Source organism: Triturus cristatus, chromosome 5_1, assembly GCF_964204655.1.
Source record: "Triturus cristatus chromosome 5_1, aTriCri1.1, whole genome shotgun sequence".
NCBI classification, from domain to species: domain Eukaryota; kingdom Metazoa; phylum Chordata; class Amphibia; order Caudata; family Salamandridae; genus Triturus; species Triturus cristatus.
In genome coordinates this window covers 24,774,816-24,918,994 of record NC_140587.1, presented here as the reverse complement: position 1 = coordinate 24,918,994, position 144,179 = coordinate 24,774,816, and positions in this window count along the sequence as shown.

Genomic DNA, 144,179 nt, shown 5'->3' with positions numbered 1-144,179 from the left:
ATGTGGCACAGTGAGTCTGGGTCCCAAGTCTGGGCATACCCAGCACATTTAGGGCAAGAAAGCAAAAGACACACATATGATGGACGGAATGCAGAGATAATCTAAGATTCACCACCAGTCAAGAGATCTGGGTTTAATCCATTGTTCTTTTGCTCACCACGCAACCCCAGTTTAAGACCTAGCCATATGCAAATCAGTCTTCACCCTGTGCCTCATGGGAACTGTCTATCCGGAACTGGCAAGTCAGGTCCTTCCTGGACCGGAGACAAGCATCCTGGTAAAGGTTCTGAGGCATCACCCATTATCAGACAGGCTAGCTTGAATACAGTGGCATAGTGAGTCTGAGACCCACCTCTGGGCATACCAGGTGCACCTATGGCAAGAAAGCAAAAGACACGCAGATGATAGACGAAATGCAGAGCAAATCAAACATTCACCTCCAGTCAAGAGATCTTTGTTAAATCCATTGTTCTTTTGCTCACCATGCCTCAACAGTTTTAAACCCAGAAAAATACAAATCAGTCTTGACCCTGTGCCACATGGGAACAGTCAGCTCGAACTGCCAAGCCAGGTCCTCCTCGGACCAGAGACAAGCATCCTGGTAACGGTTTGGAGGCATCAACCCTCATCAGCAAGGTTAGCTTGAATCCAGTGGCACAGTGAGCACGGGACACACATCTGGGCATACATAGAGCACTTAGGGCAAGGAAGAAAAAGACACACAGATGATAGACAGAATGAAGAGCAAATCAAACATTCACCACCAGTCAAAAGAGATAGGTTAAATCCATTGATCTTTTGCTCACCATGCCACCCCAGTTTAGACATGGCCATATGTAAATCAGTCTTGACCTTGTGCCTCATGGGAACAGCCAGCTCAAAATGCTAAGCCAGGTCCTCCTTGGGCTGGAGACAAGCATCGTAGAACCGGTTTGAGGCATCACCCCCATCAGCCCAGCTAGCTTAAATCCAGGGGCACAGTGAGCCCGGGACCCAGGTCTGGGCATACCAGGCACACTTAGGGCGAGAAAGCAAAAGACACACAGATGATAGTTGGAATGCAGAGCAAATCAAACAATCACCCCCAGTCAAGAGATCTAGGTTAAATCCATAATTCTTTTGCTCACCATGCCACCCAAGTTTAGACCCAGCCAAATGCAAATCAGTCTTGACCCTGTGTCTCATGGGAACAGTCAAGCCTGAACTGCTAAGCCAGGTCCTCCGTGGACTGGAGTCAAGCATTGTGAGACCGGTTTCGGGACATCACCCTTCATCAACCAGGCTAGCTTGTATCCAATTGCACTCTGAGCCAGGCACCCATGACTGGGCTTACCCAGGGCACTTAGGGCAAGAGAGAAAAAGACACACAGATGATAGACGGAATGCAAAGCAAATGAAACATTCAACACCAGTCAAGAGATCTGGGTTAAATCCATCATTCTTTTGCTCACCATGCCTCTCCAGTTTAGATCCAGCCATATTCAAATCAGTCTTGACCTTGTGTCTCATGTGAACAGTCAGCTCGAACTGCCAAGCCAGGTCCTTCTTGGTCCGGACACAAGCATCAAAGTACAGCTTTACAAATGCAAGTCAATGCTGAGCACCTCATTTCTGAGCAGTAACAACTCTATTCTTGCTCACATAACGAATGCAGCTCGGCATGTGTAACACCTGCTACAGTTGTACGGAAAAAGTACCACAATATTGAGCTTAAGCAGTAACTGGAGTATCTGTCGAGGTACATTTGCTGAAGTGCTCTGCAAATGTACCTCAGTGTGAAACATTTCCTGCTGTTTCTCAACTTATATTCACTGGCAGATCTGCCATGCACATCACCATGGGCTGTCAGCTGCCCTTGCTCTAGTACTGCCAGTTTTACACAGCTCTACTAAGGCACCTCAGTACTGACCTCCAGGACACAAAAAGAAAAGTGAAAAATAGCAAGAAGACATGCACTTGCATGCCTTCTAGTAAGAGCACTGGCTGGGACGATATCCACCACCTCTGCACATGTAGGGATGAGCCATAAATCTGCATTTTCACCACGGATACAATTTTCTTTAAAGTTTTCATCCATCCATTGTCAACTCATGTGGAAACATTAAGTTTGCATGGATTACATTGAGCGATAAACCAGGGCTCCAAAAGAGGAACTACAAAGTAAGCCCACCATAAATAAGATATATAAATATATATAAATAATTGAAAAAACATGATCTTAAAAACTCAATTTAACAAACAAAAATTGCTAAAGATATAGCCAAAACTGCCTGTAATCAGGAAACATAGAAGAAGAAAGAAAGAAAAATTGAAAAATAGCAAGCCAGGAAACAGGGACCTACAAACATCTGAGTAACTACAAGTAGAGAACTCACATAGACAACCCAAACTGGTGCTGAGCTAACCAGGATGATGATGCAACAGAGATAAAAGCAGAACTGCAGAGATACAGCTGCAACAAACCTGTGAACAGCCGTGGCCTGCCTGTATGAGCTGACAAGCCACGCCCCCTCACCCTATTCTCTGCAAGAAGAGTGTCTGTCAGGCTGAACAAAGGTCACTCATAGAAATATTAATATTGAAGAGTTGTGACAATGGATACCTAACGCGGAGTGTTTACTAGGCGACTATCTGTATGGAAATGCGTGATAACATCCACATAAATATTGTTCATACACGAGCAGAGTTGGATAGTCATGATGAGAGAGCTGCACATAAGAGCGTGTTGGTTAGAAAGTGCATTGGTAAACAGATTTTCAAAAATGGGTGCACATTCCATTCACTGCAGAAGGTGTAGCGGCACATAGGCATATCTGGTGGGGCCTGGGAATTGCCTGGCCTATGACAAATCTTCCTTCAGATATTCTTTGCTCGAAGGTATTGACTCTATAGAGGGCTGTACCTTTGCCAGGTTTTTCCAACAATGCCAGTGGTCGCTGGCTCAAGACTCTAGACTGGAGCAGAAACCTAGAAGAGCAGCAGACATGTTCAAACCAAGACCACAAGTATATATTCCTGGGCTAGGTGGCTGACGTTACCAGTTCCTGGAAAGATGGAAAGAGAAATAACAAAAGATGTATGGATCTTAGAGGCAGTACTGGGTCATCAAATAGAGTTCATAAAGCCTTTGATTCAGGATCTTGGAGGCTGTACTGGGTCGCCACATAGTCCATGAAGCCTTTGATTCAGGATCTTGGAGGCAGTACTGGATTGTCAATTAGTGTTCATAGAGCCTTTGACTGAGGATCTTGGAAGCAGCAATAGGTCACCACATAGAGTTCAGAGAGCCTTTGATTCAGGATCTTGGAGGCAGTACTGGGTCACCACATAGAGGTCATAGAGCCTTTGATTCAGGATCTTTGAGGGAGCGCTGGGTCGCCACATAGAGTCGATGAAGCCTTTGATTCAGGATCTTGGAGGCAGTACTGGGTCGCCACATAGTCCATGATCCTTTGATTCAGGATCTTGGAGGCAGTACTGGGTCGCCACGTTAAGTTCATAGAGCCTTTGATTCAGGATCTTGGAGGCAGTACTGGGTCACCACATAGAGGTCATAGAGCCTTTGATTCAGGATCTTTGAGGGAGAGCTGGGTCGCCACATAGAGTCGATCAAGCCTTTGATTCAGGATCTTGGAGGCAGTACTGGATTGTCAAGTAGTGTTCATAGAGTCTTTGACTAAGTATCTTGGAAGCAGCAATAGGTCACCACATAGAGTTCAGAGAGACTTTGATTCAGGATCTTGGGGGCAGTGCTGGGTCGCCATGTTGAGTTCATAGAGCCTTTGAATCAGGATCTTTGAGGCAGTACTGGGTCACCACATAGAGGTCATAGAGCCTTTGATTCAGGAAAGGAAAGCTAAGGTATTGAGGTGAATTAGGAAGCACAGGTTTCATTTCAAAGGGAGTAATGGAATTAGTGACAGATGGTTCAGATCGGTGTATCAGCAATATGTTCAAGGGAGAGAAAAAAGAGAAGGGCAAGAGGTCAGTGATACATTTGAGGGATTTAAATGACTGAGTGCCATATCACCATTTCAAGTTGGAAGGGATCTGTCTTTTAAGGGACATGTTAAGGAAATGCGACTGGACAACTCTTTTAGGCTTGATGACCATCACCGCGTGTCAGAAAGATGGACACTATCTGAGATTCCACCAGCAGAAAAGGATTTGGAGGTTGACATGTCTCCTGTTTTGAATGATCTCTACACTGTTGATGCATGTGGAAAGGGTTTTTATGATCACATGTTCATGTTGCACAGAACTCAGGATTCATTGAATGATGAGCATGGCCGCACAAATCCTTTAGACTGTGAACATGAAAGGCTTAGAGCTTAGAAAACTGATATTTTGAATAGTGTTAATAGAGTACAGAGTGCACAAGATAGTTGTATCATCTTATAAACAGTTTGACAATAGTCGTGCTGACAAAAATAACAAAAAATGCAGCACAGATAAAGTCTTCCATTCTGATGTTGAGCTTTCTAGGTCGCCCAGCACAGCACGGAGCTCATGTGGAAGGAAGCACGGTTTGATTGAATTGCTTGCCTTTTGAATGCCTCTAACTGAGGTATTGGCCACACAGAGTGCAAATTCGAGGACCTGAGAGGGATTCCATCTCCCCTCTCAACAGAGAATAATTAGGGAGAAATGTATAAAAGCATGCAACAATGTGGGAGGGGGCAGATCCAAAGACTGGACGCTTGGGTCGAGTGCAGGGAGCCGATATCCAACGGCAGAATTGAATGCTTCTTAAAGGTTTGTGGGAACAGTACCCAGCTTGCCATAAAGAAGTGATGAAAAGTGCTAACTATTCATCCAGTTATATAATTCTGATGTTTATAATAACACAGTTATCAAATTTATGTATAGCTTGGACACATTATTAAAGATAAAAGGGATTTATAATATTCATCTTGCTTTATATTACGGCTGCTAAGGTAACACTAATTGATGTAATCATTCTGATACGCACAGTTTGTAGCTGATAATACATAGTAAATAACTAATACTTATAAATGCTGACTGTCGTGTATGTCTATGGTTCCAGATACCAGGGTGAGAGTAAGCACAGCTACCAATAAACGCTGTGGATAAACACATCCCTGCACGGTTTTCTGATTCATAACACTGGATCTAGATGAACCCAACTCATGATAAAAAAGAGGGAGAGATACCTGCCTGTTTTTGTTTTCTCTGAAGGGAGGGGCAGTTAAAAAACACTGCTTAGGCTGGCTATAGAAATCATTCCGGGTATGCCTCTTGTTTTGGGGGTTCAAAACCCTGGAATATCACAAGGGTGATGAGACCAGGTGTAACTTGGTTGATCAGGCAATTGTGTATTTGGACGATGTGTTGATTTTGGCCCAAACCACAGATCTGTTGGAGGAACAGATGTATTAGACGTGGCATTCCTATTGTGGTCTTCCTTCAAGTCTTACTTTCTCCTCTTCTGTTTTCCTGAATCTTATTGTTGGACTTAGGACTCTGAGCACTTTACGACCGATGACCAGTGCTCAAGTGCATGTACATCTCCCCTACATATGGTAACATTGGTGTACACACAATTGGCATATTTAGTTTACTTGTAAGTCTCTTGTAAATTGGTTTACCATATACTCAAGGTCTGTACATTAAATGCTGCTAATGGGCCTGCAGCATTAATTGTGCCACACACACAATTAGCCTTTCAAACCAGCCTCAGGACTGCCATCTCAGTGCCTGTGTGCACGGTTTGCTGCCACTATGATTTACCATTAAAACCCTTTGCCAAGCCTTGAACCCCCCCTTTTATTACACATAAGAAACCCCTAAGGTAGGCTCTAGGTAGACCATGGGGCAGGGTGCTGTGTAAGTGAAAGGTAGGACATGTACTTTTACGTTTTGCATGTACCAGTGGTGAATAACCCCTAAACTTGTTTTTCAATACTGTGAGGCCTACTCTTCTCGTAGGTTAAAATTGGGAATCCCTTAAAACACTTTTAGGGTATTGTTCCTGATTAGAAAGGAGTAGCTGTTTCATGTTTTATATCATCATACTAATGATGACAAATCCTCTTTGATGGTAAAGTCAGATGTGATATTATTAATTTAGAAATGCCACTTTCAGAAAGTGAAGATTTTTCTTCTCTTACGGCTGTGTCTGCCTGCAGCCTTGTCTCTAATACACATCTCGGCTGGGTGACTTTGTACATTCCCTCTAGACAGCCACAAACACAGGAAGGTTAGGGTGTTTCTGAAAACTCATCTTCATTCTGATGGCCCTTCCAGAGCAGGAATGGAGGTAGGGGCTACACTTGCACAAGAATAGGTAGTGCCATGTCCCCACAAAATAACTTTATTTCTCCTCGTTGTTTCCTGTTTCCATGTGTGTTGCATTCTGCAGCACACAGAGAAAAGGGAAAAAGCCTCCCAGGATTGTTCCTATGCAGGAAGGTGCCCCTTTCTTCACAAAAACAATCCTGCGGACAACACATGACCATTGTGCAAGGGTGCCTACATTGGAATTAGGCTGCTGAAACTGTACTATTGCAGGGAGAATGGACAGGAATGCACAACATTTCTGCAATGAGATAAGCCAAAAAGTTAGGGAAAGCAAGATCAAGAGATGTATTGTATTGCAGAGTAGTTTTGGCATTTTTGCTAGACCGCAATATTGTGTGTCAAGCACACTATGTGCCAGGTGTGTGGAACACAGGGGCAAATTCGAACTTTCGGGGCCATATGGTTTTATTTTGTAGCTGCGTCATAACTTCCTTCATAAAAATGGCCCTCAGTATTCTCTAAGAAAAGAGAATTTACCCCGGAAACTGGTATTTTCATACCTGATTTACCTGGTAATTCCTATTTTTACTGTACTATAAACACATGGATCTTGGTTGTTTTCAACAGCTGAAAGGATGAAAGTAAAGAGAACTCAGGGGTTCCCTTTGAGCTCATAATTCAGCCAATACCTATATTGACTATCGGAATTAAGAGGCCACTGGTCATCTGGGTCAAAGAGGCAAAGACTGGTTTCTAATTCAGAAGTTCAACAAATATTTTGAAATGTGTGCATGCTTTAGAAAGGCAGCTAGTAAATGGTATTTTCTGCCTTTCTATGTTATTTACACCTTTCACTGCCCATCGTCATGTTGCCTGTCCTAAAACTACCAGGTGATAATGGGCCCTTGCTCCTCAGACAGACAGATGTAAACAGCTCAGCGAGGACACAGCTGCAGTATTTTAGATTGTTTTTCCCCTGACCTCATAACATTAATTTAGCTTTGAGCTCACACCAAAGGCTGCTGAAACAAAAATACCAAACCAAGAGGCCTCCCTACTGCCCATTGCTTTGGTAAAAGGTGTTTGCATCAAACACTGCCTTAGAGATTACTAAGGACGTGTGTTTGTGCGAATTACAAATGTTTTGTTCTCCGACCCATAAGGCTAAAAAAATCTGAATGTCTCCATCTGCTGTCCCTCATGGAGTTCCATTCCAGGCTCAGTCTGCCGAAAGGGACCACTGCATACAACCAGGACAGTCAAAGAAAACAGGTTAAAGGTTCAATGACACATGTGTTGGTAGGTTCCCTTAAGCTTGCCTATTTCTGTCACATTCTAGAGGGAAAAACACCCCTAGGTGGCAGAAGAGTGCTGTGAGGCTTATGGGATAAACATGTTGGCAGTGTTTCTTCTCTGAATATTTATGTACATTTCTGTAGAACAATATTTTTGTTATTGCTTCGGGAACAGTGGTACTACAGCCGAGCCCCACATGCCTTAAGGCTACATTTAGCACACTGCCCCCTTCTCTCACCTCCACTGAACTTGTCTATAAGAGCAGCTCATGGATTTACATTCAGTGAATTGACCCTAGGACCACCCTTAAAGGTCACGCAGGAGTGGATCTCAGGAAGAGGAAGAGAAGTCTTGGACCAGAAAAAAGAGTTATGAAGGAGCCCACATCTTCAATGTTTGAGAAAAAGTACACACAGTGTTGGAGGAAATGAAATCTTCAGTGTTTGAGAACACAGCACACAATACTGGATGAAACTTAATCTTTAATGTTTGAGTACACAGCACACAATACTGGAAGAAACTTAATCTTCAATGTTTGACAACAGAACACAGAAGATGGAAAGAGCCATTTCTCGGCAGTGATTTCTCAAGGTAAGCTGATAATTGGAGCTATCTAAATGTTTTGTCTTCATGGCTGCTTCTGTTAGTGACAGGCTTGAAAGTGTTCTGATCTTACTACCTTCATTTTTAAACTCAACAATCTGTTCAGGGCTTGTAGTTGGTGGCCAGAGCCTGACAGGATGACCCTTCATAGATTTAGTGCCCCTGGCCCAGTTGTAGTTAGGCCAGCTAAAAAGCGAATTTGTTTCTAGGACTGAAGAACTGACAGGCTGTGGAAGGGGGGTGTGAAGGCAGGATGTGAGGGGAGGGGCTGGGAGCAGGCTGTGAGGGCAGGCTATTCAAGAGGCTGTGAGGGCAGGCTGTGAGGTCAGGTTATTCAAGGAGGCTGTGAGGGCAGACTGTGAGGGCAGGCTGTGGAAGGAGGCTGTTAGAACAGGCTGTGGAAGGAGGCTGTGGGGGCAGGCTGTGAAAGGAGGCTGTGAGGGCAGGCTGTGAAAGGAGGCTGTGAGGGCAGGCGGTGGAAGGAGGTTGTGAAGGCAGGCTGTGAAAGGAGGCTGTAAGGGCAGGCGGTGGAAGGAGGCTCTAAGGTCAGGTGGTGAAAGGAGGCTGTGAGGGCAGGGTATTAAAAGAGGCTGTGAGGGGAGGCTGTGAAAGGAGGCTGTGAGGTATGGCTGTCGGAAGAGGCTGAAGAAAGAGGCTGCTCAGGGCAGGCAATGGAAGGAGGCTGTGAGGGCAGGCTGTGGAAGGAAGATGTGAGGTGTACTTGGAAGGAGGCTGTGAGGGCATGCAGTGGAAGGAGGCTGTGAGGGCAGGCTTTCGAAGAAGGCTGTGAGGGCAGGTTGTGGAAGGAGGCAGTAAGGGCAGGCTGTGGAAGCAGGGTATGAGGACAGCCATTGGAAGGAGGCTGCAAGAAGAGACAGTGGCAGGAGAGTGTGAGGGTACATGGTGGAAGGAGGCTATGAGGGCAAGCTGTGAGAGGAGGCTGTGAGGGGTGGTGATGGAAGGAGACTGTGAGGGCAGGCTTTGGGAGCAAGCTGTGAGAGTAGGCTGTGGAAAGAGGCAGTGAAGGAATAGTGTGGAAGGAGGCTATGAGGGCAGGAGGTAGAAGGAGGGAGTGAGGGCAGGCTATGGGAGCAGGCTGTGAGGGGATGCTATGCAAGGAGACTGTGAGAGTAAGCTGTGGAAGAAGGCTGTGATGGCAGGCTGTGAGGGCAAGCTGTGAGAGTAGGCTATGAGGGGAGATGTGGAAGGAGGCTGTGAGGGCATGCTGAGGAAGGAGGGTGTGAGGTCAGGCTGTAGAAGGAGACAGAGAAGGCAGGCTGTGGAAGGAGGCTGTGAGGGCAGGCTGTGAAAGGAGGCTGTGAGGAAAGGCTGTGGGAGGAAGCTGTGAAAGAAGGCTGCTCAGGGCAGGCAGTGGAAGGAGGCTATGAGGACAGGTTGTGGAATGAGGCTGTGAGGGCAGGTTGCAGAAGGAGGCTATGAGGGCAGGCTGTGGAAGGAGGCTGTGAGGTCAGGCTGTAGAGAGTCTGTGAGGGCTGGCTGTGAAAGGAGGCTGTGAGACCAGACTCTGGAAGGAGGCTGAGTGGGCATGCTTTGGAAGGAGACTGTAAGGGCAGGCTGTGAAAGGAGGCTGTGAGGGCAGGCTGTTGGAGGGGCTGTGAGGGAACACTATCAAAGTAGGCTGTGAGGACATGCTCCGGCGGTAGGCTGTGATGGCAGGCTGTGAGGGCAAGCTGTGAGAGGAGGCTGTGCCGGAGACATGGAAGGAGGCTGCAAGGGCAGGCTGTAGAAGAAGACTGTGAGGACAGGCTGTGGAAGGAGGCTTAGAGGGCAGCCTTTGGAAGGAGGCTGTGAGGCCAGGCTGTAGAGGAGTCTTTGGTTGCAGGCTGGGAAAGGAGCCTGTGGGGGAGAGCTATGGAAGGAGGCTGAGAGGGCAGGCTGAGGAAGGAGACTGTAAGGGCAGGCTGAGGAAGGATGGTGTGAGGCCAGGCTGTGGATGGAGGCTGAGAGGCCAGGTTGTGAAAGAAGGCTAAGAGGGCAGGCTGTGAAAAAAGGCTGTGAGGGAAGGTTGTGGAAGGAGCCTGTGAGGGCAGGCTGTAGCGGAGTCTGTGAGGGCAGGCTGTTAAAGGAGACTATGGGGAGAGGCTGTGGAAGGAGTTTGAGAGGGCAGGCTTTGGAAGAAGACTAAAAGGAAAGGCTGTGAAAGGAGGCTGTGAGGGCAGGCTGCGGAAGCAGGGTGTGAGGGTAGGCTGTGGAACTAGGCTGTGAGGGCAGGCTGTAGAGGATTCTGTGAGGGCAGACTGTGAAAGAAGGCTGTGAGTGCAGGCTTTGGAAATAGTCTGAGAGGGCAGGGTGTGGAAAAGACTGTAAGGACAGACTGTGAAAGGTGGCTGTGAGGGCAGGCTGTTGGAGGAGGCTATGGAAGGAGACTGTAAGGGAAGGCTGTGAAATGAGGCAGTGAGGGAAGGCTGTGGAAGGAGGCTATAAGGGCATGCCGTTGGAGGAGGCTGTGGAAGGAGACTGTAAGGGCAGGCTGTGAAAGGTGGCAGTGAGGGCAGGCTGTGGAAAGAGGCTGCAAGGGCAGGCTGTAGAAGTAGGCTGTGAGGTCTGGTTGAGGGCAGGCTGTAGAGTAGTCTGTGAGGGCAGGCTATGAAAGGAGGCTGTGAGGACAGGCTTTTGCAGGATGCTGTGAGGGCACACGGTGCAAGGAGGCTGTGAGGGCAGGCTGTGGAAGGAGACTGTAAGGGCAGACTGTGAAAGGAGGCTGTGAGGGCAGTCTGTTGGAGGGGGCTGTGAGTGCACACTATCGAAGGAGGCTGTGAGGGCATGCTGTGCAAGGAGTCTTTGAGGGCAGGCTGTGGAAGGAGGCTGTGAGGGCAAGCTGTAGAGGAGTCTGTGAGAGCAGGCTGTAAAAGGAGCCCACAAGGGCAGGCTGTGGAAGGAGTCTGAGAGGGCAGGCTGTGGAAGAAGACTATAAGGGCAGGCTTTGACAGGATGCTGTGAGGGCAGGCTGTTGGGGAGGCTGTGAGTACAGACTGTGGAAGCAGGGTGTGAGGGTAGGCTGTGGAAGGAGGCTGAGAGTGCAGTTTGTAGAGGAGTCTGTGAGGGCAGGCTGTGAAAGGAGGCTGTGAGGTCAGGCTATGGAAGAAGTCTGAAATGGCAGGCTGTGAAAGAAGACTGTAAAGGCAGGCTATAAAAGGAGGCTTTGAGGGCAGGCTGTGAGGAGAGGCTGTGGAAGGAGTCTGTGATGGTAGGCAGCGAAGGAGGCTGAGAAGGCAAGCTGTGGAAGGAGGCTGTGAGGGAAGGTTGTGAAGGAGGCTGTGAGGGCAGGCTGTTGAAAGAGGCTGTTAGGGCAAGCTGTTGAAGGAGGCTGTGAGGACAGGCTGTGGAAGGACGTTGTCAGGGCAGGCTGTGGAAGGAGGCTGGGAGGGCAGGCTGTGGCAGGAGACTGTGAGGGCAGGCTGTGGAAGGAGGCTGTGAGGGGAGGCTATTGCACTGGGTTGTGAGGGCAGGTTTGGAGGTGACATGCCTTTATTCCAAGGTCTGGCTTCTGCAGAGGGTGATTTAAAGTGGTCCCTTCCCTGACCATCTTTACTGAGTCATTGCCAGTGTGAGGAGTGCCAGGCCACCAGAATGTTAGGGTGCCAGAGTAACAGTCGAGCAAAGTATCATGCCAGCAAACTGCCAGCATGCCTAAGTATCAGGCAACCAGAGTACCTGACCACCATACTGTCAAGGTTGCAGAGTACCAGTCCACCACAGTGCCCAGGGAGCATGAGTAGCAGACCATCAGTGTACCTGGCCACCATAGTGCCAAGGATGTATGAGTACCAAACCATCAGTCTACCTGGCCACCATAGTACCGAGGGTGTGTGAGTACCAGACCATCAGTGTACCTGGCCACCATAGTGTTAGGGTTCCTGAGTACCAGGCCACCAGAGTACCAAGGTGCCAGATTGTCAGGGTGCCAGAGTAACATGCCACCAGAGTATCAGTTCACCACTATGGCAGGGTGCTTGAGTACCAGGCCATCACAGTGCCAGGGTGCCTGGAACATAGGAAGAGGCAATGGAAGGAGGCTGTGAGGGCAGGCTGTGGAAGGAAGATGTGAGGTGTACTTGGAAGGAGGCTGTGAGGGCATGCAGTGGAAGGAGGCTGTGAGGGCAGGCTTTGGAATAAGGCTGTGAGGGCAGGTTGTGGAAGGAGGCAGTAAGGGCAGGCTGTGGAAGCAGGGTATGAGGACAGCCATTGGAAGGAGGCTGCAAGAAGAGACAGTGGCAGGAGAGTGTGAGGGTACATGGTGGAAGGAGGCTATGAGGGCAAGCTGTGAGAGGAGGCTGTGAGGGGTGGTGATGGAAGGAGACTGTGAGGGAAGGCTTTGGGAGGAAGCTGTGAGAGTAGGCTGTGGAAAGAGGCACTGAAGGAATAGTGTGGAAGGAGGCTGTGAGGGCAGGAGGTAGAAGGAGGGAGTGAGGGCAGGCTATGGGAGCAGGCTGTGAGGGGATGCTATGCAAGGAGACTGTGAGAGTAGGCTGTGGAAGAAGGCTGTGATGGCAGGCTGTGAGGGCAAGCTGTGAGAGTAGGCTATGAGGGGAGATGTGGAAGGAGGCTGTGAGGGCATGCTGAGGAAGGAGGGTGTGAGATCAGGCTGTAGAAGGAGGCAGAGAGGGCAGGCTGTGGAAGGAGGCTGTGAGGGCAGGCTGTGAAAGGAGGCTGTGAGGGAAGGCTGTGGGAGGAAGCTGTGGAAGAAGGCTGCTCAGGGCAGGCAGTGGAAGGAGGCTATGAGGGCAGGTTGTGGAATGAGGCTGTGAGGGTAGGTTGCAGAAGAAGGCTATGAGGGCAGGCTGTGGAAGGAGGCTGTGAGGTCAGGCTGTAGAGGAGTCTGTGAGGGCTGGATGTGAAAGGAGGCTGTGAGACCAGACTCTGGAAGGAGGCTGAGTGGGCATGCTTTGGAAGGAGACTGTAAGGGCAGGCTGTGAAAGGAGGCTGTGAGGGCAGGCTGTTGGAGGGGCTGTGAGGGAACACTATCAAATTAGGCTGTAAGGACATGCTCCGGCAGTAGGCTGTGATGGCAGGCTGTGAGGGCAAGCTGTGAGAGGAGGCTGTGCCGGAGACATGGAAGGAGGCTGCAAGGGCAGGCTGTAGAAGAAGACTGTGAGGACAGGCTGTGGAAGGAGGCTTAGAGGGCAGGCTTTGGAAGGAGGCTGTGAGGCCAGGCTGTAGAGGAGTCTTTGGTTGCAGGCTGGGAAAGGAGCCTGTGGGGGAGAGCTATGGAAGGAGGCTGAGAGGGCAGGCTGAGGAAGGAGACTGTAAGGGCAGGCTGAGGAAGGATGGTGTGAGGCCAGGCTGTGGATGGAGGCTGAGAGGGCAGGTTGTGAAAGAAGGCTAAGATGGCAGGCTGTGAAAAAAGGCTGTGAGGGAAGGCTATGGGATAAGGTTGTGGAAGGAGCCTGTGAGGGCAGGCTGTAGAGGAGTTTGTGAGGGCAGGCTGTTAAAGGAGACTATGGGAAAGAGGCTGTGGAAGGAGTTTGAGAGGGCAGGCTTTGGAAGAAGACTAAAAGGAAAGGCTGTGAAAGGGGGCTGTGAGGGCAGGCTGTGGAAGCAGGGTGTGAGGGTAGGCTGTGGCACTAGGCTGTGAGGGCAGGCTGTAGAGGATTCTGTGAGGGCAGACTGTGAAAGAAGGCTATGAGCGCAGGCTTTGGAAATAGTCTGAGAGAGCAGGGTGTGGAAAAGACTGTAAGGACAGACTGTGAAAGGTGGCTGTGAGGGCAGGCTGTTGGAGGAGGCTATGGAAGGAGACTGTAAGGGCAGGCTGTGAAATGAGGCAGTGAGGGAAGGCTGTGGAAGGAGGCTATAAGGGCATGCTGTTGGAGGAGGCTGTGGAAGGAGACTGTAAGGGCAGGCTGTGAAAGGTGGCAGTGAGGGCAGGCTGTGGAAAGAGGCTGCAAGGGCAGGCTGTGGAAGTAGGCTGTGAGGTCTGGTAGAGGGCAGGCTGTAGAGTAGTCTGTGAGGGCAGGCTATGAAAGGAGGCTGTGAGGACAGGCTTTTGCAGGATGCTGTGAGGGCACACGGTGCAAGGAGGCTGTGAGGGCAGGCTGTGGAAGGAGACTGTAAGGGCAGACTGTGAAAGGAGGCTGTGAGGGCAGTCTGTTGGAGGGGGCTGTGAGTGCACACTATCGAAGGAGGCTGTGAGGGCATGCTGTGCAAGGAGGCTGTGAGGGTTGTCTGTGGAAGAAGGCTGTGTAGCAGGCTATGGAAGGAGGCGGTGAGGGCAGGCTGTAGAGGAGTCTTTGAGGGCAGGCTGTGGAAGGAGGCTGTGAGGGCAAGCTGTAGAGGAGTCTGTGAGGGCAGGCTGCAAAAGGAGCCCACAAGGGCAGGCTGTGGAAGGAGTCTGAGAGGGCAGGCTGTGGAAGAAGATTATAAGGGCAGGCTTTGAAAGGATGCTGTGAGGGCAGGCTGTTGGGGGAGGCTGTGAGAACAGACTGTGGAAGCAGGGTGTGAGGGTAGGCTGTGTAAGGAGGCTGAGAGTGCAGTTTGTAGAGGAGTCTGTGAGGGCAGGCTGTGAAAGGAGGCTGTGAGGTCAGGCTATGGAAGAAGTCTGAAATGGCAGTCTGTGAAAGAAGACTGTAAGGGCAGGCTATAAAAGGAGGCTTTGAGGGCAGTCTGTGAGGAGAGGCTGTGGAAGGAGTCTGTGATGGTAGGCAGCGAAGGAGCCTGAGAAGGCAAACTGTGGAAGGAGGCTGTGAGGGAAGGTTGTGAAGGAGGCTGTGAGGGCAGGCTGTTGAAGGAGGCTGTTAGGGCAAGCTGTTGAAGGAGGCTGTGAGGACAGGCTGTGGAAGGACGTTGTCAGGGCAGGCTGTGGAAGGAGGCTGGGAGGGCAGGCTGTGGCAGGAGACTGTGAGGGCAGGCTGTGGAAGGAGGCTGTGAGGGGAGGCTATTGCTCTGGGTTGTGAGGGCAGGTTTGTAGGTGACATGCCTTTATTCCAAGGTCTGGCTTCTGCAGAGAGTGATCTAAAGGGATGTATGACGTTACAACGCATACTTTTACAACGCATGCACTTACAACGCAATTTTTACATCGCAACATCCACTACAACGCATTCCATTACATCGCATGACACTACAACGCATTTTAAAAAACTACCTTTACAACGCATTCCATTACATTGCATACTACCTTTACAACGCATACCATTACAACGCATACTGTTACATTGCATTTAAGGTAAGTATTGGATAGTATAGGGGTAAAAATTACTATTCTAACTCCAGGGGGTGCAACAGTAGGGTAAGTGTTGGATAGTGTAGGGGTTAAAAATTACTATTCTAACTCCAATGGTGTGCATTGTAATGGTATGCGTTGTAATGCCTGCGTTGTAGTTACATGCGATGTAGTGTCAGGCGTTGTAATGGTATGCGTTGTAATGGTATGCGTTGTAGTGTCATGCGTTGTAAAGGATGTTCCGTTGTAATGCCTGCGTTGTAAGTGTAGTGCGATGTAATAGTTGCGTTGTAAAGGTTGTTTCCCAATCTAAAGTGGTCCCTTCCCTGACCATCTTTACTGAGTCATTGCCAGTGTGAGGAGTACCAGGCCACCAGAATGTTAGGGTGCCAGAGTAACAGTTGAGCAAAGTATCATGCCAGCAAACTGCCAGCATGCCTAAGTATCAGACAACCAGAGTACCTGACCACCATACTGTCAAGGTTGCAGAGTACCAGTCCACCACAGTGCCCAGGGAGCCTGAGTAGCAGACCATCAGTGTACCTGGCCACCATAGTGCCAAGGATGTATGAGTACCAAACAATCAGTCTACCTGGCCACCATAGTACCGAGGGTGTGTGAGTACCAGACCATCAGTGTGCCTGGCCACCATAGTGTTAGGGTTCCTGAGTACCAGGCCACCAGAGTACCAAGGTGCCAGATTGTCAGGGTGCCAGAGTAACATGCCACCAGAGTATCAGTTCACCACAATGGCAGGGTGCCTGAGTACCAGGCCATCACAGAGCCAGGGTGCCTGGAACATAGGAAGAGCACAGATACAATATAGAGAATAGAGAGGAGCAACAAACAGAGAAAAGCTAAAGAACAAAGTGAGAAGAGAGGGGAGGAGGAGCACACCGAGAGTGAAGAGCAAGAATAGAGAAAAAACAGAAAGAGAACGCAAGATAAACAGAGAAGAAATGAGGATCATGAAAGAACACAGAGAGAACTGATAAAAATGGAACAGAGTGGGAGTGACAAGAACAGAGTGAGAACAGTGATAAAACACAGAGAGAACAGATAACTCCTAACACATGGTCATTACTGAAATAGCTTCTAAATCTCCAAGATCTCTTACTTTCAGAGCCCGAGTACATTCACTGAGATCTTAAACCTTTAATGCCCAGGTAAAGGCTCCAAGATCTGTTACATTTTGGGCCCGGCTAGTGTCGCTGAGATCTCTTACCTTCAAAGCCCAGGTCAACACTGCAAGATCTCTTACCTTGGGGCTGATGTACAGTCTCCAGGGTCTCATACCTTTGAGGCCCAGGTACAGACCTGAGATCTCTTACATTCAGGGCCCAGGTACAGTCACTGAGATCTCTTACCTTCGGGGACCAAGTACAGTCGCTGAGATATCTTACCTTCAGAGCCCAGGTAAAGACTCCAAGATCTCTTACCTTCAGGAACAGGCAGAGTCACTGAAATTCCTTGCCGTCGGGCACAGGTACTGTCACTGAGATATCTTACTTTGCAGCCAAGGTAAATACTGCAAGATCTCTTACATTCAGGTCCCAGGTACAGACTCCAAGATTTCTTACATTTTGAACCCTGGTAAAGACTGCAATATCTCTTACCTTTGGGGCCCAGGTAGAGACTCTGAGATCACTTACCTTTGGGGCCCAGGTAGAGACACTGAGATCACTTACCTTTGGGGCCCAGGTTTAGATTATGAGCTCTCTTAACTTCAGGGCCCATGGACAGGCTCCAAGATCTCTTACCTTCAGGGCCCAGGTGCAGTCTCTGCGATCTCTTACCTTCGGGCCCAAGTACAGACTCCAAGATGGCTTTCCTTTGGGACCCAGGTACAGACACCGAGATCTCTTACCTTCTGAGCCCAGGTACAGACTCTGAGATAGCTTACCTCTGAACCCCAGGTACAGACTCCAAGATTGCTCCCCTTCATAAACCAGATACAGCCACTGAGATCTCTTACTTTCATGAATCAGGTAAAGACTCTGAATTCTCTTACCTTCTGGGCCCAGGTACAGTCTCTGAGATCTCTTACCTTTGGGGCCCAACTGAGATCTCTTACCTTCTGGGCTCAGGTACAGACTCCGAGATCTCTTAAAACAGGGCCCAGGTACAGTTGCTAAGGTCTCTTATATTCAGAGCAGTGGTATACACTCTTAGATTTGTTACCTTTGGGGCCCAGGCACAGTTTATGAGATCTCCTAGCTTTGGGACCCAGGTACACATTCTAAGATCTGTTATTTGTGGGGTACAGGTACTTGGGTTTCTTTGGTCAGGCATCGTACAGACTCTGAGATCTCTTACCTTCGGTGTCAGGTAAAAACTCTGGGATCTCTTAACTTCAGAGCCCGGAACAGTCACTAGAAACTCTTACCTTAGTTGCCCAAGTACAGTCGCTGATATATCTTACCTGCAGAGCCCAGCTGAAGATTCCAAGATCTCTTATCTTCAGAGTCCAGAACAGTCACTGAGAACTCTTACATTTGAGGCCCAGGCTTAGAATCTAAATCTGATATTTGTGGGATACAGGTACTTGGGTTTTTTTGGTCAGGCATCTTAAAGACTCTGAGATCTATTACCTTCAGAGCCCAGATACAGTCTTTGAGATCTCTTACCACCGGGGTCAGGTAAAGACTCTGAGATCTCCTACCTTCAGAGCCCGGGTATATTAACTGAGAACTCTTACCTTTGGGGTCCAGGTCCAGACTCTCTGATCTGATATTTGTGGGGTACAGGTACATGGATGTCTTCAGTTGGACATCTTACAGACTCTGGAATCTCTTACCTTTGTAACACAGGTACAGACTCCAAGATCTCTTACCATCAGGGCCAGGTAAAGACTCTGAGATCTCCTACCTTCAGAGCCCAGATACAGTCTTTGAGATCTCTTACCACCAGGGCCAGGAAAAGACTCTGAGATCTCTTACCTTCAGAGCCCGGAACAGTCGCTGAGAACTCTTACATTTGAGGCCCAGGTTTAGACTCTAAATCTGATATCTGTGGGGTACAGGTAGTTGGATTTCTTTGGTCAGGCATCTTAAAGACTCTGAGATCTCTTACCTTCAGAGCCTGGAACAGTTGCTGAGATCTCAGGTTTAGACTCTAAATCTGATATTTGTGTGGTACAGATACTAGGATTTCTTTGGCCAGGCATCATAAAGACTCTGAGATCTCTTTCCTTCAGAGCCTGGGTACATTAACTGAGAACTCTTAACTTTGGGGTCCAGGTCCAGACTGTAAGATCTGATATTTGTGGGGTGAAGGTACATGGCTTTCTTCAGTCGGGCATCTTACAGACTCTGCAATCTCTTACTTTCGTGACACAGGTACAGACTCCAAGGTCTCTTACCTTTGGGGCCCGGGTACAGTTGCTGAGATCTCTTACCTTTGTGACCCAAGTACAGACTTTAAGATTTGTTATTTGTAGGGGAAATGGTACATGGGTATCCTTGGTTGGGCTTCTTACTGACTTTGAGACATCTCACCTACAGATCACAGGTACAGACTCTAAGATTTGTTAATTGTTGGGTACAGATACATGAGGTTTATTCATGAGGTGCGTGGGAACAAGTTATCTCTTTGAGTAACAGCCTGGGATCAGTGACTCAGAGCTGAACTTTTTTGCCTCATAATTACATATTTCCCACCACAAATCTTAGGACTTCTCACTTAAGGTGGCTTCTGCAGGAAATCCTATGTACTCCTTTGCTACTCCTTGACAACAGCCTGAAGACGACAAGCTGCAATGTTTGCCAATGAGCTGCACTCAACACCCAGTGACACTTGTTCACATTTCCAGCTTTCGGACAGACCGGAGGATAGAAGTGAGGATATAAAATGTGGGCTCCCAATTAAATGTTTCAATTGGACCTTCTGTGACGGATCTTCAAGTCCTGCCCCAAATACCACCTCTTTCAGGTACATCATGCTGCTTTTTATTTTATTCTGGATGGTGCTTCAATGTGCTACCGGAGACGTTACTGACCATACACCCAGGTGTATCCTCCGAACCAGGACACAGCCGAGCATGTACAAGGCTGGAGATCTCATGATTGGGGCGGTCATACAGCGTCATATGCATAACCTCCAGTACTGGAAAGGTTTCAGCGAGTTAAAAGATCCATGGAAATGCCACTGGTGAGTAGTGAGACGCCTTTCTTGTTGTATATGGAGAGTCCTCAACAAGCACCATCTCCACAGTCATAAAATTACTAGTAGTCAAATTAAATTAGTAGTTTGTGAATACCAAAAAGTAGTTAACTTATACAAAAGTGTAGTTTGTGAATCAGGCCCAGAGATTGTTTCAAGCTGTCTCCGAGAATTCTGGCAGTGTTGAATGCTCATGTATTGCTTGCATGCAGCATGTTGCAAATGGTCATGCTTGCACACTGCATTGCTTGCAGGCTGCATGCTGCACACTTGCATGTATGCACACTGTATTGCGTGCATGCTGCATGCTGCATGCGTGCATGCTTGCACACTGCATTGCTTGTATGTAGCATGTTGCAAACGTTCATGCTTGCACACCGCATTGCTTGCATGCTGCATGCTGCACACGTGCATGTATGCACACTGTATTGCTTGCATGCTGCATGCTGCATGCTGCACGCTTGCTTGCTTGCACACTGCATTACTTGCATGCAGTATGTTGTGAACTTTCATGCTTGCACACTGCATTGCTTGCACGCAGCCTGATGCACAATTGTATGCTTGCACACTGTATTGCTTGCACGCAGCCCGATGTGCACTAGCATGCTTGCACTCTGTATTGCTTGAATGCTGCATGTTGCACACTTGCATACTTGCAAACTTTATTGCTTGCATGCAGCATGTTGTGCACTTGCATGCTTGCTCACTGCATTGCTTACACGCAGCATGTTGTACACTTGCATGCTTGCACACTCTATTGCTTGCACGCAGCATGTTGCGCACCTGCATGCTTGCACACTCTATTGCTTGCACGCAGCATGTTGTGCACTTGCATGCTTGCTCACTGCATTGCTTACATGCAGCATGTTGCGCACTTGCATGCTTGCATACTCTATTGCTTGCATGCAACAAAACATTTGCCTCCAAAATGCAAATTAAGCTTTCTGTTCAAAGCTGCAAAACTTCAGTAAATCAACAAGAGTAAAAGCTCATTTTTTAATTACATTTTTCAAGAAAATATATGAGAACCATGGCAACTGTGCGTAAAATAATGTATCATTTTAGTTATGATAGCAACACCTCTAACTATTGTCATAACCCTAGCATGCCACAGAAGATAGTACCCTCTTATTTGCAGAATGCACTGCAGGCTTTTAATTTGTCTAATAATGATTGCAGTAATTGATAGGTAAACTCCTGCTTTCTGCTGCATCCCTGCACACCCTTTTCATGCTAGCCTTGAGTTTTCAAGAAAGGTTGTTAGAAAAAGAGCACAAGAACAATCTTGCAACCGACCTTGTTGAACTTTGCCCGCCCTACGGCCATCTTGACCAATCAGCAAGAGTATTGTTGTCTCCATTCCAACAAGCAGGATAGGGAAGCAGGTCTTTCATCCACTTGTTGCCGAAGCCTCAGTGCAGAGTTTTATGGAGCAGAAAGCCAGGGAGTTACTCGCAGATAAAGGCCCAGTAGCTTTGGAGCTCACTGTATCCTCTGTGAAGGAAGCAAGGGAGCAGGAAATATCTGAAACTTGAGGAAGGGAAAGGGTCCAGTGGGTGATCTATTGAAGGAGCAATGAAGTGACTGGGGCATTGAAATCTAACCCACAACCCCCCCCCCCCCGAACTTCACAGCGAAAGATTCCTCCAAGGGGAGAAGTGGTCACTTTTGAGGCATTGAAAGTCAACCCGTCCGTCCAAGGTGAGAGATGTCCACTTTTTAGGGCATTGAAAGTTAACCCTCCAGGTGAGAGATGTCCCTTTTTAGGCATTGAAAGTTACCCCCCCCCCCCCCCCAGGTGAGAGATAGTCACTTTTAAGGCAGTGGAAGTTACCCTCCCAGGTGAGAGATAGCAACTTTTAAGGCATTGAAAGTTACCCCCCCAGGTGAGAGATGGCCACCTTTGTTCTTGTTCGTATCCCGTCTGTGTTCTGTCCTTTCAACAAATGTCATTCAGATTCTCGCCTTTTCTGTTCTGCTTCTTACAGCCAACTTCTCACTTGTGCTCAACATACTGTCCTGATGTGCATCCACGTCGACCCTCAAGGTCTTTTTTACATTCTGTACATCTGCCCCCTTTGTGCGCTACATTTTCTTTACACCGTCAATTCTTTCTATACTCCCTGCTGCCCTCCACACTTCAGCTCTTCAATCTACACAGACATCATCCACATTCACTTCCGGCCTTCACCTGCACTCTCTCCTCTGGACGCACACCCTACATCTTGTACATTTGCTCTTCAAACACAAAGTTCACTCTCCACCCAAATTTACCTCTGACATCTTTTCCTACTCTGTGTATCTGCAACATTGCACCATAGCCCAACAGCCATATTTATCTGCCCTAGTACGTGGGAACCTAGCCCTCCCCCTATGGGCCATAATAGCCACCCCCTATGTGCCTGTCCCTTGCGTAGTGTTGGTCACTAATTGAAACCCAGCTAACTCTGCAACTTCACGCCAATTTTCCTCTACGTGTGTCTCTTGCCGCCAGAGAATATCTGCCTTCAAGAATTGTATGTCCACATTGACCCTTCACTTTTTCAGGGGATTTTTTAATCCGCAAATATTTAATGACGCTATCCTTAGCTTACTCATCTATAATTGAAGTAATCCACCAGCCCAAATCAACTATCCTATCTGTAACCTTTCTGAAAAAAAAAGAATGTATCAGATTGGACATCACTAACCCCAGAAAGTCCGAATCATCAGTAAGAGAAAAAGATTTATCCGCCCTGTCCGGAGTGCCCCCTGCTTCCGGCTTCTTTCCCCTGGAACTGAAAACAGTACTGCTTTCAGCGCCCAGCAGTTGAATGTCTGAGTCAGCCAGGCCGTCAGTTGGTAAAACTTGATTTTGCAGGGAGGCACAATCCACAGGCCCAGCTCCTACCCCTATCTCATCTGGAGGCAGGTTTAAACAATGCGTATCCACCACTATGTTTCCCAGAGATACCAAGCAGGTTAGAGCAGGTGAAGCGGCACTCATGCCATTTGACCCCAAAGATGCATTTGCTACTGTTCCTCTTGCCTGGAGGGTCATGGCCAGAGCCTCCATGGAGCCACATTTCTTGGTGCCAGCCCCACCACATCCCATGGAGATCTCTGCGATTATTGCCTGTTTCACTCTCGGCGGGTCTGCACTAGACCGATTCCCCTATGGCTTCGGTAAGGTGGAGTGACTATGGCCCCACGGTCGGGGTCCCTCGATGTCCTCTTTGAGCCTGTAAAAGGCCAGTTGCCACTGGGATATCGGTCTATGTACACAGCTTGTCCAGTGGTCTCCTTTAAGGAATGCTGGTGTCCCTCTTTTGTGACCAATCAATCAGTTTTCATAAAGCAGCTAATCACCTTTTAGGGTATCCAGGCACTTGCAGGTCCCGGTGGCTTATACAAACAGCCAGGTCTTGAGGGCCATTTGGAATTCTGGAAGTGAGGTAATGGTCTGGAGGTGCCTGGACACAGATGACACTTCTGGGACCACACGACCCAGTTTCAATGTTTGGCCATCGAGGATCGGTCCCTTGGGTTGCCCAACAGCGGTCAGCAATATTTTGAAGAAGGTGCCTATTGCCATGTCAGAATGGGCTAATTAAACTTTATCAGCAATGTTGCTCATTCCAGGGGATCAGTTGACAGACCCTTGGAGTTATTTCTTTGGTCTGGGGCTCAGGAGTGACTTTTCCATGAACAAGGAGCCCCAAGCACAGTCCTCATTTGCTAGCCTAAGGTGTGGCATGCTCAGTCCAGCAGTCGTTGCAGCAGTCATTTGCCAATGGGCTGCCACCCTATGATGGCTTTTGGCTATGCATGGCATCTAGTAATCACAGATGTCACTATTCTGCCCATTCTCAAGGTGTTTGAAACCTTCCTTGTATGATACAAGCTTGGTAGCCTACTTTAAACATGTGACTACTTAAGGACTACATGCCCATGGGTAAACCACTTTGGGCACTAATTTGCCCTCTATGTTCCTGCTGCCAGTCTGTCTACCTGAGTAAAGGGACACAAACAAACTGGGTGGCACAATCAATGCTGCAGCCCTGGGTGGACATTCTGTCTCACATGCCCTTGGTACCCTTGGTACCATATACTAGGGTGTAATAAGTAGCCAGTTTATCCCAATTAATACACTTTGTAATGGGTTATAATGTTGCCACTGAGAGCTGGTTAGCTGGCCTCAATGCAATCTTAGAGGGAAAAAAACAGCAGCATCAGTCCATAACCTTAGGGGTGATTATGCAAAAAGAGACATTTCCTTACAGCTAAACCTTCCGACTATTCTCCACCCTGTTCATCTGGTCTCCACAGTCACACCCACTCTCCACATCTGTCTGAACATCACCTCACCACATCTGCACAGACTCTACATCCACTCTCCGTATCTGTCTGGACATCACTTCACCACATCTGCACAGGTTCTACATCCACTCTTCATTGTGCACATTTGCTCACCAGAATGTACGTTCCCTCTGCACACTTTCCATATGGTCTACATACCGTCTTAACTATCTGATGCCAACTCCACCTTCTGTCTGCTTTTACAACCAAGTGCATCTGCTTTCCATGCTTCATGTGGTTTTCACCCTCAATGTCTAACCTCCACATGCCTTTCCATCATTTACTTCAGTTCCCAACCTGTACATTTACCATACTCTCTGTACATCCCCTCTCCACATCTGATCCGCACCATGTATATCAGGTCTTCACTTGTACTCTCCGCCACATACAGCCATTCTCCACATCTGCTCCCCAGCATGAACATCTGCCATACACTCTGTACAAGTGCTGTTCACCATGTACACCCACTCTCAACGATGTACATCCACTCTCCACAGCCGCCCTCCACACTTTCCACATCCATCTAGCCGCCATTTGTTCTCTCCTCTCTTTACATTTGCTTTGCCAGCCTCTACATCTGTTCAGCTCCAGATGCTCTCCTTCCTGTGCATCCACTCTATACCTTCCACAGCAAGTCTTTCTCTATACTCCACATGCTGTCTGGTCGTATAGGTGCTCTCCTCAAGCATCCTGTACATCCACTCCCCCATATACACCCCACAGTGTACATTTGCTCTCTACCCTCTACATTCACTTTCCACACTTCAAATGTCCTACCCATTCACTATAGTCACGTACTGCGCCCACTCTCTGTTTTGTACATTAACTCTCCACATCTGCTTCACAACATGTACATCCAGTCTCAACATTCATTCTCTACCACATACATACACTCTCCTTACCTACCCTCCAGCATGTGCATCCAGTTGTTACAACCACTCTCTGTAACATACAGCCACTCTCCACATCTGCTCCCCAGCATGCACATCTGGTCTCCACATCCACTCTCCACCACATTCAGCCACTCTCCACATCTGTTTCGCAGCATGCACATCTGGTCTCCACGTCCACTATCCGCCACACACAATCACTCTCCAAATCTGCTCCCAGCATGTACATCTGATCTCTAAATCTACTCTCGCCCACATACATAAACTCTCCGCAATAGCTCCCCAGCATGCACATCTGGTCTACACATACAGCCACTCTGAAAATCTCCTCCCCAGCATGTACATTTGGTCTCCACATCCACACTACAACACATACAGCCACTCACCACACCTGCTTCCCAGCATGTATATCCAGTCTCCACATCCACTCTCTGACACATACATCTACTCTCCACATCTGCTCCCAAGCATGCACATTCGGTCTCCACATCCACTCTCCACCACATAAAGACACTCTCCACATCTTCTCCCTAGCATGTACATCCGGTCTCCACATCCACTCTTAACCACATAAAGCCACTCTCCACATATACAGTTCAGCCTGTGCATGCAACATCCAACCTCCAATTGTCATCTCCATCTTGAACATTGTTTTTTCTCATTCCACATCCACTCTTCATATGCTTTCCACCCTGCACATCTTCACTGCACTCTCCGCATCTGCTCTCCATACCTACCTTACATCTGCTGTTGCTCTTCACATGACCTCTCCACAATCAGCATCATTACCCTACACCCTAAACATATAATGTCTGCATCCATTCTGCAGTGTTTATAACCACTCTCCCTGGTTTGCATGTGCTCTCATGCCCTCTGCATATGCTTGGCACTCTATGCATGCATGCACCCTCTACATCTGCCGCCACAATTTCCATTTGCATATCTGCCCTCCACATGCTCTTTCTACGTTTTCATCTACTATCAGCATCTATTTGCCAATCTGAAAATCTGTCATCCACTTGGCACTTTGACCTTATCTACCTTCTATATGTATTCTTCACTCTTGACATCAGCTCCCTTCCTCCCACATGTGATCTTCATTTCATACATCCACACTCCACACTCTAACCTGTACATGTGCACTTCAGCTGCCACTTTATGTCCCATCCCATTTTATCTTGTTGCTGTTCTGCAGATGTGGTCATATCCAGGTGTTACTTCCGTTCCACTTAAGCTCTCATTCCTCTAGATGTAACCCCTACCATCCACATGCTCTTCACACTGTACATACGCTCTCTATGTTCCATCCCAACTCTCCATATTTGTTCTCCACCTCACCACATCTGCATTACATGCTCTCCATCTACCTCTTCACCGTGTACATTTGCTGTTCATTGTCCACATCCAAACCGCTTTAATAAATTATACTTCTGCTCTCCATTCTGATTGTCTGCTCCTTACTGTCCATGATCCAATTCTCACCCCCACATGTAGTCTACACCCAATACAAGTTCTCAATGCCCTTCACATGGTTCTCTGGTGCCCTATTTTGGCTTTGGCTTTCCATTGTCCTCCCCGTCCTCCTGTGGTATTGAACATGTTGTCTATCTGAGAAAAGTAGACCTGTAATAAAATATGCCAAAACATTCAAAGATGGCCGACTGTACATACATAAGGACCACTTCCGTAGCATGTAGATAAGGGTGGGATTTGGAGAGAGACATGCCCCTACTATGAGTAGAGGTCCAGCATAACTGGCAGGTCCCCTTTCCATGGTTGTAGTTATCACAGTAGTAGCTGTTGTTGCCAGTCTTCTTTCAAGTGTGGTGATGTTGCATCTCCTTTTCTTGCACATTGCAGAGATGATTCATGTTTTTGTGGGGCAGGGTGGTGTGCTGGTTGCCCAGGACCAGATACTTCCCAGAATGTTTGATACTGAGAGCAGAATGTTGAGGTGATTTTCTTCTGCATACATCAGGTAGAGGTCCCCACATTGAGCTCTTCAGAACCTAGGATGAAGCAGAAAAAGCAAGGGAAGCTGCAGCGATGCTCTTTTAATGATCATCATCTTACAACATAATAAACATAATACACAATTTGGTTGTCTACATTGTTGTTTCTCTGCTCTTGTGTAAAGCTGTAACAACGCTGCACTTCTCTCCTGTGTTTCCTGCTCTTTAGGGGTTCATTTCAGCAAATTCTGCAGGGTCTGGCCTTCATCTACGCCGTGGAGGAGATTAACAGAAACCCTGCACTTTTACCAAACCTCACGCTGGGGTACTATTTATTTGACTCCTGTGCTAGTGAGATGAAAGCTCTTCAGAGCACCCTGAGCATCATGTCCCAGCAAAGTGAGCCAGTTCCAAACTACAGGTGCCAGAGCAAGGGTACCCTGGTGGGTTTCATCGGCGACCTGTCCTCATCAACGACCTACTTCATGGCCCAACTCCTGGCACTGTACAAGTATCCGCAGGTAGGAGGATGCTCTTCTTCAGCTCTATTATAACCTGGTGGGTTTCATTGGTGACCTGTCCTTCTCAACGACCTACTCCATGGCCCAACTCCTGGTACTGTACAAGTATCCGCAGGTATACTGTGAAAAACAAGGAAACCAACACACACAGGTCCTGGTATTATGAGAGTCCAACTCATATTGAGTAAAGAGGTTGCTGGCAATAAATCAATCCCATCCACTAAATGTTGCTATCTTCTTTTACTTCACACAATTAAAGTCAACGGTAAAGAGATCCAAAACACAGCAGCCGACACGTGTTTTGTCCCCCTGAACTTTTTCAAGGCTTCAAAAGCATATTACATTGGCATTACACATGTTGTACAACAGTGGGAGGATACCCAAGTGGGTATCCACAAATAAGTCTCACCATGTGAAAAAGCCAGCAGCATGCGTGAAGGGCAAAGAAGGTAATTCAAAGATTTGTTGCAGTGCATGCTTAGTGGGTAAAACGCCTACGCAGACCAAAGAGAAGGTTGAGCGCAGAAGAAATCCATTGCACACATGACAATGATGGCGCCATATTTAGTGTTTATGAAAGGAAGAAGTCATCCGAATTCACACACATATCACTATCCTTTACCAGAGCAGATAAAAAAGAATAGAAGAATAAAAGCCACTAGTGAAGAATTTACCATCATACTTACAGGACACTCGTGACCTGTTAAGCCAACCAGCGGATGTCCAAGGGGTAACAGGACACCTACTTGTGGCACTTGATGTGTGCTCCTTCTCCACTTGCGTTCTGAGTACGTTGGGCATGAAGGCAGTACAACGCTTCCTAGACTCCCGTCCTACGGGATTGTTTGAACACACCAACATGGTATTAGAAATGATCTTATTAGTTCTTGAGAACAACTGCTTCTTGGCTATAGGGGCAAAATTGTTGCCCTCAACTACCATTCTCTACGGTGGTTGGTTTGAACTTAAACATAACGAGAGAATGCTGCAGAATGGTTTGAAAACATCCTATTTTGGGGCGATACATTGACAATGTCATTTTGCTGTGGTCTGGTACCACAGAAGCTTTGGAAACCTTTTTCAAGTACCTCAATAATAACATTTACAACATTACTTTTACCAAGGAACAGAGTACATCCAAAATCAGTTACCTTGATTTGAGCATAGAGGTGCATAACAGCAAGCTTGTGACATTGCCCTATAGGAAATAACCCTGGGCAGTGAACTCCGCTCCGCTCGGGGAGTTTGCGGAGCTTTGTGCACTCCGCCCCTCATAGCAGAGTGGAGTTCTTTACCTCACTTGCATTTGTCAACGTTAAGTTGGCAACCGCGAGCGAAGAAAATCAACCTCCCGGCAAAGTTTTTCCTCATTTGCAATCACCAACATCAAGTTGGCGAGCGTGAGTGTGAAAAATCAACCTACCGGCGAGATTTCTCAAAAAGGGGGGTCAGGTTTCTCATTGCGAGTGGTTGTGTATGCTATCGACCGCTCGCATTGAGAAATAGTCCGTTCGCGTTGAGAAAGCTGCCGCTCAACTAAAAATCTACTCGAGCGGCAGAAAAGGAAAGCAGGGAGAGCTTGCGCTGTGCATGGTGCCATTCGTGATGATTGCACAGTGTGGACAAGCATCTGGCACTGTGCAATCACCACGAACGGCATTTTTCTATCGTACACCGCCGCTTGCGGAGCTCTGCGTAGTGCGGCTGTTTTTTTTTTGCTTTGTGGAGTTCCACATAGTGCAACTATGTGAACTCCGCCCAGGTTTAATAGGAAACCTACAGCCTGTAATTTACTTCTGCACGCTAGTAGTGCTCATCCATCATCACAGATTCAGGCAATCCCGAATGGGGAGATGCTCAGAATAAAAAAAACTCTAGCAATGAAAGGGTCTTGGATCAGGAACTAGATAAGGTTGAGAACAGATTCTAGGATAGAAGATAGAACAGGGAGCTACTGATGCAAGCACGACACAGGGTTAACAAAGTGAAACGGGTGTCCCTACTAAAGAGTAAGAAGAAGACCAAGAACAGGAGAAAGATTGCACTGTTCACTCCCTATTCTGCTTTAAGTACAGAAGTATATAAGATTCTCAGTTGACATTGGCATCTACTTACTCAGGATGACACACAAAAGAGGCTATTGGGAGCAAGCCACTCTTGATACAAGGCAGATTGCCTTTTTAGTACCAAGAAAGTCTTGGTGTAACATTCTGCCCTGGTCCTAAGCGCCCTGTGGTCATTTCAGGCGGACCATTACCCGCCATGTGGTCATTTCAGGCAGACCATTACCCGCCATGTGGTCATTTCAGGCAGACCATTACAATGGCTTCAACGAACCCCCAAACACCAGTAATGCTGAACAACAAAGACGGTTCTTATCGCTCCATCCACTGCAACCCAGGTGGGAACCACGTTAGGCTAGTTATATATAAAAGATCACTGATTTAGTAATGCAATGGGTGGTCAAAGAACATGCATCCGCAGTAATCGATTGCAGCTTGCACATTGCACAAACACTGAGCCATATATATGAGAAGAAGCTTGGTGCCCGACGTTAGCAATGCTTGAGGCTGACTAATCTCAGATGTTCTCATGTACACAGTATGATCAATATACCAAGTGCAGACAAAGTCCAAAAAAGGAGGCAGGGTTCCCCGTCATGGTCAGCAATGTTCATCATTACGACCAGAGCATAGCTAGGCTGATGAAAGACGCATGATAAACAAAGAGCGTGACGCCATCTATATAGCAGGTGTGATAATGTTTGTAATCCCAGAGAGAGTTAAGTCACGAAAGATGAAAATTGTGGATCACATTATGCATCATCTGCATTTTTATACATGAAACATTCTCAGATTTAAAACCACAGAATGGTTTAAACTCATCAATGACATATATTGCAATCTTTTAATCCATGTCCTAAAGAAATACATGTAGTCCTTTATCCACATTAAGCCCCTATTCCACTGGACATGGCTAAATAATCCAATGGGGTTCACGTTCCCTTAATCTAAGTGTTCTGTCCCCACCTCTGGGGCAGGGTTTTACTTTTTCTAAGTCATGGAAGCTGATGTTTAACATTGTGTTGCCCTGATGCCCCTCATGAAAGTGCAAAGCAATGGGATGATTAGGAGTATTGTTACATATTGCTCTGACCTGTTCCAGAATTTTTTCTTTCCAGGGCCTGACTGTACTTCCCACATACATCAAATCGCAGATGCATTTAATGCAATTGATGACAAACTTAGAATTGCAATTGATGAAAGAACAGATCCTAAATTCCTGACATGTTTTATACTTGAAACTGATAATTCTGTCAATTGCAAAACAACAAACACAACATGATCCACATTTGTAGAAACCCACTGGAAGTGCGGGTAACCTTGGGGGATGTTAATAACCTGGGACACAGATGCTGTCTTATTGTTGAGTTTATCAGAGGGGAGTGCTGAGCATTTGTTGAACACACAGAGCCAGTAAGTGAGACATACACTCAAAAAGAAATTCAAGACCAATTTAGAAACCTAACAGTATTTTATACTTTTTATAGTGCCAAGATCTTTGGGGTCAGGTAAGTACTTTAGAAGTTATTGTTTTTTTAAAGGTAAAATAGTAGAAAATCACAGTTGTCAGATTTGAGGCATGAGCCTCGAACGCTGTAACATTTTTCTATGAGAAAAAGACATGTACTGCATAGGTATACCTGCAAAGGGTTGCAAGAGGTATCATTTAAGGGGCTTAGGGCCCAAGATCCAAGAAACCATAGGCAGTTCGGGTCACAGTGCCCTGGGGTGTCCGCAAGGCCGAACTTGCCGTAATGGGAAAAGGGCGTTTTCCAAGGAGGCTGGAAGGGTGGGGGCCTGATTTGCGGCGGTGGGGGATGGTTTTGTTACTGGGGGCCAGTTTTACAGTGATGCTGCAATATTGTCCTCTAGTAACAAAAGCAGAAAGCAAGTATTTTGAGATTCCCAGGGCCAGGCAGTGATTCCCCATGGGATGGTGTGAAAAAATTGCCAGGGTAAATTTGGGTTCACAGTCCGGCGCTGGGTGCCCAAATGCAGAGGTGCTGGTTGCGTTGGTAGCCTTGAGCGCTAGCTGATGGAGTTTAGAGGGACCTGTCAAACGCAACAGTATATGCAAGAGAGGACCAGTCCATCAGAACCCAGCCTTATTCACCTCCTCCTGTTGCGCTGCTCCATCGGTGGGCCCAATGGCTAACAACATGAGGTACCGGGTAGATGCTATTGGTGCCTCCATATGCAGGGAAATGGCTCCTCCACCCCAAGGGAGATGCTGTTTGGTTGTTGAAGGTGCTGAATGCTTCCTCTACAGGTTTGGGAGGATGCACAGCTTTTGGATGAGTTGGGCTGGTGCAATTGTTGAGGTTCCGGCAGCAAGACCGTGTATGGCACCAAGTGATGGTAAAATCTTTAGTTCTCAAAAGACTGCTCTTCTTTGTCCTTCCTTCAATTTCCAGTGGACAAACCTGAAGTTCTAAAGACCCCAAAATACTGAATGTAAAGGTGTTAGGGGGAGTATAGGGTAGCAGCCACAGGACTACTGATGCCTAGGATGACTACCCCCTATATATTATCACTTACTGAGAGAGTGGGCGTAAAACTGACCCAAAGTTCTTTGTTTCAACAATAAAAAAATCAGGAAACCCTTTCTCCACTGTTCACTTCAGGTGGCGCACCTTAGGGGTGCACGTGACCTGTAAGTGTGACACACCTTCTGACTATCTAATTTTTCCACCTGCTCTGGTTCTAAATGGGCCTCGAGGCAAGGTGTGGTATCTCCCAGGCCTGGGGGAAGCTGGGGTTGCATATAAAAGCGTCTGGCCTTGATATGCTAAATGCTAGCCATCCTGCTGGAGGAGGTGTAAACATCTCCTGCCAGAGCAGGCATTGTTTCTAACCTCTGAGAGTGCCGAGTCTCCTTAGGAAGGGGTCAGCAACCTGTCTGTGGTGAAAGGCTGGAAGATACCAGCCAGCCAGCACACTGGATAGTGTTAGGTTTTCAAGGGGCACCTCTAAGGTGACCTATGGAGGGCTGTCTGAATAAATCCAATACTGGAATCAACATGGATTTATAAAGACAAGGTAATTGATACCAAACACCAGTAGTTTCAGTGAAGCCATCCTGTAGCTGTGTAACTCATAAGGACCAGTGTCCAGTACATATGGTTAAGAAGGCTTCCCTGTTCACTTGCCATGTCCAGGGATTGAACTAAATATCACAGGGGACAAACAGCGCATGCAGATATGTCATCACATGTAATATAAAGCACCCTGCCTTAGGGCTATAAGTCCTGCTGTAGGGGTGACTTACATATATTGCATGCATTGTCTGTAGGTATGGCACACAGACTGTGTGCCATGTCAAATTTTCAAAATGGTGTGCACCATTTTACTCAGCCTGCTGAAGGAAGTGGCCCAATTCGGGTCATTCGGGTCACTCACGTCCACCTCTCTGCCTTCTACGAAATGAAGAGTCGGTCAGACAGTAGAGAATACAAACCAATACCAGTTTATTCAAAGTTCACTCAGAGCGGAGCCCTGTCTACCCAGTAGCTAAGAGTGCTGCAGAGAGAGTCTGACGTCAGCAAGCATAAGTATACATTATGTACATTTTAGAATCAATGAAGACATGCTAACCGTGGAATTTTCCAGAAAAACGCAGCTGGACAGTAAATTATAAAGAAGTAAGTTTTGGTTCTGAAGCCGGGCACACATTACCTATCAGTCAAGGCCATCCTGCCTGTGCCCAACACTAGACAAATGGGAGAGGGCTTACATCTACAGGAAAGGTATGCGCTAATAAGAACAGGGCATTCATCAGTGTGGCAGAACTCAGCTCCGAAGAAACATAACCTAGAGAAGGCCGTTTCTCGGAAATGGCAGATAAGAAGTTTTGATAACGATACAAAATGGCTCCGGTACACTAAGTGGCGCCGATAATGCTCACTTACCTCAAAACAATAAGCATAATTTTCATTCTAACACTGCAATGGCAGTCTACATGTGTTTGTGAGTGGGTAACTTAGGGTAGCACAACACATGCGCACAGTCCTTAGGGACCCTCCCTTGTACCCATGCACTGGGTACCAGGGGTACCACTTACTGGGGACCTACAGGGGTGCTAAGGTCCTTGCCAACTGGTTTACAATTAGACATGTACTTCTATTAAGGGAAGGAGCACTGGCACTGGGAGTGACTATGTCAAAAGAGGCACTTTCCGTCAGATGGTTGCTGTCCCCCTTCTTGCTAAAATGAAATAGTTTACATGATGCATTAGTGACAGGGTGACAGAGAAGTAGTCAATTGTAGAACTGACAAAACTTGAGTGACTTGAGGCAGCCGGTGAGTTGTCCTTAAAGAATCGACCATTCAGCACACAAAAGATTACGTGCTCTAGGTCACCTAAGAGCTGTCTTCCAATTTTGTTTAGCTTGCTGGTTCCGCTAAGCTTAGGCTTTGGAATGGGATATCCCAGTTTAAGACTGCACTGCTATAAGTTTGTCTTCAGTGGAAGACCCAATAACGTGTGGATTAAAGTTGCCTGACACCACAAGATCTCTGATTTCTTTCTTTTGCCAGAACCTTAAATTTTCCTCAATGAGTGTTCTTTAAACTATTTAGTCTGTCTTTAGGATTTATTTATAGATTAACAATGGTGACCAGAGCTTTAAAGTTCTGACGACGAATTGTGACTAGGACACCATTCAGTGCCAGGGTATTTTGAGTGCAATTTCCTAGATGAGCCTTTGCTAGTCCAATACATGTATATTGCCAGGCTGTCATTTGGATTGCCGTATTTTGCCTCTTTGTAGGCCTGTACAGAATATTTTGTGAACCCCTGTATGGGGAGTGGGTCTTCGAGCCATGTCTCTCATAAGAGAATGATATTAAAAAGTTTGCAAGTAGATTTGAAAATCAGAGTCAGCTATTTCATTTGCAAGGCCACTGAAGTTCCATGAACACAGTCATAAAAGTCCAAGGTCATTCTTACTATTTACACAGATTTCCTGATGCTGTCACTGGTTATTTTCACGGGTTGCTTTCATGTGTTGTGTGGTATGCAGTTTATTGTTCTTGAGATCAGGCTACAGTCTGTTTCTGATGACAAAGGTGTATTATTATATATACCTGAAAAAGCGAGAGGGTATGGAACCTGGATAAAGTGGTCAATTCTGTAAGGTTAGCCTATTCAGAAAGCCTCTCCAAATGTGTTCTCTAAAAGCTCCTCTTTGTCCTTGTGTTTTGGGATTCTTGCCTTACAAAAACAATTCCACAGTGCCTCTCTCTACCTAAATCCCAGATGGTGAAGCCCTTCTCCTCTTCTGTAGAACTTGTGTGCCCACTTCAGGATTGTGGACAGGGAAATAAGCAACCCCTCCACTATGGTCACTTAAAACAAGTTCTGGGGGCTGCTAACTATAGAAATTGGTGGTTTCCTAACTGGGGGAAAAACGAAGAGGGGCTGTCCAAGTATCATCTTACATCTTCCAATGACAGGGGAGGCCCATTTTTCGTCAATCAGGTTCCTGGGCACTGCTCAAATGGCCATTCCGCCAGAGAAAAAGAAATACCTCCCCCACCTACATCTTTTACTCTGCTCTGAGAGAATATTTCACTCCTTATTCAGAACTTGAACACTAATAGGGCTGCAGGTCTAGGCAAATGAAAATTAGCCTCTAGAGAGGCTTTAGTCAGTAAAAAGGTAACTTTATGAAAGTATTTTTGCCTTGATAATTAGTGAAAGTCTGACTTTTCGGGCGGGTTGGGCTTTTAATAAACATTACAAAGAGTTCAAGAAGCATATTTATGGAGATTCTTTAGCAATTCCAAAACTGCTCCACTCTGCTACAGTGGTAGACCTGAAGCAATGTGTGTCCTAACATTGTAGTGGATGGCACAATAGGTGATATATTCCGCTAGTGGAATTTATCGCACCGACCTAGGTACTCCATGTTTCATACACCAAGGACTTATCAGAAAGCTAAATATGTCATATACGGTATGTTAAAACAGCGTGCACAGGTGCTTTAGCATTGCCAATCAAGGAGAAAGTACACCGAGTTGCACAGCCAGAAAAAAAAGACAGAACAAATAGCTGGGTGCACACCACTTAAAAGATAGTAATTTCATGCAAGGTTATTGAATATATTTCATAAATATTTCTCTGTCATCCTCCATTTGCTTCTATCCCTGAGAATACACTGAATTCAGCTGCCCCTAGGAAAGCTCAGCTGGGCACTTACGCACTGGGAGAGATCAATTTAGGACATGGGACAATTTTAGCTGAACTTCCACTAAATTGTATATGAAGTGCCCCAAACAGAAATAATTTGAGTATTTTTCATATACTGCTATTGCAGGGATTCTGCACATATACAGAACTATGCGCAGGAAACCAGGACCTTGGTGTATAGTGGTATATCAACCTGTCACCTTAGTGCCCAAAATCCCCCAAACTGACTAGCTATAGTGTCTAATTCATTCTCCGACCAATAGCGAAGCTACCAATGATTGGCCAATCCAGAACACAACAATCCCGACTCCCTCAGGAATCGCAGGAGCGAGACAAATCTTTTGGTCACTCACTCATACTTGTCCACTATAAGAGTATTCAGAGTCACGGTATAGTTTAAAATGTTTATTTTAACAAACGCGCTATATGGTACAGTACACGTGCCATTACTAGCAGGAAAATGCATCAACACAATATTGTCAGCATTGTCACAATTCCACATCATACAAACGGGGATATCATTTTATAAAGACAGTGAAAAAGGGGCCATAGTACCTAAACACCCCTCCCATTATAAGAAGTAGTTTATTATAAAAAAGAAGACCTCTGGGTTTTGTCAGCAGACACCAAGTCTCAAGGCCTAAATGAAAGGTTTACATCTCAGGACAAGCACAGCTCTTTTCTCTGGAAAGGTCTCTATCCGTGTGTGTTAACAACGTGCTTCGCTGCAATATTGAAGATTACGTCTTTCAGTAGTTCAGCTGTGTGCCAAGTTATGTCTAGGTGCGAGGGACTGACCAGAACAGAATAACAAGGGGTATTGTTTATCAACATTGTACATCATGTGCACACTAAACCTCAGAGCACAGCAGAGAACGCGAAAGGCAGAAAGTTCTCATGTGAAAAGGCACAAACAAAGTCTTGCAAAATAAAGGCCTGTAGTGTCATGAGCAAATGCAGCCTCATGGCTGCGAAGCTCATGCTAACTTAGCAATGTCGACAATGAACCCAGCATCCAGCCTTCACCCTCCCCTTTGTAAGTCCAAAGTGAAGAACCGGAACCTTTTGGGCCTGCCGGCGCAGGGTACGCCTTAATCTCCTGGGTTCTTCTGCTTTAGCTAACAGAGACATGCGGACACTCTGTTGGCGTAAAAGATCAGATTTTATTAGCTGCAGCTAGTACAGTTGTCCTAGAAGTATACACGGTATGTTCTCAGGAGACTGCCACTTCACTCCGTGGCGCACAATCTTATATAGTACATAGATAACATATACATTAACAAAGAACACACCTAAAACATACATAGAGGACCAATAAGAATAGTTCAAGAATAAGTTAGAGCCAATAGAAAGATTTGGAAACCAAGGTATCGAGTAACTCGAAGAAGCCTCTCCTCTAACGGTGTTTGCCATCCCTCCCACAGGTTAAGGTATTAACATGTCTGTAACTGGTTTGCAGGTGGCAAGATACGTTCGTGTGTTTTGGAGGACAGTTGTGAAACAAGAGAATACGAGCGGAGGACAGCAAAGGCCAGAAGACAAGATAAGATCAGGAGAGAATAGTGTGAACCAACAGATAGTTAAAACAGGGATTAGGAAAACCAGACAGGGATTAGTGTACTCAGCCAGTCTCTAACACCAGCTTCGTAAACAGAGGCACAAGGATATTTTGACACAATATTGCAGGAAAAGCAGAAAAGACTTTGTTCGTCGTGCTGCCTGAGTGAGGGCAACACAAAATGGCGGCAGATCACAAAATGGCGGCTCAATGCGATCGTGATCGAAAATAGAATTTCCTCAGATCCTCCTTTTGCCAGAACTCAGGCAAGATACATAGACTCACGTCAATCTGAGTCGATGTCGATGGCCATGAGGTCATCAAGCTGTTGCTGTAACATCATTCTAATATTCTCTGTTCTTTGTGTCTTGGGTTTTGGGATGCACATAGTAGCACAAAGATCGCAGATGGCGGGACCACAGTGCATACAAAGGCAACAAGAGAATACGATGGCTAAAACCATACTGAGGAATGTTAGTACCTTCCAACCCCATTTGGACAGTAGTCCCCAAAACCATCCCAATAATGACCAATCTCCTTCCTCCTGATGAATTGACTCAGAGATTATATGTAATTTAGAGATGGCCTGGTATACTGTCGGAGCGTCATCAGGTATATAAATACAGCAACTTGATTTGATCAATTTACAGACTCCACCACGATCTGCAAGAATAACATCTAGGGCAACTCGATTCTGTAAAATCATAAGACGATCCACTTGTAGTTATACTGTAATATTACTTAATGCTACTACAGTGATGTCTATGGTAGTCTCTACGACACGAACCAGTTGCCTCATATTCCTGCTGTTTGCCATAGGACCCCAAAAAGGAAGAGATCCCTTTAGGAAGTCTCCTCCCTCTTGACCTGCTGTGTCTTTGGAATCAATAATTCCTCTGCCATATCTGTTTTTATGGAAATTTGAAGAAGCGGTGTATGTAGGGGGAAGAAGAAAAGCTATATAGCAAGTTCCAGAAAAACCAGTCGGCAACCACGTATAAGCTCTATCGTGACAGATGAAATATGTGCCCTGAGATGGCACTAATGGCGGCGAATTCTGAGAAGACTGGATATAAGTATGGGAACAAAAGCTTTTTCTTTGTTCGGGGTCAGTAGTTTGACCATTGATTTGCAAACAGAAATTGCCTTGATGAGGTATAGTCCAAATCAGTAGAGATTTTCCTTGTTTAACCTTATCACTAAGACTTGTGATGTAATGAGTAACATTCCAATTAGCGTATGCTTTTCTTTCATTGACAGCAATTTTTTCTATTTTCCATGATTTTAGCCATAGCTACCATTCCCTTTATCAATGAACTATGACTGAAATCTGGTCCACCAATATAAGAACTGACAGGTTGTTTAAATCGGCTTTGATAGGCGTTAGAGAAAATTACAAAATAAGCCCAAGCAGAACCTTCATAAGAGAATGGAAGGACTAAACATGGCATCCCTTTTTCTGTGGTATGAGGCATTAATCCACACATCCAACAATCAGTTGTATTAATTACTAATTGGTGTTGGTGTAATAATTGAATTAAAAAATTATTGTAGTATTCGATTCTTCTTACGAGTTCATGTTGAGGAAGTGTATGAAAGAGATGCGGAGAGATAGTGGAATAAGAAGGCACAGTAACAGAAGAAGGGACAACTTTTTGCTGCATAGCATAAACAATCCAACCTATACACGCCAATAGAATACATAATAGTATGAAAACACATAAAGTTATACCACAACGACTGTATATTATGTTACAATGATTGTTTTTCATTTTGTTCTTTCTCTCTCTTTTGCCTAATGTAGTTTCCATCTTCTAAATGGATGCTCACGGCAATCTTCCTTAATCACTTGATCACGATTGTCTGCCGTCCTATGACACTGCAAGTCCTGCAGGCCTATTGCCACTACTCAGGTCACAACCAAGACTCCTACCGTGACCCTGCAACCGGGATAGAAACTACATAAAAGAGAGATTTTAAAATTTTTCTTCTTCAGTCTGGGTCTCATATCGTAATGGTTTTTATCAGGTACAGTCTGATCCTGAAACAATGTTCGTGGATTTGTGGTGTTCAGATGAAAATGTGATGGTACAGCGTCTTGGAAAATGTTGTCGCTTTCTTTTTCCGAAAGTGTTCCATTCAAGCGTGCATCACTAAAGGGTACAAATCGTGGAACCTTCTCGCTTTCAGAGTCACTTATACCCTTGCGGACCCACTGATCAAAGGGCAAAGGCAAGGGAACCTTCTTGCAGTGCACGCCGTGAATCCAGTTTTTCTTTCCTTCAACCTTCACTGCTGTACGAGTTGTTAGGAGGACCTGACGGGGTTCCCTCCAGCGAGGCTCCAAATTCTTCGTCCTTTGAAAATTCTTCACGCAAACATAGTCACCTGGTCGGATGGAATGACCTGAGTCTGTGGAGGCCTCTGGCAGAGCGCTCTGAACCTGTTGATGAAGAACACGCAATTTAGTTGTAAGGTCGTGCAAGTAATCAATCAACCTTGGGTATGGCAAGTCTGAATACTTTTTAGGGCGAGGGACTCTCCGTATATTGGCTGGGCGTCCAAAAACTACCTCATAAGGGCTAAGTCCCAAATGAGAATGCACAGCTGTTCTGGTAGATAGAAGAGCCAAAGGTAGGGCATCAGGCCAACTAAGGCCTGTACTAGCCTGTACTTTAGCAAGCTTGAGTTTTAGGGTGCCATTATAGCACTCCACTAGACCCGCTGATTGTGGATGGTTTGCCGCATGGAATTTTTGTCTTATACCAAGACCTGCACAAACCTTTTGCATGACTTGGCCCACAAATTCGCTCCCATTGTCACTCCAAACAATGCGCGGCAAAGCAAATCTAGGGAAAAACTCTTTTAGAAGTACTTAGGCTGTAGATAAAGCAGTATTATCTTTCAAGGGGTAAGCCTCAATCCATCGGGAAAAGGCACATACCACCACTAGAACATATTTGAGATTGTTGCATCGTTCCATGTGAATGTAATCGATTTGCAACACCTCAAATGGATAGGTCGGAGGAGCAAAGTGACCTGCTGGAGTTGGGGTTCCCTTTCCCGGATTATACATTAAGCAAATAATGCACTGTTTCACTATATTGTCTGCACACTTCGGGATTCCTTCGTTTTGCCATACTGGAGCCAGAAGCTTGCATATTCCTTTCGCACTTAGGTGGGCTGGACCATGCGCCATTGTAACTACAGGTAGTACATAGGCATCTGGTAACAACCAACGTTGGTGCTCGGACAATTCTACCCAACACCCCATCTCATCTAACATTCCTGTAATTTCTTTCCACCTACTCAATTCTTTCTCTGTAGCCTCTTCTTGAATTGATTTCACACTTTTTACTGTATCCTCATACATTCCTCTTTCTCTGACCCAATTTGCAGGGCCTGCAACATACATGCTACTTGTAGCATCTCTGGCTGTCTTTTTCGCTACTTCATCTGCAAATGCATTCCCGAGACCAACATCTTCAACAATCTTCCTATGTGCGCTACACTTCACAATTGCTATCTGGGTAGGCAAAGCAAGTGACTCAAGAAGATCAGTCACCAATTGACCATGTTGTATCTTAGTGCTGTGGGAAGTAAGGAATCCCCTTTCTTTCCACAAACATCCAAAATTGAACGCCACACCAAAAGCATACTGACTGTCGGTGTACACGTTCACTCTTTTTCCTTTGGATAACACACACGCTCTGGTTAGGGCTATCAGTTCAGCTGCCTGGGCTGAATTATGTCTGATGCGTGCTGTTTCCACGACTGTATGCAAGGTAGTTACAGCATAGGCTGAAGTTGTCTCTCCATCAGGAAGCTTAAAACAAGAACCCTCTACCCGTAGCGTTCCATCCGGATTCACTAATGGCGTATCTGTTAAGTCAATTCTACCTTTTGTTTCTTCCTCAGTACGAAAGAAACAATCATGTTGTTCTTGAATACCTTTCCCTTCTGGAACAGGAAACAGAGTAGCTGGATTTAAAGTATTACATCATTTGATGTGCACGTGACTAGCCAAAAGCGTCAGCTCATATCGAGTCAATCGAGCACTCGTAAGATGCTGTGTTTTTGTTCTGTTTAGCAAAGTATCCACTGCATGTGGCACCATAACAATGAGAGTATTATCTAGCACTACTCCAGCAGACTGTCGAATAGAAATTGCTGCTGCTGCTGTTGCTTTGAGACAACTAGGCAATGCTTTAGCTGCTGGATCTAACGTAGCCGAAAAATAGGCACATGGCCGCGGTTTATCTCCAAATCGCTGCGTTAAAACTGACAACGCACAACCTTCTCTTTCGTGAACGTAGAGCGTAAAAGGCTTACTGTAATCAGGAGTACCTAGTACAGGAGCAGAACACAGAGCAGCACGTAAGTCAGTAAAGCTCCTCTGACAGTCGTCAGTCCATGGAAGGGGCTGAGGCGTATCTTTCAAAGTGAGTGCCAACAAAGGTTTGGCCAACAGAGAGAAGTTAGGGATCCACTTCCTACAATAGGAAGTAATGCCCAAAAAGGCACGTACCTCTCTTTGTGTGGATGGCACAAACATTTGCGCAATAGCTTGGATACGTTCTGGGGTTAATCGTCTTCCCTCCTTTGATAAGAGATGACCCAAGTAGGTAAGCTCTCGGCGACCATATTGTAGCTTAGAAGGTGAAACCTTATGATTAAGATCGGATAAGTGTCGCAACAATGCAACCGTCACATTCTTACATATATCCTCTGAATCAGCGGCGATTTACAAATCGTCCATGTACTGAATGAGAGCAGCACCAGACGGCAAAGAAAAAGCATCAAGATGACATTTCAGAGCTTGGCTATAAATAGAGGGACTTTCACAATAACCTTGAGGTGCGCGTTTGAACCGGAAGCTTCGGCCTCCAAGAGAGAAGCCAAAAATATCCCTACTCTCTTCGGCAATGGGAATACTAAAGAAAGCATTTTTCAGATGGATAACAGAAAACCAAACCGCTGTAGAAGGTATCATCGTCAACAGCGCAGTGATATCTGGGACAGCAGGAAACTGTGGTACAACAATTTTGTTTACCTCCCGAAGATCAATTACAAAATGATAAACAGGAGGTTGAGAAGGATCAGTGCGTTTAAGAACAGGAAGAATAGGGCTATTACATATGTTACCTCTCGTTTCCTCAACCACATCCTTCTGAATCAAATCATGAATGATTTCCAAAAGCGCTCTTTCACCTTCAGTGGAAATTCTATATTGAGGAACGCGTGGCAATTCAGCATTGGGCTTGAGAGTGACAACATAAGGTGGAATTTCAAGACCCGTAGCCCAAAGCGTTGTAGGAAGAGAGAGCAATTCAGGTGGGAATTGATCTTTAGACAAATACATTGGAGAAGTCAGTTTCTGTCCTAAAGTAAGATATACACCAGAAGGAGAACAAGATATTGTGGCATTTATTCTTTTCAATATATCCAAGCCCAATAGATTCTCGCCGCAACCATTCGTTAAGAGAAGCGGAACTTCTAAATCATAAGGGCCAATTGAAATGGGCAAAGGGCAAGAAACCGGATTACGAACTGGAGCGCCAGAAAAACCTACAGATACATTTGTTAAGCCAGACAAAGGTGCCCCAGGGAGTTTTGAATGAATGATAGAACTTCTCATCACACCAGTATCTAAGAGAAATGGCTCTGAAACACCCATTGTAGTGACATCAACATAAGGTCCATTCTGATCTACTGGAATCGACACAACTCCCTTACTTTGTCCATGGCTGTCCTAGTTAACATGAAGACTTTCATTCTCACCTTCAATATAACAATCCCCATTGTAATACTGTGTAGACCGAGCGTTTTGCTGATCAAAGTAATTCACAGAACTAGAGGGAGGAAGGGAACGCTGTTGTTGGGTCAATATACCTCGACCTCTACCTCTGTTTGCTGACTGGAGGCCAGCACGACCTCGCGGAGCAGATAGTGTCCCATTACGCTGCAATAAAACCGGACAACTATTCTTGAAATGACCTTCCTCTCTACAATAGGCACATTGATTAGGACCTAACAAAGGTCGCGGAATATATGGCTCAGGCTTTTGATACACCCTCTGAAACTGCGGAGGCTGTTGAAACTGAGGCTGAGCATAACGAGGTGGATAAGCCTGTTGCAAGAGAACCTTAGTTTTCAATTCTTTAGTCTTTTTCTCTTGCTTATCTTTTTCTTCTTTATCTCTATTTTCATAATATTGAGCAGTAGCCAATATCTGAGCTGGAGAAGAAACAGCCCACGAACTCTCGGAGTCTTTCAACTTATGCGACAGCTCACGAAGCAAATTAAATACGAACTTATCTACAAATAATCGCTGTCCACCATCCGTAGTCATGTCCTGACCACTGTGATCAATGAATGTCTCCTCAAAACGAGTAAAGAAATCAGAGACACTCTCATCTTTCTTCTGTTTACACGTGGCTAGTTTATCCCAGTTAACTCTCAAGGCAGGCATCATCGTTTTCATTAATGTAATAACCCTACCAGGGAGTTCTGAAATCAAAGCCTCAGATTTCGCACCACCCACTTGGTTTCTATCTGCGGCAATTATAGCATCCCAATCAGCACCTAACTCTTGGGCATGATTCTCTTTACGAATCCTAGCCCATAATGCTTGTGGAAGTACATTCCCCATCAACATATCAATATCTGCTAAATTCATGATGCAGGCTTCAACAGTTTGTGACTGTTCTTTATAATAACCTGCAGCGTTTTCACGAGGATCCGGTAAAGACTGTTTAAGGGCTAAGACTTCAGACCTTTTCCAGGGCACATGTACCCATATTCGCTGGAAATGAGCAGGAATAGCTAGATTACCACCTGCTGCCGGAACCTCTTCTCTCCATACCGGAGGAACCTCTCTCAATGGATAATTTTTCAGTGTCAACCTGACTGAGGGATCGGAATCTAGAAAAGTCTGTGAAATAAATAAGGTTCTAAAGGAAACAAGTGTCTTTACAGCGTCCTCAACCTTAAAACCCACAATGAGTCCCTTATCAAAATTAGCCTGAATATCTAACAGACCCTGAGGAACCGAACCCAAATCCATATCCTCCCAACCTTTAATAAGAGTATCACACATAGTATTGAAGACATATCTCTGCGTAGGCGCATTCCACTGTGAGAAGGTAGGCATAATGTCGGGTACGCTATACCGAGGACCCTTCTCAATCCATTTGCGAGCGAGAGAGTCCAACCTTTCTCGTTCTTTGGAAGCTGGGAACTGACTACGAGACTGTCTTCGAGAAAAAGCTGGAGACACATTTAATGCCTCAAAGAAAGGTGATAAAAGACCAGAGACCGTTTCTGTAAGTCGTTTCGCATAGACGGAGAATTGGACATAAGAATAGGGGAAAAGGTATTAGGCGAACGAATGGAAGGGAAATCAGTAATTACCGGAGGAGCGGAAGGCGAAGAAGTTGAAGGTAAAGGAGTCGAGGGCAAAGCTTGCAAAGGCGGCAATACTTGAGGGGGCAAATGTGGAAGAGCCGGAACAAGCGGAGGCGCAACTGGCGGCTGAACAGGCTGTAACAACGGGGGTGCATTAGCACCTTGTACATAGGGCGGAGGCAATTGACATACCCTATGCTTTCTTATCTCTTTTTTCTTGCCTAATTTTTCACTGTTTGGCTTCCTTACGCCAAAGGCGGAAAGAGTCAAACATTGCCGGCCGGTCTTTTCTTTTAAATAAAATAGTTTCCAAATTATCTAGTATGTCGGGCTCAAAGCTACAATTTTCTGGCCATTTTAAAACACCATCATTCTTCGTGTATCGGATCCATGCCTCATTAAAGGCAATGGGGCCAACACCATGTTTAGAATAGAGCTCATAAGTGGGAGTTCCAACCGAAGGAATCGGACAAGAGTCCTCCAGCCGGGAATTCCTATTGCAACCAAAACAACAAAGTTTCTCAAACTTAGGCAGACCAGGCATCGTTATTTCACTGGACTGTTCACAAACATCAAGGGGGTTAAATACTTAACACAGCACAAGTGTACTTACCCCTCGGCTTCGGTTATTGCAATACCCGAATCAAAGACCCAAAGAACCTAAGAACCAAAGAACCAAAGAACCAAAGAACCAAAACCAAAGAACCTAAGGACCAAAGAACCAAAGAACCAAATGTGGGAGCGACCCACCAATACTTAACTAAGATGTCTTCTTACACCAACAGAGGCCCCGTCTATCGTCTCGCTTTACCATACATCATCGAAAAGAGGGCCAAGGCAGGGCGGCAGTCAGGGCAGCAGTCGTCAGTAGCCGTCAGGAAGGAGAAACCACGCTGCAAAAGACCTTCGGACAGCTTTCGACATACAGGGGTCGCTTGACGTGGCTCGCGATTCCACCAGAATTTTCTTGCGGGGTTCCTCACGACCTTCAGGCAAAACCACTACCTCTGAAGCCGCCCCGCGGTGGGCGCCAGTTGAAGAACCGGAACCTTTTGTGCCTGGCGGTGCAGGGTACGCCTTCATCTCCTGGGTTCTCCTGCTTCAGCTAACAGAGACACGGGGACACTCTGTCGGTGTAAAAGATCAGATTTTATTAGCTGCAGCTAGTACAGTTGTCCTAGAAGTACACACAGTATGTTCTCAGGAGACTGCCACTTCACTCCGTGGCGCACAATCTTATATAGTACATAGATAACATATACATTAACAAAGAACACACCTAAAACATACATAGAGGACCAATAAGAATAGTTCAAGAATAAGTCAGAGCCAATAGAAAGATTTGGAAAACAAGGTATCGAGTAACTCAAAGAAGCCTCTCCTCTAACGGTGTTTGCCATCCCTCCCACAGGTTAAGGTATTAACATGTCTGTAACTGGTTTGCAGGTGGCAAGATACGTTCGTGTGTTTTGGAGGACAGTCATGAAACAAGAGAATATGAGCGGAGGACAGCGAAGGCCAGAAGACAAGATAAGATCATGAGAGAATAGTGTGAACCTGAGTGAGGGCAACACAAAATGGCGGCAGAGCACAAAATGGCGGCTCAATGCGATTGTGATCGAAAATCGAATTTCCTCAAAAGTATGTAGACATAGGACGAAAACAGAGTTCAAAAGTGCAAGCAGAGTTCAAAAGCGCTTTCATTGGTTAAACATGAAGGAAGAGAGAAAAGGAAAAAAAAATATTTAGGGAAAACAATTCAAAGAAATACATCTGAAATGTAAGAACCTGCGAGATGCCGGTGGTGCATTAGCAAAATTTAATCCATCAGAGTTTATGAGCAAAATAAACCAACACCCTCCAAAAGGACATCATTGTGGTTGGTAGAAAAAAGGGATGCCATCCAATTCAGCAATCTGAATGAACAAGTGTGCTCCTCACAGTTGGGTGCCTCCATGAGCCTCACCGGATAAGTTGTGTGATATTCGATGTAACTTTGAAGCAGGAGATTGTGCGCAGCCTCACAGATATCCCATTGAGCCAAGAATCCAGGTGCAGCTGCACGCTCCAATAGGCCAATCCCAGACCAGTCCTGCTCATGGGCCACTAAGGGACCCAACAACTGGTCGAAATCTGGGTCTGAACATGATGTATTGGGGAGGCATAAATCCAATGCCCATGTAAACGGATATCGTAAACATGAAAAGACTGGTTACACACAAGTGAAGTACGCAAAGCGGAAGGACAACACATGAGTTGCTAGTTGTAGTGTACCGAAGCATCCATGCATACAGTCACAGAGCAATTGCAGCCGGTCCGGTCTGTGCAGCACTACAAGAGGAGCAGCCATTGTGCAGCAGGAACAGTAGAAGCAGGATTCCAGTAGCTAATGCCAGTAATAAAGGGAATCCTCCAAAGAGGCTGAAAAAGATAGAATGAATGAATGCAGGTATTACACCAAATATTGTCTGAAAAGAAGTCACAGCCGACAGCTTTAAAAAGATGTGCGAGGCCATGAGGATCAGGCGCATTAAAAATGTGGTGTATAAGCTCCCCAAAATGTAATGGGAGGTTAGTGTTCAGAAGAGTTTGAATTTCGATAGCAGCGCTAGCCACCTACAGATTGAAGGTCTCAGGCACCAAAGTAAAGGAAACTTCTTGTTGGGATAAACGCGCTTTTAGTCTGCTTAACTTGTTGAAATCTGTTTTCATAGTTGGTATGGAAGGCCAAATTGAGCTATCGAGCTTCCCACGCTGAGGAGGAAAAAGCACAGTTTTACAACAAATCACGCGCTGTGAAACCATTACATTGTACTGTATTACAGCTTACAAACCACAGCATTCTTGGTTATTTAAAATAGGATAACTATCGTTAGTAAGCAGAGTGAATGTGGGAGTTATTGTGGGAACTGGATTAACTTTTAAAACACACGCAAGGTTCAGAGCCGACACATTACAAGTCCTGTGCAACTTTATGTTTTTACAAACAAGGGAATGACCTACTGTAGAATCACTGTCCTCCCAGGTAAGGTATACCTCCTTCTCTTCCCATAAACATTTGTAAGTGAAGGACAGAGACCACAATTCATGCAGAAAAGCACTACCCAGGGGTTCAAAGTGGCCTAGTGGGTAATGTTTCATACAAGAGCAGAACTGAAACTATGAGAAAGGTAAAGATATAACTCCATGGATTAGCCAAACAGCAGAGTCAGTCTCCCCTACAGAAAAAGGCAAAGGGTCTATTTTTTCTATGTGTAGAAGAGTCTAGATTGCATCTTTCATGGACATAAACTGCTGTTTGTCGGTTAAGCTAAATGGTAAAAACAAAGCTGACACATTTAAATAATCCCATGATACTTTTACCATTTTTAGTGTTTGTAAAGTCCATGCGAATTGCACCACAGAAAGCAATTGATTTTGACCATGATATAACAAAGACACATCTTCTTGTGCAATATCAATAACAGAAGAAACAATATTATCCAATGTATAAATGCGGGAAGACAGTGTGTTAATACTATTGTCAACAACAGTAAGAACCTTTTTGTAAGTTTGCTTGGTCAATTTCCCGCAGACTTGACGCTGCTTCAATCTGTAGAAGTTTCCATATTTCATTGTAAGCTGCGTAAATGAATCTCTTTGTTCTTGGAACCCTGGGTCCCAAGACAAAGTCGGCCAAATTTGATGTTACTGGATAAAAACGATAAGTGTTGTTTAACGGACGATAGTGTAGAGTGCTGCAATCACTGTCGACAATTTTCCAACCGAATAGGTTGTTACTGAATGTGTATCTGGAAATCTTGGGTTCGTATATCTTGTATATAACCCGAAGTAGTGTTATAAAAACAAAGTTAGCAGGCTTTCAAATTTGTCTGCCAAACTAACCAACCTAAAGGATCAGTTTCAGATACATTATACGTGTTTTTTTTAAATAAAGCTTGTAGGACATCAATGGTATAATTCTTGTGTGAGCATCAATAATTATATTCAGCTAAAGAGGGAATGGCAGGTGCGTTCAACTTCTTTGCAGTTGCCAAACCAAAGCAAGTTGTTTGGTAAACTGTATCATTTAAAAACAACATTTCTGCTGGGATGAGGCAGGCACTATGTAAGGATTCAGTGTGTCGCACCTGCCATTTCTTAGAACCCCACGTTGATTTCAAATGAATGGTGGCCTTCCAATGATCATAACCCCTTACAGACAGATCCCTGAAAGAATTTGAATAAATTAATTTTGTATGGGTCAACATGACTTTGGAAGTTGTAGAGATATTTAACTAGGATCTTCTCTCAGCCCCACACTCTTTAACATCAACATGGCCCCTCTCTCCGCCAAAGTCAGACAGCATGGGCTCGGTATCATATCTAACGCCAACGACACCTAGCTCATCCTGTCGCTCACAAAGAACCCCGAAGACACCAGACTCTGTTTCCAGGAAGGAATGAAGGACGTCGCAACCTGGATGAAAAATAGCTGCCTGAAGCTCAACTCAGAGAAGACTGAGGTCCATATCCTCGGACCGCCCACCTCCGCTTGGGACAGCACCTGGTGGCCCTCTGTCCTCGGGAGTCCACCTACCCCTAGAGACCACTCGGCATCATCCTTGACTCTTCCCTCAGCATGACCCACCAAATCAACTCCATCGCCGCCACCAGTTTCAACTGCCTCCGCATCCTCTGCAAGACCTTCAAATGGATTCCCCCGAATGCAGAAAAACCGTCACCCATGCACTCATAACCAGCAGACTGGACTACGGCAACGCCCTCTATGCCAGAATCAACAGAACTCTCCTACACAAGCTCCAAACCATCCAGAACACTGCTGCCAGACTCATCCACGGTACCCCACGGCACAAACACATGACCCAACACCTACGAGACCTCCACTGGCTCCCCATCTAGAAAAGAGTAACCTTCTAACTGATCACCCATGCCTACAAATCCCTCCACAATATCAGACCCAAGTACCTCAAAGAGAAAGTCTCCTTCCACTTACCCAAGAGGAACCTCTGCTACGCCGACCTCGCCCTAGCAGAGACCATCCACAGAACCAGAGCAGGCGGAAGGGCCTTCTCCTACATCACAGCCAAAACCTGGAACAAGCTCCCAGTCAACATCAGATGCTCTCCCACCCTGCACACCCTCAGGAAGAACCTCAAGACCTAGCTCTTCGACTGAACTGGAGCTGCACTCCCCCCCTTCCCCCAGCGCCTTGAGACCCTCACGGGTGAGTAGCGTGCTTTATAAATCCCTGATTGATTTATTGATTGATGTATGTCCAAGGAGGGACTAAGTAAGTCTGTTTAAACCAGGAAACAAAAATAGTCAATTTTGTCGGGCCTATTGAGGTGGTTTCATAAGAAAAGCTGCCATGGTGTAAAGGACACTCGGGCAATCCATGCCAAGACTCTCCTTTGGGGTATGCATATTCAACTTCCTCATTGCAGGAGGAAGTAGGAGGGACAGGCAAATGGTAAACAATAAGGTCCATCTCGATGACAGTGTGGTGTGGTGAGTTGAAAGATGCGCCAACCCTAGGATTCCTAGAAATTGCTGGGCACGAAACAGCAGGCGTTACACTATTCAGAATCGGCCAGACGTTGTAACTTGACATTGTTCACTGAGATGTTTCTGTTGTCTTTGCGAACAGGAGGAGGTGGTAAAATGACTTTACGAGTATACTTCAAGCCAAGGACTGGAACCGGTTCACGATAAGAGGGACCAAATTCGTTTTTGTTCTCCAACTCCGCTCGGACCAGATCACCAACTTTTGGGAGCCAACCGGCCACCAGAATCAGCAGTGCAGCATCAGTGGCAGAGGGCAAATGTACAGTTGCAAGACAGTCACAGGTCTCTTGTAGGTCCTGTAACATAGTGGAATGATTATCTACGTCAAAGTTTGCGTCAGCCGCCGCAATGTCTAGACCATCAAGGTCTGTCACAAACATTTTGATGCCAAGAGCATCTCATATGGGGTCCGCCCACCCAGAGGTCTTCCATAAAGAATATTAAGTGCATGTTGAACTCCATACAAATAGGCCAGCCAGTTTCTGCCAGTACCTAAGACTCTAGCTGTCAAGGAATGCTTTAAGTCAAGGTTCATCCGCTCCACAATTGAATTGCCCTCAGGCCTGTATGGAGACGAAAACTGCACCAGAAGCCCCAAAGACTTCATCGCGTCCTTGTATGCCTTTGAGGTGAAAGCTGGACCTTGGTCTGAATGAAAGGTTCCACAGGCAAAGATCCCTACAAAGACACGCAAATCCCTGAGTACATTTCGAGCATCAGCACTGCTTTGTGGCCAAACCCAAAGGAATCTAGTGCCCGAATCAACTGCAATAAAAATGTATTTATATGCAGTATCTGAAGAAAATGGACTGCAGTGATCAAGATATACACAACTAAAAGGTCAATTTCAAATGCATAGCTGTGTTTGTGGTGGACGTGTTACCGTAAAAGGCTTAATTTGCTGACAGATGTCACAAGAAAGTACATAATTACGGGTCTGTTTATATAGACCACGCCACCAGTAATGCTGCGGCAAGATAGAAACTGTTGCAGACTTTGATCAAAGAGTATCTGTGGTTCGCAATGGGAATCAGCTGATCACCAATGTCAGGTATTCTAGCAAAAGGAACTTGTTCGGGAGTTAATCAATAAGAATACTTTGTAGGGTAACCCTGTGGGTAATTGGTGCCCTTCGTAATAGCAGCTATTGCTTGTGAGAAGTTGGCCTGGTATATGCTGTCCACTAGTTATAGTGGGCACCTTGCACCAGTCCAAACCACCCCTTAGAGATGATAGGTTAAAGACTACATTATTTGAAAGCTATCCTAGTGGTAGCTATGGAGAGCAGCCTTCAGGCTAAGTCTTGAAGGAAAGTAAAGCAGCTTGTTTACCAGTCTATAATCTCTTGAATGACTGTAGGAGAGTGGGATCTGCACTTATGTTGCCCCCATTTTTTTTCTGATGTATACACTGGTTTCTGGCTATAGTATGGCTGGGTCCCTGCTAATCAGGGCTCCAGTCTCTCTGTTCTCTCTAAACGACTTGGTGTACATATTAGATACACTAGTGATTGGATACTGTGGTACCTTATGAGCCCCTAGTATGTGGTACCTTAGGTACCTAGGGCATAGGCACTTCACAGGCCTACCAGGAGCTGCAGCATGTATTATGCCACCCCTGGGAAGCATTCTCAATCTGACACCACAGGCCTGCTACTGCAGCCTTTGTGAGGTAGTGTTAGCACTCCTCACAGAGATATAGGTTGCTGCATATCACCATACACACACATAAAACCTATCAGCCACTCCTATGGCAGGCCCTCTCAATCCTGAGGGCAGGGTGCGTGGATTACAATGTGAGGGGGTGCCTCTGTGTGAGCAGGGCCCCTCTGCAGCTACCAGAGTCTATTCTCTATGGCTGTTTGTGGATGCGGTTAAACCATGTACTCTTAGTGCATTAAAATACTAACTTTGGAATGACTGCATCAAAACATGTCGTGTTTGGTGTCAAACAACTTGGAATCATGCCCCCACATCAGTCCATGATGTGGGAGCATGATCCCACCCTTCTAGAGGTGATGACATGTAAAACGACAGAAATCCTATAGAGCCCTGGCATCACAAAATGGATGCCACCAGCACAGTCACTGGGCTGCCCTCCTGCTGCTGACTGAAACACGCAGTGGAGGAGGCCCAACAAAAGGCATCCTGTCACAGGTCGGTGTCACCATCTTCCAGAAAGGATTTAGTGTATTGGAGCTGGGTGGGTGCACTCCTAGAGTGCTTTGAAGTCCTGCACTGGGGGAGCAGTAGGCTCCTCTGTGCATATGCCAGCTCAAACCGGTTCAGGGGCTACCTGTCCCTGCTCTGGCACAAAACTGGACAGAGGGAAGTGGGTCCTCCTAGAGGAGTGGTCATAGAGCTAGTCCCTCCCCTATCTTCAGTATAAGATAGCAAACTTTGCCATTGCAAATCAGATAACCCTGGACAACGCTCTACAAAGAAGAATCCTGGCCCTTCGATGTTCCACTACCTTTGGAAGACAGAAGAATCTCCCTTGGAGTCAAGGAGTGACTCCCCTGCTTGGCAGGCACCAAAAACATTAATCAACGGTCACAAACTTTCCCGCTCCTGCTGGAATTCGAAGTCCCTGCAGCCCCAGAAGTGGATTTCCTGACTTCTCAAAAGCCATTGTGAGTCCCCAGCAGAGCTGTGGTGAGTGGACCCCACGAGTGATGAGAAACAGCAATGCCCAGGGACCGTGCACTATTGTCAAGTGCAACCCGTTCACGATGTTTTATGAACTTGTGCATTGGACCATTTGTGGCCCTAGCCTCCAGCAGGTTTTGCAGCAAAAACCATATGCCTACCCTGTCCCGAGTGACCATGGGCTCCTGTGAAGCATTTCCTGAAGAGGCGTCTTCACGATCCCTTGCCCATTGGCTTGTGGGTTTCCCGAAGACTTTCTTATCAACTAAAAGGACTTTCCTGGTTTCTCCAGGATTGCCCTCACTTACCTTTGCTGGGTGAGTCCTTCAGACCTTTCTGGTTTGCACCATCGACTTTCTTAACTCTACACAAGACTTGCAGTTGTCAAGGCTTGTTGGATCCAATCTAGTTGCCGACACCGCAGTCAGCTGTAGACATCATGGGACACACCGAATCCAGCTGCTGGTCATCGTCAATCTCTCCTGGACCTCGTGAGCGAAGAGTCAAAACACCATCGACAACCTGAAATCACTCGACATCTGTGGTCATCCATCTTCCTGGCCACCGGTCACTGGCAAGTGACTTTGAACATTGTCCCTTCAATATTCAGGTCATCTGTATCTCAAATCCACCCTTGGATTCCACCGGACACTTCTTCAGTTGACGCAAGCAGCAAGTCTTCTTTGGTCTCCATGGAAAACAGCGACGCGACCCAACACCAAAAGACACCTATGCACCCGGCTTCCCTGGGTGAGGTAACTTGTGCAGTGTGTGTTGGCCCTCAAATCATTTACCTTGTAAGTGGCTTGCTTGTAGACTTTCTCAAAGTACCCTAAAACTTTAAAAATCAAACCGCGACTTGCACCATTATAATCAATAGGGAACCCGCGGCTGTGTTCACACACTGCACGCGTCTCCCGTGGGCCTGTTACTTACTTGTTAACACTGCAGTAGTGAAGCCTCAGCGATTCCCCAGGCCCTAGGCCTTGTCATTTTGCAAGTTGACATTCTTATACCATTTTTTTAGTATATGGTCTGGTACGCCCCTAGGGCTCCAGCCATATTTGTGCTTAACTTATTGAGAAACGTTAAATTTTGAATGTGTATCGGGCTTCTAATTTCATAAAGAGATAAGTAGAGTGTGTCTAGTAATAAATACATATATATTTTATATATATACCTGTGTGGTGTCCTTTCATTTGGTAATTCAAGAGATTATAAGGTAAAACAAGCTGCTTTACATTCCTCTGAGACTTAGCCTGAAGGCTGCTCTCCACAGCTACCACTAGGATAGCTTTCTTTAAAAGGTTGTCTTAAACCTATCTACCATAAGAGTCGAATTGGACTGGTGCAAGGTGGCCACTATAACTAGTGACCAGCAAATGCCAGGCCAACTTCTCACATTGGTGGGCAGCGTGTGGGATTCCAGCTTGCCACTGTTTTACCAGAAAATCTCTATTTGAATTACTAACTGAAAACCACTAAAGGTACTCAAGTTACATATAAAGTCAAGCTTAGTATCAATAAGTTCTACTGAACTTAGAGCTGTTTGTGAAGAGATAGCACACCCTTAGCTCAAGCTAGGCTCAGTAGGCCACAAACTAGTGTAGGTAGTACAACACTGCACAACACTAGAATGTCCTTAAAAGGTGGAGCCAGTGGATCCACCCAGCCTCAGTACAAGGACATGACCTACACTGACTTGAAGGCCATGTGTGTTGAAAGACACCTGAAGCTGGGACGGAGTCCCTCAGCCCTACACCTGATACATCTGTTAATAGCAGATGACCTTAGGTCAGCTCTAGGAGCTGACAGGTATGAACCATGGGATGGGTTAATTACAGTGTCTGGGTCTGATGATGAAAATCAGGATGACCAGGACTCTGTGATTGAAGGGCCAGACCCAGAAAGGTCTGAACAGGACAGAGGAATCCTCCCTAAGGGAACTGAAAGAGTGGAAGAGAGGCCTAGGTCCCCTTCAATGGAATCTGACCATTCATATCACTCTAACAGAGAATTTGTCTGTCAGAGGAACTCATACTTTCATAGCGAGACCTCCTCTGAAAGAAGGTACAAGATGCTACAGTATGAGGAAGCTAGGCTTACCCTCAGAACCAGGAAATTGGCCTTAGATAGAGAAGCCATTGAGCTCCAGAGAGCTTCTAGAAAAGAGGGGTTAGATACCCCTGGTGGCAGCAACAGTGTCCCTAGAGGCAGAGATTACATTCCAGACCATAGGAACCTGTCCAAGGTTGATCCTCCCTACCAGGGTGGGGATGATATCCACAAATGGATAACTGCTATGGAGAAGGCCTGTAAAACTCAGCAGGTCCCCCAGAAACAGTGGGCAGCAAACTTGTGGCTCTCCTTTTCTGATAAAGGTAGAGACACGCTCCTCACTGTTAGAGAAGAGGATGCTAATGACTATGAAGCCCTGAAGAGTGCATTAATAGATGGGTTTGGCTTAACCACTGAACAGTACAGGTTGAAGTTCAGAGATACCCAGAAAGCACAGACTCAGGATTGGACTGACTTTGTTGATTGTGCAACCAAGGTTCTAGAAGGTTAGCTGGTTGGTAGTAGAGTTACTGATTTTAAGGGCTTGTATAATCTTATCATGAGAGAACATACCCTTAATAATTGCCAAAAACAGTTGTTGCATCAGTACTAGGCCTGGGCGGTAAATTCCGTTCCGCTCGCGGAATTTGCGGAATTTGGGTAATTTCGCGTTCCGCGTAGAACGCGAAATTACCCAAAAATCTGCGTTCCGCGATTTCGCGAAATTTTTGCTTGTTCGCGTTCTCAATATGCGTGTTCGCGAGATATTTCACCCCGAGCACGCAAACAGCGATCGCGAACAGGAAAAAAGTATCGCGAACAAGCAATTCCGCGTGTTCGCGGAATTTCTGCGTGTTCGCGGAGATTTTTTACCGTTTCGCGGAGATTTGCGTAACGCGATTACGCAAATTCCGCCCACCCCTAATCAGTACCTGGTGGACTCTGATCTGACCTCTCCCCAAGAATTGGGAAAGAAGGCAGACAAATGGGTCAGAACCAGGGAGAGGCAGAAAACCCAGAACCAAGGGGGTGACACAAAGAAGCAGGATCCTAAAGGCTCAGGTAAAGGTGGGGATAAGGCAAAAGACCAGAAGTCTTTACAAGGGCCCCACAAATCTGCATCAGGTCGGGATTCACAGTCTACAAAGGGAAAAGGCCAAAAGAAGCCCTGATGTAAATTCTGTAAACAGAAAGGGCACTGGACTTCTGATTGTACCAAGTCCAAAGACCAAACCACCACTACTCCAGCCCCTAAGGCAACTGTTCCCCATAGTGCAGTAATTGGTGGAGGTGGTAACCAGAATAAGGGTGTAGTAGGGTTGAACCTGGGTTCTGATTTGGACTCTGGCCTAGTAAGAGTACCAACACAGACATTGCTAGTTTGTGAGGGAGACCTTGATATGCCATTCCTAGTGAGCCCCAGTAACCTGGGCAAGTACAAACAGCAGCCTATCATAAATAGCAAACAGGCTTTGGCATTCAGGGACACAGGTGCTAGTGTCACCATGGTGGCAGAGGATCTAGTGGACCCTGCACAGATCATTCTGGGTGAAATGTACCAGGTAACCAATGCAAGCAATGCCAGGACCAACCATAGTCTGGCAGTTGTGAATTTCTCCTGGGGAGGGTTAACTGGCCTCAAAAAAGTAGTAGTCAGTGCAGACCTCCCTGACAAATGTTTGTTGGGCAATGAACTGGAGACTTCAGCCTGGTCTGAAGTAGAATTATGGACTCATGCTGAGATGTTGGGCATACCTGCAGAGGTGTTTGCTGTGACCAGGTCACAGGCCGAAATGCATAAAACTGAACCAGCTCTGGATCCTGAAACTATGGACCAGATACTACCCAAGAGTAGGAATAGTAGGGTTAAGGCTGTGCCTTCCCCTCTGCCTCAAATCTCAGATTCCCCTCCTGAGGGAGGAGAAGCAGAGCCTGAAGAAGGAACTGCCCCAGAGGAACTTGAGCCTGGTCAGATTGAGTTCTTGGGGGCAGGGGGACCTTCCAGGGAAGATCTGAGTAAGGAGCAACAGTGCTGCCCCTCTCTTGAACCCCTCAGACAGCAAGCTGCTGCTGAGGCTGCTGAGAGTGCTAGTGGGTCCCATAACGTTTATTGGGATGTGGGGCTCCTATATTCTGAGGCTAGAGGTCCTACCCCTGGAGCCACCAGGAGGTTGGTAATACCTCAGAAGTTTAGGGGGTTCCTCTTGACCCTAGCACATGACATCCCATTGGCAGGACACTTGGGCCAAAACAAGACCTGGGACAGGCTTGTCCCTTATTTTCATTGGCCACACATGTCTGAGGACACCAAGGAGTTTTGGCACTCCTGTGTCACTTGCCAAGCCAGTGGCAAGTCAGGTGGCACAACAAAGGCCCCCCTGAAACCACTACCTGTGGTGGGGGTTCCCTTTGAAAGGGTAGGGATTGACATTGTTGGTCCCCTTGACCTCCCAACTGCATCTGGGCACAGATTTATACTGGTGTCTCTCCCTCTAGAAGGGTGGGATCATACTCACACACCAGTTACTGGTGTGGGGGTATGATTCCAGGGTGTTTGACACCAAACACAACATGTTTCCGTGCAGCCATCCCAAAGTTGGCATTTACCGAGAGGTTATAATGCACTTAAGAGTATATGGTCAGGCAGCATCACAGACAACCCTGGAGAATAGATTCTGAAGGCTGCAGAGGGGCACTGCTCATGCATGGGCACCCTCACATATAAAAACCAAGCACCCTGCCTTCAGGATTGATATGGCTTGCCATAAAGTTGACTGATAGGTTTATATGTGTGGTGATAGGGTGAGATAAAGTGAACCTATATCTCAGTAAGGGGTGCATGCACCACCTTACTCAGGCTTGAGTAGCAGACCTGTGGTGTTATTTTAGAGGGCTTCCCAGGGGTAGTATAATACATGCTGCAGCCCCTGGTGGGCCTCTGGGGTACCTATGCACTGGGTACATAGTATACCATATACTAGGGACTTATAAGGGTACCCCAGAATCCAATCTGGAGTGCACCTAAAGTACTTGGAATAATTTTATACATGAACACAGATAGGCTGGGGACCTGAATAGCAGCTTCCCAGCCAAACTACGTCAAAAACCATCAAAACACCAGGAAAAAAGTGGGGCAACCATGTAGTCCTGCATTGCTGCCTAAATTTTATTAGCAATCTTAGCTATGGACCTTGTAATGGCTGCTACGGACCACGTGCCTACTGCAGATTTGGCTGCTTCATCAGCCAAAGAATTACCAAGAGCATGTGCTCCCACACGCTGATGGCCAAGAGTATGTATAACATGAGTGAGGGGCAGACGTTGTTTAAAATCTGCCTCTCGTACCCAAAGTGTTTTATGCTTAATTGCGCAGCCTTTAGAATCTCGATAATCATTTTAAGACCAAAAAGATAAGTTGTCATTGAAAGACTGAACACAGTAAAAGAATCAAACACAATGAGAGTAGACACATTTGGATCTGCAAACTCGAGAGCAAGAACTAGAGGTAGAAGCTCAGCCAATTGGGTGGTACAGTTTCCTAGTGCCTGTGTATGCAATATATTAGACTTTAATTCTCCATTCACTATTGTACCCGCCACAAGCGCTGAATAAGCATGTTTAGAGCCAGTGGCCGGTTGCGCCGAACCATCGGTGTAAATAATACATTTGTACTCCTCTAAAGGAAGCAAAGATAGAGGAGGGGGATGGACTTGTTCATACTGCAAGAACTCCTGTGTCTGAAGAGAGGGGTCAAAGATAAACGTGAAATCTGGAGACGTCATAGAAGTATCCAAGGGCGATGTAATGCTTGAGAGTTTGGCACACTTGCCTTAGTCACTGCTTCTAAAGCAGAGAAAGGTGTAACCACCAAAATGCGTTTCCCCTGCGCCAGTGCATTTCCTTCAGGACTGCCATCTGTACAGCTGTTAAAACTTTTTTAACAGTGGAAAACCGCATTTCAGCAGGAGCGTACAAATGCGATTTGTATGCAATAGGTACTGTGTCACCTTCATTGTGCGTCAAGTAAGTGTAACCTACCTCAAAGCATAAAGAGGCTTGATACGCTAGGCATAATCGGGAATGTAAGACCGCCCAAAATATAGAAATCCCAGCAAAGACTGAAGTTTCTTCAGTGTAGATGGGAACAGCAAACCTGTGCATTTCTCCAGAAAGTGGGGTGCAAAGCCCCTACCTTCATTATTGAGCAGATAGCCCAAAAAGAGCACCGCATAACAAGCGATGTGGGATTTAGCAAAGTTGAATTTGTAACCCTGTTCTGAAAACATCAGTATGATGCAGTCGATTCGGCATAGCTGCAGCCTTAGTTCGTCGTCTGTCAGATAAATATCGTCAACGTATGATTATGCATCTGGGTCAATGCGGTCTAACAAAGAGACAACACGCGCGCCGAAAACCCCAGGGCAATTCTTACACCCCATAGGTAAACACCAAAATCTTTTCTGTTTTCCACCGGTCGTGAATGCTGTCCATTGACTGCATTCAGAGGACAGGTTATGACTATAGAAGCCATTGGAAATGTCAAGGGTCATTTTATATTTTTTACGAACAAGACTGTCTACAAGAGCAGAGCTATGGGTAATGTGTACTGCAAAGGTACGACAACAACGAGTTCAAATGCCGGTAATCTAACACTATGCGATAAGACCCATCAGATTTAGATATCTTAAAAAGAGGATTATTCATCCGTGACACACATGTCTCAATCACACCTTGATACTGCAACTCATTCAGAACATTGTGGTTGAGACTGTGGCATAGTCGCAATGGAATCTCATGTGGCGGAGAATCTTTATCCCAGCCCACTTGATTACGGTGCACCGCCAGTACAAGGGCCAAAGCCCACTCAGCAGCAAAGGCTTCCGCATGCTCCTTGGGACGTAATGTGAAAAACCCTCTTGATGCGGCCAGAACAAATGGTGGGGGCCAATCTGCCTCTGCCAACAAAATGTCGTAAGAAGAGGTCAGATTTTCTCCCAAATCTCTGTGATTACATGCTCAATGTCACCATAAATTTGAAAAACTATGTTATACAGTCTACCAGGGGGGCAACTCTGGTGTCTGCTGTCTCTTCATTAATGAAAGCTTCAGTTGCTGTCGCCGCCAGACAAGGATGCAGTGCCTCCTGCACTACGGTAACTTCCACTACGCTGTCGAGCAGAGTCACTGCCCAAGTCCAACCCAGCAGTCGGGTTCTCACCATCTGAGGCATATCTCATTGTTAAAGCAGCAACTTTTTTCATTTGAAAAGGCGGTCAAAAACAAGGTGGATCCTCTTGTTTTCCTTTGACGTCAAATTGACGAGGCTGATCACGTCCCTGTGGCACAGGATGACTTGAGAGCCAGATGTGTCCTGTGAAGAACGAAGAGAATGCTCATCAGGGACTTGAAATCTATCAGGAGTCTTAGTTTTTGCGCCGTCGCGCAGGTCATAAGTATGTTCAGAAGAGTCAGGTGTTGGTGAAATAGCACGCAAACTTTGCCTCTGTTGTTGCTGCCCCTGTTTTGTATTTTTCCATTTCTTTTTAGGAAAGACTGGACGCCCGTCTTTCTCAGACTGAGCTTTCTGTTGTGTTTGAGATTGAGTTTGCGTTTGAGTAAAAGGCTTAACTCCCAAACTATTGCGGCCTATGATTTTATCAGCCTTTGCAATATTCTTTGGTAATTCGCGTGGGTTGTGTGCATCAGGGACAGCCTCCAAGTGGTTTGCCACTTGAAAACTTACTGCATCGCCTTTGACATTGGCAAAAATCATATCAGCAACCACATTGAACACTCCCACCAGTCTCATCCCCAGCTCTACAGCCGCTTCGACTCCGTTTTCATCTTGAACACGTTTAATCACAGAGGGTAGAACGGTCATAGAGGGAGTGCCGAAGCACTTCAAATATACTGCTGCGAACACCTTACCCCAGGTGTTACAATCAGCTAACTCGGGAAGTAAGTCTTTAGGCAAGCTAATAGTCAATATCCTGTGCTTCTCCACAGGAGAGGTATTCGGAAAGACAGCCTCAAGTTGTCCAAATTTTTCAGCAAGCAAATAAGGTAATTCAACATTATTCTGTGGGTGCTTGCCCATTACTGAATTAACCATAACAGGACTGATAGTCACTCCACCAGGTCCAGTAGGTTGCACAGCAACGCCAGGTGGTCCCACCTGGAAGTTGCGCGTCATGAACTGTATAACAAATCTAAAACGCTTACTAGAAAGAGAGAGAAAAAACCCATTGTAAAGTTTCATTGGTATGTTTTGGATGGTAGGAGAGGGGGAAGAGGCACACCGTGATTGAGATTTGAATGTGTTCTTCATCAGCAATTAGACGGTGGAGATTTTGGACTCTATACCTGTGGGTCGAGAGTTGTATAATTTAAATCAAACCGTGGCTTATATCTGGACGGCCTCGAAATCCTTGCTTAGTTATTTCGCCGGATGGGAATATAGCCTTTGGAGCATTATCTCTCCTATATCCTCCTATACTTATGGAGGCACTTTGATTCTTTCATCCAGTGCCCTGATAGTCCTGCACTAGGACATAACGCGTCGGCTGTATTGTGTGTCTTTTTCTACGTAACAAGAAAATGGAATAAAGAGATTAAACTAAGGAATCCTCTTCTCTTTGTCAACTGGAATTGGACTTTATATTTGTTCCTACTGACCTATTTGTTGCTGTGTGGTGCACCTGTGTTTTTGTTTTAAACTATTGAGTTCCTGAGGGAACAAGCACTGTGACGGTGGGTGCTGTTCGGTGTGCACATGTATCATTGCAAGTACAAAAGGCATATAATTTTGGAGCAATAGTAGGTTAGGTGCTGGCAGTGAGAAGGTTCCACTGTTATCTCTAGGTTTCTTTGAATAACAGCTCTATGCACGCATATTATAGAAGTATGTAATATGTGAAGTTCTGCAAGCCTCGCAGTTGTCAGCCGATGCTGGTGAGGCGTATACCCAGCCAAAAAGAGGCCACGTGGCACCAATCTATCGATAAAGGACCTAAAAGGACCGGCGTTATTGGGTGATGAAGGGCACCATTAAACCAAATTAGGTGTTGCCAAGCTGTAAGCGGACTTTCCAGAGCCCGATAGGGCTGATAAGCATTAGGAAGGGCCGTGGCCGTGTATTTCTGAAACAGATTATCTGCTCCATGCACTGCCGGAAAGATGACCCAAGAATAAAACACTTCGAAGCGGTATGCTGCATCTGCTTCTACTGCAAAAATCAGCGCAACACCAGCATCAGGGACTCCATGTGGATACAAATAGGCTTTGAGAGCTGCGCAACTGTAGTCAGAATATGAACCGCCATCAGGGAAAACAAAGAGTAACAACCTAGAGCGTAGCAACACACTAATGGGTTAAGAATAAAGAGAAACACCTTTTTTTAAAATTTTAACCTTGAAAGAACCTATAAAAACATCAATATAGGAGGTCACACCGTCACAGCTGTCCCCGGAAACAGAAGTGAGGTTGTTGTGGTCAAGCACAAGCACTACTCATGCGTCCCGCAGATAAGCACCAGACCATACATTGGTGGTGCCATGTTGCAGGGATTCTGCACACATACAGAACTATGCGCAGGAAACCAGGACCTCGGTGTATAGTGGTGTACCAACCGATCACCTTAGTGCTCAAAATCCCAAAAACCGACTAGCTATAGTGTCTCATTCATTCTCCGACCCATAGCAAAGCTACCAATGATTAGACAACCCAGAACACAACACTCCTGACTCTCTCAGGAATTGCAGGAGCAAGACAACTCTTTTGCTCACTCACTCATACTTCTCCACAATAGGAGCATTCAGAGTCACGGTATAGTTTAACATGTTTATTTTAACTAACGCACTCTATGGTATAGTACACATGCCTTTACTAGCAGCAAAATGCATAAACACAATTTCATCAGCATTGCCACAATTCCATAGAATACAAAAGGGGATATAATTTTATAAAGACAGTGGAAAGGGGGATATAGTACCTAACCACTCTCCCCGTGATAAGAAGTAGTTTATTATAAAAAAGAAGACCTCTGGGCTTTGTCAGCAGACCCCATACCTCAAGGCCTAGATGAAAGGTTTACATCTCAGGACAAGCACAGATCTTCTCTCTGGAAATGTCTCTCTCCAAGTGTGTGAACAACATGCTTCGCTGCAATATTAAAGCATACGACTTTTAGTAGAGCAGCTGTGTTTCATGTTATGTCTAGGTGCGAGGGACTGACCAGAACAGAATAACAAGGGGCATTGTTTATCGACCTTGTACATCGTGTGCGGACTAAACCTCAGAGCACAGCAGAGAACGCAAAAAGCAGACAGTTCTCATGTGAATAGGCACAAATAAAGTCTTGCAAAGTAAACGCCTTTAGTCTTTTGCGCAAATGCAGCCTCATGGCTACGAAACTCATGCTAACTTAGCAATGTCGACAATGAACCCAACATCCATACTAAACTGTTTTGAGATCCAAAGCATTCCAGCTAACTGAATACATGCCTCATAAGTTTTAAATTGTGCCTATGCATATATTTCTTTGGAATTTGTTTTGACCTGATGACTAATGCAGACAACACACACATTATTGTCTCCAAGAGCCTCTCTGATACGGTAGATTATTTTTTTATTTTGTATGTCAGCTGCCACCAATTGGATGAGAGCTAACTCTATCAAGAGTGACAAAACTGAGGTTCAGTTATTCAGTCACTGACATCTGGTCTTCTGTATGTTGGCCCAAAAACTTGGATACCTCTCCACCATATTGTGTAAAAAACCTAGGAATCTACTTTGATCCTGACTTATCTTTCAACTCTCAGATTAACCACACTTCATCAGTCTGCTTCCTTGTTCAGAAGTGTTGCCTTTAGCTTCTCCCACACCTCTCTTCTTTCAAACTCTCATTTCAGCAAGACTTGAGTACTCATAGTTGATATATTTGAGCCTCCACAAGTATATACTCCATCATCTCTAGATCATACAGAATTCTGCTGCGTGTCTTAACCTTCAATGTTCCTTCACATTAGTCTATTGTCCCATCTTTGTAAGTTCTTCATTGGTTTACCTGGGTCTTGTGGCTCAGTGGACTAATCACCCACTGAAGGGGCCTGTGTTCGACCTCATGGTCACAAATTCAAGTCCCGGCGGGCGCACTCAGTCTTTCATCCATCTGAGGTCAATAAAATGAGTACCATTGAGTTGGGTAACAATAAACATCTGTTATTCAGCGCCAGGACACCTACGGGTAATTGTGCGCTTTACAAATGCACCTGTTATGTTATCTTACTACCAGAACATTGTGTCACCTCCAAAGGTTTTCATTAGGAGCATTCTTACTGTGAGAAATTGGCCTGATATATGCTGTCCACTAGTTATAGTGGGCACCCTGTGTCAGTCCAAACAACCCCTTCTTGGTTATAGGTTAAAGGCAACCTTTATTGAAAGCTATCCTAGTGGTAGCTATGGAGAGCAGCCTTCAGGCTAAGTCTTGAAGGAATGTAAAGCAGCTTGTTTTACCAGTCCATGAGTCACTCGGTGAAAGATATCCACACCAGGTATATATATATCAAATATATGTATTTATTACTAAACACACCCTCCTAGTCTCTTTATGAGACTAGAGGTCAAAACACATAAGTTACACTTGAATAATCACAGGAAAATAGCACAAATACACGTCAGGCCCTACGGGCGAGCAAAACCATATACTAAAATAGTGGTATAAGAACCACAACTTAACTAGACACAAGGCCTAGAGCCTGTAGAATCGCTGGAACCCCAAGGAACCACCCAAGGTAATGACACAGGGGACCTACAGGGGTCGTGTGCAGTGTGTGAACACAGCCACGAGCTCCCGTCAGCTTCTACGGGGAAAGTCGCGTTTAGATTTTTAAAGATTAGGGACACTTAGAAATGAGTCAGGACCAAACCCTTTTGGACTTAGGAATTTCTAGGGATATCACCCATGGGAGCACCAGAGTACTCGTGTTACCTCACCCAGGGAAGCCGGGTGCATAGGTGTCTTTTGGTGTTGGGTCGGGTCGCGTCGTCGATTTCAATGGGAGCTGGCGAAGAAGTGCTGCTGCCATAAATATGCAAAGTGTCCGAAGAGATCCAAGCCTGGATCGAAGATGAGAAGAACTGGAAAGCAGAGGTCACAGAGTCTGGGTCACTATCCAGTGACCAGGAAGGCGATGGACAGATGCCCACCGATGATGGGTGATTTCAGGTGAAAGAGGTGAAGCGTGGCTCTTCAGCCACGTGGACCAGGAGGCATCGAGGATGACCAGGAGCTGAATTCTAGCTGTCCCACGAAGGATGTCGCGTGCTGCAGCATCAGTGCCCGGATTGAACACAACAAGCCTTGGCAACAGCAACTCATGCAGAAACGAGAAAGATGCTTCAGTGCAGACCAGCGAGGTCTGTGGGACTCACCACTTGGTCGGGAGTTGGGGCACATCTGAAGCAACCAGGGAAGCCCAAGGAAATTCAAAGTTACCCCCTCAGGGATCCACCAGTCAACGAACCAGGGATTGTGAAGGGACCTTGTGACAAAACACAAAATGGCAGCCCATAGGTTATTCGGAATGACCAGGCCAAAAATCTTCAGTGGATTCAGTGTTCGAGGTGGGGGCTACAAGACAGCCCAAGCACGACTTCAAGAGATGTCAAGAAGTCAATGCACTTGCAAAAGTGCAACGTGACCAGGTGTTCCAGTTCCACGCTACTCACGAGGGCTGTGGGTCTCAGCTTTGCTGGGGACACGGGTCGGCCTCTGAGATGTCTGGAAATCCTCTGCCTGGGCTGCAATTACTTTGGAGTCTGGTGGGAGCTTCAGAAATGCAGACCGGCCAATTGCTTCACTGGTGCCTGCCAAGCAGGGGAGTCACTCCTTGACCCCAAGGGAGATTTCTTCGTTCCTCTGGTCTTTAGCAGGTCCAGGATTTGACTTCAGAGTTTTGTCCAGGGTAATCTAAAGTTCTGGTTACAGAGGTTCCTTACTAATACCTAAGGAAGGGGTTGGACTAGCTCTGGGGACCCACCTATGGGAGGGTTTGGAAAGAGGGGTGGCTACACCCATTTCCTTTGTCCAGTTTCATTCCAGAGCAGGGGCTGGAAGCCCCTGAACCGGTCTGAGCTGGACTATGCACCGGGACACCAAATGTGCCTCCAGTGCAGGACTTCAAATCACTCAGAGAGTGCTCCCACCCAACACCAATACACATAACCTGTCTGGGAGGTGGTTACACCTCCCTGTGACAAGCATCCTATTGTCCAGGCCTCCCCTGCCGGAGTTTCGGTCAGCAGTAGTGTGAGAAGTTGGCCTGATATGTAGCGCTCACTATTCTAGTGATCACTGTGTATCATTCCAAACGACCCTTATTGATGATTGGTTGTAAGTCAACCTTATAGACCAGCTATCCTAGTAGCATGGACAAGAGCAGTCTTTAGGCTAAACTCTAGAGGGCGTGTTAAGCCAGCTGTTCTACCACCACATTTACCCTTTGAACACCACGTGAAAGGACACCACACAAGTTGTTATGAAAATAAAGGATATTTATTTATAACAAGACTACCCTGGCTCTTTATGAGTCAGGGAGCTAAGCACACTACAAAACTCTTATGAAAATACTTCAGTTGCACAATTTACACAAATGCCCGAGGGGCACGAGAAACCATATACGCTAACAGTGGAATGCGAATGGTTAGAGTCTAAAGTTACTGATTCCGGAAAGATCCGATCAGTGGGACTAAACGAAAAAGGAGCTGGACACTTGTAGGACGAACCTGCGATGGAGCACCGAAATGCTCGAGTTACCTAGCCCAAAGGCTGCGGCTGCGTGAGGTTCAGCAAGATGTCGGGAGTCCTCGTTGTAGTCTCAGGAGCCTGAAAGAAGAAGTTGCTGGCAGGCGACCAGTGTCGATGTTCAGCGAGATCCAAGCCTGGATCGGTGATGAAGGAAACCTGAAAGCAGAGGGGACTCAGTTCTCAACCGCTAGCCAGCGATCGTGTGGGCACCAGGAGGGTACCGGATGAAGTCACCTCGACCAGGTGAGTGGCTGACGTCGGACTCGGCTGTTCCTCGGACCAGGAGGCGCGGCGGCGACCAGGATGGAGGGCGAGCTGTCCCACGAAGGTGTCTGCTGTCGATGATGCTGGGCCCAGGAGTGGGGCAGCAGGTCTTGGCAGTGGCAAGCCCACACGGTGGAGTCAAGATGGCGTCTGGAGTGGACCAGGAGGGTCCGAGGTACTCCTCTGTTGAAGGGGAGCAAGGGCCAGTCTGGAGCAACCAGACCAGTGATGAAAAACTGTCGGGGTATGTCGTGAAGAGGGCCACAAGCCGGTCGGCGAGTGGCCGGACAACGCGGTGAACAGCAAGGAGCGGAAGGGCCCCCACGCAGATCTCGTGGATGCTGGGGAGGCAGACTTCGGTGCTGGAGCTGCTCAGGGTTAGGGCTTCTCAAACCCTAGGTACACTCACTCGGGGGGGTCCCTCGGTGGGCGTGCTAGATAAGCGGTGTGCAGGTTCTGAAGATGGCCGGTCCCGCAGGTCTCGTCACACCTACAAATCTCAGCTGGGCTGACGATGTAGGTAGAGGTCAGAGATGGCAGGGAACCCGGGTCTCGTCGAGCTGGGCAGTCTTGATCCGTGGGAGAGACGTACAGCAAACCGCAAGCGCTTAGGTGGTGCCTGCTGGTGCAGGGTGGCTACTCCTTAGCCACAAGGGAGAGTCTTCAGAAAACGTCACGAGTTTCTTTTGTGGAAAGTAGTTCAAGATTCAGAATTATCCAATTTGGGAAAGGGACTCGCTCCTACCTTTATTCTAGGAAAAGGGGCTGGCCCGTGACTAGGTCCTACCTATGGGTGGGGCCAGGAGTGGGGTGGTTACACCCCTATCCTTTGTCCGGCTTCGCCCCAGCTCAGGGGCAGGGTTGCCCCCGAAACTGGTTTGAGCCGGGCTATGGACAGTGAGCACCGGGGTGCCACTTGCAATCACCTTCCTTTCAGCCCTGCCTACCTGGGATACACAAACCCTGTCTGGGATGGTGCTAACACCGCCCTCGACAGGAAACCCTTTGTCCAAGCTCCCCTCACTGGAAGGTCTCCCAGCAGCAGGAGGTCAGACTTGTGTCTGGTGGCAGCATCCATTTTGTGATGCTGAGGCTTGAGTCAACTTTAACCGGGGTTCAAGGTTACTTCCATGTCGTGCCCCTCTAAAAGGGGGGAATGCTAACCCCGTCGCCAGAATTGGCGAGGGGTTCGTATTCCAATTCGTATGACACCGTACTCAACATGTGTGGGTGATGCGATGCCAGAGTTAGCAAATAACCGCGAGGATTATAATGCATTTTAAGGTAGTTGGCACGCGTCACCATGGAACGGCTATTAGGACTTGGTTCCGCAAGCCGTCGACGGGCTCAGCTCGTGCCAGAGCACCATTCCACATGATTCCCCGCACTCTGTGTAAAGATCCACTTCCAACACAGAGTAGTAGTAGTAATGATGATGATCTTTATTGGTAGCAAGTAAAGGAAGCACCTCCAGCTATTCTTCCAGCATTACAATACTGACCTTCCCTTCAAAGATCAACATTCTAATCTACAGCAAGTTCTACATTCCATTACAGGAAGAACTCTACACATCTCCCTCCTTATAAATAAATAAATAAATAAATAAAATAAAAGAAGAACATTAATCCCCCACATTGACATTTGGGGCATTACATTTTGAAACATTTCCTACGCTCCAAGCAGAACCATCAGTCATAATGAGAATGTCCTTTTTCACCATTTTAATTTGTATTGGTTGTGAGAATTTGCTTTCACCCTTAGTAACAATTCCCCCACGTTTTATGACCACCCAATCACCAACCACAAAGTGATGATTCATGACACTCTTCTTGATATTATAATACCTTGCAGCAGCAAGTTGTTGTTCCTTCACATCATCCTTCACTGCCTCACGATCTACCCACACACACTCCCTATTCTTAAGCCAACCTGGAACCTCCTTCATGCCAGGTTCCCGTCCCTTAAGAGACACAAAAGGTGACACCCCTGTCACTGAATGTGGTGTAACCCTGTATGACCAAACTAATTTCTTGAGTTCCTCTGACCACATTAACCCATTAGAAATAGAGAGTTGAATATTATCCATAATCAAACGATTAATTCGTTCAACCAACCCATTGGCCTGAGGTCTGAATAACGCAACCCTCTCATGGTTGATACCCATTCCACAGAGGAATTCTTGCATTCTTTTGGAAACCAACTGAACCCCATTGTCAGACACAAGTGTCTTGGGAATCCCCTCATTTATAAATATCCTTTCCATGAACCCAATTACTTTTTCAGTTTCAATGCACTCAGTACTCTCAACAACGAACCATTTAGAGTGATAATCTACCAAGACCATCAAGAATTTGTTGCGTGACCCCAGTTTACCAATGGGTCCTAAAAAGTCAATAGCTACCTTCTCCCACGGACGTGTAGGAAACTCAGGACACGCTAATGGCGGTTGCCTTATGACTTTCGTCTTGTCACTACTTGCACAGGCATAACAATCTTTGACCACACTTTCAATATCATTGTCCATACCTGGCCACCAAAATGACTGTCGAACTCGTCTCTTGGTCATGTTCCTGCCCAGATGTCCCTCATGAGCTATGTTCACAATCTTACCCCTTAGACTAACTGGTGGTACTAACTGGCTTCTCCTCCATAACTTCCCTTCGCTCAAGCTCAATTCTAATGCAATATTCCAAAAACCCTTGAAACGACTATCTTGTGCATGATCATCTTTCCATCCTGTTGACACACAATCCATAACAGCTTGTAAAGTCGCATCATTCAACATACCAGACTCCCATTCTTCCTTATCAAACGCTTGCTCAACATTACACTTGATTACCTCTACACTATCTTCTGAATCTGCATCTACAACATTAGCTGGTAATCTGGACAAGCAATCCGCTACCACATTTTCCAATCCCTTCACATATTCCATCTCAAAATTGTATTCTATAACCGACAGAATCCATCTTGAGATCCTTGGCGTGACATTACCTTCTAAGCCTCTCCCTCCTTTAAACAGATGTATCAAAGGTTTGTGATCAGTACGAACTTTGAAAGGTAAACCCCAAACAAAGTAACGGAAATGCTTAATTCCCCAACAGCAAGCTAATGCTTCTTTCTCGATCACGGAGTATGAGGCTTCAGCACCCTGCAACCTCCTGGATGCAAACCCGATAATTCTTTCCTCTCCATTGTACACTTGAGCTAGAACAGCTCCAACTCCAACTGCACTTGCATCAGTTGTAATAATTGTTTTCGCATTAACATTGAAATGACCAAGCGTAGGAGCATGGAGTATACAGCACTTTACCGATTTAAAAGCTTCATCACACTTTTCATCCCAACTAAACACAACACCACTTTTCATCAACAGTCTGAGAGGTTCTACAATTTCTGTGAATCCTTTCACAAACTTGGAACAATATTCTGCCAACCCCAAAAAAGATTTCAATTGTTCCTTATTAAGTGGAATAGGGGCCTCACTAATGGCTGAAACAATACTCTTTTTAGGTCTAATTCCTGCCTCAGATATCTCATGACCTAAATATGTCACCATTTTCTTCTTAAGTTGACATTTTTCTTTTTTTATTGTAAGTCCATGTTTTTCCATTCTTCTCAAAACCTCTTCGATCACCATATCGTGATGCTCATCATTCTTCCCTACAACTAATACATCGTCTTGGAAGAATAGTACATTGTCCAACCCAGAAAACACTTGCTGCATAACTCTTTGGAATACCGCCGCAGCGGATGCCAAACCAAATGGCATCCTGCGATAGCGAAAGGCACCCAAGGGTGTCACAAAAGACGTGAGATGCCTTGATTCCTTGCAAAGATCAATTTGGTGATACGCTGATGACATGTCTATCACGCTGAAAACAGCTCCACCCCCCATTGCAGTCAACATCTCAGATATATTAGGTAGCGGCTGTCTATCTACCCATATGTTACGATTCAAATCGCGCAAGTCCACACACAAACGAATTTTATTTCCTTCCTTGGGAGCGACCACAATGGGCGCCAACCATTCCGAGGCCTCAATGGGCTCGATAATCCCTTGACTCAACAACTTGTCCAATTCATCCTGGAGAGGCTCTCTCATCAAGTGAGGAACATTTCTAACTTTATGGACAATTGGTATGGCGTTCTTTTTCAAGATGATCTTATGAGAAAAATTCACTAGCTTACCTAATTTATCAGTGAAAACATTAGGGAACCTATCCATCAAATTCGTTCCATAATTACCCACGTCGTGAACAAAGGTGGATATAACTGGCTCATTGGCATTAGGATTTAACATTATCCCCAGATCTTTTTGGTGACGCCAACCAAGCAAATTTGAACCCTGTTTTGTCAAATAAACACGCCCATAAATTTTCTTATCTTCAAAGCTTATTAACATCCACTTGAAACCCAATATTTCTATTGTCCTCCCTCCATAACCTACAGCTTTGATGTCTGGACTACCCCACTCTTCAACATTACTCTTTTCTCCCCACACTTCAAGGTACATGTCTCTAGATAAAAGTGTGTATAGGCTTCCAGAATCAATTAACATTTTCACATTGTTCATGTCTAGAGAAATAATAGAATGAGGCTTTTCTAACTTATCCGTGCTCTCCAATGGAATCCCCATATTGTTGACAACATTACAATCTCCTTCCATAGGAAAGAAGAAACCATCTACACATAACATTAGCTCTTGGACACTTTCACAGGTATCGTCAACCTCTTGTACATATTGGGTTTTGGCATTACACACTTTAGCAAGATGACCTCTTCTCCCACATGCTCTACAAATACTATTCCTAGCCATGCACCTAGTACTTGAAGCTATATGCCCAGGAGCCCCACATCTATAACATTTAACATTCCGAGTGAATGCTGTAGTTGCCATACTTCTTGGGCGTGTGTACACAGGTGTCCCCTTATTTTCATGAAACGTATCTGCTTGTTTACCTACTGGTCTAGGTTCCGGCTTCCCCATACTTTTTACATTTTTAGTTTCATCAACATATGCATGTATTTCCGATCCCTTAGAATTCAAATCTTTTGATACCACTTCTTTTGGTACAACTGAGCCACTACATTTCTCCATCTCTTTCATCCAAAGATCAGTGTGCTCTAGCCCTTTAGCTATCTGTATGGCTTCTTCTAAGGTACAATCTTTGATAAGAAGTTTCTCGCGTACTCTCTTATTATTTGTACATCTCACAATTTGGTCACGTATGAGTGAATCTGCTAATGTTTCAAAGCGACAGGTTAAAGAAAGCCCTCTCAAAGCACCCACATATGTTGCTATATCTTCATCTGGTTTTTGTGTACGACAAAAAAATTTATGCCTTTCAAGTACCACATTGATCTTAGCGACAAACCTCACTTCTAGCATCTGCATACTCATTTCATAAACATTAGATGGTTGACCATCACCCATCCCTAGAGAAATTTCAGGTAGATCTTCATACAAGCGTCGCCCTTCAACACCCAGGTGATGAAGTAGGATAGCTTGTTTGCGAACTGGACCATACTTGTCCGCTCCAGTTGCCAGAATATATGTTAAAAATAATTTTTTCCATTCTTTCCAAAGAATGGGAGGATCTCCAGGAGTGGGAAGAAAAGAAGGAGGAGTCGCTAACCCTTGGTCTGCCATGGCTGATAACCAGTTGTACTCTTATTAATCTGTACTTTAAATTACAATCCAATTCCAAATCCAATGACCTGTGGAAGAATAATTAGTAATAAATAAATAAACAAAACATAAATACTGCTGGAACGCTGTGGAATTCTGATAATCCTCTTGTGGAGCGAAAAACGAGACGAAGTCCCGGTTGGGCACCTTCCCAACCCTCTAAAATGGCCGCTGTACGTGCTGTGCGTGATGCGGGTCGTTTTCTACTGGCAGTTGGGCACAGTAAACAGGAAATAAACTTTCCCAACTCTCTAAAATGGCCGCTGTACGTGCTATGCGTGGTGCGCGTCGGTTTCTTCTGGCAGTTGGGCACAGTAAACGAGGAATAAGAACGGACGCTTGGAACGCAGATGCAGCCTTGAAAAATGACGATCGCTTGGCAAAATGACGGTTAGTTGGCGATCACTCAATAACAATAGTAACGATGATTTACCAGTGAAAACGGTGGTAATAACAGCGCTATTGATAAAGTTAGACTAGTCCTTTGATTTAATAAGCGCGAGGATTTCTCCTGAAGTCAAATTTGAAGTTCAACATCGCACATAGAATAAATCTTCCTGGCTCAAAAGAGTTGTCTAATTCACAGCGTTCTGGCTTAAAAGGGTCGTCCAAGTCACAGCGTTCTGCACACACGCACAATTTACTTCCAAAACGTAATTTCCTCCCTCCACAGAAATTTAAAGTTAAATAAGCAGGTGAAAGTACAGTAGGAAATTACCAAAATGTCGAAAACGTAAGTGTAGAAGAAACTCTTGAATTCCAACAAGATGCAGGTATATCCAACCTGATATCTTGATCACATATTCAAGGAAACACAGCTTTCAAAGCAGTGGGTTCTTCTTAGACCGAAATTAATCCAGGGGTGGAGGTACTTGCTGTCTGCCCCCTGCGCAGCATAAGTCCATCGTCGCCAATGTAAAGATCCACTTCCAACACAGAGTAGTAGTAGTAATGATGATGATCTTTATTGGTAGCAAGTAAAGGAAGCACCTCCAGCTATTCTTCCAGCATTACAATACTGACCTTCCCTTCAAAGATCAACATTCTAATCTACAGCAAGTTCTACATTCCATTACAGGAAGAACTCTACACTCTGCCTTCAGGATTGATAAGGCCTGCCATAGGAGTGACTGATAGGAATCCATGTGTCCATTTTAGGGTTAGGTATAGGAATACTACACCTACAGCAACGGGTGATTACACCACCTTGCCCCAGCTGTCGTGCAGCCAGTTGTGTCAGATTTGGGCAGCCATCCAGGGGTGGCATAATACATGCTGCAGCCTCTGGTAGGCCGTGGGTACACCGATGCCCTGGATACCTGTGGCATGCTGATACAGGGACTGATAAGGCGGCCCAGTTCCAATTAGTGGATGCACCTAATGTACATGTGTGTTAATTTCGAGAGAGAACAGCTAGGCTGTGGGTCTGATTGGCAGGCCCACAGCCAGGGAAAGTCGTAAACCAATGAAGCAAAAAGCAAAAAATCTGGGTGATCATAGGATTGCAGACCCTACTCTCCTGCAAGTAGGAGGCCAGACTTGTGTCTGTGGCTGCAGCATCCAAGGGCTGCCATGTTTCTCCCTCTAGAAGGGTGGGATCATACTCCCATACCAGTTACTGGTGTGGGTGTATGATTCCGAGGTGTTTGACACTAAACACAACATGTTTCCGTGCAGCCAGTCCAAAGTTATCATTTACCGTTTGGGTATAATGCACTTAAGAGTATATGGTCAGGCTGCACCACAAACAGCATCAGAGAAGGGTCTCCGAACACTGCAGAGGGGCTCTGCTCAAGCAGGGGCACCCTCTCACATAAGAACCAAGCCCTCTGCCTTCAGGATTGATAAGGCCTGCCATAGGAGTGACTTATAGGTTTATATGTGTGTATATATATAGTGATATAGGTAACCTATATCACAGTAAGGGGTGCATGCACCACCTTACCCAGTCTGCAGTAACAGACCTGTGGTGTCATTTTGGGTGGCTCTCCAGGGGTGGCATAATACATGCTTCAGCCCCTGGTAGGCCTCTGGGATAACTATGCCCTGGGTACATAGTATACCATATACTAGGGACTTATAAGGGCACCTCAGATCCAATCTGTAATGTACCTAAAGTACATACAATCAATTTAGAGAGGAAGCAGCTAGTCTGGGGACCTGTATAGCCGGTTCCCAGGCAAACTTAGTGAAAAACCATAAAACACCAGGAGAAATGTGAGGTCCACCATGCAGTCAGATTCTACCTTCCTACACTTACTATATCAGTTGTAAATGCAAGTGCTATGTTTTCAGTCATTCTCTTTACTCATCTGCTTTCCTTCTCTTTCAAGTTCCTAGGATTAGAAGGCACAATTGTGTGGTAATTTCTTCATCTACATTGCAGCCAAACCTTGAAGTCCTTTCTGCTTTGAATCAGGAGATCTTCTACTCTGCCCCACCACAGAAAATAACCCAAAACCTGGCTACTTAAGCAATTATCTATTCTTTAAATGTTGCTCTTCAATTTCGTGGTCTGATTCTACTTACTCTAATGCCAGAGTGCCCCCTGCGGGACCAGTGAGCTTTTTCAAATGTCCATTCATTCACTAAGAAATCTTTGGAAATATTCCAGCTACTTTACTTACTTTCCACATAGAACATATGGTACAAAATGGAATCTAGAAAGAACAGTGCTTCCAGTAAGGCAAAAAGAAAATAGAGACTTTAGCATGGGGATTTAATGATAAGATGTACATTTTCCAGTGTTTGAAAACAGGTACACAAGTCTCTCTCTCTCTCCCTCCCTCTCTCTCTCACACATACACATGCACACACACACACATCCAATGCACTCCAGTCAGGCACATGCACTAAGCAGCTTCAAGGTGTGGCCTATCTTGAGATCTTGCCTGCACCAGCATTAATCCTGCCTTCTCCCCTACTGGTCTGCTTTATTTCAACACATGAGATCATATCATAGTGCATAGTATGCACAGTGGCTGCCATGTTTCATGCGGACGATAATCAATCTTTTTTGTTTTCTACAAGCTCCCAAAGCAGTTGTTTGAATTTGTAAATCTAATGACCGTGGCACCTTGGGTGCTGGAGCAATTTTTTAGGTCTCGCTGAGCCAGCACGCATGCGCTGCTTGGAGAGCATTTAGTATATGGGTTTTCAAAATGCTAACCACATGAGTTTGCAGAGCTGAAGTTTGAGTGCACGATGTCGTGCACGTGCACAGCTGCTGCTCGCATTCCCTCCTCCCTTCTCCCCCTCCCTTTTTGTCAGCTTTGATCAGGCTCCTCTGCTACTGGTATTCCCCCCTCCCTTCTCGCCCAGCCCTTCTTGTCACCTCGGCTTGCACTCACCCCTCCTTTCTCCCCTTTCGGCCGCTTTCGGCCGCTTTGATGTTCTCAGTGAGCGACGCGGCCAATGCTTGTCTTTTTTTTTTTCTTTTCTTTAACCTTATCAACAGTCTCCTCTATTACTCGTCCCTTCATTACCCACTCCTGCTTCTTTATCAATCGCCTTTTCGTTCTTGATACCCATTTATTTAGGACATTGCTTTTATACCTGCTTATTTTGTTAGTCTTTTTTTACCTCTGCTTTTTTACCTGCTTGTTTTATCTTCTTGTGTGCTTTTTATGGTTTCTTCTCTTTCTCACCTCTGTTGCCATTGTTGTCATTCATCACCAGCTCCCCTCTCACTGTCCCAGTCCCTCTTCATCCTCTTTCCTCACCTCACTCACTCTCCCTCCTTCTCTTCCTTCCCTTATCCCTTATCAAGCCTGATCTTCCCCAAAAGAAAGGACGGGACTCGTAAGGAACACAAGTAGACCTTTCCTTTCCCTCAAGTTCTTCATGACAGACTGCATTGTTAACGAATCCAAAGTGGTGCTTGTGAATGTTAAGAGTCCTGCAGGTGATTTCTGCCTAAATAGAGGGATTTCACGCTAGGAGCCCCAGTGTTTGGATTACACTGTGATCGCTTCGATCAGAAATAGTAGGCTAGTGATGTCCTAAGTGGACTTTTTCCTTCCGATTATGTAATCAGTTAACTTCGCAGTTCATTGTACTGTGTAATAAATAAGGCCTGAGTTCTCTCCCACCCCTTGCCTAACTAGAATGCCATCGTTTCCATATCCCATCTTCTGGCAGTGTCTTCATCAGGACCGTCCTGCACTGGTCTCACGAGGTTTGCCAAGCCATGTCTCTGGCTGTCGTCTGTACTCTTTGTTTTCGCACAGTATTTATGGCCACCCAACAGGCCTCTCTAAACACTGTTGACTGTTTCCTAGTACTGTTATCCACCATATGCTGCTTTGGTGCCGGTCTGGCTTGTTCATGTTTCTTTTATGCATGTTGGATGAAAATATGCATTTGTGCAATTAGACACACCTCACCCTATATACAGTACTCCCAGTCCCATGCAGTTGTCTATCCACCCACACCCATGCATTCATCCATCCGTCCCCATACATCTGCCACTCAAACATTCAGCCATTCTTTCACCGACACCTGTGCCTGTATTCATCCATTACCATAATCCCCATACACCATGCATCTAGCTAGGTCTCTCTCCCATCCATCTGTCCAGCCATTCCATTGATCTTTGTATGAAGTAGCGCCCATTCATCCATCTAATCGAATGCATTGACACCCGTGCACCCATCAACATGTAAGTGCCTGTATGACTGTCTTACTTTGGCTCTTTGTGGATTGTGGTTAATGTTGCTTCTGTTCAGGCAGTATCTTATACACTGCATATGACACAAAAGTGTACAGCCATTTCAACACAATCACATAAACATAAAATAAGTAATATCTCAACGGTGTTTTCAACAGAACAGCATTGTAAGAGTTCCATGGATTATCATGCAGTTAAGGAAAATGCTCCCCACTTTTGTTTATGTAGTAAAAAACAGGCATAATTGGGGTGCAGTAGACACTTAATACCTCTATGCACAAGAATCTGTGCTGCACTAATGACATCAATGCCACTATTTGCTAGCACTTTTTGTATAATTTCTATTACAGGGTTTTTATTGCTAATGATCTATTTATTTCACAACACACTGTATTTTGGTCCATCGGAAGGCACTACAAAAACAGCTTGCATAAAGGAGCCTTGAGTTTTAATATTCTTTTAAATGCACCGTGTGGAGCGCACAGGATTACTCTGAAAGTTGTAATAGGATGATCTCACCTGAAAGGTGTTCATTCGATATCTTGCCTCACCATGAACTGAGAACTAGCCCTGTTTATTTATAGTCCTGTTGCATTTAAGGCATGCACCGGGCTACAGCTCTCAGCTAATCCCCTCCACCCCATTGCCATCATACCAGAAAAAAAACTCAGTAGGTCAATAGGCCTGCAAAGGTGGAAGTCACTTGTCACATGTTCTTACTACGCAGTGGGTTGAGCAGAATTTTATCTGTCATACATGAGTGCAGAGCATTTGGGGCATGAATCAGAAAGCAGGTATCATTTCATGGCCTCTGCCCATGGTCATCATGTTAGATAGAACCTACTTGTCTCATCTCAGAATTACAATAGGTTGAGCGGCATTTTGTTCCATTTTGGGTCGTTAGAAAAGAGTGGGATTGAGTTGGGTAGTGGCAACATCTGTTTAGTTGCAATTCATACATGTGCACTTGCCACTCATAATTGTACTCGGGCATCCATTCAGTCTTCCATTGGTTCACTCTTGGATTCAGTCACTCACCCATCCACAATAAAACACACACAAACTCAGCAAGCATTGGCATAGCCAATAGGTCACGCCTTTGGGACCTTATAAGTGTTTAGTTATGCAGCACAATAACCTTGGTGCAACAACATCAACTGTTGCATGGCTAAACACGTATAAGGTCCCAAAGGTGACACCTATTGGCTATGTCAATGTTTGTCTTATTTTCTGTTCAGGACTGCCAGGTGTTTCCTGGTGGTGAACAACGATGCTAAATAGGTCATCGTGTTTGAAGTACTTATACCAACAGCCACAAGTTTGTCAGTTCATTAGTGTAAGGTTTCTGTTGGTGGAGGCGGGGGGCCGCCACAGGTGGGATGGACCGCCCTACTCTAAATAGAGCTGGTCGACCTTAGTTTGTCAGCCAGAATACTCTGTCACATTTGTGGTGGATGACCCTGAACGCTAAACTACAAACCCCTGATCCACAAAGGTAAGTTACACTTTTGAGAAAGTTTAGACTTTTGAGCAAGGCTACTACTTTCGACAATCACAAACTCTGAGTGTAAGTTACTACAAAAAACCAAGCACTGGCAAATTCAACATATCTTGACAATGCCAGATCTATTGATGTTCTCAATTGTTTTTTAAGCCATGCTGTACAGCTGTGCATTTATTGTGCAGCACGGTTGAGAGTGAAAACTAGTGCTTTGAAATGGCTAGAGTTGATCACGTCATAGCACTTTTCTCTTCTTTCATCCATGCTTCAAAGCACCTGCGTTGTTGTACAATATGGCTGAAAACATTGACAAGGCTAATAAATCTCACATAGGAGGGACCTATTGGATTATCCAATGATTGTTGTGTAGGGATGGCACTGATAGTAAGAAGGTGTCACTTAATTCACTGGAGTGCAATCTGTGGATTAGTATTGCATCCCTACAAACTACATCCTGAGGTATTGGTAATCCACCAGCAGTAATCCACACCAGTTTATATTGGAAGAGGAAATTATTCTCGTAATTGTTCACCTGGTTTCCTTTCAAAGAACTCAATAAATGGTACCTATAGATGAGGAATACAACAGGTCTTTGTCACAGCCTCTCTGGCATCTGTATGTGCTTTAACATAATACATTCTATGCCACATTTCGTCTTTTAACTTAAAAGTGCAGTACAGCATTGTTTTTCAGGACGTCAGTCAGTGCTAGTGTTATTTTGCCACTTTTATTCGTGAATGCAATTGTGACTGCACAACAAAGCGTTATGAAGCTGCAGCCTTGTATAACTTGTTTTCCTCCTGTCTGTTAGGAAAGGGGAGATTAAATGGAGGTTTGTGGGGGGATGAAACAGGGACAGTTAGAAGAAAATAGGGATGCGGCTGGTGAGAAGCTGAAGATAAAGGGACAAGTGTGGGACGGAGGTATAGGTAAAAGCAAAATGGATGGGGACGGGATGAAAGCACAACAGATGGCGGAATAAAATACATAGTGACAGAATCACAGTGCGAGCAGTGGATGGACATCAGAAGAGCTGTAATTAAACTAAATGAATCTGTGCATGGTCCTTGAGCCGCAAAAAGAAAAGAAAGTGACTCGTGACAAGCGCTGCCCAATTAGAATACAACAAAGAGTGACAATGAATTAAATAGCATTTGTAAAGTGCAACACTGTCACTCATAGGGTAATCTGGGCGCTGCATCTCTGTCAAAGAGCTAGGCCTTGAGTCTCTTTCTGAAGTCTGTAGCTGAAGGGCAAGGTTGTTCCAGGTCTTAACAGGAATGTAAGAGAAGAAACGGCCACACCTATGGCTGAGACGGATGCAGGCAGTGTGTGCGAGGCCGAGGAGCGCAGGTATCTACAGGGTTGGTGGAAAGTCAGTAAGGTGTTGATGTAGGCAGGTCCTAGGTCAAGGAGGACTTTGCAGGCATGTGTGAGGCTCTCAAAATAACCTATCTGGATGGGGAGCTAGTGGGGGTCTCTCAGGTGGGGTCGATGTGGGTACATTTGGGGAGGTCCCGGATGAGTCTGGCTGTAGAGTTCTGTATGGTCTGGAGTTTTCTGAGGAGCTGGGTGGAGATGCTGGTATAGAAGGCATTGCCATAGTCAAGGTGACGGGTGACAAGGGGCTGCATAATGGTCTTTCTGGTGTTGGTTGGGATCCACCTGAAGATTCTTCTTGTTTCGGGATCAGTTGGCTGACGAGGATAATGCTCAGGTTGCGTGCATGGTCGGTCGGTGTTGGTGTAGGTCCGAGCTCTGCAGCATTGCAGCTGTGGTCCCAAGAGGGTGTGCTTTTCCAAAAGATCAGAACTTCAGTTTTGTCAGAGTTGAGTTGGAGGCAGTTGTCTCTCATCCCTTTGGCTACATTGGTCATAGCTTTGCAAACGTTGGTTTTGGCATTGGAGGGGTCCTCAGTGAGCAAGAGGATCAGCTGAGTGTCATCTACCTAGGAGATAATGTTGAGTCTGTGGGATCTGACGATGTCCCTGAGGGGGGTCATGTAGATGTTGAACAGGGTGGGCTGAGGGATGATCCTTGTGGCATGCCACATATGATGTCTTTAAGTTCAGAATTGAATGGAGGCAGTCAGATGCTGTGTGTGCATCCTTTAAGAAAGTAGGCAATCTACTTCAGGGCGCATTGCTGTATGCTTAAGTTGGGAAAGTCTGTTGGTGAGGGTGTTGTGGGAGATGGTGCTGAACACCAAGAAGAGGTCGAGGAGGATCAGTGTTACAGTTTCTCCACAGTCAAGAAGTGTTCTGATGTCATCTGTGGCAGCAATCATTGCAGTGTCTGTATTGTGGTTGGCACAGAATCCTTATTGTGACTCGTCCAGTAGGTGGTTTTGTTCTAGGAATGCGGTGAGTTGCTGGTTGATGGCTTTCTCGAGTAGTTTGGCTGGGTAGGGGAGCAGTCAGATCAGCCTGTAATTTTTTAGATCGCTGGGGTCGGTGGAGGCTTTCTTTAAAAAGGGTCTGATAATAACAATAAAAATAATAATAATAAAAGTCATTTGTAGAGCGTGCAGCTACCCCAGATGAGGTGTCCCGGCACTATAACAGACAGTGAACAAGATAGAGGACAGCACAAAAGCCAGTCATTCCGACTAAAAAGCCAGGTTTTCAAGTCCTTTCTAAATTCCTGTTCAGACTACATCATGCGTAGGTGGAGAGGGAGGTTATTCCAACATTTGATGGTACCCACCTTGAATGTTCTGCCTCCCATTCTTGCTTTTGCAAAGCGCGGTATGGAGAGAAAGCTTTTGTGGTTGGACCTTAAAGTCTGTCTTGTTGATATGGGTGGAGTCTCCTCCTCAGATAGATAGGCCCTCTCCGTTTGTATGCTCGAAAGGCAAACGTCAGGGCCTTAAATTCAATCAGTTTGGCTATCGGCAGCCAGTGCAGTTGCCTGGAGTAAGGAGAAATTTGGTGTCGAAGCAGGACCCCGCAGACCAGTCGGGCTGCCGCATTTTGAATGATCTGGAGACCAAGCGGCAGAACCATGAAAAGGCCGTTAGCATAATCAAGGTGGGGGGTGATTAGAGCATGGACCACGGTTTTGCGGGTTGAATCAGGCAGAACAATTATACATTTTCTGATAGTTTTAATTTTGCCAAAACAAGTCGCCAAAACCGATTGTACATGGGTCGTGAGGGAAAGCTCTTTGACCCATCTCACACCCAGGTTTTTGACCGAGTCCTTCGGAGTCGGCGCGTCACCCAATTCCGATGGCCACCATACATTGGACGGGGGGTGGGTTGATTGAAATACAGGACCTCTGTCTTGTCCGCATTAAGTTTTAAGATATTGTGGTTCATCCAGTCAGCGATGTTTTTGAGGCATTCTTTTAGCGGGTCAAAGGTGGAGTTTGACACTCCGCTAAAAGTAAACAGCAGCTGAGTATCATCAACATAGGATGTCACCTTAATCCCTATTTTGAAGATAAGCGCCTCCAGAATTGTTAAATATACATTAAAGAGAAGCGGGCTCAGGGCCGAACCCTGGGGTACCCTCCATTTCAGAGGTTTAGCGGGCGAGGTGAAGGGGTAGGTCAGGACCTGTTGGTTACGGCCATGCAAAAAGGATGTCATCCAGTTCAGTGCTGTTCCCTGGATGCCTATATCCTTCAGGCGATCTAATAGGATGGGATGAGACACCATGTCGAATGCTGCAGAAAAATCTAACAACACCAACATGTCCTTAGAGCCTCCATCCACTGCCCAGCGTATGGAATCAGCCATTTCAATCAGAACAGATTCTGTACTAAATCCTGGGCAAAAGCCGGACTGAGAAGGCTATTTGACTCAATAAATGCTGCCAATTGCTTGCGTACTAAAACTTTTGTCGGAGCAGGGAGCAGAGAGAACGGCCTATAGTTGCTGGTGACTTCAGGATCAGCATAGGCTTTCTTCAGTATTGGGAGCTGAAAGACGTGCTTCCAAGCTGAGGGATAGACACCCTGTCTGATTGAAGTATTCCAGATGGCATTTAATTGGGAGTTAAGGCACTCAGCGAGAGCACTGTATAGTTTAGCTGGACAAGGTCGCCAGGGGACCCAGATTTGCATTTCTGCGGCTCTGTCAGCGATGTTTCCATAGGGATAATAGCAATTTCTGAGAATACTGGCCTAGGAGTCTGCTCCAGTTTATGAGCCTTTGTCATCTCAGGGAGGCAGGGTAATGCTGGGAAGGATGCATAAATCAGGGCGATTTTTTCTTCAATGAAATCCAAGATTTTGTTCAATAGTTTCTGTGAGGGGGAAAAACATGAGTGAGTGCCTGGGGGTTAGTAAAAGACTATACTATTTAAAAAAATTCCCTAGATGAGTTCTTTGCGCTAGTAATTCGTTCGGCAAAGAAGTCTCTTTTTTTTACAATAAGAAGTTTACTATAATCTTTAAGCGCTGCATGAAAGCACGTTTTACTTTCCTGAGAGTAGGTTAATCGCCGACTGCCTTCCAATCTTTTCCATTCAGATTTTTTTGCTCTGATCTTCTCAGAAAACCAGGGCGCGGAGGGGGACATTCTCGCAGAGTTAACCGGCCTCACAGGGGCCATTGAGTCGAGAGCCTCATTAACCCATTTATTTAGATTTGTGATGCTAGTCTCTAAGTTGTTTGATAAAGAGGCCATGGAGTCCTGCACATGTTGGGCTAGTGACTCTGGGGTAACCCTACTCCAATTCCTTCTGAAATATTTTGGGATGGAAGTGGCTCTCCCTCCGCTTTTCAGATGTAGCCGGAAAGGGATCAGAAAATGATCTGACCAGATCACCAGTTCAGGAGGATGGACAGTAATGTTGGGTAGGTTTGAGCAAATAAGGTCCAGGGTGTGACCTGCATTATGTGTAGGAAATAACACTCTTTGCGTTAGATTGCAGCCGGCCAGTGTGGAGATGAAGTTAGTTCTATTTCGCACAAGTAGGATCGTCCACATGGAATTTAAGATCGCCTAGCATTGTAAAGTTAGAGTACCGCGTGCTGGCCTGGGCGATGTAATCCACAAGGGTGAGGGAGGATCTAAGGCTACAGTCAGGCGGTCTATAAAGCAAAAGTCCAGAACAGGAGATGGACGCAGAGAGTTTAATACAGAAGGGAAGTCCTTCAGTGTTATCAATCTGCTCAAAGTTAGAAGTTGGGATCTCCCACATCACTTTATGGATGATCGCTAACCCTCCCCCTGGTTTCTTGCTTTGTCTATTAATACAGACTATGCCATATCCCTCAGGAATAGCTTGAGTCACCAGGGTTGGAATTTGCTAGGGACGGATGTATGTCCAAGGCGTGCTTGGGCAGTGATCTGCAGTTGATCAAGCAAGCTTTTAGCTGCACAGCCATAGGGGGCTTAGCAAGATTAAAGCAGGGATCCTTAAGTCGCTCCACGTTGCAACTAGTGGTAGGGGCAAACCCACTACAAAGACATAAATAGGTCTTAATTGGACCCCCAGGTGCGAGAAGGGTCGGATTACGCCAAGTGGAAAGTCTGAGGGCAAGTAGCTCCTCACTACTCCACATATGCAGGAGATCCCTAGGGATTTGGGCAGCATCACTGGCCCTGGCCGTTGACCGGACGCGAACGGGCGCCGACGGGCTTGCCTTTGGCGCGCCTTCGGCACACCAGCAGCATGCCCGCTGGGCATGTCCGCAGGGCATCAGCGTCATCAAGCTCTGAAATAGTCAGGCAAAGCTGAAATCCTAGAGCGTCACCCTGCCAAGATGGCTGCCCGCAAATGTCCCAACGGAAGTACAGGGGGTCAATGGATTCCACCTCTAGCCCGAGATTCTCCCTCCACTCAAACCGCATGGGAACTGCTGTGGTGGACCGGGGAGTTGGCAAGCGATGAGGAGGCAAAATCAGAGTGCAGGTAGGTATAAAAGTGATTTAAAACAATTGTAGCAATTTTTAAAAGCAATCCAAAAGAACCCAAATCAATAAAGCAGCTTCACAGGCAGAGCGATACCTCTGCCTTACTGTCCCCCTGTTGTCTGAGTGTTTCCATTTGTCTGGAAAGGTTGCTGTGGAAATTGAAGTGTTGAGTATGCTGCTGAGTTGCGCACTGATTGAATTCATTGTGAGGTTGCAGACGTGATGGAGCAGGTGATGGTAGGCAACCTAGAATGGATGGAAGACATGATGGCTGTGGTGGTCAGGGTGGTGAGCAGAGACCAGGTGGTAATGGTTTGGATAATAATCACTGTCTGGTAGAGATCATTGGGGGTTGAAGGTGGTGAGTTAAAGGTTGAAGTTGTAGATGTTGGTGATCTTGCTGTCTAAGTAGTTGGAGAGAGTGTCACAGAGTTCTTGGGAGGGGTGGATAGTGTTCTTTATGGCTGTTGATTTGGAGAATTCTTCGAATATTTTGAAGAGTTCCTTTGAGTGGTTGGCCGCAGAGTCAATGTGGGTGGTGATGGCTGCATTTGTGGGTTCCTTGATGTGCCAGTGAAAGGTGCTGAGGGCTGTTTGCTGTTATGTGAGTCGCTGTTCTGTCTGCTGGGTTCTTGGTGGTGTCCATTGTTTCTCAAGTTGGTGGTAGTTGCTCTTCGTGGTCCTGAATTCTGGGGTTTACCAGCTGGCCTGTTTGGAGGACTTGTTGGATGTAGTAGATTCAGAGGGGCGACTGCGTCAGTGCTGTCGATTTTCCAGGCAGTCAAGTTCTAGACAGCCTGGCAAAGGTCTGTTGAGGCCTCGGGCTGGGAAGTGGTGGGGGTCCATGGCCACTGAGGTTTGGTGCCCTTGCTCTAGCTGTGGTGAGGGGATATCTAGTGCCTGGTGATGGTTTGCTGGGTGCCTGTTATGGTGTGGTCAGTCCAGGTGAGTTCTGTGGTTTGACAGAATTTTTTTCTGTTACTGGAGGTGAAAATGGGGTTGAGTGTGTGTCCGGCTTTATGCATGGGTTCGGTGACCACTTGGGTGAGGCTGAAGTTGTTCAGATTCTCCAGGACTTCAGTGGAGGTGGTGTCATTGGGGGTCATAAATGAGTAAATTGAAGTCACTGAGTAGGATGTAGCGGTGAATCGATTGCTAGGGAGGTGATGAGGTTGGGGATGGAGTCGCAGAATGTTGATTGGGGTCCCGGAGGTCTGTAGGCAAGGGTGCCTCTCATTGTGGTTTTTGCATCAGGTTGTAGAAGAGAGGTCTTCAAACTTTTTGATGCCGAGACCCCCCTGTCAAAATGTTTTAGGTGTAAGGACCGTCTCCTGACAAATTTTCTAGAACCTGGTACTCCTCTTCCTCAACAACTATAAACGTCCCACGGCAAATAATTTTTATGGTGGGGAAACAATATTAAACAGTGTTTAGAAAACCAAAAGTTTGAGTGTGACTGGTTTGGTACCAACAGTACAAAGAAAAAGTCTCCAAAAAGAATTACCCAAAAATTTACAATGGTACTTTTTCACTAATAAAATATAATTTAGCAAAACCTATTTGGATAACACCTTTCTGAACTAATGTGATGGGTGTGACTGTATCTCTCCAGAAAGAGGGTCAATCTGTGATAGCACCTCATAAATACTGGTTTAGCACCCAAATAGAGCAATAAGCAACAAAACAGTGACCACTCCAGCTTTGCAAAGGGCCCTCTACTGTGCAGCAACATGTCGCTGCTTTTTGGTAACTAGTGAACCGGTAGAGCTATAAACACATTTTTTTGGTTAAAATTAGCAGCTTATGTGGCAGATGATTAAGTATGTGGAAAATTGATAATTATGCGTAAACCGCTGCAGTTGCACAATCGCATAATCACAGTAGCCCTGGGTATATTGGCTGTAATGCATGGGCTGCAACTTGAGTGCACGGCATTCGAGAAGAACCATAATGAATTTCATGGGATGCTGGTGGCTTGGCTTTTGCAGCTGCATGGAACTGGAGGTTGCCTAACATCATTCATCATCATTGAAACATACCATTAACAGTCATTAATGATGAACTGTGAGATCTAAGTAGGATGCTTTCTTTAATTCCAGGGTAGGAAGTCTTCTTTCACACAGTTTTTCTAAAAAGGTATTTTTAACATTATGAAAACAGACGCTTCTTCTTTAGTAAAAACTGACTGGTAATATTAGTTTGCTGCTGTTGTTGACTTCAGTCATGTTTGGGGGCGGCTGGAGGGCTTTGAGAGTGTGAGCGCTTGGGCGGGTCAACAGTGTGGCTAAAAATGAAATATTCTGCACGTTTCTTAGGTCCTTCACCATCAGGTAGCTACATATAAAATGAGAGTCATCTTAAATAAAAAATAAAAAAAAGTACTTCTCAGTGGGCAATGCAATATAGTACATTATTAAACCACTAGTAGTCAATCCACATTAAATGGTATGTGTGTAAATAGAGAGCCACAGAATTAAATCTTGGTTGGTACAGTGGAGAATAGTGATTTGTGTATTTTAGTGCTGCAAGGTCGCAGCCTGTGACAGAAAGCACTGTGGATGTGTAAGTCATTATTATACTTGCATTACACACAGTATAGGATAAACTGCTCTAAAATGCGTAAAACGTTTTACGATAAAATGGTGCTTCCAAAATATAGATTTTAGTAACACCCAGACCATACGAAATTCAATTTTTGTTCACAACTGTCTCTTCAACACTTTCACTGGGATTGTAAGAACTGTGAAAATACAATTACAATTAAAAGCAATCAGTTCAGAGCTCAGTAGTCCATTCAGAAGTACCTTTTCTAGTAAGGTCTTTCAGAACATTGATACTTTTTGAGAAAATGTATTCGAATAAGAAACTGAAGTACCCCACCATCTTAACTTACTGTCATCTCCCAAACAATGCATCAGGGCTACTGATCTGCTGATAAGAAGTCAGATACAGGAAAGTCAGAACAAAAATTTGCAATGTGCCTGCTAGGTAAGTGACAGTTTTCGGCAGTAAGATGTAATGCATATTTCCAGGCACTTCTCTAGGTATAAAACACTCCTTTCTTCCAACACATTTCACCACAATTTCTCTTCCAGCTTGCCCGCCCTATCCCGGCTTTCCCTTTTTTTCAGTGATTTGATCAATGAAAGCCAAGACCGGCTCCCAAGCATCCTTTACAGTTGCATATTGCTCTTTACATTTTCAGATTAACTCATAGCACATAACTTCCACGCCTTTCAGGCAAGCAGGCATCCTGGAAGGACACCTGGTTTAGCTGTCCGTTCAGCTCCCGTTTCACAGCCCGAGAGAACACTCCCTGGATGGCACTGCAGCTTGTAGTATTTTAAGTTTCATAATAATCCGTCCAGGGGCGATTTTCTTTGTCGAGATTCCAGGCAGAAGTGAGGCCGAGGTATGCGCGACCCCCTTCCCATGACCCTACGACCCCCATGGGGGTCGCGCCCCACAGATTGAAGACCTCTGTTGTAGAAGGATATTGAGGTGATCCATAAGAGGTGTGGGGTCATCATTGATGATGGTGCACCTGATGATTTTCTTGAAGGTGATGGCGATGCCGCCACCTTATTTGTTGGTGCGGTCTTGGTGTATCATCTTGTCCATCAGTAGTGGCAGTGGTGATGTCTGTGTTTGAGGAGGGGTTAAACCACATTTTGATGATAAAGGCAATGTCCGTGGAGTGGGTGGTAATGGTGTCCCAGATTTTTGTGGCATGTCTGCAGAAGGAGTGGCCATTGGGCAGGATGCAATAGATCGATTGTGGGGCATTCATGGCCTTGTGTGCAGAAGTGGTGTGGGATCTTCCATAGGTTATGTCACGGGAGAAGTGTCAGTGTCAGCAAGTGAAGTGTCCTTTGGGGGAGCATGGGAGGAGGAGACACAGCTGTTGTTTTGGCATCCTGCGTCTGGAGTCCAGGTCCAGGAGTTCCTTGGTGGTATAACATTGGGTGGCAGTGGGAACAGGGGTCCTTGCGCTGAGTGTTGTCCAACCGGCAGTGCATTCACTGTGCACCTGCTGTGCACATCAGCTGCGTAGCTGTGCAGCAACCTCCATTAGTGGTCCCGGTAGTTGGTCCTAGGAAATGCAAAAACAACAATTGATGGACAGAATGCAGAACAATGTCATACATTCACCCCAGTACAGAGATCTGGGCCTAAATCCATCGTTTTTTTGCTCACCATGCCATTCCAGTTTGAACCCAGCCATATGCAAATCAGTCTTGACCCTGTGCCCCATGGGAACAGTCCAGCCCGAACTGCCAAGCCATGTCCTCCCTGGACTGGAAACAAGCATCCTAGGACCAGTTTCGGGCTTTCAGCCCTCGTCAGCCAGGATAGCTTGATTCCAGTGGCATGGAGAGCAAGGGACTCACGTCTGAGCATACCCTTCCCACTCGGGGTGACAAATGCAAAAACAACAATTGATGGACAGAATGCAGAACAATGTCATACATTCACCCCAGTACAGAGATCTGGGCCTAAATCCATCGTTTTTTTGCTCACCATGCCATTCCAGTTTGAACCCAGCCATATGAAAATCAGTCTTGACCCTGTGCCCCATGGGAACAGTCCAGCCCGAACTGCCAAGCCATGTCCTCCCTGGACTGGAAACAAGCATCCTAGGACCAGTTTCGGGCTTTCAGCCCTCGTCAGCCAGGATAGCTTGATTCCAGTGGCATGGAGAGCAAGGGACTCACGTCTGAGCATACCCTTCCCACTCGGGGTGACAAATGCAAAAACAACAATTGATGGACAGAATGCAGAACAATGTCATACATTCACCCCAGTACAGAGATCTGGGCCTAAATCCATCGTTTTTTTGCTCACCATGCCATTCCAGTTTGAACCCAGCCATATGCAAATCAGTCTTGACCCTGTGCCCCATGGGAACAGTCCAGCCCGAACTGCCAAGCCATGTCCTCCCTGGACTGGAAACAAGCATCCTAGGACCAGTTTCGGGCTTTCAGCCCTCGTCAGCCAGGATAGCTTGATTCCAGTGGCATGGAGAGCAAGGGACTCACGTCTGAGCATACCCTTCCCACTCGGGGTGACAAATGCAAAAACAACAATTGATGGACAGAATGCAGAACAATGTCATACATTCACCCCAGTACAGAGATCTGGGCCTAAATCCATCGTTTTTTTGCTCACCATGCCATTCCAGTTTGAACCCAGCCATATGCAAATCAGTCTTGACCCTGTGCCCCATGGGAACAGTCCAGCCCGAACTGCCAAGCCATGTCCTCCCTGGACTGGAAACAAGCATCCTAGGACCAGTTTCGGGCTTTCAGCCCTCGTCAGCCAGGATAGCTTGATTCCAGTGGCATGGAGAGCAAGGGACTCACGTCTGAGCATACCCTTCCCACTCGGGGTGACAAATGCAAAAACAACAATTGATGGACAGAATGCAGAACAATGTCATACATTCACCCCAGTACAGAGATCTGGGCCTAAATCCATCGTTTTTTTGCTCACCATGCCATTCCAGTTTGAACCCAGCCATATGCAAATCAGTCTTGACCCTGTGCCCCATGGGAACAGTCCAGCCCGAACTGCCAAGCCATGTCCTCCCTGGACTGGAAACAAGCATCCTAGGACCAGTTTCGGGCTTTCAGCCCTCGTCAGCCAGGATAGCTTGATTCCAGTGGCATGGAGAGCAAGGGACTCACGTCTGAGCATACCCTTCCCACTCGGGGTGACAAATGCAAAAACAACAATTGATGGACAGAATGCAGAACAATGTCATACATTCACCCCAGTACAGAGATCTGGGCCTAAATCCATCGTTTTTTTGCTCACCATGCCATTCCAGTTTGAACCCAGCCATATGCAAATCAGTCTTGACCCTGTGCCCCATGGGAACAGTCCAGCCCGAACTGCCAAGCCATGTCCTCCCTGGACTGGAAACAAGCATCCTAGGACCAGTTTCGGGCTTTCAGCCCTCGTCAGCCAGGATAGCTTGATTCCAGTGGCATGGAGAGCAAGGGACTCACGTCTGAGCATACCCTTCCCACTCGGGGTGACAAATGCAAAAACAACAATTGATGGACAGAATGCAGAACAATGTCATACATTCACCCCAGTACAGAGATCTGGGCCTAAATCCATCGTTTTTTTGCTCACCATGCCATTCCAGTTTGAACCCAGCCATATGCAAATCAGTCTTGACCCTGTGCCCCATGGGAACAGTCCAGCCCGAACTGCCAAGCCATGTCCTCCCTGGACTGGAAACAAGCATCCTAGGACCAGTTTCGGGCTTTCAGCCCTCGTCAGCCAGGATAGCTTGATTCCAGTGGCATGGAGAGCAAGGGACTCACGTCTGAGCATACCCTTCCCACTCGGGGTGACAAATGCAAAAACAACAATTGATGGACAGAATGCAGAACAATGTCATACATTCACCCCAGTACAGAGATCTGGGCCTAAATCCATCGTTTTTTTGCTCACCATACCATTCCAGTTTGAACCCAGCCATATGCAAATCAGTCTTGATCCTGTGCCCCATGGGAACAGTCCAGCCCGAACTGCCAAGCCATGTCCTCCCTGGACTGGAAACAAGCATCCTAGGACCAGTTTCGGGCTTTCAGCCCTCGTCAGCCAGGATAGCTTGATTCCAGTGGCATGGAGAGCAAGGGACTCACGTCTGAGCATACCCTTCCCACTCGGGGTGACAAATGCAAAAACAACAATTGATGGACAGAATGCAGAACAATGTCATACATTCACCCCAGTACAGAGATCTGGGCCTAAATCCATCGTTTTTTTGCTCACCATGCCATTCCAGTTTGAACCCAGCCATATGCAAATCAGTCTTGACCCTGTGCCCCATGGGAACAGTCCAGCCCGAACTGCCAAGCCATGTCCTCCCTGGACTGGAAACAAGCATCCTAGGACCAGTTTCGGGCTTTCAGCCCTCGTCAGCCAGAATAGCTTGATTCCAGTGGCATGGAGAGCAAGGGACTCACGTCTGAGCATACCCTTCCCACTCGGGGTGACAAATGCAAAAACAACAATTGATGGACAGAATGCAGAACAATGTCATACATTCACCCCAGTACAGAGATCTGGGCCTAAATCCATCGTTTTTTTGCTCACCATGCCATTCCAGTTTGAACCCAGCCATATGCAAATCAGTCTTGACCCTGTGCCCCATGGGAACAGTCCAGCCCGAACTGCCAAGCCATGTCCTCCCTGGACTGGAAACAAGCATCCTAGGACCAGTTTCGGGCTTTCAGCCCTCGTCAGCCAGGATAGCTTGATTCCAGTGGCATGGAGAGCAAGGGACTCACGTCTGAGCATACCCTTCCCACTCGGGGTGACAAATGCAAAAACAACAATTGATGGACAGAATGCAGAACAATGTCATACATTCACCCCAGTACAGAGATCTGGGCCTAAATCCATCGTTTTTTTGCTCACCATGCCATTCCAGTTTGAACCCAGCCATATGCAAATCAGTCTTGACCCTGTGCCCCATGGGAACAGTCCAGCCCGAACTGCCAAGCCATGTCCCAGACGTGGGACCCGTGCTCACTACGCCACTGGAGTCAAGCTATCCTGGCTGATGACGGCTGATAGCCAGAAACCGGTCCTAGGATGGTTGATTCCGGTCCAGGGAAGACATGGCTTGGCAGTTCGGGCTGGACTGTTCCCATGAGGCACAGGGTCAAGACTGATTTGCATATGGCCATGTCTAAACTGGGGTGGCGTAGTGGGCAAAAGAACGATGGATTTAACCCAGATCTCTTGACTGGGGGAGAATGTTTGCATTGTCAGCATTCCGTCCATCACTTGTTTGTTGTAACGCTTTTCGCCCTAAGTGGGATGGGTATTCCCAGACGTGGGACCCGTGCTCACTACGCCACTGGAGTCAAGCTATCCTGGCTGATGACGGCTGATAGCCAGAAACCGGTCCTAGGATGCTTGATTCCGGTCCAGGGAAGACATGGCTTGGCAGTCGGGCTGGACTGTTCCCATGAGGCACAGGGTCAAGACTGATTTGCATATGGCCATGTCTAAACTGGGGTGGCGTAGTGGGCAAAAGAACGATGGATTTAACCCAGATCTCTTGACTGGGGGAGAATGTTTGCATTGTCAGCATTCCGTCCATCACTTGTTTGTTGTAACGCTTTTCGCCCTAAGTGGGATGGGTATTCCCAGACGTGGGACCCGTGCTCACTACGCCACTGGAGTCAAGCTATCCTGGCTGATGACGGCTGATAGCCAGAAACCGGTCCTAGGATGCTTGATTCCGGTCCAGGGAAGACATGGCTTGGCAGTTCGGGCTGGACTGTTCCCATGAGGCACAGGGTCAAGACTGATTTGCATATGGCCATGTCTAAACTGGGGTGGCGTAGTGGGCAAAAGAACGATGGATTTAACCCAGATCTCTTGACTGGGGGAGAATGTTTGCATTGTCAGCATTCCGTCCATCACTTGTTTGTTGTAACGCTTTTCGCCCTAAGTGGGATGGGTATTCCCAGACGTGGGACCCGTGCTCACTACGCCACTGGAGTCAAGCTATCCTGGCTGATGACGGCTGATAGCCAGAAACCGGTCCTAGGATGCTTGATTCCGGTCCAGGGAAGACATGGCTTGGCAGTTCGGGCTGGACTGTTCCCATGAGGCACAGGGTCAAGACTGATTTGCATATGGCCATGTCTAAACTGGGGTGGCGTAGTGGGCAAAAGAACGATGGATTTAACCCAGATCTCTTGACTGGGGGAGAATGTTTGCATTGTCAGCATTCCGTCCATCACTTGTTTGTTGTAACGCTTTTCGCCCTAAGTGGGATGGGTATTCCCAGACGTGGGACCCGTGCTCACTACGCCACTGGAGTCAAGCTATCCTGGCTGATGACGGCTGATAGCCAGAAACCGGTCCTAGGATGCTTGATTCCGGTCCAGGGAAGACATGGCTTGGCAGTTCGGGCTGGACTGTTCCCATGAGGCACAGGGTCAAGACTGATTTGCATATGGCCATGTCTAAACTGGGGTGGCGTAGTGGGCAAAAGAACGATGGATTTAACCCAGATCTCTTGACTGGGGGAGAATGTTTGCATTGTCAGCATTCCGTCCATCACTTGTTTGTTGTAACGCTTTTCGCCCTAAGTGGGATGGGTATTCCCAGACGTGGGACCCGTGCTCACTACGCCACTGGAGTCAAGCTATCCTGGCTGATGACGGCTGATAGCCAGAAACCGGTCCTAGGATGCTTGATTCCGGTCCAGGGAAGACATGGCTTGGCAGTTCGGGCTGGACTGTTCCCATGAGGCACAGGGTCAAGACTGATTTGCATATGGCCATGTCTAAACTGGGGTGGCGTAGTGGGCAAAAGAACGATGGATTTAACCCAGATCTCTTGACTGGGGGAGAATGTTTGCATTGTCAGCATTCCGTCCATCACTTGTTTGTTGTAACGCGGTCCTAGGAAATGGGCAGGGACCTGGAATGGGCAGTGCAGACACAATAGGCAGCACAGAGATAGGGACGGAAGGCAGCGCAGGGATAGGAACATAGGCAACGCTGGGATGGCAGGCAGTGCAGGAACAGAAGGCAGCCCAAGGCCTGCAGGCAACAGAGGAACATCAGGAAGCACGGGGACAGCAGGCAGCACAGCGATAGTAGGCAGCACAGGGATAGGGATAGCAGGCAGCACAGGGACAACAGGCAGCACAGGGACAGCAGGCAGCACAAGGACAGCAGGCTGCATAGGGACAGCAGGCAGCACAGGAACAGCAGGAAACACATGGACAGCAGGCAGCACAGGAATAGGGACAGCTGGCAGTGTATGGAGACCAGGCAGTCCGGGGGCAGCAGGCAGAACAGGGACAGCAGACAGCACAGGAATAGCAGGCAGCACAGGGATAGGGACAGCTGGCAGCACAGGGATGCCAGACAGTCCAGGGACAGCAGGCAGCACAGGGACAGCAGGCAGTGCAGGGAAATAGTACCTCTAGCTGGGGATCAGGTGAAAAAGGGGCGGCCCAGCCCAGCCTCCTCTGGGCTCTGACCGACATGGACTGGCCTTCCATTGGCCCAAGCTTCGTCTAGGCATTGCCCATGCGCATCCCTGGAAGCGGGAGCTGCGTAGCTTTTCATTGGCACCAAGAGGCATGAAAATCTGCTCAACCAGCTGGCCCTGCCTCTGGGGCTGCTGGGTAATGGAGTCCTGGTCTCGTGCGGTGGTGGGAGGGAGTACAAGGCACTCTCTGCTCACTCAGTGTGGTGATACAGGTGGCAGGAGCAAGAGGGAAGACACCTCCTGGAGGGAAGAACGTAGGGGCAGTGAATGGTAAGCAATTAGTGGGTTCCAAGCCCATTATTGAATACAAAGGTCTTGCAAACAAAGCTCATGCACCAGGTCATAGTAAAGCAGGCTCAACCTAAAAACGAGTACACCCAGTGGCACTACAACACCCTATCGGGGAAAATACTGGAGGTAGGAATGTAAACTAAACCCCTTAGGAAATAATATTAAATTAAAGTATTGAAAACAGCTAAAATATAAATACATATAAATGAATACTAAAAAAATATAAACAGTATTTTTTGACATTTCAAAAATAAAAACACCTTAAAAAATCTTTTCTATGTGTATTTATCATTGTTAAGAGGGGTGTGAAGTCAAATAAAATTATTTAATTATTGTTAATAAAATGCATTTTTATATTACTGAAGAGACTGTTAACATTTTTTATAATACATATTTACTATATTTGTTTATCTTTATTACATTAATGTGTGTTTATTTATATTTATATCTATTTTCAATAATTTAATTTCATTTAACATTATTTCCTAAGGAGGTTTCTTTTAAGTACACCCCTTTTTTATTTGCTGGTGTAGGGTGTTGCAGTACTAGTGGTTGACCATGTACTGTGGTGGCTTTACTACTGTTTTTGTTTTTTGTAGTTACTTGCAATCAGAGTTTGCTAATATCAACAAATGTGTAAACTTACTCAAAGGTGTAAACTTACTTAAAAGTTAAAGTTACCTTCATAAATTTGGGACCAAATGATGCCCTAAATTATCTAGCAAATTATGGTATGATACATGGCTTCAGCCCATTTTATCCTGATTCTTTTTTTTGACAACTACAATCAGCTTTAACTAAAGATAACATTTGTTTGTGCATCTAAAGTCAGAGATTTGCAGCCTCCGCCTTACTTCTCAGAGTCGTGCCAAATTTCATCTCACATTTCTTACCTCATGTCTTTCTTCTTTGCAGATCAGTTACGGGGCTCAGAACCCTGTACTCAGTGACAGAGTGAGATTTCCATCCTTATACCGGACTGTCCCAAATGATCTCTCCTTCTTCATTGGAATTGCTCATTTGTTAAGACATTTCGGATGGACCTGGGTGGGGGTCCTGACAACGGATGATGACAGCGGAGAGCGAGCGCAGCGAGAACTAAAGAAGGTGATTGGTCAGGTCGGGGGTTGCATCGAGTTCTCTTATATGATTCCTTCGTATGTTTCTAGTACTGACCCATTGAACCTGGGGATCGTCATGGAGGTTGTTAGGACATCCACTGCACAGGTGGTCATTCTCTACTGCAGTACAGTGAACGCTGCCCATTATTTCTCCTACCGTGAATGGAGAACAATGACCAATAAAATTTGGATTTTGTCAGAGACTGTCTCTAATTTTGTCAACTTTGGATTCCCCTTACATTTATTCAATGGAAGTCTGGTATTTTCAATCCAAAAAGAAGAAATTTTGGGATTTAGAGATTTTCTCCATGATGTCACTCCATGGAAGTTTCCAGGTGATACAGCCCTGGACCTTATATGGGAGTTAAGTTTTAAGTGTCTTCTAATAGATAGAAATAATATAAATGTGACGGACGGTTCATCTGATGTTTACTGCTCAGGAAACCAGACATTTCAAATGTTGTCTGAATATCGCAATATTAACTACAGTCTGATCCATACGGTTCATACTGCTGTCTACGTATTGGCACACGCCTTGCATAACATGTATTCATCTGACCCCAGACCAGGAACAGGAAGTGCTGCTTGGAGCTCAATGAAGGAACAGAAACCATGGGAGGTAAAGATGTGTCACGTGCAAAATGAAGCCAGGAATGCAACTCCTTCCCTTATAAGTCTGGTGTCAACCAAGAAGGTTTGATTTGACTAAAATTGCATATAATATACTTACTTAAAGGCATATAAACTAGTTCTCTTCATCCATTGGTAAGATCTTGTGTCATTCACATTTATATTCCACCCATCACAGCATAAAGAATGGGGCGATGGGCCAGCCATCTTTGTCAGTTCTTCTCTCCATTTCAGTATGTATCTACAGCTCCTCTCTAGGTTGGAGTTTGGCTCAGCTGCTCCTCTCCCTATGAGTTTGAATCAGCAGCTCCTCCCTCACTGGGACTTTAGATCAGCAGTCTCTCTCTCCCTATGAGTTTGGATCAGCAGTTCCTCTCTTCCTTAGAGTTTGGATCAACAGCTTCTCTCTCTCTAGGAGTTGGGTCAGCAGCTCCTATCTCAGTAGGAGTGTGGATCAGCTGCTCCTCTCCCTATGACTTTGGATCAACAGTTCCTCTCCGTAAGAGTTTGGATGAGCAGCTCCTCCCCTAGGAGTTTGGATCAGCAGCGTTTGTCTTGGTTTGGAACAGGAACTCATTTCTCCATAGGAGTTTGGATCAGTAGCTCCTCCCCTAGGAGTTTGGATCAGCAGCACCTCCCCCTAAGAGTTTGGATCAGCAGCTCCTCTCTCCCTGGGAGATTGGATCAGAAGATTCTCACCCTAGGAGTTTGGATCAGCAGCTCGTCTCTCCCTGGGAGTTTGGATCAGCAGCTCCTCTCTCCTTAGGACTGCAATCAGCAGCTCTCCTTAGGAGTTGGTATCAGCAGCTTCTCTCTCTGTAGAAGTTTGGATCAGTAGCTCCTCTCTCCCTAGGAGTTTGGATCAACAGCTCGTCTCTGCTTACAAGTGTGGATCAGTAGCTCCTGCCTCGTAAGAGTTTAGATCAACCTCTCTCCCTGGGAGTTTGAATCAGCAGCTCCTCTCTCTCTAGAAGTGTGGATCACCAGCTCCTCTTTCATTGGCATTTTGGATCCGCAGCCCCCCTCTCTATAGGAGTTTAGATCAGCAGCTACTCTCTCCCTGGGAGTTTGGATCAGGAGTTCCTCTCTCCCTGGGAGTTTGATCAGCAGTTCCTCACCCTAGGAGTTTGGATCAGCAGCTCCTCTCTCCCTAGGAGTTTAGATCAGCAGCTCTTTTCTCCCTTGGAGTTTGGATCAGCAGTTCCTCTCTCCCTGGAAGTTTGATGAGCAGCTCCTCACTCTAGGAGTTTGGATCATCAGCTCCTCTCTTCCTAGGAGTTTGGATCAGCAGCTCCTCTCTCAGTAGGTGTTTGGATCAGCAGCTCGTCTCTCCCTAGGGTTTTGGATCAGCAACTCCTCTCCCTAGGAGTTTGGAACAGCAGTTCCTCTATCCCTATGAGCTTGGGACAGCAGTTCCTCTATCCATAGGAGGTTGAATCAGCAGCTTTTCTCTCTGTAGGAAATTGGATCAGCAGCTCCTCTCTCACTATGATTTTGGATCAGCAGCTTTGCTCCCTAGGAGTTTGTATCAGCAGCTCCTCCCTCCCTAAGAGTTTGGATCAACAGCTCCTCTTTCCCTTTGAGTTTGGATTAGCAGCTCCTCTCCCTAGGATTTTAATTCAGCAGCTCCACTCTCCTTGTGAGTTTGGATCAGAAGGTCCTCTCTCCCTGGGAGTTTGGGTCAGCAGCTCCTCTGTCCCAGGGACTATGAATGAGCAGATCCTCTCTGTCTGGGAGTGTGAAATAGAAGCTCCTCTCTCCAAAGGAGTTTGGATCAGCAGCTCCTTCCTCTATGAGTTTGGATCAGCAGCTCCGCCTCCTAGGAGTTTGGATCAGTATCTCCTCTCTCCCTTTGTGTTTAGATGAGCAGCTACTCTCTCCCTGGCAGTTTGGATCAGCAGCTCCTCTCTCCCTGGGAGTTTGGATCAGCAGCTCCTCTCCCTAGGAGTGTGGATCAGCTGCTCCTCTCTCCCTGGGACTTCGGATAAGCAGCTCATCTCTTCCTAGGAGCCTGGAACACTAGCTCCTCTCTCCCTAGGAGATTGGATCAGCAATTCTTCTCTGTAGGAGTTTGGATCAGCAGTTCCTCTCTTCCTATGATTTTGATTCAGCATCTCCTCTCCGTAGGAGTTTGTATCAGCAGTTCCTCTCTGTCTAGGAGTTTCTATCAGCACCTCTACTCTACCCAGGAATTTGGATCAGCAGCTCCTCTTTTCCTAGGAGTTAGGATCTGCAGCTCCTCACTCCCTGGCAGTTTGGAATAGCAGCTCCACTACCTAGGAGCTTGGAACACTAGCTCCTCTCTCCCTAGGAGATTGGATCAGCAATTCTTCTCTGTAGGAGTTTGGATCAGCAGTTCCTCTCTTCCTATGATTTTGATTCAGCATCTCCTCTCCGTGGGAGTTTGTATCAGCAGTTCGTCTCCGTCTAGGAGTTTCTATCAGCACCTCTACTCTACACAGGAATTTGGATCAGCAGCTCCTCTCTTTCTAGGAGTTAGGATAAGCACCTCCTCTCTCCATAGGAGTTTAGATCAGTAGCTCCTCTCCCTAGGAGTTTAGAACAGCAGTTCCTCTCTCGCTGAGAGTTTCAATCAGCGTCTCCTCTGCCCCTAGGAGTTTGGATTAGCAGTTCCTCTCTACTGGGAGTCTGAATCAGCAGATCCTCCCTCTATGACTTAGAGTTATAAGGACGTCAGTGTAGGCAATGAGGACTGCACCAGTAAATTAGTTCTCATGGATACATAAAATGAGGATGCTCAACTTCCCGTGACCCCACCACTTAGAAGTCGCAAATACAAGACAAATAACTTCTCTCCAAATAATCAGATATTGAGAAGGAGCATACAGTTAAACATAATTCATTTACAAATTAAGCACAATTTCTTAGAATCCTTGAAATGCAAACAGAATATTGAGCAAGGAGTCTTGAGATCTCTTTTTTCAATTATTCTTTATTTGCATTCAAATGCATCAGCCCAGATAATGCATTTCGTCCAACATGGACTTCCTCAGGGCTGTAAAAGCAATTAAATTAACCACATTTAAATATCTAATATACACAAAAGGTTTAAAGAAGAAACCTAAGTGAAAAGACCTGAAACATGAAACAGAAAACAGAAAAGGCAATTAAACCTCTGATTATACAGACATCAATAATAGTAAAGAGTTGTTTCATCTCATAAGCGACTCTCTGCCTATATTTGTTCTCCATGTAATATTACAAATATCACTCAATAAATTGATGAAACACAGCAACCTTATCAATTCAAACAGTGACTCCAATCAATAAGAGTAAGACATTAATAGTATAGCATTTATTTCATTTTTATTTCTCTTGTTATTCTTAAAACTCTCAATTAACATGCAGTCTGACTGTGGTTACTGGGACGGAGATTTCATCCAAAAGGAAAAATAAGCTTATCCCTCAATATTCTTCAGAACTCTGCATTATTTCAAAAACTGAATTAGACTTCAAATAAATGTTTAAAATACTGTCAGCCTAAACTAGACAATTAGCAACACTAAGATGATTTACCTAATTAACAGAAGAGAAAATCACTTGGAAATATCTTTTGAAGATAGCTGAGGCACTCTTTTATTTTAAGTTGTAGTACATGTGCGCTGGTGATCACCGAAGCGTCTGTTCAGTCAAAGCTTACAAGGGTTATTGCCTTTCATACATACTAGAACAAAAAATATAATTTCCTGTCAGGAACAATGTCACTCATCTAGAAGTGGTATTGACCATGTAAAATAGTCTATAGTAAAATTCTCTAAGTTATGACTGCATTAGTAACACGTTCATAAGCCCTTCTATGAGTTTGGATCAGCAGCTCCTCCCCGTAGGAGTTTGGATCAGCAGCTCTTCTCTCTGTTGGAGTTTAGATCAACAGCTCTTCTCTCCCTAGGGGTTTGGATGAGCAGCTCCTCTTCTCTGGGAGTTTGGATCAGCAGCTCCTCTCTCCCTGGGAGATTGGATCAGCAGCTCCTCTCTCCCTGGGAGATTGGATCAGCAGCACCTCTCTCCGTCACAGTATGGATCAACAGTTCCTCTCTCCCTTGGTGTTTGGATCAGCAGCTCCTCTCCATGGGAGTTTGGATCAGCAGCTCCTCTCTCCCTGGGAGATTGGATCAACAGCACCTCTCTCCGTCACAGTATGGATCAACAGTTCCTCTCTCCCTTGGAGTTTGGATCAGCAGCTCCTCTCCATGGGAGTTTGTATCAGTGGCTCCTTCCTACTAGTTTGGATCAGCAGCTCCTCTCCCCATAAGAGTTTGGATCAGCAGCTCTTCTCTCTATAGGAGTTTGGATCAGCAGCTATTCTCTCCCTAAGAGTTTGGATCAGCAGCTTTTCTCTCCGAGGGGTTTGGATGAGGAGCTCTTCTGTCTCTGGGAGTTTGGATAAGCAGTTCCTCTCTCCTTAGGAGAGGGATCACCACCTCCTCTCTCCATAGGACTTTGCATCAACAGCTCCTATCTCTATGGGAGATTTTATCACCAGCTCTTCTCCCTAGGAGTTTGGATCGCAAGCTTCTCTCTCCCTTGGAGTTTGGATCAGCAGCTCCTCTCTCCCTAGGGGCTTGGAAGTGCAGATCCGTTCCACCTAGGAGTTTGGATCAGCAGCTCATCTCTCCCTGGGAGATCAGGTCAGCAACTCTTCTCTCCCTAGGAGTTTGGATCAGGATCTCCTCTTCCTAGGAGTTTAGAACAGCAGCTCCTCTCTCCCTAAGATCTTAGAACAGCAACTCCTCTCTCCCTAGGAGTTTGGATTAGCAGCTCCTCTTTCTGTAGCAGTTTGGATCAGCAGCACCTCCCTCCCTCGAAGTTTGGATCAGCAGCTCCTCTGTCCCTGGGAGTTTGGTTCAGCAGTTCCTCTCTCCTTAGGAGGATCAGCAGGTCTTCTCTCCCTACGAATTTGGATCTGAAGTTCCTCTCTCCCGAGGAGTTTATTTTAGCACCTCCTCTCTCACTGGGATTTTAGTTTGGATCAGAAGCTCCTCTCTCCCTGTGAGTTTGGATCAGCAGCTATTCTCTCCCTGGGAGTTTGGATCAGCAGCTACTCTCTCCCTGGGAGTTAAGATCAGCAGTTCATCTCTCCCTGGGAGTTTGGATCAGAAGCTCCTCTCACCCTAAGAGTTTGGATCAGCAGCTCTTCTCTCCTGAGGGGTTTGGATGATGAGCTCCTCTGTCCCTGGGAGTTTGGATCAGCAGTTCCTTTTTCCTTATGAGTTTGGATCAGCAGCTCCCCTCTACCTATGAGTTTGTAACAGCAGCTCCATTCTCCCTAGGAGTTTGGATCAGCAGCTCATCTCTCCCTGGGAGATCAGGTCAGCAACTCTTCTCTCCCTAGGAGTTTGGATCAGCAGTTCCTCTTCCTAGGAGTTTTGAACAGCAGCTCCTCTCTCCCTAGGATCTTAGAACAGCAGCTCCTCTCTCCCTAGGAGTTTGGATTAGCAGCTCCTCTCTCTGTAGCAGTTTGGATCAGCAGCTCCTCTGTCCCTGGGAGTTTGGTTCAGAAGTTCCTCTCTCCTTAGGAGGATCAGCAGTTCTTCTCTCCCTACAAATTTGGATCTGAAGTTCCTCTCTCCCTGGGAGTTTTTTTCAGCACCTCCTCTCTCACTTGGATTTTAGTTTGGATCAGAAGCTTCTCTCTCCCCATGAGTTTGAATCAGCAGCTCCTCTCTCACTTGGAGTTAGGATCAGAGGCTCCTCTTTCCCTAGGACTTTGGATCAATAACTTCTTTGTCTCTGGGAGTTTGGATCAGCAGCTCCTCTCTCTATAGAAGTTCAGATCAGCAGCTTCTCTCCACCAGTAGATTTGATTAGATGTTCCTTTCTCTGACAGAGTTTGAATCAGCAGCTCCTCTCTCCCTGGAAGTTTGGATCAGCAGCTCCTCTCTCCCTGGGAGTTTGGATCAGCATCCTCTCTGTCCGAGAGTTTAGAACAGCAGCTCCTCTCTTCATAGGAGCTTGGAACAGCAGCTTCTCGTTCCCAAAGAGTTTGGATCAGCAGCACTGATAGTTTGGATTAGGAGCTCCTCTTTACCTGGAAGTTTGGATCAGCAGCTCCTGTCTCCATAGGAGTGTGCACCAGCAGCTCCTCTCTCCCTTTGAGTTTGGATCAGCAGATATTCTCTCCCTGGGAGTTTGATGAGCAGCTCCTCTCTCCCTGGGAATTTGGATCAGCAGCTCCTCTCTCCCTGAGAGTTTGAATCAGCAGCTCCTCTCTGCCTGAGAGTTTGGATCATTAGTTCACCTCTCTCAGGGAGCTTGGATCAGTCGCTCACCTCTTCCAGGGAGTTTGGATCAGCAGCTCCTCTCTTCCTGGGGGTTTGAAACAGCAGCTCCTCTTTCCCTGGGAGTTTAAATCAGCAGCTCCTCTTTCCCTGGGAGTTGGATCAGCAGCTCCTCTCTTCCCGAGAGTTTGAATCAGCAGCCCCTTTCTCCCTGGGAGTTTAAATTGCAGCTCCTCTTTTCCTGGGAGTTTAAATCGCAGCTTCTCTTTTCCTGGGAGTTTAAATCATGAGCTCCTCTCTCGTAGGAGTTTGGATCAGCAGCTCTTCTCTTCCAGGGAGTTTGGATCCGCAGCTCCCCCCTCCCCAGGAGTTTGAATCAGAAGCTCCTCTCTCCTTGGGAGTTTAAATCAGCAGCTCCTCTAAGTCTTGGAGTTTGGATTAGCAGCTTCTCTCTGTCTGGGAGTTTTGATCAGCAGCTCCTCTCTCCTTAGGTAAAGCGTTTTTTGTTTTGCCAATAACTTTGGCGCCGCTTGATGAATGTCTCCAAATTGTTCACAAAACCCCCTTTGGGGTTCAGATGCTGTGTTGAAAGTTTCAGGGTGAACCATCAAGCGGGGCCAACAAAAAAGGGGGGACCCAAAACGCATTTTCACCATGTTAAGTTCATGGGGATTTTTTATATTTTGAAACACAACTAAAGTCCGAACTGCTAAACGGAACAACACAAAATTTGGCAGAAACATAGATTTTGGTCAAGAAAGCATTATTTTGGTGATTTGGTGTAAATCTGTTCAGTAATTTCAGAGAAATTAAAGTTGAAAAAATATGGATATCTGGAGACGTGAGTGCTTGCAGTGGACTCGCGGATCCTACTAAAATTTGATTGGTTGCCAGCACTTTAACCGGAAAGTGTTGGCAGCCATCTTTGGACTTGGCTTAAAACTGAGTGTCTGAAAAAAGGGGAAAAATGAAGAAAAGATGGCAGGGTAAGAAAGCTCTGACCCCCCAGATATAGTGGGGGGGGGGGTGGCTTCCACAGGGACCCAAGATCATTTTTAAAGCATTTTTTTAACCACAGACTTACATGTGGATCTGCAAATTTGCAGAAAAAAAAATAGCCCAAATTCCTTTGACATGAAGGATTAGGGCTCATGGGGCCCCCCTCTTGGGCTTATGTAAAGCCCCGGGGACCGCAACCTTCCTGGGGCTAAAGACTATTAAAATGAGGGGGGCCATTCAGCGCTCTGCAGCCCTGTGGACCGCCACCTCCCCGAAGCACTTTTTCATACAAATACAGGGGGCCCGCGAGGCCCCCTGCTGCCTGAAGGACTGCCACCTCTCAAGGGCACACTTATTAAAAACTAAATGTGAGGGAGGCCCTATGGCCTCCCCAGCAACCCTGCAAACTGCCACCTTCCCGGGGCTAAATGTGATAAATGCAAGGGGGCTGTTCAGCCCCCCATTGCCCCAAGGAAAAGATATGCAAATGATGTAGGGGTTTGATGGCCCCCGCAGCCCTGGGGACCACAACCTCCCTGGGGACTGCCACCTCTCCAGGGATCACCGCCTCCCCAGGACTAAAGGTGACAAATGTGAGGGACACTACCATCTCTCCTGGGCTTAATTACATTGGAGGTGGGTGTGCGTCCCCCAGTTGGAAGCCCTAAATGGCTCTGGGGACCACCACCACCAAGGGGTGGCACAAGCAATGTCCCAGAAGTGCCATTGGACATTGCAGTTTGTTGTGACTTGGCGTTAGCACCGCCCCCACCAAGCCATAGCAAACAATTGATCTGCTTTCAACGAGCAAGAGCAGAAAATTTGCATGATTGTTGAAAGCAGAGCAGATTTGTTTTCTTTCCTGCTGTCAAGCAAGAAGGAAACAGACAGAGTTTTATACAGCGCAAACTTGACCCGAATCCAATCAGGTATCAGAGCGCTTTACATAGCACCAGTTACGTTACATGAGGACACACATTCATTTTTTTTTTTTCCGTTTGTTATGCACAGGGAGATGAAGTGATTTTCCCAGAATCACAGGATGTTCAGCGTCGTTACCGAGACTCAAACCCAGTTCTCCAGGTCCGAGGTTGAGCGCCCTTGCCATTAGGCCAACTCCAACTTGCTTTGAGACCCAGGGAGATGCATGTCAACAGCTCCCTGGATCCCAAATCATTGCCGGCTCCCACAGAAGGCAGGGAGTAAGCAGGGACCGCAGGGGCCTTCAGGCTTCTCCTGCAGTCACATTGGTGAGGCACCAGGGCCCAATTTAGCCTGGGGAGAGAGGCTGCACAGCCTCCCTCCCCCATCTTTAAAAGGCTGGACCCCAGGGGGATAGGGTCCACAGGGCTAAAAGTGGCCCGGGGAGAAGGGGCACGCACCCCCTCTTCTCTTTTATAATTGGGAAAAAAATGTTCAGGACCGGGGTCTTTGGAGCCGAAATGGGCCCAGGAGGGCTACTGAGGGTCCTTAGGGGCCAACAAGACCTTCTGTTATCTCCAGTAAGCCCCACTGAGTAGGATTGCTGAGAGGTGATCTGGGTCCATGTTCCCTTTCTCCCCCACTGTGCAAACGTACCTCTCGGTGCACTGCTGGAGGGGATGAGGTCCCCTTGCTTCCTGGAGCCTCAGGACTCAAGTGGATGTTATCCCCCAAGCAGCAGTGCACCAGGAGGCACGTTTGCAGAGTGGTGGAGAAAAGGGGCATGGCCTCTGATGCCTAGCAGCAGAGAGATTGTCACCAGTTGTTGGGGCAATTTTCTGATTTTTTTCCCCTGGTGCCTGGTGTCACTGATTGGTGCGTCCATGAGGTAGACACCGGGGACAGTCCTCCTGTCAAGCACAAGGCTTACAGAGTGACTGACAGGGTAGGGGCCTACATTAAGGAGGAGGTCTCCAAAATGTTTGCCATTGGGGTGATTGAGTCCTCTAGCAGCCCTGGTGACAGTCCAGGACTTAGGTTCTGTGTGGACTACCGAGGTCTCAATGCGGTCATGTGGACCAACGCGCACCCCATCCCCAGAGCTGATGAGCTCATAGATCGGTTGGGGGCTGCCCGGTACCTCAGCACGTTTGATCTAACATCTGGGTCCTGGCAGATCGCCATAACTGATGGGGCAAAGGAGAGGTCAGCCATCTCCACACCAGATGGGCACTACAAGTTCCGTGTGATACCCTTTGGGATGAAGAATACCCCTGCCACATTTCAGAGGTTGGTCAACCACGTGTTGGATAGGCTGGAAGATTTCAGTGCCGCCTACCTGGATGACATTGCAGTGTCTAGCTTCTCATGGGAGGACCACTTGCACCACCTCTGGGAAGTGTTGATGGCGCAGAGCAGGCCTCACAATCAAGGCCAGTAAGTGCCAGATTGGGCAGGGTTCTGTGGTGTACTTGGGAGACCTGGTGGGGAGTGGCCAGGTGGCAAGCCTGCAGCCCAAGATTGAAACCATCCTGGCTTGGGAGCCCCCAAGGACCCAGATCCAGGTGAGGGCCTTCTTAGGACTCACAGGTTACTACAGGAGGTTTGTCAAGGGGTATGGCAACATTGTTGCACCCTTGACTGAGCTGACTTCCAAGAAGCGGCCAAAGATTGTGAATTGGACTGACACCTGTCAGAAAGCTTTTGATGCCCTCAAGACTGCCATGTGTACAGCACCCGTACTCCAGGCGCCCAACTTTGCTAAGGAATTTATTGTCCAGAAAGACGCTTCAGAGCATGGGGTGGGGGCTTGTCTGTCACAGATGAATGAGGAGGGACTAGACCAACCTGTAGCCTTCATCAGTAGGAGGTTACTCCCACGGGAACAGAGGTGGAGAGCAATTGACCGTGAGGCATTTGCTGTGGTCTGGGCACTGGAGAAGCTGAGACCATACCTGTTTGGGGCTCACTTCTGGGTTCAGACTGACCACAGGCCCCTCAGATGGTTGATGCAGATGAGGGGTGAGAATCCCAAGATGTTAAGGTGGTCCATTTCCCTACAGGGTATGGACTTCATGGTGGAACATCGCCCTGGTACAGAACACGCCAATGCTGATGGTCTGTCCAGATTTTTCCGCATTAGTGATGAGAACTTCCAAGGGGATGGGTAGTTCTCCTCACATTTCAGCTGGAGGGGACGCGTGTTAGACCTGGCACCATTGGCGTGGGTCTCCCTTCCATTTTTTGCTGTTTTTGCTGGTAATGGATGCCCTGGGTGCTGTGCCACTGCCCTTCAGTGCCACAGCGCGAATGCTCCCTGTGTAAATATGACATGTGAATTGGTCCATGATTGTCTTGTTTGGTTTACCTGTTAGTCCCTAGTAGCATGGCCTGTGTGTGCCCAGGGCCGGTAAACCAAATGCTGCCGGTGGGCCTGCAGCCCTGGTTTGTGCCACCCACAGAAGCAGCTTGTAAAGTGTGTCTCAGACCTGCCACTGCAGTGTCTGTGTGCAGACTAGAACTGCAATCTTGGCTGTGAAGTGCACCTACTTCCCAGCCCCTGCACCTTCCCTTGGCATCATGTAAGCCACCCCTATGGTATGGTGCATTGTATGTGTAAGGTTGGACATGCTCTGATGTGTATAGCATGTTATGGTAGTGAATTACACCCAATTTCCTTTTTCACTACTGTAAGGCTACCTGTTCTTCATAGGCCAGAATGGGAGGTTTGGCTATTACATTCTAAATTCCTAACTGACCCACAGAACATGGTAGAAAAACAAATTTAGTATGCCTGAGCTCAGAATATTAAAATACATCTTTTTGTGAAGTTAATTGTTATATTCTGTGTTTTAAATACCACGTTTAGAAGGTAGGTATTTTCTTGCCTAAGCCTACCAGTGTGCTCTGCTGTTATGTGTATTGGCTGTCTGGTTTTGGAGGGTCAGGGCAGGCTGAGTCAGACCTGGGTTGAATAGAGAGATCTGCATTGGAGTATGGGGAGGGGTAGCTCCTGGACCTGAATAGGGCTGTGCCTGGCAAGGTGAATGCTGGCTCCACCTCCCACTGTGCGTCTGATGGCAGACCCCCTCTTTCTGAAAGGAAAGATGCAGCCTGGAAAACAAAGTGCTCCAGGGCTGGGCAGAACTGGTTCTGGCTGGGTTCAGTGACTTGTAGCTTCTAAGAACAAAGACTTTTGGGGTATAAATATCTGTGCTGAAACCCCTACAATTTGTATTGCTCCTGGACAACAAGAAGAACCTCTGTCCATGTAACTGAAGGAATCTGCAGGAGAAGGACTGTCCTTGTGCTTGTGTGCTGTTTCTTGGACTGGCCTGCAGTGGTTACTACTGGACTTGGAAGAAGAGGAAAAGGACTTTGAAGGAACTTTTATTTTTGCTACAGCAATCACCCAAGTGCTAGGAGAGAGCTAGACTCCTGCTGGAGTCTCAGGCACATCAGACTCCCCCACCAGCCTCCTGTTTCCTCCCAGCGAGGATCTCTAGCTGTAGGTGAGGCTCCTGTGAGTTCCAGGGCCTCTAGTTCTACTGTGAAGAAGAGAGTGCTGGAAATCGTCGCTAACGCCCGTTAGCGAGCCGCTGCAGCTGAAGAGCGTAAGAAAAATGGTTGCGCTGCTGCCGCCGAGTGCTCTCTACCAGAGATCATCGCATCACCTGTCGGCGGGCTGCCAAATGCCCGCTAACCCGAAGATTATTGCATTGTATGTTTGCGGGCCTCAAAGCGCTCGCTAACCAAAGATCATCGCATCGAGTTTATCGCTTCACGACATCGCCGAGCGGACGCCGAGCGTTCGCCATTTCCATCGCATCGCATCAGGATCATCGCTCCCTCGCGGAGCGCCATTTTCTTTCACCGCAAGATTGCACATGCAACAGGCTCGGCGCATCATCCTCCCTTCGCGGCAAGGATTTTATTGCATCGCCGGCTTAGCGTGCAGAAATTTGTCGCTTTGTCCTGCACACAAATCAGCGCATCATCTTCCCTTGCGGCAAGGATTCAACGCATCGCTGGTTATTGTGAGGAAAATCATTGCTACAACTCCTCAGAGACATTTTGGGTTGCTTTCTAGAGAATCCAGGTACCTTGTGAGTAAAAGGGTCGCAGAGACCACTGCCTTGAACTGAACACCTCTTTGCACACCTTGAAATATTTTTGCAGCCTTTTAAGAGTAACCCTATTTTCTAGTATTGTGGCTTTTTACTGTTATTGGTCTTTTGTTAAGTCTATATATAAAGATACTTATTTTTTATAACTACGTGTGTGGTGTCCCTTTGTAGTGTTCTTCACTGTGTTACTGTGTATGGTCATAAATGCTTCACACACTGCCTCTGAGATAAGCCTAGCTGCTCGTGCTATGTTACCACAGGGTTGAGCAGGGGTTATCAAAGGGTGTAGTCTGCTTACTCTGACTTAGGAAGAAGGCTCCCTACTTGGACAGTGGCCAGCCATTGCCAACAAGAGACCTCCATTTTTAACAGTAGGCACAAACACACAAACGAGTGTCCGATAAAAGATGAGCTAGCCGATGAGGGGTTTAATAAAAAGGGTGCCAATATGCTCACAGGCCACGCTAGCAGGTGCAACTACATAGAAGATATTGCGACAATAGCAGATGGTACTAGTACGGAGGCTCAATGAGTGGTCCATTAAGTGTAGCGCCTCCACTCACTTGGTCCAGCCGGAATGCCTTTATGCTTCCCCACGCCTTTGTTAAAATGTGCACAGAGCACATCTTTTAAATCAATTTTGCCTACAGCTGCAAATGTTGCCAAAACTCTTTAAAAACACTATAAAACGCTATGGAACAAAACTGTGACAACGCATGGAGGTCTCGCAGACTTCAAGCAGATCAAGAAAGCTTGCGAGGAATTCCCATGTTGTTTCACGGGACACACCTCCCTTGCATCTCATTAGCGATGCAAGGCGATGCGATGTTGAAGCCAGCGCTAATCCCATTAAACATGCGTTAGCGTGCGCTTGTAAATAAAGCGATATTTTTATTGTCGCATTTTGTCTGAAAACGGACACAAACGCGGTGATAAAAATATCGCTAGCCCTTGATAATATGCCCCTCTGAATGCAGTTTAGTGGGTACATGCACCGGGTACCGGGATGTGGATAGTTATGGAAGTGCAATCAAAATGTTAGCGGCTACGTCAAATATTTGCTAGTCTTGGCATGCATGGGATGCTCTGTTAGCCAGCACCACTGAGCTGCCGGGTACTAATGAATACTCATCACGCAACCAGATGGGAATCTTCTGTTCAAAATCATTGGGTTCAGCTCTGTGGTTTTCATTATACGTCATCTTATTGGGGTTATAGATATTAGTAAAGGTGTTATAAGTATTATCAGTGTTACCAAGAGGCAGGGGCCCTTTGGCGCAGAAGTTTCAGTGATTTTGGTGCCGGCACTTGCTGCTCCCTGATGGCGGTGTGGGACGTCCCTGCAGCGGAGGAGAGGCCCGCCCCGCTGGCTGCTGGTCCCAAGGGTGCTCGCAATCTGGGCCTGGCATCAATCATCGCTCTATGATTCACCTGGGGTCACTGGCGTAACGAAAATTCAGGGGGCCTCCCTGCAAGGAACGTGAAGGGGCCCCCTACGGGCTCAATTAAGAGCTCTCCGGCAATAGTGTTGTGCTGAGGGGGCCCCCTGGAGCTTGACCCCCCGCACCGCAGGGGCTGTGTGGGCCTGTGTTACGCCCCTGCCTGGGGCCATACTCAGAACTGCCCATCTCACCTCTTCCACCGACCCCATCTACAATTTCATATGGCTCCTAATGCTTACAACCTTAACTGCCCCCTGAGCGAAGCATGCTGTAACCCAATCTATTCGAATTAAAGCCCGGACTTGCTCCTGCGTTCTCCTATTCTCTTCTGTAGCCATGTTTAGTGACAGTGGCAAGATTTCACCATGTTCCTTTAGTGGTCTGTCCTCCGGTGATGACGTATAATGGATCAGCTGCCTCATACCGTGTGTTCCTAGCAGTGAGCCTCCAGCGACCTGTGTGATAGGAGCGGAGGCCCAGCCATCTGTAGGATACACAGGGCAGTGACGTCGGTAACGGGGGCGAATCATGGCACCGGCAGGCACCTGAGGCACGATGTGCTCCAGCAATTAGGAAGCACGCAGAAGCAGCCTGTGGGTACCTGTTTTACATAGCAGGCAGCTGTTGCGAGAAGTGACTGGAGTGGGCAGCGACGGTCAGAAAACAACTGTTAAAATAAGAGTTCTTCTAAAAGCACAGATAAGAAATAAAAATGGCATGGAGACTGTAATTGGCTGCTGCTCCTCGGCCTTGAACGGAAGTGCACTACCGGCTGCCGCATTGAATCATGATGCAGCAGTTTAGAAGGGCACTGGAGGCAACCCATCACAAGCAGCAGGCGGGAATAATGAGTTTTGAAGTGTTTACAAAAGGTCCCGCAGACAGCGCTTGCGCTGTAGCCTCGACCTAAAAAAAAAACCTTACTCCCGCATCACTGAGTATCTGTAAAATATCAGTTATCACTGACTGACATGATCACTGTCATTTTAAAACACCAACCGCATGGAAATAATGCTGCATTTGACGAAGGATTTAACTGATAAATAAATACTCATTCAAGAGCCCTGAAGAGTAATACTAATGGGAGATGTTAATACCTGGGCAGACACTGATGCCAACCAATGTGCAAAATAACGGACTGACAGTTTATGCGCTTTAGTGCTCAATGGCTACAACATATTAATAAACATTCTAAAGTCACAGACTCAGCACTCCAAACGGTAAACCTGGAATTGAAGTAAAAATGATGGTAAATCTGTTTAAATGTAGAAGACACTAGATATCCATCCTGTTAAGATAATAATCACTGTCTAGTGACTGAGATTGTATAGAAAATCTATCAGCTGAAAAGCACAAAGTGAGGAAACTTGCGAGGAAGTGGTGCGACCTGGAGCAGACTATATTCTGGCACTTGTTGTTAAAAGTGGCAAAATGGGCAGCAAGCCAGGCCCCTGGCGCCAACCAGGCATGGACTGGCGCAGACAGGCTTGCCTTTGACACGCCAGCGAAGCACCCGCTGCACGCTTGGGGATGCATCAGGCAGATATGCCCCCCGTGAACGGAACAGGTAGAGAACTCTTTCCCCACAAACGGGAAGCCCCGCGGTGGACTGAAGAGTCAGAGAAAGACAGTAAGGATAGGCAAAGAGTGCTCATCGTAACAGTCCCAAAGATAAAGAGGAGTTAGAATTATTATGACCCAGGGATCACCGCCTCCTTGGGGCTTTAAGGAAAGTAAATATGGGAGCAGTGAAGATCCCCTTACTGGCCTGGGGGCTACCACATCCCCAGGGCTTCATTGAACATTAATGCAGAGACTCGCCCAGAACCCCCTGCAGGTCGGGAGGCCACCAACTCCCCAGGGCTTTAATGCAAGTAGGTACAGGGCCCGCTCTCCCCCCACAGCCCTGGGAACTGCCACCTCCTTGGGGCATTTTTGAGATTGAGTGTGTGGGGGCTACACAGCCCTGTCACAGCCCCTGGTAAAACCACCTCCCCGGAACAAATATTAACAAAGGATTGTGCCAATGATTTCCCTTCTGGACCTCTAGATGGCCCTCGTTTAAAAGAAAAATAAAAAAAATAGGCAGGCCTCAGGGAGTGGGGTTCCTGGGGGGGCAGCGTGCCCCCTTCCTTTATTGTTTAAAAAGAAAAAAACGTTTGTTCCTGGGGGATGGGATCACCAGTGCTGAAATTGGCCCTGGAGGATGGGCACATCGCCCTCTCCCTATTTTGTTTTTTACAAAAAGGGAAAAAAGGGGTCGGGCCCAGGTGGATGGTGTCCCAGGGGCCTAAATAGGCGTGGAAGGGGAGCCTGCAGCCCCTCCTTTAAAAACAAAAATATTAAAAACCTCTGGCAAGTCGCGGGAGGCCAAACCCCCTATACCATCACTCTGCAAACGCATCCCCTGGCACAACTGCCAGTTGAGAGATTAAGTCCCCTTGGATCCAAAGAGTCCTTCCGTGACCAACAAGCTATGCTGTTACCTCCAGTAAGTCCCACACAATGGGATTACTGAGAGGTCTTTGGAGGCCAGGCCTCCTTTCTCCAACACTCCACAAACATGCCCTTTGGCGTGCTGCTGATTGGGGGGTGAAGTCCCCGGGGCAGTAAGAATATGAGGTGGAGCCAGGCGGCTCCACAGCTACCCCAGGGACTGCCACAAACCCAGGGTACTGTTGGATATAAATGCCTTGGGGCTGCTTAGACCCCCGCTGCCCTGGGGATAATGCACAAACATTAAAAAAGAAACGCACATCACCCCTCATTGATCCCTACATGCCCTGGGGACTGCCACCTCCCAGGACCGGCTCAAGCAATGTCCACGATCCTGGAATATTGCAGTTTGTGATGGCTTTGGTGACACCACCATTCCCACCAAGCCATAGTGAACAAGTGCTCTAATTTCAGCAAGCTGTGAAGCGAGGAGGGATACAGACACATTGCATTGGGATCCAGGGAGTTGCATGTTATCAGCTCACTGGATCTCAAAGTAATGTCAGCTCTCACAGGAGGCGATGAGCCAGCAGGGAACATGGGGACCTTGATGCTCCCCGTGGTCCCCAATATTTTAAATGTGGGAGCCCTAAGTGGGAAGGGTATGCCCAGAAATGGGTCCCGTGCTCACTGAACCACTGGATTCCAGCTAGCCTGGCTAATCAAGGGAGATGCCTGAACCGGTCCCAGGTTGTTTTGTTTCTAGTCAAGGCAGGACCTGGCTTGACAGTTTGGGCTAGACTATTTCTATTAGGAGCAGGGTCAAGACTGATTTGCATATGGCTGCGTCCAAACTGGGGTTGTCTGGTGAGCAAAAAAACAATGGATTAAACCCAGATCTTTGTGACTGGGGTCAATGTTTGCATTATTCAGCATTCCGTCCATCAATTGTTCCTTTTGCATTTGAAGCCCTAAGTGAATAGAGTATGCCCAGACGTAGGTCCCTTGCTCACTGGGATATTGGATTCAAGCTAGCCTGGCTGATGAGGTAACTTTCCTCTAACCTTTTTTATGTGAATTTCTATGTTTTTTTAGCACACATGCTAAACTAAACAGCGCTGCATGGGGTTGGATGCAGCTTTTAAAAAATCTGGACTCCCGAATTACCAGTGATTTTATACAGGTGGCCGCAGTAAGTCCCATGGAGGATATGCAGATCCATGGATTGGACATGAAAAGAAAAAGTGTGAATGTTTTGCTCACAAGTGGTCTCTACGGGTTCCCTCACCACATGGTCAAGGCATCACTGATGATATCAATGATGAGGTCATTGGGCTGCAGTACGTCAACAAACTGGACCTCATGGTATGGGTGCCTGTGGTGTGCAGGGGGGTGATAACTTCACTCCAAGGGAGCTACACTGCAATGTCTTGAAGTCTGGGTTTGCTCCAGGGATCTTGGAGTCCTTTCAGGTTTCAGGATGACACAGCAGCAGCAATTGTTTAGTCCTGGGAGCAGAATGCAGGGTTTGGCACATTTTACTTCCACCCTAGGGGTGGTGTAGGCTATGTCAGGGCCCTCCTCCTAATCTAAACTAATTTTCCCATCTTTCCTCAAGACAATGTTGAGCAAGAAAGGGGACCGGCCTCCTCCTCTATCCCGAGGTTTCGGGGTTGCATTTAAAAAGTGGCTTTGCATTCTACACTTTCCAACGAGGAAGGTCATCCTGTCATGGAGGAGGTGTGAAGCACCTCCACCCAGAGCAGGCTTTGTCTTTGTCCTCTCAGAGTGCTGGCTCTTAACCCATGAGGTCAGACACATTTCTGGTAGTGGCAGGCTGTCGAAGGCAAGTCAGAACCACCCCAGTGATTGATAGGTTTCATGGAACCGTCTAAAATGGTCTCCCATGTGAAATTATTGATAAATTATTTACTAATAAATTCAACACTGGCATCATTAAGGAATTATTAAGAGAAGATGTTTATTAAGAAACTCCTTAGAAATCAGTGAAGCCATCATGGCGCTAGTAAACTCATGCTGACCAGTATCTAGCCCATGAGTACTCACAAACTTTCTCTCGGGGGCCACATTTACAGTGTGGTTTGTGGCTGAGGGCCCCACCGGTGGGGGCTGGGGCAGTGGGGGAGGAGGCGGGGCTAGAGCAAAAAAAAAACTATGACCACGAGGTTGAACACAGGCCCCTGCAGCGGACGCCTTCATCCACTGAGCCACCAGACCCGTCATTCACACATCTGTCTGTCTGTCTGTCTCCCTCTCTCCCTGTCTCCCTCTCTCTCTCTCTGCCTCCCTCCCTCCCTCTGTCTCCCTCTCTCCCTCTCTCCCTCCCTCTCTCTGTCTCCCTCTCTCCCTCCCTCCCTCTCTGTCTCCCTCTCTCCCTCCCTCTCTCTCTCTCTCTCTCTGTCTCCCTCCCTCCCTCCCTCTCTCTCTCTCTCTGTCTCCCTCCCTCCCTCCCTCTCTGTCTCCCTCCCTCTCTGGCTCCCTCCATATCTGTCTCCCTCCCTCTCTCCATCTCCCTCCCTCTCTCCATCTCCCTCCCTCTCTCCATCTCCCTCCCTCCCTCTCTCCATCTCCCTCCCTCTCTCTGTCTCCCTCCCTCCCTCTCTCTGTCTCCCCCCTCTCTCTGTCTCCCTCCCCCTCTCTGTCTCCCTCCCTCCCTCTCTGTCTCCCTCCCTCTCTGTCTCCCTCCCTCTCTGTCTCCCTCCCTTTCTCCGTCTCCCTACCTCCCTGTGTCTCCCTCCCTCTCTGTGTCTCCCTCCCTCTCTCCATCTCCCTCCCTCTCTTCGTCTCCCTCCCTCTTGCCGTCTCCCTCGCTCCCTCCCTCCCTATGTGTCTCCCTCCCTCCCTCTGTGTCTCACTCCCTCCGTCTCCCTCCCTCCTTCCCTCTGTCTCCCTCCCTTCCTCTGTCTCCCTCCCTCCCTCTGTCTCCCTCTCTCTCTCTCTGTCTTCCTTGCTCTCTCTCTCTCTCTCTCTCGCTCTCTCTCTCTGTCTCAATCACTGTTTGTCTCCCTCTCTCTGTCTCAATCACTGTTTGTCTCCCTCTCTCTCTGTCTCCCTCCCTCCCTCTCCCTCTGTTCTCCCTCTCTCTCCCTCCCTCTCCCTCTGTTCTCCCTCTCCCTCTGTTCTCCCTCTCCCTCTGTTCTCCCTCTCCCTCTGTCTCCCTCCGTCTTCCTCCGTCTCCCTCCATGTCCCTGTCTCCCTGTCTGTCTCCCTCTCTCTCTCTGTCTCTCCCTCTCTCTGTCTCCCACTCTCTGTCTTCATCTCTCTGTCTTCCCCTCTCCCTCTCTCTCTCCCTCCCTCTCTCGTACTCTGTCTTCCTCCAGCTGTCACCTCACCCGCTGCTCTCACTCCCTGCTGCCCTCCGTCACCTCACCCTGCTGTCCTCGTCACCCTCTGTAACCTCACCCTGCGCTGAGACAGCTTCCCTGGAACACACACAGTCGCCGCACCCAAGTACTTCACAGGATTTTTAAAGACCATTCACTTGTTAACCCCTTCCACATGTGGCAAATTCCGCCGCGGTGCGAGGGGGGGCAGGGCTGGGCGTGGCGCTCAGGTACTCAGCACGGCTCCCGGCCATCATAAATCATGGTGGGCGTGTGATCATGACGGCCAGGAGCCGTCTGAACTCCAACCACTAATTAGTAGGCCTGGGCGGTAAATTCCGTTCCGCTCGCGGAATTTGCGGAATTTGCGGAATTTCGCGTTCCGCGGAGAACGCGAAATTGCTCTAAAGTCTGCTTTCCGCGATTTCGCGAAATTTTTGCTTGTTCGCGTTCTCAAAATGCGTGTTCGCGAGATATTTCTCCCCGAGCACGCATACAGCAATTGTGAACAGGAAAAAAGCATCGCGAACAAGCAATTCCGCGCGTTCGCGGAATTTCTGCATCTTCGCGGAGATTTTTTACCGTTTCGCGGAGATTTGCGTAACGCAATTACGCAAATTACGCCCACCCCTACTAATTAGGCGGGGAATTTGCCACGCGTGGGTGGAGCGGCAATGGTCGGACGGCTCCCGGCCGCCATGAGCACACGACTACCGTGACTCATGACGGCCGGTAGCCGTCCTGAGCATGGATGTGGCTAATGAGGCTTTGTTGTATTTCATCTCTTCTTAGCGCCCCTGCATCTCCACTCAGTGGAGTTGCAGGGGCGCTAAGAAGAGGTGAAATACAACAAAGCCTCATTAACAAGTGAATGGTCTTTAAAAGACTCGCCCGGCCCCCATAGCTCAGCGCTGCTGCAACCGGCGATATAAAAAAAAATACAGGTATGATGTCTGCAAGGACCTCGGGCCTCCAAGGAAGGTTTGCCGGGCCGCTGGCGGCCCGCGTGCCGTACTATGAGTACCCGTGATCTAGCCTATGCATTCCTTATGCCTTCCCTGTGCACTTACAATATCTCAGAGTTGACTGGACATTGTAGGGGCATATCTGCTCATGCTGATATGCCTTAACATAGGATATAGTGGTAGTGGACCCAGCCATCCTCAGCTTTTCCTGGGAAATAGCCTTCTACTGATGAAAGCAACAGGTTGGTCTTGATCTAGGAGCACTCTTATCCCATGTTCCGAGACATCGGTCTGCACAATGACCTGCTTGGTATAATTTGCAGCTTTCAGAACAGGTGCAGAGCACATTGCTTCCTTCAGAGTGTCAAAAGCCTTTTGACCGCTCCCTTTCCAGTTCACATTTTTGGGAATTCTTTTGGAGGTCAGTTTTGTGAGGGGTGTCACAATGGTGCCATAATCCTTCACAAAGCTCCTGTAGTAACCAGTCAAACAATGAAAGGCCCTGGCTTGAGTCTTGGTTGTTGGAACTGCCCAGTACAGAATGTTCTGGATCTTGGGACGAAGTGGGAGACAGGGAGAGAATGTAGCCTTACGGTTTGAGCGGTCGACCTCAAAGCTGGGAAGCCGGGTTTGAGTCTCAGCAAGGACACACAACATCATTTGACTCTGGCAAATCACTTAATCTCCCAGTGCCTAACAAAAATGAATGTGTCCATATGCAACAAAACTGGTGCTCATTTAAAGCGCTCTGATACCCGATGTTCTGGGTCTAGTTTGCATAACTCTAAAAAAAAGAAGAAAAAAAGTGTTTGAACCTGGCCTCCACCAACAATGGGGCCCAAGTATACAACCTTCTCCAGCCCTATCAGGCTTGACTTGATGGTGAGACCTGCACTTCTCAGAGCCTCTAATACTTTCCAAAGGTGGATCGTGTGTGTCATGCCCTGTAGCTAGTTAGTGTTTGAAGGGTCTGTTTCCTTTATATTTTAGTTTCTGTACCTTTGGCTTTTGCCACTGCCTTTCTTTTCATGGTGCTGGGAGTGTGAGGTACAGCTCTTCTGCCCTTCCTTGGACTCGCTAGACAAAAACTTAACACTGGTAAGGTAAGAGGTCTTTTTTTTTGTTTACCATCTCTCGCCTTACATAGGAACGGGACATTCTTCGTTCCTGCAGTGCTGCTTTTATATGTGAGTGGGGGCGGAACAATGAGATCCTGCGATGTGCATCTAAAGACAGCAATATTATCTAGATAAGCTGCACTGTATGTTTCCAAGCCAGCAAGGACTTTATTCACCAACCTTTGAAAAGTGGCAGGTGCATTTTTCAGTCCAAAAGGTTTCACAGTGAACTGATAATGCCCATCTGTGGTTGGAAATGCAGATCTCTCTTTTGATTCTGGAGTCAGACCTATTTGACAGTACCCATACGTGAGATCATAGGCTCTTAGCTATTTGGCTGCTCCCTACCTGTCAATTAATTCATCTGCTCTAGAAATTTGATGTGCATCAGCTTTGGTCACTGCACTGCGGTCCGTAAAGTCCACACAGAACCTCGTCTCTTTCTTATCACCCTAGGTATGGGATTTGGGCACTAGCTGCACTGGGCTGGCCCTGGGGCTCTCAGATGGCTCTATGACTCCCAATGCCAGGATCTTGCTTACTTCAGCTTTGATGTTGTCTTTTACATGATAAGACTGTGTATATTTATTCTTGACAGGTAGGATTTCACCAGTGGTCACATCATGGGTACACCATCTAGTCTGACCATGGGTCAAAGAGAACAGCTCAGCAAACATATTCAGGACTTGCCTGCAATCAGTCTGCTGCTGGATAGTGAGGGTGTCTGACAAGGCCACTCCTTCCACTGGCCTATATTTTCAATTGTTGGATAGGAAGCCAGGGAGAGGTTTACTCTCTGCTTCCTGAGCCTCATCTGTAACCATGAGCATGGTCACATCTTCCATGTTTTGAAAGGGTTTAAGTTGGTTCACATGGATGACCCTCTTGGGCTTTCTGCAAGAGCCAAGGTCTACCAGGTAGTTGACTTCCCCTTTTCTTTCTAGGATGAGTTAGGGCCCACTTCACTTATCTTAGAGGGCCCTAGGGACCACAGGCTCCAAAACCCACACCTTCTGCCCCGGTTGAAACTCCACCATAGCAGTCTTTTGGTCATACCATTAGTTCTGGAGCTCTTGGCTGAACCCACATTTTGGGTTTTCTTCTCCATGTATTTAGTCATCCTGGAGTAGAGGCCAAGTGCATAGTCCACAATGTGCTGTTTAGGTTCAACAAGAGGTTTTTCCCACCAGTCCTTCACAGGCGCCATGGTTCCCTAACAGGATGACCAAACAAAAGTTCAAATGGAGAGAACCCCACTCCTGTATGTGTCACTTCACTGTTTGTAAATAAGCAGGCATGGCAGTAGGACATCCCATCTCCTCCTGAGCTGTTCAGGCAGTCCACCAATCACACCTTTCATGGTCTTGTTGAATGTTTCAACAAGGCCATTATACTGTGATTGGGAGGGGGTAGTGAACCTGTAGGTCACTCCATACTCCTTCCAAATAAGTTTTAGGAAACCAGACATGATGTTTGTACTTCTATCTTATACCACCTTGTTGGGGAAGCTCACGCTGGTAAAGATACCATTGAGGGCCTTACCCACTTCAGGGGCAGTAGTAGTCCTAATGGGAAAAGCTTTAGGATACCCGGTGGCATGATCCACTACCAAAAGAATATATCTATTTCCTGATGTCATAGGAGGGTCAAAGGGAACACCATTGTCAATCCCTACTCTCCCAAAGAGAACCCCAACCACTGTGGAAATACTGTGGCCTTTGGGTATCAACCTGTCTTGCCACTGGATTGACAGGTGGGGCAGGAGTTACACAATTCCTTCACCTTCTACTGCATCTCTGGTCAGTAGAAGTGGCTGGGTAGCCTACTTCAAGTTTTGCTCTCATCAAGATGTCCAGCTAAGGGGAAGTCATGGGCCAAAGTGAGGAAAAATTCTATAAATGCCTCAGGCACAGCCACTCTCCTAGTGGCACCCGGTTTATGGTATCTGGTCTCAGTCTGAAGGACCCCTCCTCCCAATAGGTTCTGTGGGAATAACTGACATCACTCCCTTTCTGTGCAGCAGCTTGCTGTCACAGCCTTTCAAGAGTGGGACAGGTGTTCTGCCCCTGGCACAGCCCTTCCCTAGATGGTCCCCTTGGACTCCAAACCTCAGCCTGGTAATGTTCCAGCTCCTGAAGCTCAATACCCTACGGTGTCAACTCTTCTTCCCCTTCAGGAGAAGAGTATGGTGTCTGATTTGTAGCTGGTCCACCAGTCTGCTTGTATTTTCTCTTGGAGAGCTAGGCCATTCTTACAGACTCCAGCACCTCCTTGTCACTTTGGGCTCTGATCTGTGCTCTGGTTTTTAAACACACCCAGTGTGAGATTTCAAGCATTTCTGCGTGGATTTTCAGTTCTGCTCAGCCCAGGCAGAGGACTCCAAATCTTTGCCAAACTATCAGCTGGTATTGATGAAGGGACAGCTGCTTCCTTTTTTCCAGCAAACTCTCCCCAGTCAAAGGACACCATCACAATGGGATGGGATTTGTTCACAATGTCAGCATTGGTGACTGGATGGATCCGTCCTGGCAGATACTGATCTGAGGACACCAGTTGCTTAGTCACCATGGTGATGCCGGGACCAGTGTCTCTTAGGGCTTCCACCCTAACCCCATTCATAATAGGATGCTGTCTGTATTTTTGCATATTAGTGTGCCAGAAAACTAAGGTGGCTAAATCCACACTCCCTACTAGTGTTGCTGCAGTGAGCTCTCTGACATGGTCAGAGCTCACCTGAGATCCCATCTGGAGATTGGCCGCTGCATGTTCTGCAGGTGGAGTAGAAGCATTTGGTTTCTTTTTACATCCAGGATCTCCAGTTTGGTGTCCTATTGCTCTACAGTTGTGACACCAAGAACCAACGAAGGCACACCCACAATGGAATTTTCCAGGCAGATGCAGCTACACAAAGAAGTACAGAAGGATAAGTTTGGATCCTGAGGCCGGGCACACACTATCTACTACTCAAGGTCGCCCCATCCGTGCCCACCACTAGCATAGTGAGAGAAGGCCTCTATCTAGTGGGAAAGGTATGCGCTAATAAGAACAGTGTATTCATTAGGAAAAAGCAAGGCCCAACCTTGGAGAAACAACACTTACCAAAAGCTGTTTTTTCAGGCAGGGGAAGATTAGATTTGATCATGGGCCAAAATGGAGGGCAAACTTAAAATGGCACTGCGAATGCTAACTTACATAGAACAATACATAATCAACATAGCGAAAAAAATGTATTATAACAAAGGCTGGAGGTGCTCCGGGGTTCTTGGGGTCATTTCAAGTTTCAGGACGACACAGCAGCACAGCTTCAGTTTTCGAGCAGCGGGTCTTCTTTGTCCTGGTCTTCTCCTGTCCATTAAATCTGATGTCCAGGCCTCAGGGTGCCACCTAAATTCTGAATGTAGGGCCTTTACTACTCCTAAATGCCTTTTGTGAATACTGGAAGTGGTAAAGTTCGGATTTTTCTCAGTTGAGCAGTAGTAAAGTTAGGAATCCTAACTTTAGTATTCCTAAATGCCTTCTGTGAATACCAAAAGTTGTAAAGATAGGATTTTGCCTCAGATTACTTTTGTGAATTGGGCGCTGGTTCCCCATGTTAGGCCTCGTTACACCAGGGTAGCAGTATTTACCCGATGCTGCATCTGTCACCCAAATAATTCTGCACAACTCAGAATCAGGATTTAAATCTCCAACTCTGCCTTTATGTTTTATTTTGGGTATCTATCAAACGCACGTAACACTACAGGTATCTATGAGGGCTCCGGGACCACTGAGGCTGTTCTGAGGATGACCTCAAACTCAGCCTCATGGTCTGCAAACCTTGTAGCAAAACTGTAATGAAATAAAAATATTAACATGGGGGTTCATTTTGAGGCCCTATGCCTGAACCAGTGGATCAGGGGATGCTGATCCTGTCCTCTACGCTACTTCTTTTCTTCAGGATGCCAAGACTGAGTCTCCATGTCCTGTGATGACTGCTGCAATATTGTTGTTCACGTTGCAGCAAGCACGTCAGATAGTGTTGTGTCGGGGAACCCAGCTTGAGGACAGCAGATCCAAAATGGAGAATGGGAGAAGAGGCTGCATGTCCAATTGGATTTGTTATTCTTTTAAATGTGGATGTTTAAGATTTTTTGGGAACCCGTGATCATAAGCCATCTATGAACCAATAGTCCAGATATGTCTATTCCCAAAGATTGATTGACAGGCTGGCTCAACTTATGGCGTACAAAATCACTTTTATAATGCTCATTTCTTAAAAACTACTAAATGGATTTCCACCAAACTGAACAAAGGTAGGGGTATATTTGCAAGCTGGCGATAAAAAATTATCGCTGCGTTTGCGTCCGTTTTCGGCCGAAAAGCGGTGATAATTTTCTCGCCTAATTAGCAAGGGCACGCTAACGCGTGAAACCTTCCTTTAGCGTCAGGATTCCTAATGCCCAGCTTTGCATCTCTAATGAGATGCAAAGTGGGTGTTCCTGACCTAACATGACAGGAGAAGTGTCGCTAAGCGACATTTCTCCAATCATCAAGCCCCACGCTATGAAGCATAGCGGCAAGAAAAGTAGCGATAACCCCTGTTATCGCTACTTTCCTTACGCCTGCTTCAGGACTGACTTAGCCATGATATCCTATGGAAGGTGGATATCATGGCTAAGTTTGTGAGTCCCTATCAGCAAGCCAACGCCACATTTCGTGAGATTATCGCTGGGGTTCCAGCGATAATCTCACGTTAGGCAGCTAGCGTGAGGATTTTTATCGCTGAGGAGATAAGCATTGCTCATAGCACGCTATCTCAGCGATAAAAATCCACGTTACCCGGCGATAATTATCCTCACGCTAAGAGCGCTGAGCGATAATTATCGCCGGTTGTTGCTGATATGCCCCGTAATTCCTTAAGAAAAGTTCTACTTTGACGTCAGGTTTGCTGTACTTCTATTCAACATTTTTAATATCCTTCAAAAGCTTCCTGTAAGAATTCAAATGGGAAACCTCACAATTTGTGTTTTTTTGGGCCCGCCTCCCCATTCGTTGTGTCCTCAGTTGATGGACCAGCATGAAACTTGCCATGCCGAGTCCCAGTGGAAAGAGGTTTTTCTTTTTAAGATTAAAAACTCACGAGGGCTGGAGCAGATTACATATTGTGAGTGCTTTTCACCTGAAAACAACTCTCTTATAGCAAAGCTGCTTCTTCACTGTGATTTCACCTCACAGCACAAATGCCATCCCTTGCATCCTGGTTTTGTTTCATTATTTTTTACAACACAAGTGAATATGCAAATATTATTTACTAGTTTCACAAACTATGGCACAAGATTTTCTAGAGAAAATTACATACTTTGAGGTAGACAAAACAATAATTTAGTAATATTTGGAATCCTTTGGTTTATATCTATCTAGGATGAAACGCTTGGGCATTATGCTCACTATTCAGAGCACTACATTTATTTGTTTGAAGAAAAGGCATAGCTTGTTGCTGCAATGAACAGAGGGGCATATGACCAAGGGTCTAACGCCGCCTTAGTGACGGTTTAGTGGTGAGATTGTTATTGCTGTATGTACAAGCTGTCGCTATCATCTGTGAGCGGAGGTTTTTTGGCAAAAACGTAATCTAAAGTTCACCACTTCTGTTAGCGATGATGACATTCAAGGGAGGCGTTCTGTGCAAAAACGGCCGCTAACACCACCTCTCGATATTTACAAGGGGATTCCTGAAGTTTGGAGGACCAAAAAAGCTGCCTCTAACTGCAGTTAGAGGTAGTTTTTTTAAGACCAGAAAATAGCTGGTCTTAAAAATGGAATTAACACTTGGGGCCTCTTTCCAGCAGGTGTTGGTGCTGGACAGAGCTGCAACAAATGCTGCCCTGCAATACAACTAGAGGGCAGGAATGCGCACCATCAATAAGATAGTGAGCATTCCTGGACCTTAGTCATGAAAATTATTGCAGCGCTGCGACAACACAGCGTTCCAACACTTTTCACTATGCCCTTCTTGCAACACCATGGTTGCACTGCATTCACTGGACTGTGCTCCATGACCCAAGTAATGATAGATAGGTCTGGAATCCCGACGTATCTGTCTGCACTAAAGTCACGCATTGCTGCAATCGTGACACAAGCATAATGCAACTCCAGCAATGCATGAGGGCAGACTGTACCTGTGGCACTGAGTCACCCGTATGCCTGCCATCAGGCAGGTTTAAGGTACTGACACAGTGTCGTCCTACAATTTTTGCAGTAAAATCTGAGGGATTTCACTCTGCCACTCCTATGAGGAATTGTTGCGTGAGAATGCACACCCTGGGTACATCATACCGAATGCAGGTATGATGTGGCACAGGGCTTCACAAGGTCACGCATATGCAAACTTGCGTCACTTTGCAAATACGGCGCAACATGGTGCAAGTTTTGCCTGGTCCATTCTTGGGGGGTGCCAGGGTGTCGGCGCAGTTGGAGATCCATCGGTGGCCATTGCATGCTGGGATGTCATTGTCTGTAAGCGTTGACTGAGTGGTGGTGCTAAGGGAGTTGACAAGACTTCCTTTGGTGGCCTTGATCCAGCTTCAAGGGGGGGCGATAATGGCAGTGGTGTATGGTGGGAATGGTGAAGACATGATTTATACAATGATGTTTGGTCCAGGAAAGTCTGAAAATGTGGCTGTAGTTGAAGTTCCCATTAGCGGAGGAGACGGCTGATGTTCTGGTCAATGGGGTTGTCCGGTGGAACTTGAGTATGCAGAGTAGGATGTTATCGGTGGATGGGAGAGCCTGGGGTGCAATGATGTCTACAATGGTATCAGAGAATGGGTGTCCATGGCCCGGGGGGCCTGCAGATGAGGGTGCCGCAGAGGACGGGGTTGGGGTTGGTTTGGATCTAGAAGTTGAGGTGTTCCATGGTCACCGTTGGGTCATAAGAGTGCGTGGTCAGTTGGAGTGTGCTTATGTAGGTGAAGGCAATGCCTCCTCCTGGATGGTTGGAGTGGTCCTTGTGGGTGATTTAGTAGCCGTCCGTGATGGTGATGGTGATGTCCTGTCTGGAGCAGATGTTGGTTTTGGCAGGCGATGTAGCATCCAGGGTTGATGGCGATGAGGGTGCTGGTGCCTTAGTGTTCAAAAGGAAGGGTCCTTGCTGCAGAGCGCTGTCCAGGGGCAGACGGACGCAGACAGACTTGCCTTTGGCATGGGAGACGTCAATTACAATGCAAACATTACATCGTAATGCCTTTACAACACAACTCCTACAACGCAGGTGCCTTTACATCGCATTCCATTACAACGCATTGTGAGGTCAGTAATGGGGTATTTTTTTGTTTTAGGGTGGGTATGGGTTTCGGGTGTCAGAGATGAAATTTTGGGTGTCTTATGGGGTAACATTTGAATATTGGGGTGTGTTTTGTGCGCTCAAAGATGAATTTTAGTATTGAGGGTTTGCTTTGGGGTGCAAGACTTAGTTTTAAATATGCACTCACTGAAGTAGGAATAGAAATGTTTACATCTCTGCAATCCAACATTGTCTCTACTGTTGCAATATGCCTAGTATTAGTATGCATTGTAATAGAATGCGATATAATGGTATGCGTCGTAACTCAATTTTTCCTTTGGCACATCAGTGGTACGCCCGCTGCGCATGAGCGCACAGCAGCCGCCATTGAGAAGTGCTGCGAGGGGGGGACTGGACAGCTGGGAGATGGGAAACACCAGAAAGAACACTGGATGGGGTATGGACGCAGGTGTGTTTGTGTGTGAGCGTGTGTTGAAAATATGAAAATTACAGAAATCTTGCCTCAAGGCCAGGTCCCGTGTCTTCTTTGCTCGTGCTTTCCTGAGTCTGCTTCCAGGAAAAGGAAGTAGGCAGCCAGGCTACCTCCCCAAAGCCAATCCCAACACTGCAATGCGATTGGTCATTGGTGCCGGGACGAGGCATTCAGACAGGAGCTGGAGGGGTGGGCATGTTCTCCATGCAGGCTGTAATTCAGCCTGCATTGCAAACAGGACAGTGCACATGACTGCTTTGAGTGTCCTTAGCGGGCCGACCAAACAGTCACTGCGCACTTGAGTGGGCATGCCACTCCTCCCCTGTCCTGCCATGAGTCTTGCAGCATTATCCACCCTCCCGCCCGCAAAGGAAACATGGCACGATTACATCAGGAAGTTGTCATCATGTGATGATTGTTCCTCTTCTTGCACTGCTTGAAAGCAGTGGAGTGACGCTCTTCCACCATAGCGGATGTGCTGCCAATGGGGGTGCTTTAGCTAACCGTGCTGGGCCTGGGTGACTTGACCCATGGGCCTCCTTTGCTACACATCCCCCCTTCTCCTTACCTGGACATTGACACCGTGGCGCAATCCACTGCACTCTCCCTAAATCTGTGACTCAGCCAGTAGGAGCCTCAGCCAGGTGGGATTTCACAAGCCAGGGTAAAGCAGTCACCGCCATGTCCACTGCTGAACCTCCAGATGCAGTTGATGCAGCATGGCCCCGTTTGGTGTCAAGTTGCAGTGCTCCCGCCACACAAGTTTGGCGCAGCTCAGGGGCCTAACCCTCACAGCGCATGGCCAGCGCAACATCATCCGCCCTGTGATGCAGAGAGGTGTCGCCCACCATTGGTAATCCTCTATGTGTACCCCGGTGTAGTGGTGGATCGTAGTATGCGATGCAGACTTCCCTACGTTGGTGCTCAGGAGCGCTTCTACCATTCACAGCTCCAAGGGGCACAAGGCAGTCTACTCACACAAGTCAGCAACTTGTCTCCATGCGACCGGCCAGACTTCACCAACAGGTACGGGCGATCGCTGCGCCTCAATGTCTACCGCCACAGCTCATCAACTCCACAGCTCCTCTGCATCCCACTCCAGGCGCAGGTCCAGCAAGGCATCCAGGCTCCAGGCGCAGCTCCAGCAAGACATCCAGGCTCTCATTCTGGTCATCCTGGATGTTAGGTGGCTTGAGGGGGTTGTTGATGTGTGCTGCACTTGGCCCTGGCTGCTCCATTCTGCATTTCATTGTTTTTTATGTTGCCTATTTTCTATAGGAGGGCTACTGATAGACTATTTTTTCAAATAGAGGCAAAAAAACTCATGTTGGGCTGACTAACATGCATTTTTTTTGCCGATAATTGGCCTTTCGTTGGCTTTCACCCACTAACGCCGGAAATCAGTGGTGAAAACTGCCGCTAACATTAGCGTGATGCTAATGTTAGCGGCAGTTTTCACCACTGATCCCTGAAGCTATCTCCATGTAGCCACATGTTGTGCATACAACTCTAGCAAGGCAATCGTTTTCAGCGGTACACAGTGGTAAGAAAACTGCTGCTAACTAGCGTTAGCGGAAGTTTTCCCCAGTCCTTGTACATATGGCCCAGAGTGTGTTGGAGAGGAACATACTGTTACTTTATGTATGATATAAATACTGTGAGTGTTCATGGGGGTTGGAGAAACTGGAGGTAGGGATGGTAATCTAGACCAGAATTTGATCAGATTCTACATTGGTATTTTGTGCAAACAAAAAGTGTGGCTGAGGGAACATAGTGCATCAGTTGATGTAATTACCATATTCAAACTCTATAAAATGTTGATTTAGAAAAAGTTTGCATGTGTTCTAGTTCTCTCACAAGAGAACAAGTCAGTAAGTCGGTTGATTTTCTTACACCGCCTAACTGTGGAAATAATTGGCATTTACTGTTTTTCACTGGTTTTATTGTGCCCACCGACATCGCCTGGATTTGTCACAGGTGGATAAGGTCAGAAGAAAATTGAGCAGAAGTGTAGTGTTGCAGTTCATATCTCATGCTGATGATATCTCTGGGAGATGCACTTGCATAGGTTGGCAGCAGAATACTGGAGTCCCTGGAGATGTTACCAAACCATGAATGTCTGGATTTGGCAAACTGTGACAAGTTGATTGGAAAGTAACAGACGCCCCTAGCCCTGATGTAATGCCTTGAGGAATTTGCTGAAATTGAAATTTTTGAGAAATGGTTAAAATGGTGAAACTACCCTAGAGTACCCCAACACTGGAGTATATTTGTAGTAAATGCCCCATATATCTGTGTTTCTTCTGTTGTGTTGTGTTATGTTATGTGGATTTGGAGAGCACATTATCAACCAGGTAAGAGTCTAGCTCTGCCTTGGGCAGGGCAGTCTATTTGAAGGGCCAGATCTTCACCTTCTTGCGAACTCAAAAAAAGGAAGAGGCTCTAGGAGAATGCTCTTTTGCATCTGTTTCTGTGTATGCGTGGAATTTGTGCAAGTAGAAATCCAGTAGCAGTGTCTGAAGGGTTTCTGGAAGGCGATGAACCTGTTTAGGTAGGTGGGGCTGATGTTTTGTAGTGGCTTGAAAGAGTGAGTGAGGACTTTAGGTATCAGGAGCCAGTGGAGCTCCTTAAAGTTTTGTATGATGTGGGTACCACATGGGAGGCTTAGGGTGAGTCTGGCTGCCAACTTCTGGATGAGTTTCTTGCTGATTCCTGCATAGAAGGTGTTCTTTTTGTCCATTTTGAGGGTGACTATGGTATAGGTGACAGTCTTTTGGATGTTATTTGAAGATTTTCCTCAGTATTGTGAGGACATAGAAGTAGGATGCAGTGATGACACTCATATCCAGTTTGATGTCAATGATGATGCAGAGGTACCTCGTGTGGGTGTGGGTCTAAGGTTGGATAGAAACTAGGTGAAGTCTCATGGTGAGGTGTTCTTGCTGAAAATCACTACTTCAGTCTTGTCAGTGTTTAGCTTGAGATAGTTGACTTCATTCAGATGGTAACTTTGGTCATGCAGACTGTGAACTTTGTCCATGCATTGTGGGTCTTGTCTGAGATTGAAAATCTGAGCTAAGTGTCATCGGCTTAGGAAATGATGTTGATGTTGTGCGTGTGGATGCCCAGTGATCATATAAGCACTGAAAAGGGAAGGGCTGAAGGATAATCCTAGTGGCACTCCACAGACGTTTTTAAGTTTCCGATGAGTACATGGCCAGGCACACAGCTCTCATTCTGCCAGAAAGGAAAAGATTTAGACGAGAACAGATCCTTGGATGCCAATCTCCTGCAGGCGTCAAGTAAGGATCGGATGTCAAACTGTGTCAAATGCTAAAGAGAAGTCCTGGGGGATGAGGGACACCATGTTTTCTCCATTCAGGATCATCCTTATGTAGTCTGTGGTTGTGATGTGCACTCCTTCTATGCTGTGCCCTTTGTGGTAAAACGTTCCACTCTAGTTGCACCCCTGACTCACCCTGATGCTCTCCCTTGACAAACATAGCCTTCTCTTTCAGCCAACAGTAGCACACTGGTGGCATTCGCTTTTATGTGGTACAAAAGGGGGTGGTGATGGACGGAGCATCAGAACCGATCAAACACTCACACCAAGTCAACAGATCTGGGTTTGATCCATCACCGTTCTTTAGCCCACTCTGCCACCCCAGTTCAGACATGGCCATATGCAAATCAGTCTGACCCTGTGCCTCATGGGAACAGTCCAGCCCGAACTGCCAAGCCATGCCTTCCCTGGCCCGGAAACAAGCTTCCTAGGACCGGTTTCTGGCATTTCAGCCGTCTTCAGCCAGGCTTGCTTAAATCATTCCTCTTTTATTCCATGCACATTTCTTCCTGACCATTAAGCGTCATCTACCTGCACATTTGTCCATTTAGACCATCTTAACAGATAACACTACCAGTTCCAGAATACAACACAGGTTTACAGAATCCTATCAAGCGTTAGGCGTATTCTTTTTCTGAAGCGTAGGTAGGACATTTGTTGTCAACCCCCCCAGTATTCACGCATAAATGGGTCTCTTGATTGCAACTGTCCACTATTGTGACTTGCTGTTGATTCAGACAGGTAAAACTGCAGCACCTTGTTCATCAATACTTTTCTGGATGTTAAAGAGATCAATAGGTAAGCACAAAGTCCTATGCTCTCAAGTCATACCAGGCTATGATGTATAAATAACTCAGATCTTGCGAGTCCTCTTCTGCCCTCTGTAATGCCTATCCTGTCTACTGAGGTAATGCAAAAAAATCTATCACTCATCACTGCATGTGTGTGTAAGGGGAAACCACCCACCAGGTGATGCTAGAACCTAATATTTAAAGAGAACATACCTCCTTAACTGACAGTAATCTTTCCCTTTTTCCTTGCTCTGAGCATTGCAGACTCTGCTCAGCCTTCAGCTCTTTCTTGCCCCAGTTTCAGGGGAAGCCACACTGAATTGATGTTTATTCGTTTTGGGTGTGGGAAAGAGAGGTGGATGTTGCAGCTAGTAAATAGATTTTTTAAATCTTAGAAAATTCACAAAAGAAGTTACAGCGACGTTATAGTTAAAAATATTATTTTTTTAAAAAAATTTAACATTCCCTAAACAAAAATAAATGTTACAAGGACGAAATAGAATTTAAAAAAAAACCTTAGAAATTTACAAACAAAAGCAAAGGTTACAGGGAGGTTATAGTTGGGAAATATAATTAAAAAAACCTTAGAATTTCACAAAAAAAACATAGGTTACAGGGACATTATAGGTAGAAAATAGAATGTAAAAAACCTTCGAAATCCCCCCCAAAAAACAAAGTTTACATGGACGCATTAGTCAGGAAATAGAATTAAACAAAATTAGAAATTCACTAAGACAACAGTGGTTAAAAGGACATTATAGTTAAGAAATAGAATTAAAAGAACCTTAGAAATTCAGTAAAAAATCATAGTTTAAAGGGGCTTTATAGTTAGAAAAAAGAATTAAAAAAACCTTAGAAATTCACTAAAAAAACAAAGGTTACATGGATGCCATATTTACGAAATTGAATTAAAAAAACCTTAGAAATTCACTAGAACAACAGAGGTTACAGGGACATTGTAGTTAGGAAATAAATTGAAAAAAACCTTAGAAATTCACTTATACTTATAACTAGTAACTATAAGTTATTCCCTAAGGTAACTATAACTCACCCCCGCCATGCACAGTCTTCTCATCAATACTTTTAGTGCAAATATTATAGTGATATTATCAGTAATGTCATAGAAGAAGTCATGATGACTGATTTATTATGTGGGGTAATTAGCAGTGAATGGAGAGGGTGCGAGTTATAGTTACCTTAGAACACAAGTTATAGTTGATGGGTGGGAGATAGGTGCTCTGATATCTCCATGGTCTCCCCTACTTTTGTATGTCTTCACTCATTCTCCTCTAATACCCTAGCTCTTAGCTCGCCTGAGGAGGCAATATCAGATCCCGTTCTAGTAGCCACCATTTGGCCTAGGATGGGTTGGCTTCATCTGTCAAGGGTTGAGGTGAGAGTTCTGAAATGGGTTCTTCTGACAAGCCAATGTCTTTTTCAATCTCTCACTACGCCTTTGAACATATATCCCTAAAGGTATTTTTTTAGTGACCATAATGTCAGCCTGTAGATTGGGTTAGTAACGTTCATTATCTAGTAAATTCTCATATTTGACAATTTTTTGGATAGGTTTGTTCTTAGATTCGGGACAGGTTTTCATCCTAAAGTAATTTAACCTTTTCATCACTGTCAGGAAATAAAGTTGCCTTCTTTTTTCAGTGCCTACTACTCCTGAGGAGGAAGCTTTAAACATAGATGTGGTGCGAGCAGCCACAATATATTTGTGAAGGTCACAAAACTATAGACAATGTAAGAACTAAAGAAATAATTTAGTTTTATTTCGAAATGGACAAAATAGTTCCGCGCTTCGTTATCAATTAGCCCCCGGGTGGGCCAAGTCCTGTGGCGTCTTTTAAGTTGGGAAATTAATTCGCTTTCAATCCTGAGGGCCCCTGGGGACCAACTAGCTCACCAGGTACCTCCAGTAAGTGCCACGCCCCTTTTTACACCTCTCTGCAATGCAGCTCTGTGGCGCTTACTGGAGGTACCTGGTTGGCTAGTTGGACCCAGGGATGGTCAGGATTCAAGGGGACTTAATCTCCCAACTTAAAATGGCCACAGGGCGTGTTTGCACACATGTCACCTCAGGCCCCCCTCCCTTCACCACTGTGCAAATGCGCCTAGTAGCGCGTTTTAAGAGGTAGTTTTAATCCACCTGCCCTATTGTGTACTAGGGCCTTACAGAAGAGGTCATGCTAATCACAGGGGTACCCCCATGCAGTGTTCCCTACTGTATCTAGGTGTTTTCACTGTATTCTTAGTGTCTTTTAGCATATCACTGGCTCTGGGACTGGTTAGTCAGAGACAGGTATGACCAACAGTGCCCGTCTGAAAAAGTTGTGGGCACAGGATGATTTTGTAACAAGGCCTCTTTCTGCTCCTCTGTTGGTTCTTTCTGCACATGTCTTGCTTCTTACTGCACTTTTATTCGTCTTTGTGGACTTCTGTTGCATCGTTCTGCATTTCTTTTGCTTCTTTCTGTGCATGTTTTCTACTTTATTCACATGTTCTACTTCTGTAGGCATAGTTAGAAACTAGCATTTTTAAAACCTTTGAAATTCACTGAAATAACCATAGGTTTCAGGCACGTTATAGTTAGAAATTAGCATTTAAAAAACGTTATTGTCATTTGAGATGTCATCAGTGATGTCATCAGTGATGTCCCTGACCATGTCACGAGTGATGTAATATGGGACGTCATCAGCAGTGCATTGCAGGGGCAAAAGTTATAGTTAGCTGAACTAACTATAACGGGGGAATTTCACGGGTTTTGTACGAGTGCAATGTCCAACTAACTATAAATTTCCCAAAAACCTATGTTTTTTTCAGTGAATTTCTAAGGTTTTTTTAACCCCTTCGGTGCTCATGACGGAACGGTTCCGTCATGAGCGTCGGTTGAGCTGTGCTCATGACGGAACCGTTCCGTCATGACCACGCCCGCGCAAGCAACGGTCAGCACCGCGGGGGAATCCGCGCCGCATGGAAGGGGTTAAAAGCTAATTTCTTACTATAATGTGCCTGAAACCTATGTTTTTTTCAGTGAATTTCAAAGGTTTTTTAAATGCTAATTTCTAACTATAACGTGCCTGAAACCTATGTTTTTTTTCAGTGAATATATATATATATATATATATAAATATATAAAGAAAAAATAACCGTTCGTAGGATGCAGCATGAAACAGTTGACAACCTGGCGGTGGCTAATCTGAAACTACTTACAGACATCGATGAACTGGAACGAGAAGCCAATAGCTTAGATGAGGAGCTATGCAATGCCAACACGGTCAACAGACTTGGTCTCAATATCCATGGGACCAGAGACATGGAATTCAAAAAGAAGTCTACATTTAGGCCAGTTATGCCAAAAGACTTCATCAATTTGTTTACAGAACATGTTATTGACGACCTCAAGGATCTAGCGAAGGAATCAAGTAAAAACTTTTACAAAAATCAAAAAGAGGATGATACCAAATATGAAAACCTCATGAAAAAATCAAAGCAAGGAAAGACGTAGTTGTCAGACAGTCAGACAAAGGGGTCAACATAGTCTTGTGGCCCCTGTGCCAGTATGACCCTGAGGCAAGATCTCAATTGAAAGACAAAGAATGTTATCAAAAAGTCCCATTGGGCAGCGTGTTGGAAATTCAAGTTAAATTTCACAACTGGCAAGTTGGAGAGGTTTGGGGTTGATCTCCGAGGCAGAGTTTCAATATTTGAGAGTGGAAAATCCTGTAATCCACATACTTTATCAAAAACCAAAAATTCATAAAGATACTGTAGCACCACCTGAAAGACCAATTAGCTCGACTATTGGCAGTCTTTTTGAAACTACATCAAGATTTATTGATAATTTTTTACAGGATTTTGTCAAAAAGCTGCCCTCCCACATCCAAGACACTGGGGACTTTTCGAAGAAACTACATGAGATCATATGGAAAAAAGAGGATCTACTAATTACCCTTGACGTCTCTTCGCTTTATACTAGCATTGCCCACACTGATGGACTGAGGGCACTGAGATATTTTTTAAGCAAAAGGCCCCTGGAACTGTACCAACACTCAGAGATGCTAATGAGAATGGCAGAGCTTTGCCTGGAGAATATCCTACTCCAATATGGCAATGACACATTTAAACAACTCAGGGGTACAGCCATGGGTACCTGCTATGCCCCAGCTATGCAAATCTACACATGGGCTGGTGGGAGGAGCAAGTACTCAGAACCACCTTCAGGACAGAGTGGGAGAATAACATCAGTTTGTGGGTCAGATTTATTGATGACCTGTTCATTATTTGGAGAGAGCCTTTTACTGATGCCAAAATGTTTATTCCGTCTCTGAATGTAAATGATCTTAACTTGAATTTTACTGACAACATTAGCTCTTCCTCTGTACACTTTTTAGATCTTGAGGTAAAATTCACTGAAAAAACCATAGGTTTTACAGAAGTTATAGTTAGGAATTAGCATTTAAAAAACCTTAGAAATTCACTGAAAAAAACATAGGTTTTAGGGACGTTATAGTTAGTTGGACATTTGACTCATATAATACCAGAGAAATTAGTTGAGCTAACTATAACTCGCGTGCCCGCAATGCACTGGTGATGACGTCACATATTACATCACTCATGACATGGTCAGTGGCATCACTGATGACATCTCAAATGACATCACTGATGACACCACTGATGACATCATCCACCTGATATTCTGATGCACATACTGATGGCCTAATATAAACTTTGATACACGCACTCTAAAATATAGACTACTATTTTTGAAACCATACACACAACAATGCCAGATACTACATACCACCCACTATTTCCTAGGTCTACACTCACATCCACTCACTTATACATGCAGTTACTCATCAATGCAGTACTATAATATGCACGCATACACCTATACATACAGTCACAGTCTGACTCTCATCCATAGAGTTACTCAGACACCTAGTCATTCATGCAAAGAATCAATCACATATCCATTTGCTCATGTATACAGTTATACACACCAACTGCGTTTTTATACACACACCACATCACTTATTTAATGCAGATACTAACACACAATTACTGTCTTATACAATCACTGATAAAAGCAGACACTTTTATACACCCACTCCTTCAAATAACTTACTCTCACGTATAGTCATTTATATACTCCAACACTCACATATACTGCTTTAAAACATATGTAGTTACTCACACATATACCAGTGAGACATTCATTCACTCACCAACACCCATACACTCACTAACTCACCCATACAGCCCTTCTCAGATGTACTTTTGAATCCATACAACCAGTGAATCACCCACTCAGACATGTATGCACAGAGTCACACACCCCCCACCTACCCACACAGACACTCAGGCACTCATACAGATACTCAGACAACAAATCAATAACCCATATAGACACTCATGTAGCTACTCACCAACCCATACAGCCGCTTATACACCAACTGAGATACTAACACAGACTTTCACACAGGCTAGTCACTAACCCATACATTCAGTAACACATGTTCAATCACTCATTTAAACAGTCAGGCACGCACCTACTAAATAATCCATTCAGGGACTTGTAAATTCACTCTTTCTTCAATAAACCTTGTCATAGAAATATATGAAAAATATTTAAACTATACAGAAACACACATTCGCTGGGTGATGTCATCAGTGATGTCATCAGTGATGTCATTTGAGATGTCATTTGAGATGTCATCAGTGATGTCACTGACATTGTCACGAATTATGTAATATGTGACATCATCAGCAGTGCATTGCGGGGGCGCGAGTTATAGTTAGCTGAACTAACTATAACTATGGTTTTGTACAAGTGAAATGTCCAACTAACTATAACGTTCCTGAAACCTATGCTTTTTTCAGTGATTTTCTATCTTTTTTTAAATGCTAATTTCTAACTATCATGTGCCTGAAACCTATGGTTTTTCCAGCGAATTTCAAAGGTTTTTTTAAATGAAAAGTTGTAAGTCTAATGTACCTCAAGCGTATGTTTATTTATTTTATATATATATATATATATATTCACTTAAAAAACCATAGGTTTCACGCATGTTATAGTTAGGTGGATATTTCACTCGTAAAAAACCAATGAAATTCCCCCGTTATAGTTAGTTCAGATAACTATAACTCGCGCGCCCGCAATCCTGCTCAGGACGTCACATATTACATAACTCATGACATGGTCAGTGGCATCACTCATGACATCACTGATGACATCATCCTTGTGATAGAGTGGCGGTCGCGCGAGTTATAGTTATCTGAACTAACTATAACGGGGGAATTTCATTGGTTTTTTACGAGTGAAATATCCACCTAACTATAACATGCGTGAAACCTATGGTTTTTTAAGTGAATTTGCAAGGTTTTTTAAATGCTAATTCATAACTATAACGTGTGTGAAACCTATGGTTTTTTCAGTGAATTTGTACAGTTTTTTAACTGCTAAGTATTATTATTTTTTTATATATATTGATTTTACAATAAATGACGTATTAAAAAATGTTTGGGGGGGGAGGTTTCACCGCCGCGATAAAAAAAAAAAAAATCAAATGTTTTTTTCTGCCTTCGGGGTCCTTCAGGGACCCACTGACAAAGGCTAGGGGGTCAGGAACTCTCTACCCTGCCCCCTTTTCATGTTCGCCACCTTCCTTTTTCACTCTCGCACTAAAAACAAACAAAACGGCAGCCGACACTTCCTGATTTCGACTGATTCGAACGTTGACTAACATGTAACCACCAATCAGAATTACGCTCGCGCACGTTAGGGTGCTCGCACGGTGCGCACGGTGCGCTCACGGTGCACGCTTATAGACATTTATATGCTTTTAAATGCTAACTTCTCAGGAACTACTGAACAGATTGACACCAGACCTGCAAAAGGCACTTCCCTGACCTGAGGACTACCTCTCTGCCAAATTTCAAGTAATTCTGTTCAGCCGTTCGGGCTGTACCTTCGACTAAAGGTCCTATGGAAAAATTCATGGGGAAAACGCATTTTGGGACCCCCCCTTTTTTCTCGGCCCCCGCTTGACGAATCACCCCGAGACTTTCAGGGTAGGAGTTGAGCGGAGCGCCCCATTAGTTTTGAAAATTTCGCGAGGATTCGTCAACCGGCGCCAAAGTTATTCAAAATAGAATTTTCAGATTTCCTATGGAAACACGGTCCTAACTATAACTATCTACTGGCGACCGCCAGTAGATAATATATACATATATAAACATATAAATATAATCTGCATATCTATATAAATATAAATTCATGCAAACATATACATATACATATATGCATACATATGCATGGTATGTATATGAAAGTTTGAAAAACTCTAATACAAGCAAAGCTAAAAAGCCACCTAATTACAAACAGAATTGCTTTAACTTAAACGAGGGCGAGACCTATTGCATTTTCAATGCTTGTTTACTTTAATTCCATCAAGGAGGCATTCAGATGTGTCACACATTTTCCATAAATTCTGAATGGTAGCACTCTAGTTGCTCATTAGATCACTGTAGTAAAGCTACTGCTCACCAGGGAAGTCTGCTGCTGGTATTGAAAGTGCATGTTTCAGTCTGCATGGCAGAATTTTTTAATGAAATAGAAGAGGATTTGAGAAGTCACTCAAAATGTGCCCTAATTTTTCTTTTTTCCTCACTAATCATAATTTCTATGGCAAAATGAACCTCCTCATTGTGTTCCTTTTAAATTAAACTACTCTCTACTACTCACTCGCTACTACTTTCTACTACTCACTCTCTACTACTCACTTTCTACTACTCTCTAATACTCTACTACTCTGTACTACTACTCTCTACTACTCACTCTCTACTACTCTCTACTACTCTCTCTCTACTACTCCCTCTCTACTACTTACTCTACTACTCTCTACTACTCACTGTCTACTACTCACTCTCTACTACTCTACTACTCTCTGCTACTCACTCTCTACTACTCACTCTCAACTACTCACTCTACTACTCTCTCTACTACTCACTCTCTACTACTCTCTACTACTCACTCTGCTACTCTCTACCACTCACTCTCTACAACTCTCTCTCTCTACTAATCACTCTCTACTACTCACTCTGCTACTCACTCTCTACTACTCTCTTCTACTCACTCTCTAGTACTCTACTTCTCTCTACTACTCTCTCTACTACTCACTCTCTACTACTCACTCTCTACTACTCTCTACTACTCTCTCTCTACTACACACTCTCTACTACTTGCTCTCTACTACTCACTCTACTACTCACTCTACTACTCACTCTCTACTACTCCCTACTACTCACTCTACTACTCACTCTCTACTACTCCACTACTCTCTACTAATCACTCTCTACTACTCACTCTGTACTACTCTCTACTACTCACTCTCTACCACTCTCTACTACTCACTCTCTACTACTCTCTCTCTACTACTCACTCCCTACTACTCACTCTCTACTACTCACTCTCTACTACTCTCTACTACTCACTCTCTACTACTCACTCTCTACTACTCTCCTAACTACTCTCTACTACTCACTCTACTACTCATTCTCCACTACTCATTCTCTACTACTCTCTCTGCTACTCAGTCTCCACTACTCACTCTCTACTACTCTCTACTACTCACTCTCTACTACTCACTCTCTACTACTCTCTACTACTCACTCTCTACTACTCTCTACTACTCCCTCTACTACTCACTCTCTACTACTCTCTACTACTCTCTACTTCTCACTCTCTACTACTCTCTACTACTCACTCTCTACTACTCACTCTACTACTCTCTCCTACTCACTCTCTGCTACTCTCTCTACTACTCTCTACTACTCTCTCTCTACTCTCTATTACTCATCCTCTACTCTCTACCTTTCTCTACCTCTCTCTACTACTCTCTACCTCTCTACCTCTACCTCTCTACCTCTTCCTCTCTACCTCTACACCTCTCTCTACACGCACACATATGCACATATATGCATATGCATTTATATATATGTATGTGTATATATATATATATACATACATATATAAACATATATATAATCTGCATATCTATATAAATACAAATATAAATGCATGCATGCATACATATACATATATGCATGTTATGTACATGAAATTTTGAAAAACACTAATAAAAGCAAAGCTAAAAAGCCACCTAATTACAAACAGAATTGCTTTAACTTAAACAAGGGCGAGACCTATTGCATTTTCAATGCTTGTTTACTTTGGTTCCATCAAGAAGGCATTCAGATGTGACACATTTGCCATAAATTCTGAATGGTAGCACTCTAGTTCCTCATTAGATCACTGTAGCAAAGCTACTGCTCACCAGGGAAGTCTGCTGCTGGTATTCAAAGTGCATGTTTCAGTCTGCATGTCAGAACTTTTTAATGAAATAGAAGAGGATTTGAGAAGTCAAAATGTGCCCTAAGTTTTCTTTCTGCAGCACTAATCATAATTTCTATGGCAAAATGAACCCCCTCATTTTGTTCCTCTGCAAATTAAATGTTTTAAATGTTACCACTTCATTCCAATCAAGATGGCTTCAGGTGTGCCATACCTTTGTCATAAGTAAGACTGTTAGCGCTCTAGCTGTTCTTTGGAACACTCTGGGAAGCTGCAGTAGAACACAAAGGAATCAACTGACAGTCTCTGCCCTTGTTGGATGTACATGTTTTACTGAGAATGTCAGACTTCATTCTCACATGACTGAGAAAGATAATGTGAATTTTTAGAAAATATGCTCTCAGTTTAGCTTATAGATCACCTTCCAAACCTCTGTGGGAAAAGCATGTGAAAATAGTTTTCTCTCAAACATGATTCATGCTATCCCAGCAGAAGGCTTTTTCACATGGTAAAATCACCTTAGAACATACCACAATTCCTAAAATGAGTATGGTACCATCAACAAATGATTTATAATGTAACTAAAGTCTTAAAACCTTCTATTAACTGCAATGCTTTTTAATGAGGTGCTATCATGTATATTGGTCCCAAGATGGCTGCCAACACTTCTTGGATGAAGTGCTGACAGCCAATCAGATCTCACAATGAGATGTGTGGTTAGGCTCCGCCCAGATATATATATGATTTTACTTTTGATTTTCTCAGGAACTATTGAACGGATTTACACCATATATGCAAAAGGCACTTCCCTGACCTGAGGACTACCTCTTTGCCAAATTTCAAGTAATTCTGTTCAGCCGTTCGGGCTGTACCTTCGACTAAATGGTCCTATGGAAAAATGCATGGGGAAAACGCGTTTTGGGACCCCCTTTTTTCTCGGCCCCGCTTGACGAATCCCCCCGAGACTTTCAGGGTAGGAGCTGAGCGGAGCGCCCCCTTAGTTTTGAAAATTTCACGAAGATTCGTCAAAATTCAAAATAGAATTTTCAGATTTCCTATGGAAGTCAGTTATACAATTATTTTACAAAAAAAACATCCATTTAGACACTTATTTACCCATTTATTCTTTCATTAACCTTTAGATATACATACATAAAAAATATTTATTTTTCAGAAAGACACATATTCACTGGATGATGTCATCAGTGATGTCATTTGAGATGTCATCAGTGATATCATGAGTGATGTCACTGACCATGTCATGAGTGATGTAATATGTGACGTCATCAGCAGTGGATTGCGGTCGCGTGAGTTATAGTTAGCTGAACTAACTATAACGGGGGAATTTCAATGGTTATGTACGAGTGAAATGTCCAGCTAACTATAACATGTGTGAAACCTATGGTTTTTTCAGTGAATTTGCAAGGTTTTTTAAATGCTAATTCCTAACTATAACGTGTGTGAAACCTATGGTTTTTTCAGTGAATTTGCAAGGTTTTTTAAATGCTAATTCCTAACTATAACGTGTGTGAAACCTATGGTTTTTTCAGTAAATTTGCAAGGTTTTTTAAATGCTAATTCCTAACTATAACATGTGTGAAACCTATGGTTTTTTAAGTGAATTTGCAAGGTTTTTTAAATGCTAATTTCTAACTATAACGTGTGTGAAACCTATGGTTTCTTTAGTGAATTTGTTTTTTAAATGCTAATTCATCTATGTATTATTATTTTTTTAATATATTTATTTTACAATAAACTACCTATGTATATAGTTATAGATTGACTGTATCCTCTAATATGGAATGGCTCAGCTCTTTTCTTTTGAATTTTGATAAAGTTGAACAGCATAGTTAATATCTTCAATAAACTTTTAAACAGTTTAAAATGTTTTTTTTTTTAAGTGTTTTTCACGGTGCGTGCACCGTGCGCGCACCGGCAAGTTTTTTTATTAAACAAAATGTTTTTTTTTATTTACTAGGTCTTTTAGGGACCCCCTGAGAAGGTCTAGGGGGTCAGGGAGTGTCTTCCCTGCCTCCTTTTCATGTTTTAGAAATCGGGTTAAAAGCAATTCATTTCTGATGCGTGCATGCACCGTGCGCGCACGGTGCACGCACGGTGCACGCATACGTGCGAGCACCGTGCACGCATGGCAAGTCATGTGATTACGAAACAACACTTTTCATTGGTTCATAGTAGTTTCTGTTCCAGAATATTCAAACACCATACTCACTCCCCTCACTATTTCTTCTTATTTCCTGGGACAAGGAGCTGAACAGCTACTCGAGTGAAATCTTACTTGAAAATGGCAGAACAGCAGTCAACTTCAGGGAGTGAGGAGGAGACCTTTGTGGAACCACCAAGGAAGAGCAAACAAAAACACTCTTTCATCTGGAATTACTTTACCTTTCCAGAGGGCCAAAGGAAGGTCAATGCGCCAAAGGTGACATGCACTATTTGTGGAAGTGTCTTATCTAGAGAATATCCCAGCAAGAAATACTTCTTTAGTATTTATTCAATGCTGAGGCACTTCAAGATAGTGCATCCTGTACGTTATGCTCGAGAAACAACTAGAGCCCTAAGGGACAACCCTCCATCTGCTCAGCCGAGCACATCATCTGCGGCCGCAGATTCACCGTGTACCAGGCCACTAGACATCCGCCACCTTTTCCAGAAGGTGCACATACATTGCAATGTGTGCAATGCTGTTCTTTGCTACGGTGAGAGCAGTATAAACTTGATTGAAAACAGAATACAGCAGCACACATGCTCCAGTCCATCATTTTTTTAATTTTTTTTGTTCCTGTTGAACAGTTTTTCATTACCAGTTTTTTTTTTTTTGGTGCTCTAAAAAAATAAAAAAAAATATACAAAATTGTTAAAAAAAAAAAAAAATACAAAACAAAAAAGACAAAAAAAACAGTTCTTTTCAGAACTCACTTCACTTCTCCAAGAATAGCTATATTCCTAATATACTGTGTTGTAATTTTATTGAATGAATGTGTAGTGTATACATGAATGATTGAAATGACTGAGTGAAGAGGAGGAAAGGACAGACAGAATGAGTGAGAAAAGGAAAGTATGATCAGTCAGTGAAAGACTGACTGCAACAAAAGGACTAAGGGCAGAGGATACAGGTAAGACGAGTGAATGAGTAAGGGAATGGCAGTGAGTAATGGAGAGTGATGGAGGGGGAGTGAGAAAAGGGGAGTAAGGGACGGAGATAGGAAAAGGGAGTAACAGATGAAGCGGATGAAGTACAGCAGGGTAAAGGGATTGAAAGTAAGAGAAGTGGAGTGATGATGAGATAAGGGGTATGAGGATTAGAAAAGGGGGTAAGGGAAAGTGACATATGGGGAGTGAGTGGATGGAGGGATTTAGGAAACGGGAGTGAGAGAAAGGGAGTCAGGATTTCAATGAGCAAAGGAGAGTGAGGGAGAGTGAAGGAAAGAATGCGAAAAGATGAAGGGGTGTGAGATACAGACAGGAAGAAGTGAAGTAGGAGAATAGGAGTGACTGAGTAAAGGATAGTGACAGTTAGGGAAGGTGAGGGAAGGAGAATGACGGAGAAGGTTAAAAATTTAACATAGATGGAAAATGAGTGATGGAGAGAGGAGGAGTGGTAGAAACAGAGATGTTAAGGAAATTAAGGGTAAGACAGACAAAGGGAGAGAGACAGAAACAGAGACAGAGAGCAAGGAACTGAGAAGGAGTAAGGCAGTTAGAATGACTGAGACATATGGAGACAGGGAGAGAAACATGGTTGAAAAAATAGTGATGGAGGCAGTAAACCTAGGGGAGTAGTAGAGAAGGAGTGAGGGAGTTACGAAAGAGCAGTAAAAGAAGAAGAGAGAGGGAAGGGGAATGAGAAAAGCAGAGTGAGGAGAAGTGAAGAAAAGGGAGCATGAAAGTGAAGGGGTGAGAAATACAGATATTTTGAACTTACCTGACCAACAAAATAACTTAATTAGAAATAAATGTTTTTTTTAATTACAAGAAAAATGGATTCAATTTCCTAAATTTTCTTTCTAGATCTGAAAAAAAGAAAAAAACTAGTAATATTTAACAATACATTTTAGAATACAGTACACATATTTTCATATTTAACAAAGTAATTTTTTGCCCTTGTTTTGCTGTTTTCAGAATATATTGAATTTCACTGAAAATAGTGATATCAATTGCATTCATCACTTAACAGCGGGCAAAAAAATAAACAATCTGAAAGATTTTTTTTAAAAACCCTGAATCTATCCTCAGTAAAACATACCTTGATAGAAATGTAACATATATATTAAAATATCTTCTAAGAACAATAACTATTTGCAATAAATAATGTCTGTAAATCTTGTTGCTTAAGCACATACACCAAAATAATATCTGTCAAAGAAGTCCACAATAGAAACATTTACCTTTCCATGAGGCCAAATGGTAATTTTTAAATCCTTTTTAGGTGAAATATCAAATGGTAATCCTATAAAATCGAAATAATGGTTTCTTCAGATGCTGCAATTTGTATCTACAATTTTGGTTTTAGAAAAATTAAGTAGGAATTTGGTAATTCTGCAGGCAAACGTTGCTTGAAAATCAATTGAGAATCATTACACAGTGTCCAGCCTTTTTCACATTTTAGATAAACTGTGTAATGACCAGAAGTTATAGAAGGTCCATCATGGAAAATAATTGCAACTGCAACAAAAGTCTTTCCTGATATTGATAATTGATTTCCTACAAACGTCTTTATTAAAGTGTCCAATTTTGTTC